This window comes from Carettochelys insculpta, chromosome 7 (assembly GCF_033958435.1).
Source record: "Carettochelys insculpta isolate YL-2023 chromosome 7, ASM3395843v1, whole genome shotgun sequence".
NCBI lineage: Eukaryota > Metazoa > Chordata > Testudines > Carettochelyidae > Carettochelys > Carettochelys insculpta.
In genome coordinates this window covers 9865942-9987837 of record NC_134143.1, presented here as the reverse complement: position 1 = coordinate 9987837, position 121896 = coordinate 9865942, and the positions used below count along the sequence as shown (strand labels likewise).

The following is a 121896-nucleotide window of genomic DNA, read 5'->3' as shown; positions in this document are numbered from 1 at the left end:
CAGTGTACCCGTGCAACACCACAACCCCCCAGAGCACCTGTGCCGCACCAGAGCCCCCCTCACAGTGTACCCGTGCAACACCACAACCCCCCAGAGTGCCTGTGCTGCACCAGAGCCCCCCCCACAGTGTACCCGTGCAACACCACAATCCCCCAGAGCGCCTGTGCCGCACCAGGGCCCCCCCCCACAGTGTACCCGTGCAACACCACAACCCCCCAGAGTGCCTGTGCTGCACCAGAGCCCCCCCCACAGTGTACCCGTGCAACACCACAATCCCCCAGAGCACCTGTGCCGCACCAGGGCCCCCCCCACAGTGTACCCGTGCAACACCACAATCCCCCAGAGTGCCTGTGCCGCACCAGAGCCCCCCCCACAGTGTACCCGTGCAACACCACAACCCCCCAGAGCATCTGTGCTGCACCAGGGCCCCCCACACAGTGTACCTGTGCAACACCACAACCCCCCCAGAGCGCCTGTGCTGCACCAGAGCCCGCCACACAGTGTACCCGTGCAACACCACAACCCCCCAGAGCATCTGTGCTGCACCAGAGCCCCCCCACAGTGCACCTGTGCAACACCACAACCCCCCAGAGCGCCTGTGCTGCACCAGAGCCCCCCCACAGTGCACCTGTGCAACACCACAACCCCCCAGAGCGCCTGTGCCGCACCACAGCCCCCTCCATTCCCCAGAGCACAACACAACCCTCCTCCCCGCCGCCAGCCCCCGTGCCACCCCGCAGCCCCCGCCTCCAGTCGCCCCCGCGCTGGGCGGAGCAGGCTAGGCCGGGCTGCCGCCGCCTGTACCGCGGGAGCCGGGAGCCGGGAGCCCAAAGCCGAGCCCAGGGCGGGTGGTTCCCCGAGGCGGCGCCGAGCCCAGGGCAGTTGGAGCCTCGCCCCTGCCCGCCAGGTAGGCAGCGCCGTGTGTGTGTGTGCGCGCGCGCGCGCAGGGCGTGGGGGTGTGCAGGGTGGGGTGGGGGGTGCGCAGAGAATGGCGGGTGTGTGGGGTGCAGCGGACGGTGAGTGTGTACGTGCGCGCGCAGAGAATGGTGGGGTGTGGGGGGAGAGGTGTCCAATAGAGGTGTGTGTGCGCGCGTGCGAAGAATGGTGGGGTGTGGGGGTGCCGCGGACGATGTGTGTGTGTGGGGGGGGGGGGTAGAAGGGTGCCCAGAAGGTGTGTGCGTGTGTGCAGAGAATGGTTGGGCATGGGGGAAATGCAGCAGATGATGTGTGTGGGGTGGGGAGAGGAGTCCAGAAGGGGTGTATGTGAGTGCAAAGAATGGTGTTTGGGTGTGGTTGTGTGTCTGTGTTTGTGTGCAGGGAATGGTGTTTGTGTGTGCATGTAGAGAATGGTTGGGCGTGTGGGGAAAGCAGCAGATGATGTGTGTGGGGTGGGGAGAGGTGCTCAGAAGGTGTCTGCGTGTGTGTGTGTGTGTGCGCGCACACAGAGAATGGTGGTTGTGTGTGTGTGTGTGTGCAGAGAATGGTTGGGCATGTGGGGAAAGCAGCAGATGATGTGTGTGGGTGGGAAGAGGTGTGCAGAAGGTGTCTCTGTGTGTGTGTGTGTGTGTGCATGCATGCACAGAGAATGGTGTTTGTGGTGTGTGTGTGTGTGTGCAGAGAATGGTGTTTGTGTGTGGTTATGTGGGTGTGTACAGAGAATGGTAGGTGGTGGGGGTGCAGCAGACGGTGTGTGTGTGGGGAGGAGAGGGGTGTCCAGAAGGTGTGTGTGTGCAGAGGAAAGTGTGTGTATGGTGGGGGCAAGTATGTGTGCAGCGGATACCTCTGTGTGTGTGTCCAGAGGTGTCCAGCAGATGTGTGCACGCGCATGTGCCTGCAGAGGAATGTGGGTATGTACGTAGTGGATGGCAGGGTGTGTGTGTGTGCGTGCACGCGCAGAGGAACGTGGGGTGTGCCAGGGGAAGAAGGCAGAGGAGGTGTGTGTGTGCAAGTGCAGAGGGAATGTGGGCTGCAGGAGGCTGGCGAGGTGTCAGGGGGTCTGGGCTGTGTGCAGGGGATGGGGTCCCCGTGGTGTCAGAGGAAGGGGGTCTGGGCTGTGTGCAGGGGATGGGGTCCCCGTGGTGTCAGAGGAAGGGGGGGCTGGGCTGTGTGCGGGGGATGGGGTCCCCGTGGTGTCAGAGGGAGGGGGTCTGGGCTGTGTGCAGGGGATGGGGTCCCCGTGGTGTCAGAGGAAGGGGGGCTGGGCTGTGTGCGGGGGATGGGGTCCCCGTGGTGTCAGAGGGAGGGAGGCTGGGCTTTGTGCAGGGGATGAGGTCCCCGTGGTGTCAGAGGGAGGGGGGCTGGGCTGCATGTGGGGGTTGAGTATCTCCATGTGTCTGGGGGGTCCCAGCGCCCTCTGGCTGGGCTTGTGCCTCAGTGTACCCTGGCACCCAGCAGCCCTGCTTGTGCTGAGTGGGTCTGGGGGCCTGGCCCCTTGGCAGACCCCACACTGCAGGGCTCCTGGGCAGCAGCGGCTGCAGGGGGGACCGTGGGGCCTAGGGGCTCCTGCTTGCCAAGGGTGTGGGATGGGCACGGAGCACCCGCCCTGCTCGGCTTTGGCTCAGGCACTGCTGTAGCTATTCACTGGGAGTGACTGTGCTCCTGGGGCCCCAGCCAGCTGGGCGCTGCTAGCTCCAGTGGGGGTTGTGTGGCGGGTGTGTGCAGCCACAAGCCTGGGCATGCACGGCACGGTCCCACCCTGGCAGAGGATGGTCCCCTGGCTGTGTCGCCTAAGGGGGTGCCCACAGCTTCCCAGCCCAGGGGACCAGCAGGAAAAGGGGACACCACTGTGCCCAGGCTCTGTGGGACTCTATGGTGCAGCCTGGCAGCCTGGAGCTGGGGGGACAAGGGCAGACTTCCTCGGAACAGGGGGGTCTGTGGATGGGCAGGGGGCACCCCCCTCTCTCTCCCGTCCCGCGGGGAAGGAGAAGGGGTAGGGGTAGGGGAAGGACCGGTGCCAAGGCAAGGGCAAACAGAGGCCTTGGCTCTGGGGGATGGCTTGCTGCTCTGCAGGGGCTCAATCTGGCTCTGGTTGCTGAGGAGCCAACATGCCAATGCCTGTGCCATGCACGGCCTGGTGCTCCACGGAGGGCGTGGCCGGGCTCTGCGTGGCCACAGCCCTGCTGAGTGGCATGGATAGAGGGTGGGGGAAGCTGCAAGCATGGGGCATGGCTGCCTGCCACCCTGTGGGAGGAGAGGTCAGGCATCAGGCTGCTATTCCAACCCACCCCGAGCCAGGCGCCAGCCTTTCCTTCTGTGCGCAATGCCCCTTCTAGCTGGCACCAGTGGTCTGCTGCCAGCTCCGTGGTGCCTGGCCTGGGCAGCGGGCTCCCTATTGTGTCCCTCTCAGCTGCCCCAGAGACTCCAGCAGGGCTGTGGTGGGCAACAATGGCGGTTCACCCTGTGTGACTGATGGCCAAACTGTGCATGGTGCGACAGTGCTGAGTCCGGCGGGTGGGCCACCCCCTTGCCCTCCCTCTGCACGTGTCCTCTGCTGGGGGGCTCAGTGAAGGGTCCCTGCGCTGTGCTGCGTGGCTCATGTGGGCAGGGCTACAGGCCTGGGCATTCCTACCCTGCCCGACTGTATCCGGGGGCAGTCTTGGCCCCCAGCTCTGCTGCCATGTGGTCCTTGGCAGCGTCGCTCCCAGCGGCTTGGGGGGTCTCGAAGCCCCTTCCTTGCACCTCACATTCCCAGCCCATCTGCTGGCGTTGGCCGTGCCTCCCTGGCCTTTCTTGGCAGCTGATTTGTGCTGGGGGCCCTGGGGCTGGCAGCTCGAAAGGCCGGGTGCTAAGGTGAGTGGCTAAGCTGCAGCGTGGGGCACACACTGCCAGGAGCACGCCCATTGGGCGCCAGATGTCTGGGGCACAGGCCAGCACCCCCTCTGTAGACTGGCTCCTCCAGCAGAGGAGCTCACAAATCGCTGCCAGCCAGTGGCTCGGGCGCCAGCTGCCTGCAGCTGACTTCCCAGCCAGGACCTGTTCCCTTTGGCACAGGACCCTGAAAGGGCCTCGCCGCCTCCTGCATTGCCAGCAGGGTGTGTGGCAGCTGCCCTGAGCTTCTACAATGCCAAAGGGCCAGGGCCAGGGCCAGGGCCAAGCCCTGCCTGCTGCCTCCCAGCCCAGCCTGAGGGCACTGGGCCTGGGAGGGGAAGGTGGGAATGGACCCCACACCCAGGGACGGAATGGCTGGGGATGGGGAGATGGGACCCGAGTCTGCGTTAGCTGGGGCAGGAGGAGCTTGCGGGGGCGTTTCAGGTTCCAGTCTGGGGCAGACCAGGCTGGCTTTGGGGGGTCCCTTCCCCCTCAGCCCACCCCCAGCCGAGGGTAACGCGCAGGGCAGCCCCGGGCCCTCCAAGCAGCCCTGAGTCCTGGCCCCGGCCCGGCGGAGAGGGTCTGCCATGAGCATCCGGCTCTGGGTGGGGGCCCCGGGGGGTGGGGGTGTTTGGCACTCGCCCTCCCGCCCCCGGCCTGATGCTGACCCGCCTCTCGGTCTGTCTGGCTGCAGGTGCGGGGGGAGCGCCGGGATGAAGAGACGCACGGCCACCTGCTGGACCTTCCTTCTGCTGGCCGCCTTCTTCTGCGACGGCATCTCCTGCAAGGGCGGGCGGGGCGGTGCCCGGGGGGCGGCCCGCGGTGGGGCCCGGGGCATGGCCCGCAGCCGATCCAAGGCTGCCCCTCGCTACGGTCCCTCGGGAGCGGCGCTGCGGGTGGCGGCGGCGGCTGCTGCGGGTGCGGCCGCCGGTGTGGCGGCCAGAGCCGCGGAGAGGAGGGTGAGGGGCTCCGGGGAGCTCGGCCTGGACGACGGTGCTGAGTTCCAGGAAGGCAACAGGACGGGCAGCGGCGTGTACAGCTACCGCTCCTGGACCTCGGCCGCCGGGGCCTGGGACGCCGCGCACCTCGCCCTCCCCTTCTGCCTGGTGCCTGGCTTCCTCCGGCTCCTTCCCCTGTGAGGGCCACGGCGCCCGCCCCGCCTCGGAGCCTGCAGGGCACCCCCAGCCCGAAGCAGCTGCACCTGCCCCAGCTCCCGGCCGGCCCCGCGCCTCTCCCGCCTGCCGCAGGGCCAGAGCAGCCGGCGCTGCCCAGGGGGCTGGAGCTGGGGCCGTGCCCCTGGGCCTGATCTGGCAGGGGTTTTCCCCGTGGTGCTGGAGAGCGCCCTGCAGCCCCCCGCCCCGAGGCTCCCAGCCGGGGAAGCTGGAACGGGCGGGGGGACAGCGCGAGACCGCCAGGGGCGGCCGCCACTGCAGCTTGTCAGGAGTTGCTCACACCGGTTGACATGAATGTTTCCCAGCTCACTGGCCCTGCGCCCCTGAGCCATGGCCTGCGGGCGGTGTGGTACCGAGGAGCGGGGCCTGGCTTGCAGGCTGGGCTGGACCCACGGGCTGGGGTGAGACCACGTCTCAGCACAAGGAGCTGCTGCCAGTCCCCTGCCTCGGGCCCCGCTCTGGGCAGCTGTGCTGTGCGCTGGAGCTGGGTGCCAATCTCCTCCGGACTGGAACCCCAGCGCTGGCGCAGGCTGGCACTGCTCCGTTCCCTGGATGGAGGCAACGATTAGAGCTGCCCACACATCCCCTGGCTCCTCGCCATGGGCCTTCCCCTTGCTCCCAGGATCCTCCCAGACTGCCAGCCACTGGCCCACAGGGGACAAGTCCCACCGACATCAGCAACACCCACGAGGATGTACCAGCTTCTGCCAACTCCCTGCCAGTGGGCCTGACTGCCAGCTGCACCTCAGCGGGGGAGCTGCTCCGGGGGTTTCCCTGACGAACAGCGCGGCCGAGCTGTGTCCCTGGCCGCGCGCAGGCAGCCCAGCAGGCGGGGGTGGGCCAGATGAGGGCAGGGGTCTTTGTGCTCTGGCTTGGTTGGGTAGTGTGCACAAGGCGGCCGACCGGAGGGCGACGGCTGACTTGTGTGGCCCAGCCCGCCAGTGGGGCACAGGCTGTGTCCTGATTGGCAGGGGCAAGTGGGCCGGCGGGGGAGACGCAGTGCAAAGCCGATGCTGTGGGGAGGGGTCTGCTTGGGGAAAGATCTGCACCCCCTGGAGCAGTGGGGGGCAGGGGAAGCGGGTAACGCTGGGCCTGGCCCAGCTGAAGGCAGTGCAGATTTGAAGCCACGGACAGGGCTGCTGCGGCAGGAGCAAGCAGCAGTAGCCTTGGCAGCCATACACGCAGCCGAGCACCGCGTGTGCAGAGTCCAGACGCGACCCAGCGACCTCCCACTGCCATTGTGGGGAAGGGCCGAAGGCCCTATCCCTCCCCTTGCCCTCCAGCCCCAGGAGGCAGGTGGGGTAGCTTGCCCTGCACGGGCCTAGTGCCCCGGCCACTGGCCTGGCAAAGCCAAACTCGGCCACGCCGCCTGGTGGTGAGTGTGCCAGAGAGCTGTGCACGAACTCGCCTGCCTCTCCCTGGGCCGAGCCCAGGAGTCCTGGGCCCTGTACCCACCCACTAGCCAATGCTCACCTGTGGGCCCTTCCCCTGCAGTGGCCAGGCTCCGGGTCATAGGAAAGCCAAGTGCAGAGCTCAGCTCCGCTGGCTGCTGCAGCAGTGATGGAAACGGTGGGGACCGGCTCCGCGGCAGTTACCACCAGTGCAGGCGTGCGCCTGTGCTAGCCGGTGGGCGTGAGGCTTGGGGGCCCGGGCCCATGCACTGCGCTGCCTGCCCTGCCCTGCGCATTTGAGAAGCTGCCATGGCTGGAAACCTCTCAGGTGCCAGGCTGTGAGCTCCCAGCACAGGGAACTGGGACCAGCGGCTGAACAGCTGATGAGGTGAAGCAAGTGCCCCTGGGAGTGAAGGGGTCAGGAGGCAGGGCCGGTCAGTGCGGGGAGGGAGGGGTCCAGACTGGTGAACCACCTCCGGAGCCACCCCCTTGCTCTGACTTCAGTCTCAACTGGCAGCCCGGGGGACAGCCAGGAGAGCTCAGGTACTCAGGCCTGGCAGCCTTGCCCCAGGGCCCAGGCTCCAGGCCAGGAGTGCAGGGCCCCGCCTGTGCCCGTGCCCGTGCCCGGGGCGTGTTCTTTCACTCACGGCTTTGTAACTGCCCTCGTTTGTAACGGTTTGAGCTGTGTGCTCGCGGTGCTGTGGAAATAAAGCCTTGGAAGACCTGACTCGCTGGCAAAGGGGCAGTGCAGAGCGGTGCCTGCCCTGGCAGCCAAGGGGGCGCGCGGCAGCTCGTAGACACCCTCTTCGGGGCTGCCTCCTTTTCACCTGGCACCTGCCAGAGCTGTCCCAGCTCTCTCGGGTAACGGGGGAGGCCGGGCTCATGGCCGCATGCCCCCGGGAAGGGCAAGGGGAGCTTGCTGAGCCAGGCTGCCCTGCTGACACAGGGGGCAGTACGGAGCACAGGCCATGGCCGCTACCCCATTCCACCGCGCGGGCATGACTGACTGCCCACAGCAGGGGAGTCTGGACGGCTGGCAGGGATACAGCCGGGCCCAGGGCTCTCCCATTCCCGCTCATGGCCGCTGCATGTCCCGCAGCACCATCCCCAGGTTCAAGCCTGCACTGGCCCTGGTGGCAGAGACCAGATGGGGGCAGTCGCTGAACTGCAGAACAGACAGAGCCCCACCCCTCCCCACAGGACGGCTGCTCCGGCCCATATCTTGTGGGTGAGCTGGAGGGGCTGAGTTAGAGACAGACATTGGAGTGTACAAAACAGTCGCTAAGTGCGTGGAGCCCGAGCGCCTCCCCTCTCCCGGCTGGGGAAGCTGCTGCCGCCCCGGCTCGTATCTGAAACTTAAAGATGATTCCCGCGCTGCTTCACTTCCCGGACAGCACAGTGCAGCTCCCAGCGACCCCCCACGGCTGAGGTGTGCTGTGCTCACACATACTACTGCGCTGACAGGGTCAAACTGCATTTAATGGCCCTTCACGCCCTGTGGGGGCGGGGGGGGGGGGGGGCGCCTTGGGTTTCACTTCAGACATCCCAGCTTTGATTTAAATCTCCGCGGCCATCGCCTGCTCGGCCTGCCCCTGGGGAGCCGGGGGCCAGCAGCACTGCAGCAGTGACAGCAGAGGAGGGTGGGCCCGGCTCCCATGGGGGCCCCATGGTGGGTGCTGCATGTTTCATTGACGTGGCTTCAGCAGTGACTGTTCGGCTCTGCTCTGCTCTGCCCTTCCACGAGATGCAGCGGCCAGCCCTGTCCCAGGCAGCATGAACCGAGGACGGGGCAAAGCCAGGCCCCGGCCTCCCCGTCAGCCTTCACCACGGGCCAGGGGAGTTCCCAGGCCAGGCTCCGCTCCCAGCACACTGCCATGGCAATGGTGGGCCCAGGCCAGGAAGCCAGAAAGATCCTCCTGCGAGGGCTGGGCCCCGCCCCAGGCCACACCGCCCCCAGAGCCGGGAGTGCTGGACTGAGGAGGGGACCAGCATGAGCCCCCATACCCCGATCTGCAGGGCAGGAGGATGGTGGCTCACCTTGGCCAGGCAGTCTCTGTGCCCCAGGGGCAGCCCTCAGGGGACAAGGCCCCCTGGCTGGTCTCTGTGTGCCCGGCCCCGGCAGGGGAGTCCATCCTCTGAGCAGGGCTCAGTCCAGCAGCACCAGGCCCAGCTCCCCCTTGCGGAAGGTGCGCAGGAGCTCGTAGGCGGCTGCCGAGTAGTCGGGGGTGATGACGTTCACGTCCCCTGCAAGAGAAGGCAAAGGCTGGGGGCAAGGGAGAAGCCAGTGGCCTGGCCCGGCCCTACTCCAAGGTCCAGAGCCACCACTGCTGCCAGGCCCCAAATGTGGGGAGGGGAGTGGGCCCCAGCAGGTCCCTGGGCACTGCACTGCGTTGCACAGCCGGGGCTGCCTGCGAGCGGAGCAGGGGTGCTGGATGGCTGCCCCAGGTGCAGAGATGTACCTGCCCCCACTGCCCCTGAGGGCAACTCCCCAGCCACCCCCTCCCTGGTGCCAGCCATGTGCCCTGGCCACACTGACGCAGGCCATCCCCTATGCAGATGGCCGGCAGCAACTGGGACCCTGCCCCGCCCCGCCCCGCCCCGCCCTCACACCAGGGTGCTCCCTGTACCCCCCTGCGCTCGAGGCTGGGTACTCTCTGCCTGGCATTGGGAGGCACACAACTGCTCCCCTGCCGGCTCGGGGCTCTCCCCCACCCCCCGCGGGGTCTCGAGCCTGTGGGCACTCACCCGTCCCGGTGAGCACCTTCACCTTGTGCGTCTTGCCCAGTTTCACTGCCACGCGCTTGAGCACACTCTCGAGGTCGTCGCTGGGCTCGCCCAGCCCGTAGCGCTCCACGTAGCTGTGCCAGGCCAGCCAGAGCGGGTGAGCCCCCAGGGCACCGAGCAGGGCTCCCTGCCCAGCGCTCAGGGGCTGCACAGCATGCAGTGCCCACTCCCAGGCAGGGCCACCAGCCTCACGCCCCAGCTGACCAGCCAGTCGCAGGCCCCAGGCCACCTCCTGGGGCGTGCAGGGACTTCTGCACATCCCTGCCTGCCTGGGGCCCCCAGCTGCCACCCTCAGAGGGCCTCGGGCAGCAAACACCTCACTGCTCTGCCATGGGGCATTTACTAGCAAAGCTGCTGCCCGGGGCGGGTGCAATTGGGTTACTGACCATACAACCAGCCTGGGGGTCTGACCCGAGACGGGCGTGCACGGCTACGGCGTGGCCTGTGCGTGCTCCTACAGCCCTACTGAGCAGCTCAGGGCAGGGCAGCGCCAGCTAGCCACAGCACCAGTGGGCAGAGCCGGCGTCCTGGCAAGGGGTGCCCCTGCCGACAATGTGGCAGGAGCAGGCGCCAAGCCAGGGCTGAGGGGTGGCCCTGGGAAGGCGCAGGCAGGGGCCGGTCCCCCAGGACTGGGGAAGCCCCTGGGAGCTCAAGGCCTGAGCCCAGCCACCCCTCTCCACATGCCCTCTACAGCAGCCAGCCTCTCAGGAAGTGCTCACCTGAACTGCTGCTGCTTGTTCAGGGTGTACAGCAGGTAGTCGGCCATGACGCTCTCGCCCACCAGGTGGTCCCGGATGGCCCCTGTGAGACAGAGCAAAGCCTGAGTGCCAGCCCCAGGGCACTGTGGGGGGCAGGAGAGTCCCCACCGAGCTCCCCCCGAGATTCAGCTGCCCGCTCTGGGGCCAGTGAGCTCAGCCTGAGAACACAGCTCCCCAGGGCCACCACAGCGCAGGCCCAGCCGGGACGCCCCGCTGGCTCAGTGAGACAGGCAGTACATGCACAGCCCTAGAGCCTGCAGCGTGCCCCATCCCAGGCGGGGGGGCCAGCGGCAGCTCTGGTGGGGGTTCCCCAGCAGCAGCTCACAAAGAGCATGGACGGGGGCTCTGCCCCGGTCTCACAGCAATGGCATGTCTCACGCGGTGCTGCCGGCTCGGGTGGAGTGGGCCCCTTCCCCACACTGCCCACGAGCACCAGCGCCAGGGCTGCGACCTCAGGCCTCCTGCGCCGAGGGGACAGCTCCCAGCCAGAAGCAGCAGCAGCTCCACAGCCCTTCTCACCGCACAGGGCCAGTTTGAGGCCTGCCTCCACGCTCTCGATCCGCGGCGCCAGCACGCCCGGCGTGTCCAGCAGGTACACGAGGGGCCGCTCGGAGACCTGGGCAGGCAGACAGGCTTGGTAAGGGGCTGCGCGGGCACAGAGCGGCGCTGGCAGAACACAGGCGGACTCCCCCGGCCCCAGCGACGCCGACAGCCCTGGACGGAGACTCCGTGGGGAGCCAACACCAGCACTTCAGATAGCTCAGCACAGCCAGGCCGCCCAGCCCTGTCCCAGAGGGTCCCTCCAGCCACCTGCCAGCAGCCCTAGGGGAGAGCAAAGCACAGAGCCCCCGGGTGGGCAGGCAAAGGAGGCTCTGGAGGGTTAAGCCCCGGGTGTGGGGTCCAGATGCCGGGTGGCGAATGCAGGTAGGTTTGGAGCAGCCTTCCACGCTTAGTGAGCTCTTCCCCAGTGCTCCTGGGCTACCCCAGTGTCACACGCCCCCATCTGCATTAACATCACGACCCCCGGGAAGCGGCCAGAGGAGGCCCAAGCCCAGGGCAGCTTCCTTTGCAGGGGAGCGGTTTGCAGAGCCTACAGACCGTGGCACGCACTGCACTGCACTGCAGCCTGGGACCTGGCCCATGGACAGGCCTTGCCTGCGGCACAGAGACAAGCACCCAGCTTCTTCTGCAAGCTGCTGTCCTGGTGATGTCCCCGGGTCCCTTAACCCGGCCACCTTCTGACCATCTCAATTCACCAACCATTGGCCTCCCGCAGCCCTGCTGGCCTCCCAGAGCGCACACTGGGCACCCAACTCATGCCCTCTGAATGGCCAGCACTGGACCCCTGGCTGGCCACGCTCCTGAGGACAGTACCTGGATTCTGGTCAGCACGGCCTTGGTGATCCCTGGCTCGGCACCCACGCGGGAGGCTTTCCCTTCGGGAAAAAGAGACGCTCCGTCAGCTGGAGCAGAAGCCTCACATGGACCCAGCCTGCTCCCAGGGCAGTGATGGGGGTCTGCCAATTCCCAACAGGTCTCCCTGCTGTGCCTCATGCGACGGATGTCCTGGAGCTGGGACCCTGTCCAGCCCGCGCCAGCTCCCCCAAGCACCCCTGGTTTCCCCCTCTTGGCTCCTGGGCGAGCTCAGCCAGCCTCTCTGCATTGCTCACTGAACACCAGAACTACGGCAGAGTGGGGAACCAGAGCAAGTGAGGACCCAACCCCCCTGCAGCCTGGGGGTGTCCCTCCTGAGCCCGGGTCATAGACCGGCCAGGGCAAAGAGCCCGTCGGCAGGGCCGCTTCCGTGCTGGGGGAGCCGGCTCGCTGCAGGAGAGGCCTGAGTCACCAGGAGGCCCAAGGAACCCACTCTCAGGGCCCCGCAGAGCCCCCAGGCCTCCACAGCTTTGAGGGCCGCAGGCGGGGGCGCGCTTCCTCCCAGCCCCGGGTGCAACGGCAAGGCACGGCAGGAAGTACCCTTCTTGAGGTGCAGCCGCCGCATGGAGTTGATGAGGGACGATTTCCCCACGTTGGGCACCCCGATCACCAGGGTGCAGTATTCCACGTTCTGCAACAACGGGAAGGGAGAGGCATGAGCCAGGCTCCCGTGCCACCCCACCAGGTTCCCCAGCCCCCCAGATCCCCCAGTCGGCACGGCGCCAGGCTGCTCAGCGCACCCCACCCCACCGGCACCCCCGTGCACCAGGCAGGACGGAGCTGGCAACAGGAGTGCGGCAGTGCCAGGGATCCGCATGGCAAGCCAGCCTTGCTGGGGAGCGCAGGCTGGCCCAGTCCTTACGTTCCAGGCTTCACCACAAGGCATGGGAGAGGCCAGCTGGAAGGCCAGGGCACCCGTGGGACTCTCCCTCGGAACTGAGAAGCCAGGCTTCCCTCCCACTCAGGCCAGTGGCAAGGCACGGGGGGCAGGTGCTCTGCACTGCTTCTAGCAGAACCAGGCACGCGCCCCAGCCAGCATGTTCGAGGGGAGCAGAGAGCATCTGGGGACCCCGCAGCCACCAGGGGGCTGTATCCCTGCCGGCTCCGGGGGGTGGGGATGGAGGGCACCCAGCACTCGGAGAACCAGGTCCTCTTTGGGCCCATTCTATACTCTGACACGCGTGCGGTTCCCATCAGTGCGCCCATCCGGACAGGCCCTCTGCCCGTGGGGGTCAGCAGGCAGCAGGGCAGAGGTCCTGCTCGCACACGCTGACCTCAGCTCGCTGGTAGCGCTGGCTGCTGCGGACCAGATCTGTGATGAGGGGGATGACCTGCCAGGCAATGCAAAGACAGATGTGAAGCGATGCACTGGGGTGGGGCAGTAACCAGCTGCTAGACCTCCTGATGCCCAGCTGAGCTACGAGCAGCCAGAGCTCACCCTCCCTGCTGTGACGCGTCGGCTGGTGGGACAGACAGCACTGCTCTGCCATTCGCCTGCACTTCGACACAGCTTGAAGCAAACAGCTTCCAAAGGAAGGCGCTAGGCAGCCGGATGGGGCTATGTGGGGGCGAGCTTCCTAGCCAGCGTTCACTCTCAGCTGTGACACTGCCAAAACAGGGGAGGCTGGGAATGGTCCCCCCAGGGGTGTGGCGCATTGGGGGAATGGTTACAGCAAAGGGGTTACTAGTTCAATAGCTGCCACTCTCCAGCCATCGGACGAGCTCTCCGAGAGGGACAGGCTGCTACCTAACAGGCCCTTTCAGCTGGCAGCGAGTCTGAGAAAAGAGGAGACTGAGGGGCATATGACAGAGGTACACAAAAGGATGAGCGGTGGGAGAAAGTGAGCAAGGAAGTTGTTTACTTGTTCCCATAATGTAACAACTAGAGGGCACCCAATGAAATTAATGGACAGCAGGTTTAACACAAATAAAAGGAAGTTCTTCTTCACCCAGCACACAGTCTGCCCGTGGAACTCCTCGCCAGAGGAGGCTGTGAAGGCTGGGACTATAACTGGGTTGAAGAAAGAGCTAGATACATTCATGGAGGTTAGGTCCCTCAACGGCTATGAGCCAGGATGGGTAAGGGATGGTCCCTAACCCCTGCTTGGCAGAAGCTGGAGATGGATGGCAGGAGAGAGATCGTTACCTGCTCAGTCCACTCCCTCTGGGCACCTGGCACTGGCCACTGTTGGCAGACAGGACACTGGGCTGGATGGAGCTTTGGCCTGACCCAGTGTGTGAATTATCACCCCTGGGGGGTGACTTGAGCCCCCATGGTCACTGCTGCTCACTGTACAGCAATCAAACCCAGCAGCGGTGCTGACTGTAGCCAAGCCTCCTTCCAGCCCATGCAACCGGCCACACTGTCAGGGCCCGGATACCTTCAGGCTCCTACCTGTCAACCCACACCACCCTGCCCTCCAGGCAGCCGGGGGCAAAAACCAGTTCTCCCCACCACACAGTGCTCACCCAAACAACTCGGCTGGGGACCGGACCAATGGGCAGAGGTGCCCCAGGAGGGAGAGGCCTGCAGCCAGGCGATGGGGTACATGATTCTGGGGCCCTGCCAGCCACCTGGAAACATTCAGATGGTTTTGTTCCGCAGGAGAAGCGGGACTCTCCTCTGCCCGGCACTGGCCGGATGCCAGCAGATACCGAGCTCCTGCTGAGCACACAGCTCTCCCCCGGCAGGGCAGAATACAGGGGCTGAGGGCTCCCTGCAGGCCTGACAGACGTGTTTGGCTCATAATCCACAGTGGAGTCTGCAGGCCCAACACATGAGCATTAGGGTCCCTTTAACAGCACTGAAAAGAATTGAAGCACGACCCTGATGCTGCTGGCATGAGCATTCAGCTCCTACATCTGCAGGTCTCGCAATGGCTGGGCTCACCATCCGGGCACTGCTCAGAAAGGCCCGTGGAATGATGCCAGCAGGCAGTGCCACCCACGCGGTCTCTCTCTGAGCCCAGGGGCATGTACACTCATGCATGAGTAAAGAGAGGCTCCAACTGCCAGCCCCACAAACTCCCTGGGGCTGCGAGATCCAAATTCCACCGTGTTAGCTAAAGCAGAGCCCAGGAATACAATCCTGCTGCAGTCACTAATGGCGCCCGATCGCGGAGAGGTGCCAGGGCGCGGAACGGCTGAGTGCAGCGCAGCCTGGCCTCAGCTGCAAGCAGCCGCACCGCGGAGCAGCCCTGCGCGGCACGGAGCAGCTGCCAGAAAAGACGGGCTCTCACCTCCTTGACGTTTTCATCTTTGACGCAGTTTGTGAAGAGGACGTTTTTGAGCCCTTCCTGTTCCAAGCGCTCCAGAATTCTCTAGCCAGAAATGAGAGGGTTCCAGGTCAGGGAGAACAACGCCCCAGGGGGCCCCGGGCCATAGTCACACCGACCCAACTGTGGCATGCTCACTCGCGTGGGAGGTAGCTGGGGTGATGTGTGGTGCAGCCATCAGCTCTGCCAGTCACCCTTGGCTCAGAAGGCACAACGCTCAACACAAACGCCCGTTCTGCTCCCCACCGCCTGCCTACAAAGCACAACTACTCACTGGCTTAGACTTGTGGGGGACACGGAATCCAAGCCCCTTGCTCTGTGCCCCTCTTTCCCTGTCTGGGGAACGGGGGTGAGTGCATGCAGCCAACCCACCACGGTGCACAGTGAGGGCCAGGCAGCGTTATGTGCACACACTGTCTGCAGGGTGAATGCAGCGTCTTTCAGCCAACAAAGATAGGCCAATCCTTCCACAAAAAAACACCAACAGCTACCACTGCAAGACTCCGGCCCTGTGGTGCTTCTGCCCTGGCCCAGAGGGGCAGCTCTCTGGACTTAGCCTCACTGCCAGATGCAAAGGGGGGCTACAACTGCTGAGCATGTGGCAGATGAAGCTGTCAGAGAGGGTACCCAGCACAGGTCACTCAACAGCCAGGTATGGCCAGTCACCAGGAGTGATTGCTGCCAGTGGGCAAAGGAGCTGCCTGTGGGGAACTTGTCTCCCCACCCTGCTCACACTGGTTGGCTGGGGAGCAGTAGTGAGCTCAGACCAGAGAACAGAGCACAAAGGACAGGGCCTGTTTGCAGGTAGGCGGGTGGATCTCCCAAGTGCTATCTTGATGGATTGCCGGCTGCCGCTGCAGCCTCGTGCAGGGAGTGGAGAAGGTGAGAGGAGAGAGCAAGGGCCGGTGTTAAAGTGAAACCCTTTCTTCAGGCTTCCGCTTTCAAGCCCTCTGCTCAGTTGCCTTCCTTCTGCATCGTTAGAAGAGGGAGTACAAGAGCAGGGCAGGCTGTGTTTGGCACAGTACTAAGCCAGCCAAGGCCCCGTATAGCCAACTCTGAACCTTCTTTAGCACGGTTTAACGTTGGGACAGTGACTAGACCACAGCAACACGCGTGGCCCACAGACCCATGTGTATTAATGCATCAGACCCTCCAGGGCAGCACTTCCCAACCTTTGTGAGACAGCGACCCATTTTGACAGTCCAATGAGACTTTGTGACCCAAAGCAGTTCAAAACCAGAGGAGAGGGAAGGTTCTCCCCCTGTGAAAAATTTGGATAAATCTTGATACACCACCTGCCCCAGGCTTAAACCCTTTGCAGCCCCAAAATGCCCCCCACCTAACTCCCATGAGTACCACTGCTACCCCCCCAACTCCGCTGCTCCTTCACCAGGCTGCCACCGCCTCCTCCGGGCAGCTCCCTCTGGCCCTCCTACTCCCTACTCTCACCTGCAGCACAGGCAGTTCCCTGCCCCACTGCGCTGAAATGGATCTCAGTTTAATTGGTTTTACGGCCGGATCCCTCCTGCTGGCCGTTAAACCAATTAATTTGAGTTCCATTTCAGCATGGCAGGGCAGGGACTGGGAACTGGGGGAGTGAGCGACAGCAGCAGGAGGAGCCGCAAATGGCTCCTTGAAGAGCCGCATGTGGCTCAGAGCCACCCAGTTGGCAACCCTTCAAAAATCTAATGGTGACCCGTTTGGGCCCTGACCCATAGGTTGGGAATCCCTGCTCTAGAGGATCTGTGGCCCCTTAGGCCGGTACCAGGCCTCCTCCACCAGGGACCAGACCTGTGAGAGGTGGTAGTTACGTCAACAGGAGAAGCCCCCCTCCAACACAGCGCTGTCCACACAGGGGCTTAGCGTGCCATAAACGTGTTGATTAGTGATGTGGAGCAACACACTCATTGTGATTGCCTAGACCCCTAGACCCCAGCTCTGTCCAAACACAGACTCTGAATTAGAAAGCAAAGCCGGGGCGGTGCAGTAGCAATGGGAAGGTGCCTTTGGAGAGCAGGTGGAGAAAGCCTTTAAAGTGGGCCCTTACCGCTTTGTGAGTCAGGTTGGCCAGGTCCATTTTGTTCAGTACCAGCAGGTGAGGTCTGATGCCCAGGGCCTCATGGAAGGCAGGGTTCCGGCCTGAGAAGGGGATGTGCCGCCGCTAAGGAAGCCAAACATGTGAGCTACTCTAGGATGGGGAAGGGCCCAGCCCACGGAGATCTGCCCCCTTGGAGACTCTCACCTCCCACAAGGCCAGGCCCTGGCCAGGGAGGGACCCATGGGCCGCACACTGTGCTCCTTGCAGGCAGGGCCTGCCGTGCTGCAGTCCCCGAAGGATATGCGGGCATCATGCACCTCGATGAGGCAGTCCACCTTCCGCAGCATCGACTTCATCTGCCGCAGGCCTGTCAAAGCAGGGTGGCGTCAGCCGTGCCCGCTGGGGGAAGGGACGGGCTCAGCCCAGCCGGTTTTCTCCGCAGGAACTCAAAAGGGGGGGGGTGTCAGGACCAATGAGGGGTGAGGCTGTGAGGGTGCAGGAGGGCTGTCTGTTTTCCAGCGGGCACGACTTTGCATTTATCAATCCCCACCACCCGTATCAAAGGATGGGGGCAACATGAGCTGTTGCGACTCAAGACAGACTGTGGCCTCGCTGTGGGGAGTTCTCTGAAAATATCCACTCAATGTACAGTGGCAGGCAAAAAAGCCACAGGCTCTCAAAAGCCATTGGAGAAGCAAAAGAGAAGACAGAAAACAGCATCAAGTCACTATGTAAATCCAGGAGGTGCTCACATCTGGAACACCGCCTGCACGCTGCTCACACGACCCCCAAGGAGACAGCTAGCTAGAGCAGGGGTCAGCCAGCAACCCTTCCGAGTCAGAGTGCCAAAATCTGACCTTTGGACTTCTACGTATGGCCCCACAACAGGCTGCTCCATAAGTAAATGAACAGGCAGCACTTTACTGTGTAGGTGGCGGCTGGTGGCATTAGCTGGTCTTTCGTTAATCCATAGGCAGCCTGGCTTTGAGCAAGACCCCAGCTGCATGGGGGAAGAGGGGCAGGGCTGCATTCCCACCTCAAGTGCCAATGAAAACCAGCTTGCGTGCCACTTTTGGCACTGGTACTGGGGGTTGCTGAGCCCTGAGAGAGAGGGTGTGTATGGGGACGGATAGATAAATAGGTGGTGGGTGTGTGTGAAGAGGGACAGACAGACACAAACAGAGTGTGTGGGCAACGATACATAGCCTGCCTCTCACAATCCACCTTACGCAGCACCTCCTTCATCTGCTGCAAGCCTCTCCAAGCAGTGGTGTCAGCTGGGCCCGCAGGGGGAAGGGGTGAGGTGCGTGGGGAGGGGCAGACAATTAGGTGGAGAGGGAGGATGTAGGGACAGACAGCAATGGGTGTGTGGGATGATGGACAGACAGAGGGTTTGTTTGGGGGTGCACTAGAGAGAAGCAGCCTGTGGGGCGGGGGGACAGAGGCGAGAGGGCCGGGGGAGGATGAATAGCTGGAGCGATAGGGGAGAGATGGGCGGGCGTGAGGGGGTGTGTGGGATGATGGACAGAGAGAGGGTTTGTTTGGGGGTGCACTAGAGAGAAGCAGGATGTGGGGCGGGGGGACAGAGGCGAGAGGGCCGGGGGAGGATGAATAGCTGGAGCGGTAGGGGAGAGATGGGCGGGCGTGAGGGGGTGTGTGGGATGATGGACAGAGAGAGGGTTTGTTTGGGGGTGCACTAGAGAGAAGCAGGATGTGGGGCGGGGGGACAGAGGCGAGAGGGCTGGGGGAGGATGAATAGCTGGAGCGATAGGGGAGAGATGGGCGGGCGTGAGGGGGTGTGTGGGATGATGGACAGACAGAGGGTTTGTTTGGGGGTGCACTAGAGAGAAGCAGGATGTGGGGCGGGGGGACAGAGGCGAGAGGGCCGGGGGAGGATGAATAGCTGGAGCGGCAGGGGAGAGAAGGGAGGACGTGAGGGGGTGTGTGGGATGATGGACAGAGAGAGGGTTTGTTTGGGGGTGCACTAGAGAGAAGCAGGATGTGGGGCGGGGGGACAGAGGCGAGAGGGCCGGGGGAGGATGAATAGCTGGAGCGATAGGGGAGAGATGGGCGGGCGTGAGGGGGTGTGTGGGATGATGGACAGAGAGAGGGTTTGTTTGGGGGTGCACTAGAGAGAAGCAGGATGTGGGGCGGGGGGACAGAGGCGAGAGGGCCGGGGGAAGATCAATAGCTGGAGCGGCAGGGGAGAGATGGGAGGACGTGAGGGGGTGTGCGGGAGGATGGGCGGACACAAGGGGGTGTGGGAGGATGGACGGACACAAGGGGGTGTGCGGGGACAGACAGGAGCTGGGGGAGGGGCGGGGCAGGGCAGGGCTGTGGCCCCGGGGCAGATTCCAGCCCGGGAGCTCGGGGCTGAGGGGAGGTGTGAGCTCCGCTGGTGCGGCAGCCGCGAAGGGAACGTGTCCCCCTCACAACTTTCACTGACTTCCCCCGGGCCTGCCCCAAACGCGCCCGCACATCTTCTGCAGCGGTGGGGCGGGGGCCGGACCCGGGAGCCAGCGACAGATGGGGGCTCCCCCGTGCGGCTGGAAATGCGTCTCCTGGCGCACCCCATGCGCCGCTCGCCTCGGCGGCTGCCCGGGCACACGGCCGACTCCCCTCCAGCCTCCCGTCCACCCGAGCCCCAGGGCCCTTTCCGCGGAGCCAGGCGCGCGCCAGCCTGTCCCAGGGCTGGGACCCTCCCACCCCGTCCCGGGGGCAGGACTCTGCCCTTCCCCTGGTGGAGCCGCACCGGATTGCTCCGGGCCCAGCCCTCCACCCGATCCCGGTCCCTCTGGGTCCTGTCTCCATCCCCCCACGTAGCCGTGCGGCCGCTGTGGCTCGTGCTGCCTCCCGCGCCCGCCGCCGCCGGGAGCCCCGCCCCCACCTTTGGCCATGTGCCCGGGGAACCAGGAGGCCACATCCCGGCCGCCGAAGTCGAACCGCTGCCGCCAGGCCGCCCGCAGCGCGCCCGCCGCCAACCGCATCGTGCCGGAACCAGCCCGCCGGGCAGCGGCGCCGCCCGGAGCGCGCACCCGGTAACACCCCCGCCCGGGCAGCTTCCGGTTCCGGCCCTCACAAGCCCCACCCCCCAGAGCGCTCAGCAGGCCGGGAGTAATGGGCGTAGCCAAGACGTCACTGGCTGGTCATCGCCTATCAACGAGGCCCACGTAAGCACCTCCCGCCCCGCTCGACCTCCGACAGATGTGTGACGCCATCAGGGGCCCGGTTGTGTGACGTATTGTAAGGGGCGGGGCTAGCTGCCTATGGTCACTCCCGGGCCGGGGCGGCAGCAGCACTTCCGTGACTGGGGGGGCGGGGCAGGTCTTTGAAGAGACGCTTGGTAACTGCGGGGCGTGGCAGGGGATGTCAGCTGGCACCGCAAGCGGGGTGGTACTGGCGGGGTGGAACTGGGGGGGCAGGGTGGGGTGGTACCAGGGGGGGCAGGCAGGGTGCTACTGGTAGGGTGGGGTGGTACCAGGGGGGCAGGTGGGATGGTACTGGCAGGGTAGGGTGGTACCAGGGGGGCAGGTGGGATGGTACTGGCAGGGTAGGGTGGTACCAGGGGGGGCAGGCAGGGTGCTACTGGTAGGGTGGGGTGGTACCAGGGGGGCAGGTGGGATGGTACTGGTAGGGTGGGGTGGTACCAGGGGGGGCAGGCGGGATGGTACTGGTAGGGTGGGGTGGTACCAGGGGGGCAGGTGGGATGGTACTGGTAGGGTGGGGTGGTACCAGGGGGGGCAGGCGGGATGGTACTGGTAGGGTGGGGTGGTACCAGGGGGGCAGGTGGGATGGTACTGGTAGGGTGGGGTGGTACCGGGGGGTAGGTGGGATGGTACTGGCAGGGTAGGGTGGTACCAGGGGGGGCAGGCAGGGTGCTACTGGTAGGGTGGGGTGGTACCAGGGGGGCAGGTGGGATGGTACTGGTAGGGTGGGGTGGTACCAGGGGGGCAGGTGGGATGGTACTGGCAGGGTAGGGTGGTACCAGGGGGGGCAGGCAGGGTGCTACTGGTAGGGTGGGGTGGTACCAGGGGGGCAGGTGGGATGGTACTGGTAGGGTGGGGTGGTACCGGGGGGTAGGTGGGATGGTACTGGCAGGGTGGGGTGGTACCAGGGGGGCAGGCAGCGTGGTACTGGTAGGGTGGGGTGGTACCAGGGGGGTAGGTGGGATGGTACTGGCAGGGTGGGGTGGTACCGGGGGGGAAGGTGGGATGGTACTGCGAGGGTGGGGTGGAATTGGGGGGACAGCGTGGAGTGGTACTGGCAGGGTGGAGTGGTACCAGGGGGGCAGGCAGGATGGTACTGCGAGGGTGGGGTGGTACCGGGGGGCAGGCGGGATGGTACTGGCAGGGTGGGGTGGTACCGGGGGGCAGGTGGGATGGTACTGTGAGGGTGGGGTGGTACTGGGGGGCTGGTCCCAGGGGTGAGGCAAGGTGGGCTGGCATCCTGAGGAAGCCGATGCCAGAAACGTGGGGCAAGGCTGGATACTGATCTCTGTCCCATGACATCCCTCTCTCTCTTGCTCTCTCTGCAGGCAGTGATGGCAGAGCCACAGTGTGGGGGGCAGCCAGGGTGTGGCACAAGGTGTACAGACTCATCCGCAGGCCTGCTGGGCACCACCCCCGCAGCTGGCATGGCTCCTCCCAGCGCACCCCCTGCCAGGGCCGCACCCCCTGGACATGGCACAAGCTCCTGTCCCAGGGCAGCTGCCCCCACAACTCCGTCTGACATTGTTTTGCCCCCTGTGCCAGGTATAAGCCCTGCGGCTGGGGCGGCTCCCCCCTTGCCCTCTGAAGCAATGCCCTCCGTGCCAGCCCAGGCAATGCCCCTGCTGCCGCTGGACGATGTACGCTATCAGATAGTTTGCACCAACTGGTACTAGAGCTGTCCGGCACCACAGTGTCTGGAGGGCAAGTCCCAAACAGCAGTGCACTGGGCACCAGTGATACAAATGGACTCCATGCTTTTGCCAGCAGCTTCAGCAGCACCTGTGCCTCTGCCCGCCTGGAAGATGACATCCTCCATGCTGTTGTATCTGATACTTTGAATAAAAGAACCAGGGTCAAAGCAGCTGACTTTCTGCTTCTCTCTCTCCCCCTACGGGGCACCCAGTTCTACAAGCATTCCTGCTATCCCCAAATCCCCTGCAGGGCCTTAATATCTACCCTCACCCAAGGCAGCTTTCCCTCCCAAGGGCCGTATTGCTCTTTCCCCTCTTGCTTTTGTCCTTCTTCCTTGAGGAAACCTTTGAATACTTGTGGCTTGTACAGCAGAGGTGGAAGAGCAGGGATCAGAGGTTTCCATAGATCAGACTTCTGCAATGTTGGTCACCTTAGCCGTTTCCCTCTGAGTCACACAATAGAGGGCCCTGCACGTGAAAGGCCAGTTGCCCCAAACATCTGCAGAGTGTGGGAAGTTTTCTGTGTTGGGAGCTTGCTCATTTAGCATGTGAGAACAGAGAACAGGCTTGTAATGTGCTCAGTAGGGTTCAAAAAGGAGTGAGATAAATTCATGGAGAACACGCCCATCAATGGCTGGCACCCAGGACAGGTAGGAATGGTGTCCCTGGTCTCTGTTTGTCAGAGGCTGGGAATGGGTGCCAGGGGAGGGAGCACTTGATGATCACCTGTTCTGTTCATTCCCCCTAGAGCACCTGGCATTGGCTGCTATGGGCAGGCAGGATACTGGGCTAGATGGACCTTTGGTCTGACTCAGTACATCTGTTCTTATCGTGTTCCTACCCATATGGACAGAAAGCGTGGGACAAATGTACAGCAGATTTCCTATGGCTCAGGTTCTGGAGCACAGAGGAGCCCTGTTTTCTGCAGCCTGTTGGAGGAGCTAAGCTTCACTACTGTTCCTTCCTTATACTTTTCACTAGGTGACAAGCCTTTCTCCTTCCAACTGCTCAGTGTGGGTAGATCCCTCGTGGCTTCTCCCACGTATACTCTGTACTGTACTGCTTTCCTCAGCTGTGTATGTTATCACCTAACAGAACATGTGCACACAGTGTGCTGGCTGTACAGCTTGCAATTTGCCTGATCAAATTCTGCCTTTTGCTGGATTTGTGCTCTTCCCCAGCAAAAGACAGCGCCTTCCCACAAGGCACCTTCAACCCCCCCCCCACCCAACTGAGCTACCGCGGTTTTTAACAAGGCACAGTGTATTCCCTCTCCCACAGATTTGATACTCAAATGCATGTAATGCCCTTTTTAACAATCCTGCCCTTGGCCAGAAAGCAAGTCCAAAGAGAGGCATGAGGTTTGGAGGGCGGCGAGTGACTGGAAGCAGGGTGAGAACCGAAACCACTGTGTGGCTTTAGCTGGAGAAGTTGGGGCACTGCTACTGCTGCTCCTTTCCCGAAAGGCTGAGTAAAATAATTGCCTCTTGATGACATTTGTCCTGTTGCTAGATGGGTGATGGGAATGACCTGCATGCTCCCAATCCCTTGTACGCAGGGCAGAGCAGAAAAGCATTCTCCCTGGCCACCCCCAGGGCTGCGCAGCAAGAGGCCTCCTGCCAGCAGAAATACAGTCACCACAGCCTGCAATCATAGGTCACCACTTCCTGGGAGGCGGGTTACTTTAGGTGGAGCTGGCAGCAACAGTGGGCTCCATGTGTTCAGGTCTACCGGTAGTTGAGCTTTGAGGCTTTAAGTGCATGTCAGATCTGAGCTAGTCCTGGAGGTCTGAAACCAGTGGTGTAAGAGTGGGTCTCATACACAGGTTGACCCTCTCTCCTCCAGCCCCCTCAGGAGATGACTGGTGCCCATCCAGCAAATTTGCCAGACCATGGTACTGGGGGTTATTATAACCTAGCACGTTACCGACACGTCCCCTGCTGCCCGGGCTCTCAGCCAGGACTGGCGGCTGTAAACAAACTTTATGGGACCACTGGAAACTGGGTCACACCCATGATAAGTGGTTGTGCAGCTCACTAAAATCATCGAATCCTGTGGCTTGGAAGGGACCTCAGAAGGTCATCCAGTCCAGCCCCCTGCCCAAAGCAGGACCAACCCCACTACATCATCCCAGCCAGGACTGTGTCAAACTGGGACTTAAAAATCCACGCCAGATTACAGAGCTTGCTGCACTACGAGGTTCAACTTGTACTTGATCCTGCCTCCCTCATTTGGGTCTGTGTTAGTTTAAACACTTCCCCCAGGGCTCTCCACCTCAATGTGCACCATTTACCCCCTAAAGCGTCTCCTGCTCTCCAGAATACATTCCTCCCCTCTGTATGTGCACCCCATCTCCGGCATAGGCCTCCCTCCCTCCGGGCAGGGCAGGAGGAGCGGACTGGCGCGTGGGCCTCCATTCAGCGGCCGAAATGGCAATGCGTTGCAGTTTTTGCAGACCTAGGGCTGGGGCTCGGCCTGCTGATCTGAAACGTGCAACCGTTATGTGCCATGGCGCTGCAGACACCTCACCCGCACTGGGCGACGAGGGAGGGGTGTGTGGTTGGACTAGCCCCTCTGTACTAGTCTGTCGGAGTCTCTGCAGCCTGGCACTGCTTGAGCTCCTTTCTAAGTGACGGGTGACGGCTGCAGCGAGTTGGTTGTGGTCCAACTGCAAGAGGCGAAGTTTTGCTTCACAGTAACATGGCTGCTGGCTACAGGCTCCCTTTGCCGCAGGCTGAGCCTTGCCCTGGGAGGCTGGCAGGTGAGTCCCCCCCTGCAGCGATGTGCTGCCTGGGCAGCTCCATCCTTGGGCCGCTGCGCAGCAGCCGACAGTTCAGCGTGACCAGCTGGGGCAATGGATCTGGGATGGAAACCCTCCTTGTGTGGCTCTACATGGAGCAGTACCACAGAGCCTGGCTGGGCGTCCCTTTCCTTACCTCCACCCCACACTCCTTCCCCCGCCACGTGCTCCCTCTTGTCCTAGGCAGTCACCATCCCATTCCTCGCACCTGGTCTCCTCCTTTCCCTGCATCCTCTGCTGCAGCATCACCCTGCCTGCAGCCTGGCCCTCTAAAATCAGCCCCGGCCCCCTACTGTGGCCGAGTTCTGCCCCCTCCCCCACCATTCTTGTTAACTCCTGAGGGTTTGGTGCTAACCTGCTTGTCTCCTCTGGGGCCTGGGCTGGCTCCTGCGGCTCAGCAGAGTGCTGGGGAGGTGGCTTCGTGCCTCGTGCGCAGTCGCACAGCTGTGGGGCTCCTGATGCCAGTTGGAGCCCACTTCCCCGGTGTGCTTAATGGTCTCTGCCTGGAGCTCCATGCAGGGCAACCCCTGGAGCCATTGCACCCTCTGCGACCTGCTTCCCATCGGCCTACGCTGGCGCCAGAAAGGACAGCACGGGCCCCATGGCCCAGCCCCTGTGGAGAGTCACAGCTCGCTTCTTTCCCTCTTGTCTGCTGGGGGCCTTGGCGCCTGGGAATACCCCCCACCGACCAGGAACGACTCCACCTGGGCCCCGTCCCTGCCCCTTCTGACAAACTGACCCCTCTGCGGGCACCAGCTCTGCCGGCTGAGACCCTCCCCTTCCAGCTGCACGTCTGCCCCTGCTAACGCAGCCACTGCCCTCCCCCACACCAGCCCCTTGGCATCATCCTCATCATTGGCCAGGACTGAAACATGAATCACACTTGTACACCGCCTGTCTCAGGAGCATCCAGGGCCTGGCCTATGGGTCACATATTTACACCGCCTGTCTCAGGAATGTCCAGGGCCCAGCCTGTGGGTCACACATTTACACCGCCTGTCTTAGGAGTGTCCGGGGCCTGGCCTGTGGGTCACACATTTACACCGCCTGTCTCAGGAATGTCCAGGGCCCAGCCTGTGGGTCACACATTTACACCGCCTGTCTTAGGAGTGTCCGGGGCCTGGCCTGTGGGTCACACATTTACACCGCCTGTCTCAGGAGCGTCCTGGCTACCTCGCTCCCCGCAGGATCAGGCAGAGAAAACAAGCTGCAAACACAGAGTCCCAAAGATCGAGGTTTACTGGTTACTCCAGAGCGCGCTTTGTTGCATAGACGGGTGGCGTTTCAAACCCCTGAGCAGATGCCGAAGCTCCCAGGGCCGGATTCACATCCACCTCAGTCTGCTCACGGGGCGGCGGGAGAGGCAAGCCCTGAGGAGCGGCTGTGCCGGCTAGAGCCACGAAGCCTGTCCAAGGAACTGGAGGTTGAGGAAGGAGCTGGAGCGTCCTGGCTGCTGGGAGAGGCGGCGTCAGGGCCGAGGCTCGTGCTGCTGGGACCTGGCTGGGTCATACAGGTGGAGCAGCCGGTCGGCCTCCCGCCAGCCCGAGAGCAGGGCCCCATGCGTGGTGGAGTAGAACGTCCGGTGCGTGGCTTCCCCAGCAAAGAGAACCTGCAGCGTCTGCAGCGGGAGGGGCGGAGGCAGGTGTGAGCACGGCACAGCACACGGAAAGTTAATCCCCCTGTTCTGGGACTGATGGGGGAAGGCGGCTGCAGGCCACTTTCCGGGACGACCGACGGTCCAGCTTCCTGCAGGACGTGGCCCAGCCAGAACCGGGGAGGGAGCTGCCGGGGTGCTCGGCCCCACAGCACCACGGATCTCATGCTTCCCACGGCCCCAGCACAGCCCCACACACTTTAACCCCACCGGGGCAACCCGCCCAGGCCATGTCCCAGCAGGGCGCTGCTGCTCCATGCCCATGCCCATGCCCTGTAGCTTCCCTGTGGCCAGGGCAGGCCCAGGTACCACTGCCTTCTCGTGGAGCTGTCTGCGAAGGACAGCAGAGGCAATTCCAATGCCAAGCCACCACCGCCCCCGCCCCCTTCCCCTTCCCCCGGCATGCCACCAGCGCTGCGGCCTTCGTGCCGGGCCTGGGCATTTCACTGCCACTCTCCAGGCATCTAGCCTGGCTCAGAGCTGACAAGTGCCAGCATCTGGGGGGTTGTCCACCCCCCTGTGAGCCCAGCCAGAGCTGCACTAGCGCCAGTGGGAGATTTCCCCGTAGAGCCCCTAGCAGCACCCTGGGCTGTCAGCCAGCTGGAGAGCAATAGCCCAGTGGGGGTGCTGAGCAGTCAGAGTCGCGGGGAGGGACGACAGGTGCTGCCCACTCCAACAAGAGCAGCTGGTTGCCGTCCCAGTGCCCTGGGGCACTGCAGTTACTCCCCCGTGGCCGGGCGGATGGAACACGGCGCTCCTCTGTGACCGTCCCCTGCGGCGAGAGCATAGCCCTTACCTGGGGGTCAGCCGCGTCCTCGGGCAGGGGCTGAGCCAGCGCCTCGATGTCGTCTCCTGAGCTGCCGACGGCCACGTAACTGTAGGAGCCCCTGGTGTAGGGAGCGCTGTGCCACTGAGATCTCAGCATGCTCTTTGGCGGCGCCAGGTGGAGGTTGCCTGGGCCGCAAACATTGACTGTGAGCCCCTGGCCTCTCCCAGCACTGGGCGCCCGCCTGGGCCCACAGAGCTGGTCTGTGGCTCCCCTGACAGCCAGGCCAGGCGAGCAGCGCGCCATTTTATTTCTCCACCATGTACGGAATAAATTTTATGTTACTTGCACTGAAGCCTATGTGGATGTGCACCACCCACAGACCCACACGCTGCCGGCTGTGGGCGTTTTCTCTGCTTATCAGCTGGGCAGCCCCTGAATCTCTCCTGGGTGGCCACTCGAGCACTCAGCTTACAGGGACCTCTGCAGGTGAGTCTCATTAGCTCCAGCTCAGGATGAGAACAGGGCTGCATGAGCTTGAAGGCAGACAGAACCAGGAGCAGGCACCGAGCTCAGAGCAAGGCTTGGGCCAGAGGTTGTGTTATTACTTACGGGGCACAGAAAGGGGCAGCAAGCAGGATGGGGTGCTTGAGCTCCCCCCGGCAGCGCTGGGGCTGTGCTAAGTGACAAGGAGAGGAACGCTGCCATTGGCTTACGCGTCAGTCACACCAGGACAGGGCCGAAGAGCCTCGTCACCGTTCCACGCCCGTCTTGGCAGGCTGCTCTGCACGCCACCGTGGGGCCTTGCAGCTGGACGAGTACAGCAAAGCTGGGACCTCAGCAACGGGCGCTCCCAGCACGGTGGCGGCCCGCATCCCAGGTGGGACTCCAGCGGCTCTGTTTTCAAGGGGGGCGAATGCTTTGCTCTGGGGGCTTCTGATGGAGTCACCAGTAGGGATGTTAAAGTGTAACCGGTTATGGTTAACTGGTAAGGGCTGGAGCAGCCCCCGGCCCACAGCCACTGGGGTAGTTCCAGTCTTGAAGAGGGGGCACTCCGGCTGGAGTAGCCCCATCGTGGCAGCCTGGGGCACGTGTGTGGCTGGGAATGTGGAAAGCGGTTGCTGGAAATGCGGGGAGAGGAGGGTGGGGAGGCCTCAGCCAAGCCACTGAGGATGGGGTCTGCTCCAGTCACGCTGGAGTGCCCCCCACCTGTGGCAGTGCTGCAGGCAGGGACGCTCTGGCTAGGTCAGAGCAACCCCTGTCTGCAGCAGTGAAGCCACTCCCATTTAATCCGCTAAACCTAGTGTCTAGCCAGCTAACCAATTAAACGGGATTTAACATCCCTCACCACCACGGAGGGGCCTGATTTCCAGAGGGGAGGCCCAGCACTTGCCGAAAACCAGATCCCCAGGCTGTGAGGCTCCGATCTCACTAGCAGCGTTCCCTCTCATTTTAAAAATCCAGGGGTGGAATAAATTTGTTCTATGCACCAAGACATGTGCACCACCAACAGAAACACACGGTGCTGGGTGTGGGCGGTCGGCTAATCAGATGGGCAGCACCTGAGTCTCTCCTGGGTGGCCGCCCAAGGGCTCGGCTTACAGGGAACGCTGTTCACTAGTCCCTTTGAAAGCTCAGGCCTACGTGCAGCACATTTCCCGCATGGGCCAGTCGCTGCAGGAGAGTGGGTACCTGTCAGTCTGCGGAAGACATCTGTTAAAGCTGTAAGAACTTCAGCATCGCTGAGGGTCTCCATGTACTCCGATTCCTTCCCAGCAATGAAGCCACAGAGGACGTGCCCGTACCTAGGAAAAAACAGTTCAACTCAGGGGACCAGCTTCATTTGAGACAGGGGATCTGCTTAGAGCTGGGGGATCCTGGCGCAGTGAGGCAAGCAGCGACGGCCACAACTCCCTGGAGAGCAAAGCCAACTGCTGGGAGAGGTGAGACTCTGGCAAAGCCAGCAAAGCTGCAGGCCAGCTCTGCAGCCCGCAGGGAAACGGAGGCACTGTGGCTGTTGGGTGCTGAGGGTCACTGGTATGGAAAGGAGCAGGGCCGACGCAGGCTGGCAGGAGATCTGGTTTCACACTTCCAGGGCGCGACAGCACCTCTTACCAGCTGGCGTACCCAGCCGGATGGGAAGCGAGCACGGGGCAGTGCAGCTGCTAAGGGGGGACAGTCAGCGAGGACTCAGAAGTGACACCTGCAGAGCAGCCAGTGGCACAGCCCATTGCGTCAGTGTGGCGGGGAGGGTGGCATGGCCCCTGGCCATCCGCTGCTGTGGGTCTGCAGCGCTGACGTGCTGAATGACCCACCCCCCAGAGCTCTGCGTCTCCGCCTGCCTGAAGGTCTCACGCGAGCTAGGGAGGAGCAGAGACAAGGCGGATGACGCGCATGGGAACGGCAGCCACCAGGAGAGCCGGTGGGGACGACGCACGCTGGGTTTTAACCAGCGCCTGGCCTGGCTCATACCAAAAGCAAAACCGGCTTGGAAAACGCAAGTGTCAGGACGGAGGTTAGCAAAGGTCACACGCGCATCACCCTACGCACACGCTTCCTCAGGGCGGGCGTGTGTGTGCGCCTCTCTCTCTGTGCTCCCTACCTCCGCAAAGGGAACGTCTGACTCGGCCGCCAGGCCACAAGGGACTCACTCCCCCATCTCTCTGGGAGGTACCAGAGCCATTCTAGGACCCCCTCCAGTTCAGGGTCAGGATAACCCCGCTGGTTTCATCGGAAAGCTTCGTTTACTATGAATACGGAAACGGAGATAAACCCACGTTCCCTTGGCGAGCGCAGCCTGGGTTAGCCTCAGCACGCTCTGCGAACCCCAGACAGACGGAATTCGTAACGTCTCGTGGTCCGTGCACTCCTGCATTGCACGAGGATATTACGGACGGGTGAGTTCCGAGCTGTCACCTTTCCAGTACCTGGGGGTAAATGCCATGACAAGGGAGCGGTGGATGGCGGAAGTTAGGCAGTCTCAGGGAGACCGCGCAGCCTATGCTAGTGAGTGCAAGGGGCACCGGGACCAGCTGCACCCTGCAGCTGCTTGGGAGAACTCTGAGCAACCAGAGCAGTGCTGCAGCTGCCTGTAAGCAGACTCAGGAGGGCGAGGCCGCACCAGTTACAACTGGGCCACAGCCAGAAAATTCTCCAGCCTGCGACAAGGATAAGAACCAAGGGTTTTGCCCAAACGAGTGGAGGAATCAATTCTGCAAGCGGCGGCCAGTAACCTGCATTGCCCTGTGTTTGCTCCCAGTACCCTGCGCACTTAGCTGGGTACGGCAGCGCTCCAGGGGCTGAACCGGTGGAATCGGCTGGATGGCTCCCATGAGAAAAAGCCCCCATGCTGCCCTAAGCCAGTCCCCTGACGTGTGGGGCTGGTGGCATGTTCTAGTCCCAGTGCACCCCCTGAAGCCAGTTCCCCAGTCCCAGGCACCCCCACCTACTGTTCTGGCGGCTGGAGGACCAGGAAGACAGGAAGTTTTCTGAACCAGCCGGCCTGCGGGTCGGGCCCAGCCTCGGCCAAAGGAGACTCGTCCTCCCAGACAGCCTGGATCAGCTGGCAGTCGGCTGGCCAGAAGGGCTGCTCAAACTCCAGGAAGATCTTGTTGTTCGTCCCGAAGCCCAGCCGTCGAACGGCGTCTGCTTTCCGGGGAGGCAGCGGAGGGTCGAAGAAGGCCTCATGATGCTCTTTAAGAAACCCTACAAAGGGAGAACCTCTGTGTTTTCACTGCAGCTGCCGCCCCTGCCAGGCCATGGCCTTGCGCAGAGTCACGTACAGGGCTTCCGCTGCCCAGGCGTGGGGGGACCGGGCCAGGGGTCAGGGAAACACGGGCAGGGCCTTTCGCCCGCTGACAAAGATCCCTCAGTGCCTCGCAGGAGCCGAGTGCTGCCCGCACCGTGCTCTCTGCTTGGCTCTTCAACGAGCACAGATGCCACACACGGGGCTTTCTGCTCCTGCTTTTAGGCACTGGTGGTTTGGGTCTGGGCTGCCTGAAGACAAGAGCTCTGGCAAAGCGCACCCAGAGGAGGGGAGGGGCGCGCTCAGACTGTGCCGGGCTCACCGTTTCACCGCCGTTTATTGGCTTCTGGGCACAGAGCCCTGCGCTGCAGCCGGGAGGCCATGTGAGTACTGGGGCTCCTGCCCTCCTGGGGTAGCGGTTTCACCAGGGCTCATGTTGGGAGGAGGGACAATGCCACTCCCAATGCCCCAGGGCAGAGCTGGGCAGCCCAGGGAGGGAAGGGCCTGGCCAAGCCAGCCCAGGGGCAGCATCTGGCTCCCCTGCCTCTCCGGGAGGGCTGCTGGCTGTGGCTGGCAGTGGGCAGAGATGGGGCGCGAGGCCTTTCACCTAGAGGCACCGTGACGATGACGTGATCTGCCAGGAACCTCTCGCCGTCCTCGCACTCCACCTGGACGGGGAAACTCGGTCCCTCCTGGCCCTCCTCCCGGTAGGAGCCGCCCCAGCGCACGGCCGTCACAGGCTTGTGGAATACCACGCTCTCCTCGGGCAGGGAGGGCAGCATGCAGCCTGGGAGGCCTTCGTAGCCGCTGCGGGAGAGGGAGCGCCCGGTGCAGCACATCAGGCCGGGGCTCGCGGGGGGTCTCCTCCCCGAGCTCAGACAGAGCCACCTGCGAGCTCAGCTGCCTCCCAACCAAGGCCCAGAGCAGCCCCTGCGCCCCAGCTGAGGAGAGAGGGGCAGCTGGACTGTCTCCTGGGGAGCCTGGCTCTGCCAGGGAGCCTGACACCCCCTCGCTGCTGCCCTGGCCTCCAGGAGTGCCAGCACACGGGCGTGTGTGCAGCTGCTGGGCTCCCTGCTGCAGTACAGGGCGCATCTGGCGAGGGGGGCGTGACTGGCAAAGCCCAAAAGAGCACGTTTGGTGGGCGCTGGTGTAGGGCACAACGTGGGCAGTGCTGGGTACAGCTGGCTGAGCCCCTGCCCCCCAAGGCCATGCACCAGGCACTCTGGAAAACCCCCTGCCTGAATCCCCCCATCATACGTCACCCTCAGGCTCAGAAAAGCCCTTGCAGCTCCTCCGGACCAAGGGATGCAGCCCCTGCTGGGCTGGGCCCAACGCAACACTGCAAAAACCAGTGGGCCCTTCCAGCTGCCTCCCATAGGGGAAAGCCCGGCTCACCTTCAGCTCCCGTCTGCACGGGCAGGCGTCTGGGCCAGCCTGTGGAGGAGCCTTGCCAACCCTGGAAGGGAATTAGCTCTCCGCCCTGCCGGACTCCACTCAGGCCTGACAGCCGCCGTGCCCGGTTGCTCTCCCAGCTGGCAAACGCAGCAGCAGCGCCGGCAGCCCCGACTCACCCAGGGAAGGTGCAGTCCAGGCCGGGGAGCATGGCGTACTCCCCAAAGGGCCCCAGCGCCACCAGGTCCATGCTGTGGGTCCCGCTCACGCAGCACTCCAGCTTGAAGAGCGTGTTGAGGACAGCCAGCTTGAGCCACTTGGTCTCGTCGTCATCCGGCCACTCCTTCACCCGCCGGGCGACCTCCTGCCGCAGGAACTGGCCCACGCTGGGCACGGGGACCTGCGGCTGGTGCAGGAACTCCCGTGTCTGGCCCAGCAGGCTGGTGAAGAGCTCCTTGGCCTCCTCCACCAGGTCCAGGCTCAGGACCTGCCCCGCGCTGGAGTAGCACACGGCCGGCAGCAGGGGGTGGCCCCCCACCTCCACCTGCTGGTTCTCCTCAGACAGGGCTGCCTCATCCAGCAGGCCGTACACAGCAGCCAGGCGGAAGACGGGGTTCTCTGGGGAGGGCCCATGGATCCAATGCGCGCCCATCTCCACCACTTGGCACCCTAGGAGGCAGAGGCAGCGTTACACCCCACGGCTCACAGGCCCACGCTCCTGTCTGATGGGTCCCCACAGCCCGGCTGCCGCCCAGCCCAGTGCCAGCTGCTCCCGCCGGCCCTGCAAGGTCACGCGGGTCGCTCACGGCACCGACTCGGGTCCTCACAGGGAAGGGCGATGAGGCTACCGGAGCAGTGCTCTCCCTAGGGACGCCTGGGGGTGTCTCCACAGCACTCCCACGAAGAATCCCCCACCCGCCTCATGACAGGCGCTATGACACACAGCAAGAGGGAGCTGTACGCCACAGGGACACTGTCCCCAGCTTGGCAGCCCCCCACAAGCCTGGCACAGCCTCCCACCCACTGCCTACAGCCTGGCACTGATCCCCCCCCACCCGCCTGTCATGGGACCTCCCCACCTGCCACCCCCCCAGTGACCTCCCCTACTGAACCCCAGCCAGGCACAGACCCCCCCCAGCCTGGCACAGCCCCCCCACCTGGGCACAGGACCCCTGCAGCCTAGCACAACTCCCACACATGCTGCCCCCCAGCCTGGCACAGACACCCCACGTGCTGCCCCCCAGCTGGGCACAGGACCCCCGCAGCCTGGCACAACTCCCACACATGCTGCCCCCCAGGCCAGCACAGACCCCCACATGCTGCCCCCCAGCCCGGCACAGACCCACCACGTGCTGCCCCCCAGCCTGGCATAGCCCCTCCAACCTGCTGCCCCCCAGTCCATCACAGACCCCCCCCAGCCTGGCACAACTCCCCCACCTGCGCCAGCCGGGCACAGCCCCCCCACCTGCTCCCCCCAGCCCGACACAGACCCCCCACCTGCTGCTCCCCAGCCGGGCTCCCTGCCCCAGCGAGGCCCCCCGCCCGGCCCGGCTCGGCTCGGCTCGGCTCGGCCTGGCCTGTACCGAAGCGCTGCGAGCGGACGCGTCCCCCCGCTCGGCCCGTGGCCTCCAGCAGGCGCAGGTGGGGGAAGAGACGGGACAGCCGCTGGGCAGCGCCGAGCCCCGCCAGCCCCGCGCCCACCACCAGCACCCGGGGCCGGGCCGCGCCGGCCGCCTCCATCGCTGCGCTGGGCTCTGCAGTGCCCGGCCCGCCCCTTCTCCGCCCCCGGCCCGCCCCGCCCCGAGCCTCCGGCCCCCCCCGCCAACCACGGCACTGGGCAGGGCGGCGCAGCGGGGCCGCATGCTGCCCCGCCCCCCCCCCCCACAGCCACCCCCCAGCAGAGCTTGGCTCAGAGCAAGACAGCGAGCAAGAAAGAACCAACGTCAAGTCCCTCCGAGGAGGTGCCCCGGGGGTGGCTGCCCCAGGCTCTGCATGGCCAGGGGAGGCTGGGAAGTGCCACGCGCAGAGACAAGGAAGGCCCAGCACCCTGGTCTCACTCATGCTCCTGCCCGCCCACTGCTGGGGACAACTGCCCCCCTCCAGAACCGGAGCAAATTGTCCTCCCCTCTGGCCCAGCCTCGCTGCCAGTGGGCGCCTGCAGCCCGCCGGCCCCACAGGGTGAGCCAGGCTGGGCCTGGGGCACAGACACAGCTAGCATGCAGACGGCCAGGCTGCCTGCTCCCACACGCTGTCTGTGCGTGCCCCTTTCACAGGCAGCTCCGGCCTGCCCAGCAATTGCAGCTGGCACAAGTCTGGGTGTCCCCAGGAGCTCTGCTTGCAGCCCAGGCCTTGTGCCCCCAGACATGCCAGGCTGCAGGTGAAGGGGGCACACAACTGGCCTGCAAGCCTGGGATGCTGCCTGCAGCAGGGGGCAGCCCTCGGGCCCAGGCGCAAGGGAGATGAGTCCTCCAGCCTCCCCCACCCTCTCAAGCCGAAGTGCCAGAACCACACAGACACCAGCTGGCTGTGCGCCCATCAGTGCTTCGGCTGGCAGCAGAGGTCCCGATCCCTCACAGCTGAGCTGAGAGCAATAAGCTGCAGCGTACACACTTCCAGGCAGACCCACTGCCCACAGCCAGTGTGATGGGGTGGAGGGAACTGGCTGGGCCCTACCAGACTAGGCTTGGCCCAGGGCTCAGTTGCAGAGGGTTTCGCACAGGTGATGGTGGGCGGCAGCTGTTCCCGGCCTCTCTGCTGGGAGAAGCATCCTCCACTTAGAGCCAGCTGCCTCTAACCATTGCTCGGTATGGGGATGCAGGGCAGCTGAGCCACCGTTGGCCACCGGGGGCGCCACGAGCCAGGACGTGAGGGGTGCCTGGGGGTTCTACGTGAGAAGTGTCCAGGTGGATGAGCCGAAGGTACGTGGTCAGCTTGAGGGGGTTCACTGCGAGCTGCTGGGAAACAGACCCAAACTGTGGCAGCTCCCTCCTCACCCAGAAAATCTTCCTTTCTCAGAAAACTCCCTTTGGAGGGAAACGTCACCACGCCCCGGGGCTCGTCCTGGCCTCTGGGACCCTCGGGGCAGGGGTCCTGAGCCGTGTTTCATGCAGGCCGAGGCAGGGCCCTGAGCTGAATGCAGCATGCCCCCTGCATGCAGAACCCTGCACCAGCCTGGAGAGGGGTCAGGCCTGGACAGGAAGCAGGATCCTGGCACAAGCCCTGTGTGTAACCCCAGCTCCAGAGCTTGTGGGCTGCACAGTCCCAGGGCCGGCGCTCCTGCTGGAAGGAGCTTGCTTTCCTCTCTCCTGGCTCTGGCCGCACCCCCTGGGAGTAACAATGGGGGTCCTCCATTCCATATACAGCGCGGATGGGGACTATAAAGGTGCATCTTAAAGCAAAACAACATATGGTGAGGAATTTCCTCCCCATAAAATGAGTGTAAATAGATAGGAGTAGGAATTATAAGAGCGTAAATTTTGCCTATGTGACCATGTAAACTCTAATGTACCACGCACTGACCGGAGCAGACATTTAAAGCAGCTTATAAAGAAGCGATGCCAGGCCCCCAAACATTTTGAAACCACTTTCATCCCTGGGCGATATTTTGAATTTGCTGTTACCCTATGTACATTTAAAGCATTTTAAGTGAAGTTTATAGAAATGATCCTAACCCAAAATACATTTTTAAACTATTTTTATCCCACTTGCAGCACTTTTACCTTCCGTTACCATGCCTCAATTTAAAGCATTTTAAGCAGCATTGAAGGAAATGATCCTAACCCAAAATACACGTTACATTATTTTTATCCCACGTGCAGTATTTTCACTTGCCTCTACCGTATATGCATTTAAAGCATTTTAAGCAGCATTGAAGGAAATTATCCTACCCCCAAGTATGTTTTTAAATGGTTTTTATCGCAGGTGCAGTCTGAGACAGAGGAGAGTCGCTGAGGTTGCTGGGAGCGTACGCTAGTTTTCCCTTTCCTTGGCAATGTAGCAGCTGAAGCGTGAGAAAGCTGTCCGTTGAGTTCCTCAAAGTTTCACTGGGGTAAGTGCACAAGGACTTGGATGGGAGCGAGTGATATCGAGGGCTGAGTGTGCACAGCAAGCCCTGCATTTCCTGCTGGCTGGGAGAACTGGGCTCAGCCTCGCTCTCCTCCGGAGCCGCTTCTGAGAAAAGGCCGAGGTGCCCAGTGCTGTACAGAGCCACTTGGATTTCCCAGAGCGGAGCAGAACCCCGGACCTGCCCTTCCTGGAGAGCGCCCTGCATGCCGCCGAGGGCTGGGACAGCCAGACGGAGTCCGGGACTGCTCATGTGTGGGTGTGAGCGTGTATGATGTGTGCCGGTGTGAAGGTGCTGGTAGGTGCATGCAGGCGTGACTGGGTGTGTGCAGGTGTGAACGTGTGCACACAGCGCATGTGTGCAGGCAGGCATAGGTGTTTTTGTGAATGAATACAAGTAGGTGTGTGCACGCAGGTCGGAGGGTATGCATGCACGTGCAGGAGTCAGTGTGTGCATGTGGCCCTGGGTATGTGTGCAAGGGTGCACACACAGAGTACTGCCGGTGCACACATACAGAAAAGTACTGCACGTATGTGCATGCACACACACAGGGGAGTACCGCATGTGAACATGCGTGCACACATATGGAGGAGTACTGCACATGTGCACGCACACACAACAGAGTACTGCCTGTGCACATGTGCGCACACACTCAGAGGAGTACCGCACACATGTGCACACACAGAGGAGTACCGCCTGCACACATGTGCACACACACAGAGGAGTACCACACACATGTGCACTCACAGAGGAGTACCGCCTGTGCACATGTGTGCACACACAGAGGAGTACTGCCTGTGCACATGTGTGCACACACTCAGAGGAGTACCGCACACATGTGCACACACTCAGAGGAGTACCACCTGCGCACATGTGTGCACACACACAGAGGAGTACTGCACACATGTGCACACACGCCGAGGAGTACCACACGTGTGCATAGTCAGAGGAGTACTGCACATGTGTGCACACACTCAGAGGAGTAGCGCACATGTGTGCACACTCAGAGGAGTACTGCCTGTGCGCATGTGTGCACACACTCAGAGGAGTATTGCACATGTATGCACACACTCAGAGGAGTACTGCACACGTGTGCACACACTCAGAGGTGTGTCAGTTTGTCCCCTAATTTTCAGCCCCAGAGCAGCTGCCGGCTCTCTGCCGGTGTGCTAAGTGAGACCCACCGCCCACGTGGGAGAACAGCTGGCCCCCATGCCCTGCCCTCGCTGGCCTGGCACAGTCTCACTGACTAAACTGCCAGCTGCGTACACCGCCCTGGCATGGTGCCCGGCACTGCTCCTGGATCGGGGCCCTCTCGTCGCCATTGGCCACAGCCGAGGGCTGGGGGGCGGGTGTGTCTCCTTTGCCGCTGGCACCGCCTGTCCAGGGGATGCAATGGGGCTGTTCCCCCAGCGCTGGGGCAGACACCACGGCCCTGGCGTGTGCTGAGCACCGTGGCCGGGCCGAGCACTGCAGCACCGAGGGCAGCACCCCGGCGCGGGCAGTGCTAGCCAGGCCAGGCTGTGTGTCAGAGAGCCCGCGCTGCAGGGGGCCCAGCCAAGAGGGAGAGCCGCAGAGCCTCCATCTCTCATCAGCCTGGTGCCCACACCCACGGGCAGCCCCAGCCGGCCCTGGGGCCCAGCTCACGGCCTCACACAGGCAGCTGCCTCACTGGGCACTATGGAACTGTCCCCCAATGAAAGGGGGCACGATCACATTTCACTGGGGCCTGGGATGTTGGGCTGCCCCCTGCCCCCGTGGCTCTGGCCCCTGCCTGCTGTTACCTTGGCAGCCAGCACCAGCTCCCAGGCAGCACAGGGGGCCAGGCAGTGATCCCCACCACCCCCTGCCACTCACACGGTCCCGACTCCTCCTGGGCGTGCAGCCTAGCAGCGACAGCGGGCCCAGGGCTGCACCCTTAGCTGCTCAGCTGTGCAGAGAACCTGTCCTTCCTCCAGCCCCTCCTGGGGAGTTGCAGGGTCGTGGGCATAGGGTCAGCCTTAGCCTTGGCCAGCCTGCCCACCCCTGCAGCCCCAGATCTGCTTCCTGCTGGCAGGCTCAGCTACATCCACAGGGGCCCACCTCTCCCGGGCTTCTCGTGCTGCGGCTCGACCTCGGCTGGACTCCAGCACAGAGCTGGGAGGGGGCAGGCTGGAAGCTGGGGGAGCCAGGGGTCTGGGCAGCCCTAGGGAAGGGCTCACCCTGCAACATTCCAGCCCCGCTGCCCGACAGACCCGGCGAGGATCTGTCCGGCCAGGCCTGCCCTTTGCCAAGGCATCCGCTTTGCAGCACAGACCCTGGGGCGAGCTACCTGCCCCTGCTGGGGAGCACCTCACTGCAACGGGGCCCCAGGGAGCCACTCGGTTCCGGAGCACTCCCTGCGTGGCCCTGGCAGCCCTTATACAGCCGCTCAAGGCAGGGAATGGGAGGCAGCCACCTCTGGGGTGGAACGCAGCATGGGGCAAGGAGTGAAGAATAACATACCCCGTTGAAACCGCGGGGGCCATTTCCTTTGGGGCCGTGTTGGAATGGGGTTGGGGCACGCGGGGTGATGCCCCCGCCCAATGCCAGGAGACCGCGAGTCTCCCGCCACGGGGAAGAGCAGCCCCTCTCCGCTGTCTTTACACAGGGCGTTTCACGCTGGGCTGGGGCTCAGCACTGCCCATGGCGCAGGGCCCTGCAGGCGCAGGCGCCCAGGGGCTCAGCTGGGTGACGGTTACGCGGCCAGGAGCAGAGGAAGGGGCGGCCAGCGGAGTGGGAGCTGGAGCAGAATCAGGCCCTGCACGCGTGACAGCGGACACGGGCTCCATGCTCTGTGCCCCCGTGGCGTGGCAGGATGAGCGCACGGCAGTGGCAGCACAGGGCCGGCTTGGCCAGCCTGAGGACGTGCCGCTCTCCTGGCCCAGGCATTCACAATGTGCGCCACTGCCGGGGCGCAGGACAGGGGAGCTAGGCCCTCTCCTTTCCTGGCTGCAGGCAGACCGGCCAACACAGACCCCGGGCAGCACGCAGCCGCTTCCCCTCTCTCTCGGGTGCTGCTCGAGCCGCCGAGAATAGCCGCCCTGGGGGGGAAGTGGGAGGCCAGGCCAGCCGCTCCCGCCTCCCTACGTGCACTGCAGCATGACGGGGGCTCCACAGAGGAAGGGCTCCCCCCTCGCTGCACCACCGGCAGCTCCACAGGCGCTTGGGCGGGGGACAGCTCGACATGGCCCGAGTCACGTCGGAGTGAGCTGCTGCCTGCCTGCGCCTCAGCCTGGCCACCTCCAGAGCCCGCAGCGGGACAGGCCCCCCGGCGCTCAGCGCCTGGCCCAGTGCCACACTGAGTGCAGAGCAGCTGCAGGCCCCCAGCCTCTGCTGCAGATGGAGATGCACCCAGGCCCAGGCCGCTTTGGGGCTCAGCTCTCTTGTGCTGCTCCGGGCCTGCCTGGCAATTGCAGTGTGCATGCCCTGGGCACCCTCCCCTCAGCGCCACGCTGCTCCCCGGCTGCCCACTGCGCAGGACAATGGAGAGGGCCCCGCTCCGGCCTGTGGCTCCTGTGTACCAGGCCTCAGGAGAGATCCTCCAGCCCTCTCCTCTGCAAGCACGTCAGCAGGACCTGCTCCCTGGGGAGGGCCTGGCCTGGGCAGTCTAGGGCATGTGCTCCCTCCCTGGGGGTGCTGGCTGGCTTGGTAACCCTGTAACATCCCTGTGGAGAGAGGGTCCCCTGGGCAGTACCATCCCCTTGAGGAGTACCGCCTGCACACGTGTGCACACACACAGAGGAGTACCACACACATGTGCACTCATAGAGGAGTACCGCCTGCGCATGTGTGCACACACACAGAGGAGTACCACACACATGTGCACTCATAGTGGAGTACCGCCTGCGCACGTGTGCACACACACAGAGGAGTACCACACACGTGTGCACTCATAGAGGAGTACCGCCTGCGCACGTGTGCGCACACACAGAGGAGTACCACACACGTGCACTCATAGAGGAGTACCGCCTGCGCACATGTGCGCACACACAGAGGAGTACCACACACATGTGCACTCATAGAGGAGTACCGCCTGCACACGTGTGCACACACAGAGGAGTACCACACACATGTGCACTCATAGAGGAGTACCGCCTGTGCACATGTGTGCACACACAGAGGAGTACCACACACATGTGCACTCATAGAGGAGTACTGCCTGTGCACGTGTGCACACACAGAGGAGTACCACCTGTGCACACTTGTGCACACACTCAGAGGAGTACTGCACATGTGTGCACACACACAGAGGAGTACCACACACGTGTGCACACACTCAGAGGAGTACTGCACACGTGTGCACACACTCAGAGGTGTGTCAGTTTGCCCCCTAATTTTCAGCCCCAGAGCAGCTGCTGGCTCGCTGCCGGTGTGCTAAGTGAGACCCACCGCCCACGTGGGAGAACAGCTGGCCCCCATGCCCTGCCCTCGCTGGCCTGGCACAGTCTCACTGACTAAACTGCCAGCTGCGTACACCGCCCTGGCATGGTGCCTGGCACTGCTCCTGGATCAGGGCCCTCCCGTCGCCATTGGCCACAGCCAGGGGCTGTGGACAGGTGTGTCTCCTTTGCCGCTGGCACCGCCTGTCCAGGAGGTGCAACGGGGCCGTTCCCCCAGCGCTGGGGCAGACACCGCGGCCCTGGCGTCTGCTGAGCACCATGGCTGGGCCGAGCACTGCAGCACCGAGGTGCTCCCTCCCTGGGGGTGCTGGCTGGCTTGGTAACCCTGTAACATCCCCGAGGAGAGAGGGTCCCCTGGGCAGTACCATCCCCTTGTTCTCAACCACTGCCAGCTGGGACTGACTCCAATGGAGTGGTGCCCATCGACACCGCCTAGGGATCTGGCCCCTGGACTCCACTGGAGTGTTGTCCATTGCTACTGGTGAGGGTCTGGCCCATTGACTCCAATGGAGTATTGTCCATTGATACCGTTAAGGGTCCGGCCCATTGACTCCAATGGAGCGTTGTCCATTGATACTGGTGAGGGTCCGGCCCATTGACTCCAATGGAGCGTTGCGATTTATGCCAGCTGGGATCTGGCTCATTCACACCAGTTGGAATCTGGCCCATTAACTCCCCAGGGCCTATGACTGGTGGACACCAGCCGGGGTTTTGACCCCGTCTTTCCATTAAAAGGGCGACTTTCCTGTTTGCAATTTGAACCCTTTGATATTTGATATACCCCCTTGCCCCAGAACTGACAGGGATATGCAGCCTGAGCTCAGACCCCTCGGCCAGCGTGGCACAAGGGCACTTCCAGTTCTCGGTATTTCATCCCCCGAAACACTGGGAGGGTTTGAGGATTCCCACCCAGAACTGACGAGAATGGAACCTGGGCCACAAACACCCTCGCGGCGGGGAAATTTGGCCCACTGCCAAGGGCAAACCCAGCTTTGCTCCAGAGGGGCCGTTCAGGCCAGAGGTTTTGCAACCACTGGGCAGACTGCAACCCTCCAACGAGCTCTGGGGTGGAGCCAGCTCAGCGCTGTCGGGATTGTTTCAGCCGCCTGTTGTGTTCCTGCAAAAATAGATTTCCAAGGGCTTTTTCCATAGCGCCCTTCAAAACTGCCAGAGCCCCGGGACTGGCTGTACCCAAGGACAGCAAACCTCCTCCATGGATTTGCATGAAGCGAAGATTCCTTGGAAAATCAGTTATAAAGAACCTCTGCTGGGACCATAATCTAAGAGAGAAACATTTGCTGAGAGGTCACTGAAATTACCCAGCCCCTCCCTCTGCTAGCCTGTGTTTTTCCTCCGAGGACACCCCGCCCTCTGTCTTCCTGACTTCGCCTTGTTCACTGCAGCTTCTATTTTGGGCAGCTGCTGGCAGTGAGTTACAGCCACAGGCAGGAAGGTATAAATGCAGGCGGAGGGAGCAGAGCTGTTGAGTAACATCCTGACCTTGATTCAGTACAGCCTCCGGCAAACGTGGGGTTGGTTAGACAGCTCGCTGGCCCTCCCTGAGTCACAGCAAACAGAGGCAGTACCAGGGACTTCAGTGCACTGCTAGGACCTCATTTCCTAGGAAGGCAGCAACTTCCCCCGCTCAAGGTAAGATGAGAACATGCTCTCTTGGCAGCAATAAAGTCAGGGGTGTGCGCTGGGAGCTGTACTACTTGGTATCCTAACAGCTCGGTGAGTGGAGGAGGAAAGGCCAAGCTGGGCTGCTCCAGCACGGAGCGAAAACCCAGGTCTTTTGGAGCTTGAGCCCTAAAGAAAATAGCCACCCTGCCTGTCCGGCTCCAAGGGCAAAGGGGCCCCATTCTGCAGCATGGGAAGGAACCCTCCGACCTCAGTGCTAACCGGCGGGAGCAGCTGGGGAGCCGGACTGTCCAGTTTGAAAGGACGGCAGCTTTGCCAAAGCCTTGGTTGCTTTGGGTCCTGCCATGGCCTTAGGCAGCTGCAGCTGAGGAGGCCAAGCTGTCTTTGGCTCCCCTGGGTTAGAATCATAGAATCCTAGGGCTCGAAGGGACCTCAGGAGGTCATCTAGTCCAGCTCCCTGCCCAAAGCAGGAGCAACCCCAACAAAACCATCCCGGCCAGGACCCTGTCAAGCCAGAACTCAAAAACCTCAAGGGATGGAGATTCCACCACCTCTCCAGGCAACACATTCCAGTGCTTCACCGCCCGCCTGGGGAAATAGTTTCTCCTAATATCCAACCTACTCCTCCCCTCTGTAACTTCAGACCATTGCTCCTTGTTCTGCCATCTGTCACCATGAGAACAGCCTCTCCCCATCCTCTTTAGAGCTCCACTACAGGAAGTTGAAGGCTGCTATCGAATCACCCTCAGTTTTCTCTTCTGCAAACTAAATAAGCCCAGATCCCTCAGCCCCTCTTTGTAGGTCCTGTGCTCCAACCCCCTCATCATTTTCATTGCCTTCCACTGGACCTGCTCCAAATGCATCCACATCCTTTCTATACTAGGGGTGGGGGGCAGGTGGGGAGCAGGGGTGGGGGCAGAACTGGATGCAACACTCTAGCTGTGGCCTCACCAGCGCTGAGTAGAGGGGAATAATAGCTTCTCTAGATCTGCTGGAAATGCTTCTCCTAATGCACCCCAATGTGCCGTTAGCTTTCTTGGCTACGAGGGCACTCTGCTGGCTGATATCCAGCCTCCCATCCACTGTCATCCCCAGGTCTTTTCTCCTGCACTGCTACTTAGCCAGTCAGTCCCCAGCCTGTAACAGTGCTTGGGATTCTTCCGTCCCAAGTGCAGGACTTTATGCTTCTGCTTGTTGAACTTCATCAGATTTCTTTTGGCCTCATCCTCCAAATTATCTAGATCGCTCTGGACTCTACCCCTATCCTCTAATGTAGCTACCTGTCCCCCTAGCTTAGCGCCATCTGCAAATTTGCTGAGGGTGCAATCCATCCCCTCATCCTGGTTATTAATAAAGATATTGAACAGTACTGGCACCAGAACTGATCTCTGGGGCACTCCACTTGAAACTGACCACCAGCCAGACATTGAACCATTGCTTGCTACCTGCTGGGACCTTCCATCTAGCCAGCTTTCTATCAACCATACAGTCCGTGTATCCAATACATACCTCCTAACTTATGGGCAAGAGTATTGTGGGAAACTGTATCAAAAGCTTTGCTGAAGTCAAGGTACCTCACATCCATTGACTTCCCCATCTCTGCAAAGTCAGTTACCTCATCACAGAACCCAATCAGATTGGTCAGGCAGGACTTGCCCTTGGTGAATCCATGCTGACTACTCTTGATCACTTTCCCCTCTTCCAAGGGCTTTGAAATGGATTCCTTGAGGATCCCCTCCATGATTTTTCCAGGGACTGAGGTGAGGCTGATGGGTCTATAGTTCGCTGGGTTGTCTGTCTGTCTTTTTTTAAAGCTGGGCACGACATTTGCCTTTTTCCAGTCATCTGGGACCTCTCCCGATCTCCAGGAGTTTTCAGAGATAATAGCCAAAGTCTCTGCAATGACGTCTGCCGATCCCCTCAGAACCCTTGGATGCATTAAATCCGGACCCGTGGATACGTGTACAACTAGCTTTTCGAAACAGATCTTGACTTGTTCTTTCCCCACTGACGGCTGCCCACCTCCTTCCCACACTGCACTGCCTAGTGCCGTTGGCTGGGGATGACCTTCTCTGTGAAGACAGAGGCAAAAAAGCATTGAGTACGTCAGCCTTTCCCACGTCATCTGTCACCAGGTTACCTCCCTCATCTGATAAGAGTCCCACACCCTCCCTGATCACACTCTTACTGTTCACATGCCTGTAGAAGCCCTTCTTGTTACCCTTCACATCCCCTGCCAGCTGCAGTTCCAATTGTGCTTTCACTATCCTGATTATACCCCCGGGCATTCTCCAGCCGTATGTTTACACTCCTCCTTAGTCATCAGGCCAAGTTTCCACTTATATGCATCCTGTCTGAGTTTAAGCTCACCAAGGATTTCCCTGCTAAGCCAAGCTGGTTGCCCACCATATTTGCTTTTCTTACGGCACATCAGGATGGCTTGTTCCTGTGCCTTCAGGAAGGCTTCTTTAAAATACTGCCAGTTCTCCTCAACTCCTCTCCTCTCCATATTAGCTTCCCAGGGGATCCTGCCCATCAATTCTCTCAGGGAGTTGAAGTCTGCTCTTCTGAAGCCAAGGGTCTGTATTTTACTGCTCACCTTTCTCCTTTTGTCAGAATCCTGAAATTCACCATCTCATGGTCGCCTCAGCCCAGGTTGCCACCCACTTCTGTTTTTCCTACTAGTTCTTCCCTGTTTGTGAGCAACAGATCACGTTGCGCACGGCCCTTGGTTGGGTCCTTCAGCACTTGTACCAAGAAGTTGTCCCCAGCATTCTCCAGAAACCTCCTGGACTGTCTGTGTGCTGCTGTATCGGTCTCCCAGCAAATGTGCGGGCAATTCAAGTCTCCCAGGAGAACCAGAGCCTGTGATCTGGAATCTTCTCTTAGCTGTCTGAAGTAATGCTCGTCCACCTCACCTCCCTGATCTGGCAGTCTGTAGCAGACACCAGCCGCATTACCACCTCTGGTGCTTCCGCCTCTAAGCTTAACGCAGAGAGTCCTGGCTGGCTTTTCTCCCTGTGTGTACTGGAGCTCTGAGCAATCATACTGCTCTCTCACATACATTGCAACTCTCCTTTTCTCTCCTGCCTGTCCTTCCTGAATGGTGCATGCCCTTCCATGAGCGTGCTCCAGTTATGTGACTCATCCCACCAAGTCTCCAATATCCCAATCACCTCACGCTCCTTTGACTGTGCCAGGGCCTCTAACTCCTCCAGCTTGTTTCTCAGGCTTCTTGCATTTGTGTTATTGCAGGACTCCTGCAGCTGGGCAGGGCGAGGGATCCCTTGCTCCCTGGGCATTGTGTAAGGGCCCGGGGCGGCAGGAAGGACCGGGGAAAAGACCCAAGATAGCTGGGCAGGCCCCAAGATAACCCTTCTCTGGCAGGCTGGGTGACTGGGCACTTTGTAGTCCAACCGCCCTCCTGCTGTGCGACAAACAGAAAAACAAAAGCTTTGTTCACCTGCTCCGGCTGCTCCAGGCCATGGAGGTGTGGAGAATTTATTCCCGCCTCCATTGGGTTTCACACGGCAGCCTTCTGGGTGGCCCACTGGCAGTGGCCTCTTGAGATGGAGCACACCCTGCGATCCCCTCTCTGGGGCTGCGGCCGGTGCCCTGACTCTGCGTCCCAGCTGTGAGACGGGACACCGTGCTGCCTGGGCTGGGACTACCTGAGCACCTCAGACCCGGGGAGCACCAACGGGCTGCTGGCGCGCTGGGATGCAGCCCCAGGCAAGGCCAGCTGCGGGCTGTCTGTGCTGGCGTGGCTGGGTGCGCCAGCCCACCAACATTAGGTACTGGAACAATTGACCCAGGGGTCACTGTCAGGGTTCCCTCTAACTGTGTCCATCCATGGGCGGAATAAATTTTGTTGTGTGCAGCAAGGCATGTGGGGATGTGCACCACCCATAGGGGGACACGCTGCCGGCTGTGGGCGCTCTGCTAATCAGCTGGGTGGCACCTGAATCTCTCCTGCGCGGCCGGCCAAGCGCTCAGCTTTCAGGGAGCGCTGGTCCTGGTCGATTCTGCATCCCTGACCCTGCTTCAAGCAGGCTTGGCTGGTTCTCTGCCTATGACGCCTGCCCTAGGGATTATTGTGGGGCAGTTCTCCAGCCTGTGCTCCACAGCAGGTCAGGCTGGCTCACACCAGTCCCTTCTGGCCTCGGATCTGTGGCTTTCCTGGGCGTAAGACAGAGGTGGAAAAAGTACCCCCAAAATTACTTGAGTAAAAGTACAGCTGCTTTGGGGGAATGTGCTGAAGTACACCTCTTCCCTGTCCCTCTGGAAAACGACTTGAGGGATAGTACACCCCCCCCCGCATGTCACATCATTATTGTACTCAAGTATCTGCACTTTTACTCAAGTAACTTTTGGGGTACTTCTCCCCCTCTGGCATCAGACACTTCAGCTCACGGCAGGCGCACACTCGCAGGGCCTGAGCTTGCTCCCAGGGGAACGGCGCCATCCGGAGTAGGTGGGGAAACTGAGCCCAGATTGGCCGACGTGAGCGGCGGGTTGGGGTGTTCTACCGATGCCCAGCCACGCGTCTCATTCTCTCACCCTGTCTTTGCAGCATGCGAGCCAGACGGCGGATCTCCAGGACCGACCTGCCCCCGATCAGCGAGACGGGGGAGCTGCTGGGTGCGGGAGGGAGCCCTGTGCAGGCCGAAGAGCCCCTGGCCGGGCTGGAGGAGTACGTCCGGTCCATTAGCCAGCTGGCCCAGCCCCCCTCGCTGGGCAGCGGGCTGCCTTCTCCTTGCCCGAGCAAGCCACACCGGCCCCCGAGGGCCCGAGGGAGAGTGGCCTGGAGTGGGGTGACGCCCCCGAGCCCCGAGGAGGCGCGGGGTAACGCCGCGTCGCTGCAGGACATCACAGCCCAGTTCAATGGGCAGCACGGCCCCCAGGGGCCCCCCGGCAGCGCCGACCCGCTGGCCTGGCTCTTTGGGCTCTCTGAAGCGACGGAGCAGAGCCCGAGCCCCAGGAGACGGGCGAGTCCTTCTCCCTGCTCATCCCAGAGGGTGGCCAGCGCCGGCTGCCCCGCGGCCACCCCGCAGAGCGCCCGGGGCAGCCTTGGCGCTGCCAGCCACCCCGGCAGCACGGCCCCGAAGCCAAGCGGCCCGGCCCCCGCTCCGGAGCGGAGATTCCGCTGGCAGCGATGGCGCCGACGGCCGGCTCTCGCCAGCGGTGCCGTGCGGGGCAGGCCCAGCCGGGCCCAGGGTGCCCGCCTGCCCGTCATCTACGAATTGTGACGGACTCCAATAAAGCTCCCGTGGGAACGCTGCACCGTCCAGCTGTTCTCTGGGCGCCCAGCCCAGGGGTACGTGCCGCTCTGCCCAGCCCCGCCCCAGGCCAGCCGCTGCCCAGTCTCCAGCCGGCACCCACAGGGCCGGGCGCAGGGCAGCCGGGGCTCTCCTGGCACCCAGCAGGACACTGCCCCGGGGGATAGGTGCACGTGCCGGCAGGGAGCAGTGGTCACGGGCAGGGCCCTGGTTCAGTCCAGCTTCGGGCTAGGGCCTCCGGTGCTTCCTCGCTCGGCAAAGGGGTGAACCGGAGGGCAGTGCTCAGCCCTGCTGCAGTGCCCCTGTCCTGCATGGCCTCTCATCCCCACCCCGCCCCTCCTTGTCTCCTCCGTGGTCCCTCCTCCCGTTGGGCTCCGACACAGCCCCCCCCGCCCGGCTCACCCCTCTGCCCATGCCCCCAGCCTAGAGGGTGGTGCTCTGCTGTCCCAGGGGCTGCTGCTTCTCTGGGGGGCTGGGGAGCACTGGGGCAACCCGGCAGCCAGACCCCCAGCTCGGGTGCCCTGGAGTCCCCCCCGAACAGAGGCCCAGGCCTGGCTCAGGCTGGCCCCACAGAGGGGAGCCGAGGGTGGCTGCAGCGCCGAGGCGGGCGCAAGGGGCTGGGAGCGAGGGGCTCCCCGAGGCACGTGTCGCACGTGTCGCACGCTTGCGGGGCCGACGCAGTCCCGCTGCACCGGGGCAGCCCCAGGCAGCCAGCTCCAGGCAGGGGGGAAGTTCGCACAGCTCGTCTGGGGAGGGGAGAACTTCCTCGGCCCCGGCTCAGCTCAAACCTCCCCTTCCCAGAGCCAGGCTGGGACCCACTCGGCACGGGGGGAGCGCTCCCCCGGAGCTGGGCGACACAGCCCCTCCTGCAGGCCCGAGGTCAGAGCACCCGGCCGGGCCCCTGGCCCTGCAGCGATGGGTGCAGGATGAGAGGCCACAGCAGAGGAGCGAACACAAAGGCCCTCGCCAAGGAACGTCTTCGTTAGACCAGCTGGGCCCGAGCTGGGGGGCGGGGGCAGTACCCACTCTGGACCCGTGGTGGGTGCTGAGCCTGGTGCCACCGAGCCCGGCCAGCCCCCGGTGCACCGTCCTTGGGAGGATGCTGCTAGGTCACTGGCTGTGCTTGGGGCTGCCTGCCCAGTGAAACGCGCCCCATCCCGATTCCACAGCCCCCCGCCCCACCTGCAGGGCCTGGACCCCTCCCTGGGTTGCTCCCTGCTCTCCAAGCATCCCCTGGCCCCGCAGGCAGGGGAAGGACTCGAGTGTTTGCACTGGGGGGCCGGGGGGGGCTAGAGGCCTGCAGGTGGTGGACACTGTCATTAGGGAACCCCCCATCCACATCTGGGCCATCACCACCTCTCTGTGCTAAAAGCCTGGCCACTGGGGCACCCCTGCAGCCTCACATGCCCCAAGCCACTCATGCAAGGGCTGCTGGTCCAGGTGCTTCAGTGCCGGGGGACAAGCGCTCAGCCAGCCCTGGGGGGCAGAGCCTGCTCTTGCCAGACACTGCAGGGCTGGCACTGGGGCAGCAGCAGAAGGCAGGCCCGTCCTTCCACCTGCAGCCCCCATGCAGCCTGTGTAACTGCCCACAGGGGGCTCAAACCTGGGACCTCAGTACAGGAGTCTCTAGAGCTGGTGCTAAACCCAGCAGCTGGTCATCTAAGGCTGTCGCAGAGACTGATTCTTCCATCTCTGTGCCCCCCCCGTGGGCGAGTGACCCACACCAGCAGACGCGCCACCAGCTCGTCCCAGTGCCACGCCTGGGGCTGGGTCACCGTCCTACCCTCCTTCCTGGGAACGCTGACAAGGGGAAGGGAAGCCGGCCCAGCGCCACAGCTGGAGTTCCCTGCACTGCCACAGCCCGCCTGGCTGTCTGAGAGCGAGCGTGCCTGAGCCTCCGTCCCCCACCCATCCAAGGGGCAACAGCCCCACCAGCCTCAGGGCCAGGGTTAGCACAGGGGGATGCAAAAAACCAACCCCCACCCCAGCAACCCCATCCCACCCCCAAAACCAATCCCCCCCCACGGCAAACCCATCCCACCCCACCCGCAACATGAGGGGCCTCCCCACCCCTGGCAGCCACTGGCCATGTCTGGAGAGAGAGCGGGCGGAGAGAGGGGTGATAACACCCCAGGACCTTTCGCTTCCGCCAGGCACACACTCGGGGGACACCTGCTTGTTCGTGGGCAAACAGCTGCTGTACATTCAATGGTTTCGACCCATGGTCGCCTGAACTGCACCGGGGGCGCCCTGCAGCCTCTTCAGCTGGGGCCAGAAAGTTTTAACGCCCCGTTCCCCCACGTATTGTGATCGTGGCGCAAATCTTCACCACCGAAAAATCCCGTCCGGGCACATGAGTTTTTGGGCAACTGACAAATCCCTAAAGAAACCAGCCAGGTCCTTGCCCTGCCCAGGGCTGCGCAAAGACAAAGGCCTCAGCAGCCGGGCCAGGGCGGCCTTGGAACAGCGAAACATGACAACATTCTGCACCAAGGAAAATTGTTCTCCCTCCGAACGTCCCTCTTTTTGGATCGACTGAAATGTTTCCTCTTGATTTTGGCTTGGTTTTTCCGCCCCCCGACCTGTTTTATCTGGTGACAGAGCAACAGTCCCAGCACCAGACCAGCAGAATAAACGGACAGACCTGCCCCCAAGCGTTTGCTTGAGGCAAAGACACGGGGCCCGGTTTGTTGTGATGTCACAGCAGGAGGAGGTGGGGATCGTGGGACTTGCCCCGCTTTCCCCAGAATTTCAGTCGTGGCCTGGAGGAGCACAAGACCTGCGTAGCACTATTATGGCCGGCGGGAGGGGGAGAGAATATTTTGCTTGGTGGACATTCAAACCACCCATCGCCCTGCAAACGGGTTCTCTGCTCTTGCTCCAAACGCCCCCCACAATGCCACACAGGGACAACAGACTTGTCAAAGAAGCCTAGGGCTGGAAGGGACCTCAGCAGGTCCTCTCGTCCAGACCCCTGCCCAAAGCAGGAGCAACCCCAACTAAATCATCCCGGCCAGGGCTTTGTCAAGCTGGGACTTGAAAACCTCATTCCTGCTCCCCTGGGCCGTGTCTACACTTGGCCAAAATTTCGAAAGGGCCGTGCTAATGGCCAAATCGGACAATACAAATGAGGTGCTAAAATGAATATTCAGCACCTCATTAGCATGCCGCCAGCCGCTGCACTTGGAAAGTGCCATGTTTCGCTCACGTGCGGCTCGGCTACACGCGGCCCTTTTGAAAGGACCCCGCCAATGTCGAAATCCCCTCGTTCCTACCAGCTGGGGACAGAGCCTTGCTTCCCGGGGTCGGCCTCTCCCTGCTTAGCCCTATTGCGTGTGTCCTGTGTAAATGCACTTTAGGTTTTTGTTGAGCCAGCTGTTGGTAGCTCAGCCTGTGCTTGCGGGAGGGGAAGAACTGCCTTCGCAGGCACCCAGCAGGTGGGGTGAGACTGTCCCAGGGCTGGCCCGGGCTGCTCAGCTTAGAATAGCCCATGCAGCGTGCAGAGGAAGCTGACCAGCTGCTGCCTCCACCTCCTTTTGCTTGGGCATGGTGACCGGCGTGACAGCTCTGCACCCTCGCAGCAGAGCAGGTCGGCAAACGAGCAAAGGAGCAGCTGACAGGGATGAGGGGATTTCAACGCTGGCGGGGTCCTTTCGAAAAGGGCCCCATGTAGCTGAGCTGCGCGCGAGGGAAACGTGGCACTTTCAAAGTGCTGCCGCCGGCGGCATGCTAATGAGGCGTTGAATATTCACTTCAGGGCCTCATTAGTATTCTCCGATTTGGCCATTAGCGGGGCCCTTTCGAAATTGTGGTCTAGTGTAGACACGGCCCCGGTGTCTGGAAGAGGGTAACACCTCGGTTTGCACTAAGCCAGGGTCTGAGCAGCTGCTTTCTCTCCGACGTGCCCCATGCGTGATGGAAAAAACCATTGCTCAGCCGGGGCAGCTGGGCTCTGCCAAACCCAGAGCAGGGCCTGCTGGGTCTGGGCTAGGGAGGGCTGGGGAAGCAGCTGGCTGCTCGAGAGGGGTTGTTGGCAACCGCCCGCCGTTTGCTCGTTTGCCGACCTGCTGTGAGGGCGCTGAGCTGTCAGGCCGGTCGCCGCACCCAAGCAAAGGGAGGCAGAGGCAGCGGCTGGTCAGTTTCCTCTGCACACCGCGTGGGCTATTTTAAGCTGGGCCAGTCCTGCTGCTGTGCGAGGCCCTTTGTCAACAAGGATGCAGCTGGGGAGGAAGCAAACAGCCCCTTGGTCAGTACGCGGTGAACTCCTGGCCAGGGATGGTACATCCACAGGCCGCTTGCCAGCCAGCTGCTGTGCAGCTTGTGACCTTGTATCCTAGGTCCTGGGGGTGAAGCAGGGGCGGGCCACCTGGCAAGGGTGTACTAGCAATTGGTGGGCTTCAAAGGTCAACTACCGTGGCAGATGGGTGCAGTGTGAGTGCCGCTGCCCATTGCCCTGTGCTGCAGCGAGGGGCCAGCCATGCGTACCCCTTTCATTAATGGCAGGTGACCACCAGCAGGCCCAGGTTCAGTTCCTCGGGGATTCTGTGAATAACGCAGCCAAGCAGCCCGAGCCACTGCCCAGTAACCTGGGACAATCTCACCCCACCTGCTGGGTGCCCAACCGACCGTGCATTCACACAGGACGCATGCAAGACGGCTGAGCAAAGGAGAGGCAAACCCCATTAAGCAAGGTGCTGTCCCCAGAGTGTGCTGAGCCAAGGCCCTTGCTTAGAGCTCTTTACCTGCATGCCCCTGCTTATTGAGGGTACCTCTGCCTCCTCTCACCACTCCCAGTGCAGGCCGGTCTGTGCCAACCTGGAGTTCACAGGCACGTCAGCATGGAGACACTTGTCGCACTTGGGCAGGATCGCTTGCTGGCTGCTTGCCGCCCCTTGTCCACTGCGCTGCGCCAGCTGCCCCTTGTGGCTGCTTTGTAGATTTGGCTCTCGGCAAAAGCCTTTGGTTTTAGCTCTCAGTGGCTCTGGGCTGGGCCTGCCCATAACAATCTCGCGATCTGCCAGGGCAGATTCTCACAGAATACTACAGACCCCAGCCACGGTTAAGGCTTTAGTTCGACCTTTGAGCAGAGCGGGGACAGACTAGTCAAAGCAGACTTGTGTGTAAGCCCAGAGCCCTCCCAGCTCACTCAACTGCTACTCACACCCTTCTGCTCCACAGTGTTCTGCTGAGGGGAGCCCTGTGCAATGCACATCTTGCTCAGTGATGATGACTGCCCGGTCGCCCCCACAACAATTTCTAAACTTCCACAATATTTACACTGGGCGATAATTTAAGTTGTGACTTTACAGCAACAAGCTGGTTACAATAGGCAAAACACCACTGCTTCAGGTGCTACCCAGCAGGTCTCGCAAAGAAAGCAACTAATTTTTTCCATTGACACGCCCTGAAACTCTCCCTCTTCCATGTAAGTGATCTGTAACGAACACATTCCTTATGTGTGATGATCTCCCGGCCAGGGACGGTACATCCACAAGCAGCGTGCCAGCCAGCTGGTGCTCAGTGCAGGCTCCTGAAACCATGGGTCTGGCAGGGCACCGGGGGCAGAGATGAGCCACATGGCTGGGGTGCACTAGCCATTGGTTTGATGAGCACCTGTGGAGTGGTGTGCTCCAGAGGTCAACTAACATGGCAGCTGGGTGCAGCGTGGGGTGCTGCTGCTCATAGCCCCATGCTGGCAGCAGTGAGGGACCAGCCATGTCACAACCATTCGTTCTGGGTTCCCGGGGTTCTGGGGAAGCTGTGAGTGAGACACGTTGCTGCGATCCTGCTGGGTTAGTGCAAGCTACAGCTCCATTCACACTCCCTTCTCTCCCACTTCAAAATGGATTCCAGTACCAGGTGGCATAGCCACATGTCTCTCCAGCCTCAATCGCTGCCTGGATTTACAGGACAAACAAGGCTGTTTCCATGTTGTTGAGTCGATCACCGAGCCATTAGGGTTCCAGGGCGCCAGTAACAGTTCCCGTTAGCATATTTAGAATTATAACCAGATTCACAGTTCATCTTTCTAACTTCACATACAAGAATGATCCCTGCACAAAGCTACGATATACACAGTCAGCAGGTCGTAACATTAAAACTGATATGTTACACAAGGTATTCTGGAGAAAGGGTCTTCAACTGATGCTGTTTGGAAGCCATATGGAGGAGGCAGAAGGAGAAATAGAAAGACATTAAGTTGTATGAAGTGCTCCTCTCCAATAAAATATCTTGTTACCCAACAAGAAAAGCCACCAATCCCAGGTGGACTATGGAAAAGGATAAAAGGCTGGGTGCAGCGTGGGGTGCTGTTATCCCCTGTGAAGGTCTGTATCCCAGCGTTCACCCCTTTTACAATACTGGATCATGTACATCTGCTACGTGCCAACAAAATAAAACGGACAGCCTTTGAAGCAGCCGGTTGGGCCTGCTCAGCACTGGGTGGAATTCAAGTTGCTGGCTTGCAGGGATGGTGCACGTGGGCGTGTGTGGGTGCAGGGGGGGAGTGCTGTGTGCCTGTCAGCATCCATACGCCCACTCCCCGCTAGTGCTGCTTCCAGTGAGCTTGGGGGGCATGCTGGGGGGCAGAGCAGGGGAGAACATGGGGCAGGGGGCAAGGCACATGGCCAGTACCCCTGCAATCCCCTTCACCAATCGCCATTGTTAGCGAGTGCCATGTGCCACCCCCGCACTCCACATGTGGCCTGTAGTTCAACCTGAGATTGATTAAACAGCTCTTGGGTGTTATCTGTGGACTTGGCCTGTAAGTGAGACAACACAGGCAGGTGGTGTGTGGATTACAGGAACACAGCCCCAGACGTGTGAGTCCGGGAACTGGGCATTTTAAGCAAAACTAAGTATCTCAGTGTGTTTGATTTCACTGCAGATTATTGGCAGATAAGGCTGCCCAGAAAAAAAAAAAACAACAAAAAACCTATTTTCATGGCTGATCTAGGAATCCACAAAGTCACACCCTTCCTGTTGGACTTCATTCTGGGGCCACCTGCCAGAGGCTGCTCGGCTGAGCCTTAAACCGTTTACAGCACTTTGCAAGAACATACCAGCAGGTCACAGAGAACACTTGAGACTTGTGCTGTCAAAACACAAAGAGTGGCTGTAAAAGTCTCTAAGTATAAAACTGGGGCAGCTTGAGTTCCTCATTTGGGACAAGGAGTAGAGGGAGGTCACGTAACCTGAATTCTTTGAAAGTTGGAGCCCCCTGTAAATAGGCCTATATCCCCAACCAACTCTCACCTGCTCCAGAAAAGGTTCAATCATTCATAGGTCTGCTAATCTTTTACAGAAGGTTTGTATGTGGCAGGTCAATTACATTGTATCTGCAGTTACAGATTTACTTTAAAAGTCCCAGCCAAATAACATCACTTGGATGAAAATGTGCCAGGAAGGACTTGACAAGGTAAAGAAAATCTTGTCTGAATAGCTTGTACTAACTCACCCTGATTCTGACAGACTGTTTGAACTGTGTACAGAGACGTCAGCCATTAGCCTACGTACTATGCTGATACAAATGGAGAGCATCCGATTGCTTTCATAAAAAGAATTGACAGGAATCGAATGGAATTAGGATAAGTATTGTACAAAGTATGCTTTAAGAGTAGCAGTCAAAAACTCATAATTTGCTGATCATTGTTGTCCTGATAAGATATACGTGATGACGTTGTCTATAAAGTTGTTAAGATTGAACTGTATGGGTTTACTAAAACATCTTCTAAGTCTGAGGTCACCGGTCATCAACCAGTTTCTCAGAAATTAAAGAGAAACTGATGTCTCACATGACGCCAAGTGTCAGCAAAACTGAATGGCTCATCCTGTGGTAGAGTCGCCACTCCTGGATAGGAAAGAGACTGGGGGGAAAAAAAACTACATATTGAAAAGGAAACCATTTGAACTGGGGTGGAGGGCGAGGGGTGGCATAAGATCTTTGAGGCATGAGCCTTTGTTAATCCCAAACGACATATCGCATTTGCTTACTATAGAAGCTGCTTTTGAAAATTAAGGTTTGAACTCATTTGTATATCAATGCATACCTGCTTTTGCTTTGTAAATAGCTCTCAATTCTTTTTCCTATAAAATAAATCTTTATGTAGTTTATTAAAGCAGTGTTTCTCGACCTTTTCTTCTAAAGTACCCCTTGTAAAAAAAAAATTATAAGTACTCACAGACTGCTTTTGTGTATCCCTAAGGGCCTGCATACCCCCGGTTGAGAAACATGGTCCTAAACTAATCTGAGGTCTTCAAATAAGCGCCGTTCCACCTTTCCAGATTACTGTGCCCTTTGCAGGAGTCAGATTTGTTTTGCATCCCACCAAGTTACACCTCACTGAAAAATGACTCACTGACAAAAACATGCAAAATATTGCAGCACATGACTGCTGACAACTTGCTGACTTTCTACCATCTTATTATTAAATCAATGAATGGGACTAGAACAATTGTGCTTACCTTTCAGCGTGAGGCATATGAAGCAGTAAAAACAAGTCATTGTCTGAATGAACTGTTAGGCTACGTCTACACGTGCACCCAACTTCGAAATAGCTTATTTCGATGTTGCGACATCGAAATAGGCTATTTCGATGAATAACGTCTACACGTCCTCCAGGGCTGGCAACGTCGATGTTCAACTTCGACGTTGCTCAGCCCAACATCGAAATAGGCACAGCGAGGGAACGTCTACACGCCAAAGTAGCACACATCGAAATAAGGGAGCCAGGCACAGCTGCAGACAGGGTCACGGGGCGGACTCAACAGCAAGTCGCTCCCTTAAAGGGCCCCTCCCAGACACACTTTCATTAAACAGTGCAAGATACACAGAGCCAACAACTAGTTGCAGACCCTGTATATGCAGCACGGACCCCCAGCTGCAGCAGCAGCAGCCAGAAGCCCTGGGCTAAGGGCTGCTGCCCACGGTGACCACAGAGCCCCGCAAGGGCTGGAGAGAGAGTATCTCTCAACCCCCCAGCTGATGGCCGCCATGGAGGACCCCGCTATTTCGATGTTGCGGGACGCGGATCGTCTACACGTCCCTACTTCGATGTTGAACGTCGAAGTAGGGCGCTATTCCCATCCCCTCATGGGGTTAGCGACTTCGACGTCTCGCCGCCTAACGTCGATTTCAACTTCGAAATAGCGCCCGACGCGTGTAGACGTGACGGGCGCTATTTCGAAGTTAGTGCCGCTACTTCGAAGTAACGTGCACGTGTAGACGCAGCTTTAGAATGCACTGAATTGACTAATGTTGTTTATGTAGCCTGTTGTAAAACTAGGCAAACGTCTAGATGTGGTGACATACGCCCTGGAAGACCTCGGTGCAGCCCCAACAGCACATGTTTGCCTGGTTGAGAAAGAGTAACAGAGAGATAGCCACGCTGGTCTATATACTATCAAAACAAAAAAGCAGTCCAGTAGCACTTTAAAGACTAACAAAATAATTTATTAGGTGATGAGCTTTCGTGGGACAGACCCACTTCTTCAGACCAGAGCCAGACCAGAACAGACTCAATATTTAAGGCAGAGAGAGCCAAAAATAGAAATCAAGGTGGCCAAATCAGAAAAATATTATCAAGGTGAGCAAATCAGAGAGCAGAGGGGCAGAAGGGGGGAGTCAAGAATTAGATTAAGCCAAGTATGCACAAAAACACCTATAATGACCTAAAAAATTCCCATCCTGATTCAAACCACGTGCTAATGTGTCCAATTTGAATGTGAAAGAGAGTTCAGCAGCCTCTCTTTCCAAAGTAGGGTGAAAATTCCTCTTCAGTAAGACACAAACCTTCAGGTCATTAACAGAATGGCCACTCCATTAAAATGCTGACTGACCAGTTTGTGGATCAGGAGTGTTTTTATGTCTGTTTTGTGCCCATGAATACTTCCAGGTCTCTCAGACAAAGAATTAATGGGCACAAAACAGGAATTTGACCACAAGGTTACGGTGGGAGACATGGGAACAGGGATTCATTTACCATGCAGTGCAGTTAACCTTGGGCTGAACAGAGATCTTCACTGGCTTCTGCATTACAAGGGCATTTTCCCACCCTTGATATTCACAGGAATGCAACACATCCAACTGAACTGGCTAGTGACATGTAACTTCTCCCCCTGCCGCCCGCCCCCGCCCCACCTCACTCCCTGCTATATAAACCCTGGGCTGCTCATTTCCTGCTCCATTTTCATCCGAGGAAGCGGCTTTTACCCACGAAATCTCACACACTTGTTTCAGAGAGGTGCCCTCTTAGTCGGTATCTTGGAAAACAGCAAGAAGTCCTGTGGCACCTTAAGGACTAACAGAGATTTTGGAGCATAAGTTTATACTCCAAAATCTCTGTTAGTCTATAAGGTGCCACAGGACTTCTTGTTGTTCTCATTAACTTGTCAGTCACCAAGGTGGTTAAGCCTAATCTCTGGCCCGGGACTCTTATTGTCAAGCGTTTGTCTTGGTTTTCCCTCTAACTGAGCTACATGCTGGGGCCCAGGCCAAGCAAGAGGCGGGAGCCGAATCTTGCAAGCTGCGGGTCTCTGTTCCTTTCGGAGCAGGGAGCATCCAGCGGAATGGGGGCTGCCGGGGGTGACGTGTGCCTGTCGTTCACCTGCCCCGAGAGCGAGGCCTGGTGCGCAGGGCTTGTGCTGCCCGATCCTGGGGGAGTCGCTGAGCTGCTCCCTGTGGACAGGTGGCAGGAAGCTGCCTCACAGGCCAGGGATGTGCTGACTCTCCTACAGACTCACTGGGTGCCCTTGAGCCAGTCACTTTGTCCCTTTGATCCCCATCTGCCCCTCAGCCCCCAGGCCAGGCACAATGATGGCTGTGTGGAACAGCCAGGCGCAAGTGGGAATGGGGATGTCTCTCAGCCTTCTCTTTCCCAGACTAAACAAACCCAGTTCTTTCAGTCTTCCCTCGGAGCTCATGTTCCTCAGACGTTGTCGCTGCTCTTCTCTGGGCCTGCTCCAATTTCTCCCCATCGTTCCTGAAATGTGGTGCCCAGAACTGACCACAACACTCCAGCTGAGGCCTAACGAGCGCAGAGCCGGCAGAAGGATGACTTCTCGTTTGCAACGCTCCTGTTGTTATCCTTCTAGAATGATTTTTGCTTTTATTTTGCAACCGTGCCACACTGCTGACTCATAGTTAGCTTGCAGTCTGCTATTATTGATACCTCAATCCCCAAGAGACAGACCTGCAGTGACAGAATCCGAAGCACACACAGCCCCAAGAGCGCTGATCCTGTGCCGGGAAGCAGCTTTGTCCTGTCCAGAGAACCAAAGGGGTTGGATAAACAATGCAAAGAGCTGAAGGCTGGCAAAGCACCAGTCTGCAGCTGGGTACGGTGAGCAGTTGGGACCAGCAAAAGAAGCAGGGAAAGGCTTCGGGAAGGAACCCCGCCACCCACAAGGCCTTGCAGGCCAGACTTGGAGAGGGATTGGAACTAACTGGGAGAAGGGTCCTACCACATAGAGCTTGAAGTTGTGTGGCCACTGCCTGAGCAAGCATGTTCAACCTGCAGCCCCAGCCCCGGCGCACAGCCAGGGCCTGAGAGGGAGCCCTGGGACTTGGGAGGCACAGACTGGGAACGGTGCTTACACCCAGCAGACTGCTGGTTGTGATGTCCCCGTGCCGCAGAACGGTTGCTGTGTAATGAATTGTATCCTCATTGAGCTGTATGAGGCGATCAGCAGCTCAGGAAAGCATCCAGAGTGAAGCGAGCACCCTGGAGTGGGGACACCCGAGCCCCTGCCCTAAGTGGCTGCACGGTGGGGTTCAGCCTTGTTGGGATTTCAAGGACTCAGCTGCTCGGGAGAGTGGAAGGGGAGCCCCCAAGGAGGCCGTTGTGTAAAGCGAGTGGGAGCGGGACTCTGAGCCTTTCGCTGGTCCACCTCACCGGGTAGTACAGAAGCCAGGAAAGTTCCCCATAACAGCGGGACCATTCCCCGGCTCACACCTACACCAGCACGCCCACCTGCAAACCCCGCAGCCCCTGGCCTTCCACGGCAGCGCAGACCCAGGCCTGGTCTGCTGGCGGGGCCCAGCTCTGGTGCCTGGCCGCAAACCTTCTCTCTCCCTCGCAGTTCTAGATTTCCCCCGCCGGCGCCTCGGCTGGCCTGAGCTCGCGGCCACGGGGAAGCCTGTCTCCACAGGTGCCTGGAGCGGCTCTGAGCAGTCGCTCTCATTGCATCCGGCCGAGCTGCGTGAAGAAGCGAGCGCGGGAAGGTTCTCGAGGCACACGCCCAGTAGGTAGGATGTGCCCCGGCTGAACGTGCCCTGCTGTGGGGCTCCAGCTGCCCGCTGTGGCCGGGGGCTGGCAGTCTGTAAGGCCACGCTCGCTGCCTCACGCCGCTTGGCTCCTGGACTTCAGGGAAGATACCCAAAGGGGAGCCAAGCGTTCCGGTTTGGGAGGCCCCTGACGTGCTGCAGCCTGTGGGCATTCGGGAGGGCAGTGACCCGGCTCTGCCCTGGCACTCCCGGGTGTGGGGCCTGGTGCCACAGAGAGGGGCTGGGCCAGCAGCGTTTGTGGGGTGTTGTACAGAGCGCTCTGCGGCACAGCGGGGGGTCCTGCCCCTCAGGAGAGCCCCGTGGGAAAGGAGAACTGGCACCAGCCAGCCACCCAGGGAGCCGGCTCTTTGCTGGAGCGGCAGCACACGGCCCCTGCTCTTCTCCAGAGACACTTCTGGGCCCAGCCCGTCAGCACCATCCTCGGCGGGCTGACTGGCCAGGTGCCCCCGCAGCTGGGGAAGGCCAGCGTCCCTGGCGGGGCAGAGCTGCCCGGCTGCCCCGGGGGAGTGGGTCCCTGGGGCAGGAGCAGAGGGCACATACCGTTGGTGTGTTCATTGAGTCGCAGACTCCGAGGCCCCCCGTGATCCTCTGGTCTGGTTCTTCCTTGGCTGGCAGTGCCCGCGGCTGGTCACGCTGAGGATTCGCTCTTGGCAGGGGTTGGGCCCTCCTCACCTGTCCTTTCTCGCCCTGGGGCCCCTCTGGAGCTGCAGCATTCTCTTTGGGGCTTGGCCACGCTCTCTCTCTCTCTCTCTTCCAGGGGTACTCAAATCCTCAGGCCAGCTGTCCCCAGCCGCCCTCTCTCCCCTGTCTGGTTTGTGCCACTTCCCCAGTGGCTGCCTGCGGACCACAGGCCTGCCTGCTACTCCTGGGTCCTCTCGTCAGCAGCCAAGAGCCGCTTGCTGCTTTCCCCCTGAGCCATCTCCTCCCCCATGTGCCATGCCTTGGTCAGGCTGGGCACCCTGGGTCTGTCATTGCAAGGCTGGTGTGCTAGGCCTTTAATCAGTCTCGGCGCTCTTTCAACCCTCATTGTCGTCCTCCCGCTGCAGCGAAGGGCGCCCGAGCTGCAGGCAGTATTTCTTCCAGCAGCCGTCCTGCTAGTGCCAACCCCAGACCTAAATGAATCTCTCTGCTCCTCTGGGGGCCTGCACCGTGCAGGGCTTCTCTCCGGTGGGTTTGGGGCAGGTGTGCCCTGCTCGGGGCTGGCTGCTCTCTGGAAGCAGCCCGCTTGTGTGCCAGCTCAGAAGACAGTCAGATGTCACCCAGCTAGGGTTCATCTCTCCTGGTGGTGCACAGCCACACACGCCTCGGTGCACATAGCAAAATTTATTCCACACAGGGGTGTAGAAGATCAGTGGGGACGTTGGTGAATGCATGCATTGCAGTGTGTGGGCATGTGTATTACTGCTGTGCCTGGCTCGAACACAGGGCTGCAACCAGGGTGGGGCGAGAGGGGCAGCCTCCCAGGGAGGAAAAATGGGCTGGGGCAGGATAGCGCCCAGCAGGGTGAATGTCCTCGTCGGCCTGCAAGGAGGGGGCCAGCGACCTGGGCTGCAGGCAAGGGGAGTGGTGCTGAGTTCTGCTGGCCTGGAGCGAGGTGGTGACTGACAGGGTGTTGTTGTGTCCTGAGCCTGTGCCAGATCCTGCCCCCACGACAGGCCGACACAGCCCCCGTCTTCAGTGGGAGGCTGCAGAAACCCCTCCTACGAGCCCCTGCACCCCCTCCCGCAGCCCTCCAGTATTCCTTCCAGTGTCCCCAAACACCACCGCAAGCACGTGGGACCCAACTCGCCATAGGAGTCCTCAGGGGCCTCTCCCTCCCTTGCCCATGTTCTCTCTGGGTGGAAGCACATGGGAGATGGGGCCTGCCCCAGTCCTTTTGGTCCGTCTGCCATTGCCTCTCTGCTGCGCTGCACGTTTCTCATCCGGTTCCCATGCACAGCTAGCGATCGCTGTCTGCCGAGCACGACTTGGCTTGGCTAGAAGCCCTTTCACAACAGGGTGCCCAGCCACCCCGGGGGTGGCCCGGAAGCTGAGGTTTCAAAGGTGAGCACAGAGCCAGGCCTTATCGCTTCAAGGATGAAAAGCGACCCAAGCCTACGCGCAGTCGAAGCAGAACCAGTGAATGATCCGCCTTCCATAGACACCTCGCTCGGCACAGGCTGCGGGGCAAACATAAAACAGTGGTTGCAACAATGTTTTGCATCTTTGTCTTAAAATCCAGTAACGCCATGAGTTCACCCTCTTTACCAAGGAAGGACACGTACAGCTGCTGCTCTCTGCCACGTAACTGTTCTTCTCGCTGGGCGAGGTGATGAACCAAAGTGTTTTTCTATTAAGTGTAGGAAATGGCTGTAAGTGATTTCATGTGAACACATTCCGATAACAGGATGTTGCTCTGCCAAAGTAAATGAAACTGACCCTCTGATTTTGCTACTCTACAAAAACTTGTCATATGCAAATTCTTACCCTCAACGATGCTTGTACAAGCTGGGCAGCCTCCCAACTTGGGCCTGATCCTTCCCCCGTCCAGTCTTAGAAGTTTCCAGCAGGCATATTGAATGGTAAGTGGGGATTCCAAGCTGCCTGGCCACTCCTCTATTGTTTGATTTTCCCCCTTTACGTCCCTTTTACCCAAGGCAGGAACGCTTTGTGTTCAGGTCAAATTTTTCTCTCGGTGCATGGAAAAGTACCAGACCCAACATCGGTTCCAGCACCAGGTGGCCTGGCTGCATGTCTCAGTGGGAGCAGCCAAACCGTTCGTCAACTTGCTCCACAACATTCCTGAAGTGTCACTAATGGCTTTTACTAGAATATCTGAGCTAAGGAAACAGGTTCCCGCTTCACACCAACAGGATGCCCAGACCCTGCCGATTACAACTTTTAACATGAGATGTGCCACGACGTACGTCTCAAATTCATAGTCAGAAGCCAATTTTCATAAAGCGGGGGGCTGTGACAGCACCCCTCTGATATTCCTTCAGTGCCCCCGAATTCCCCCACAAGCACCTGGCAAACCCCCAGCAGTGCCCTGAATCCCTCACCAACCCCATCGAGTGCACCCCAATGCCCCCTCCAGCACCTCACCAGTGCATCCAAGTACCCCATCCAGTGTCTCCAAATTCCCCAGTGAGCACCTCTCAAATACCCCATCAATGCCCCCCAGTTCCCTCTGTAGTGCCCCCCACATATAATCCCCAAGCACCCCACATATGCCCCCTCCAGCTGGGGCCTCCCCCCAGCTTCATGGTTATTAAGCTATGGGGTACACAGAACTCTGGGGACACACCACCCCATAGAACCCTCAGAGCCGGCTGTTCCATGAGCAAGGCAGAGGGCTGGGCACCCCCGCCAGGCAGTTGGCTCTAACCCCTGCTGCGGGCTGCTGGGTGGGGCCAGGACGATCTCACCTGACTGCCACTGTCTTTATAGAGCCCTGCCGCTGCTGTGGGGCCACTCTCTGAGCTAACATGTGCACCGTAGCCAGGGCAGCCCTGGGAGCTCTGCTCCTCCTGGATCTGTGCCGCCTGCCCCAAGCTGGTAAGTGGTACAGCAGCGCTGACTCCCTGCACGGGGGTGGTGGCTGGCTTTCCCCCCTGAGAACTCCTGCTCTCCCTTTTCCGGCACAGCACCTCCCCACGTGCTCAGCCGGTGCCTGTGTGTGAAGTCCCAGGAGAGGGTCCATCCCAGGTTCATCATGGACGTCCAGGTCATTGAGAAGGCAGCCCACTGCCATCGCCATGAGATCATGTGAGTAGAGCCCAGGGCAGGGGGGGCTTAGCCCCAACCCCCAAGCTTGGCCCGTCCTGGGGGGCTGGGATTCGGGGAGGAAGCCCATGCGGCCATGGCCATCCTGGGACCAGGTGTCTGCTACCGGCTGTAGCCTTCCAGCTGGGTTACCCTGCTCTGGGCTCGGCTCACCCCTGGATAGGGCCCAGCCCTGCCTCAGTTTCCCAGGGAAAGGAGACCCTGCAGCCGGCCCCAGGCTTCGGGGAGTTGTGGCTCAGCTCTCCCTGGGGAGGGGATCAGGGGACAGACAGGGAGGTGGCTTGTGACAGGACCAGGCACTGAATTTTTGCTCAAAGCTGAGATCCCCCAGCTGCCATCCACCCGACCACGCTGGGCAGGCGGGTACGTGAGACAGCCCAGGGGCTGGGAGCCCGTCTGGCTGGAGTCTGTTCTCCTCAGAAAGTGCAGCCACATGCCGGGCCTGCGCTGCCCTCTCCGTGGGGCAGGGCAGGGGCTGCTCTCCAGTCTGGGACAAAGCCAACTTTCCTGGTCCTGGGGCATCCAGCCCACTTATGCCCCATGCCCACCGCAGACCCACCCCTGGGGAGGGCTGGCTGCTGCCCCACTTTGGGTTTACCGCAGTCCTGCTTCTGGGCTCCTCCCTGGTGTTCCTCCCAGGCCCTGCGCTTCGGCCGGTCTCCTGGGGTCACTTCCCCCACAAGACCTGCTGCCCCTCCTGACCCGCCAGCGGACGTTCCCTAGCGAAACTCTAACACGAGGGCGTCCCATGCGAGCCTGGGGGGGGGTGACATGGGGCAGGGGGGCAGCCTCCACAGACAACCCCCCTGCTGCTGCGCTCCCTGAGCCTTTCCCCTCTGCGGAGCCGTTCCCAGTCCTGGCCTTGTTCAAGCAGAGGACATCTCTGAGTTCAGGCGGCTAACATCCAGCTTTACTGAATTCAATAAGGCAGCAGATGAGCCAAACCGGACACCAGTAAAACCAGGTCCAGCAAGTGGCTTGATGCAGCTCACTCTGGCATTTTATACCCTTCCACAAGCAAGCCCAGTGCCAGAGGCAATTAGTTAGAGAATCATAAATCACTTTCCAAGGAGAAACCCTTATCAGCCCAGGAGAAACAGGTACCAGGGAGCCTTGGCTGCAGACAGTTCATTAACGCGTTCCACGGAGCTCGTCCTCCTGGCCATTCCCAAACAGGTCAAGGAAAGGACAGGCTCTTGTGTGCATGCACAAGTACGGGGAGTGAAAAGGTTTCTATGTAAGATGGCTTCCACAGTCCCATCCGCCGGGGGGGCCAGCCCGGGTGAGCCCAGGCAGCCAGCATGCAGCGGGGCTTTGCTGGGGAGGGGGCCACCTCCATCTCCCCTCTCCTGGAGTGCAGCCAACTGGTCACGTCTCTGCCCCCTGCAGGCGGGCACCCCCCCGTCTCCCCACCCTGAGCCGGCCCCGCACTCCTCGGCTTCCCCAGGGCCCCCTCCTGGCCTCGCTGCTCTCCCTGCCGGCGCCCACGCCAGCTTCCTGCCTCTGCTCCTCCACGCCTGCCCGCCGGGCCCCCGGCTCACCCTCTGCCCTGCTCGAGACGGAGCTGGGGGGGAAGGGTCTGCCCCCTTACTGCCCAGTGGGAAGGGGGGTTGGGGCTGCTGCTGCCACCTCTCAGTCACCCCTGTCCTGAGGTGGATCTCCATGTCTCCTGCCTGAGGTCAGCAACCTGCCAGGGACTGGACTTTGGCTCTGACCCTCTGTCTCAGCTGTGCCCTTCTCAGTTTTCCAGTCTGTCCTCCTGGCTGTGCCCAGCTCCAGCTGCCAGCACCACTGACCTGGGCTGCTTTCCAGCTCTGCTGCAGCTGAACTGACCCAGTTCCGGGAAGTGCCCGGGAACAACCTCTGCTGCCACCGCTCCAGCTCTGCCCAGCCTATCACCGGTCACCATGGAGCGACCCCTGCCCTGGGCTGAGCTGTCACAACCCAGCCAGTCCCACAGGCAGGCCCATGGCCTCAGTGCTGCTCAGCCTGAGCTGTGGACACCAGCCATCCCTGTCTCTCCTGGGGCTTCTCAGCAGCAAATCCAGCTGAGCCAGAGGCCTGCAGGAGGCATATGCAGGGACCGGCAGCAGTGCTCCGAGGGCCCATGTACAGACACAGTCCAACCAAGGGAACCGTCTGTCAGCCGAATCCCCGTCGGAGAGAGCAGCAGACCCCACTAGTAAAACGCCAGCGCTGCGGGGAGAAACTGGAGAGGGCCCAGAGAAGAGCAGCTCAAATGATTAGAGGTTGAGAAAGCAGGAGCTCGGCGAGACGATGAAAAGAACGGGGCTGGGGTAGCTGGGAAAAGAGAAGGCGGAGCAGGGACATGACCGCACCTTTCACGTACCTCAAAGGGTATTACAAGGGGGATTCTCCTTGGCTCTGAGGACAGGATAAGGAGCAATGGGCTTAAATATTTTGGCTGGGCATGAGGAAATGCTCCCAGCTGCCAGGGTGGTGAAGCACCGGAATAAACTGCCAAGGGGGGTTGTAGAATCTCCGTCAGGGGAGAGATTTAAGAACGGGTTAGATAAACGTCTGATGAGGATGGCTGAGCCCAGTGGTTCCCAACTTTCCCCCGCCGGGCACCCATTTCAACAGCTCAGGAAGACTTGGTGACCCCCCTGGCAAATCAAAACGTAGGCTGGGGGAGGCAGAGCTGTAAGCAGCTAATTTTGTGTCTGAGGCAAGACTATAAAATCACATTGCCTCCTGTGTATAGATTCATAATAGTAATTTCATAGGAAAGGGGAAATAAATCAATACAGCAACAACACTGCATTTACTGTAGTTGGTCAGAGCTGTGGTGGTGGACAAACATTCAAACCTGACTGCTCCCCCCGGCTTAAGCCCCACACTCAGGGGCTTAGGGAGTCACACTCAGGGGCTCGAGGGGGTTATGGGAGTCCCTTTTGGGGCCCAGGGGTCACTCAGGAGCTGCACGGGGAAGGGGAAATCACACTCATGAGCTGCAGGGGGCTAAGGGTGCCTCACTCAGGGGCTAGGAGTCACTCACAGGCTGGAGGGAGCTAGGGGAAGCACAGGGACCCCACAGCTGGAAGCTGGCTGGGGCACAGAGCCCTGACCAGAACCACCAGCTGTGGGAACCTGCTGGGGTGTGCAGGGACCCCACCTCCTGCAAGGGCTGGAAACCAGGGAGCAGATCAGCTCTGCCCTCCCTCCCAGCCTCGGCCTCAGGCCCCCACCCTACCTGAGCTGGGCACTGCTCCCCAGGTACACACTGCTCTGCCCTGCAGCTGACCTGGTTCTCAGTTTAACTGATTGGCTTCACGTCCTGAGGCCTCTTAATCCAATTATCGGAGGGGTAAAGCAGCAGCTGATGAAGCGAGTCTGTGCTCAGGAAAGCTCATGCTCAAAACGTTTCTGTCAGTCTGTAAGGTGCCGCAGGACCCTTCATTGCTGTTTAATCCAATTAAGAAGTTGAGAACCACTTCAGGAGTGTGAATGGCTCTTAAGAGCCACCTGTGGGAGCTGCCCTGCCCTGCCCAGCCCAGTGACCCTTTTGAAATGTAATAGCCACCCCTGTTGGGTGGAGACCCTGCTCTGGGCCATGCTTGGCCCTGTGGTGAGGGCAGGGGGCTGGACTTGACCTCTCGGGGTCCCTCCAGTTCGAGTGTTCTGAGATGAGCCAGCCCTGCTGGCTGGACTCCCCTGGCCCTCCCAGCCCCAGTTCATCGTCTCCCCTGGGTCAGCTCTCACCCAAAAGCCCCTTGTCCCCAGCCACCCACTCGACCGCTGGTTCTCTGGCTCAGTCACCAAGCCCCTGCTGGGTTTCCTGCTCTGCAGTTGCATCCCTGTGTCTGGCTGGTGTGGTCCCTTGAGCCAGCTTTGCAATGATACTCTTGGTACCCCTGCAGGCAGGGAGGTGACACTGCCCCCTGCCCACTTCCTGCACTGCTCCAGGAGCAGTGGGCAGCAGTTGCACTGCCCCTGCGCCCCTCCGACCGTGGGGGGAAACTGAGGCTCGCCCAGGAGTCATAAACACAGGACGGAAAACTCCCACGTTGTCACAGCCCCACATGCCCTGGTGCGAACACCCGTGAAAGGCAATTCCTGTGCAGGGCGCCCCCAGGAAGCTGTGCTCTGCCCCTCCCAGGGGGCTCACGGCAGTGGCCCCCACCGGAGCTCTCGGGCATTTCTAATCCCTGCCAGGCAGCAGCCTCTCTCCCCAGCCAGCTCACAAGGGACCGGCCCTGCCCAGCAGGCCTTGCCCAGGCTTTTGTCCCGGCAGTTCTTGCTTACATGTCACTGGGGAGCCCATCACGACAGCATGGGGCCCCCAAATCGATGTGCCCCCACGTATTTCCATTGTGGATGTTAAGTCGTGGGCCAAATTCCCTCCTCATTTACCCGGTGTCAGTCTGGAGTGGCTCCCCAGATCTGAATGGGGCTCGTGACCAGTGCTTTGCTCCTGGGGCAGAATCAATTTTGTTACATGCACCAAGGCATGGGTGGATGTGAACCACCAATAGAAACGCAGGCTGCCGGCTGTGGGCGCTCGGCTAATCAGCTGGGCAGCGCCTGAATCTCTCGTGAGCGGCCGCCCCAGAGCTCAGCTTGCAGAGAACACCCCTCGCGACGCTCATCTGCCTCCCAGCAGTCCCCTGCCACCAGCACAGGCCCCAGGAGCACCAAACGCGCCCACTTGTCTTCCAGATTAACCGTCAGGCTCCGTGCAGTCGAGAGACCGACATGCCTGGACCCCTCCAAGAGGCAAGGGCGGACTCTCCTCCGCTGCTGGAGCAGGTCAGTGCTGTGCGCGACGGGCTGCGGGCACCCCCGGCCACAACTGGCGCCTCTCCCAGGCTGCGTGCAGGAGCCGCCCGGGGCCTGATGGCGAGGCTGGCTGCACAGGCGTTGAGTCTCACAGCTGTGGGGAGGGCAGTGGGTCACTGCCGGCTGCTGCCAGGCTCCGGAGAGCAGAGCTGGTCCTTTGGCTGGTCCCTCTGGGTCCCAGCGGCCCACGGGGTCCCTGTGGCCGCTGTGCTGAAGGAGCCTCCTTCTCTTCCAGGCACCAGAAAGACCCCAAGAAGCTGCGCCGCTGCATGAGGTGGCGGTGAGCTGGGAGCAGGCCTCGCCCCAGAGCGCAGCCACGCGCGGTGTGCCAGTATTACAGCAGGGCTTTCCGAGACCACAAGAGCCTCTGCAGCCAGAGGGAAGAACAGCCGCCAGGAAGCGAGTGGTTACAGACTCACAAGCCAGCTCCATCTCCTTCCAACAGCGTCCCACCTGGCGGCTAGCAGATGCCGTCCTGGGGCACCCGCTGTCTCCAGACAGGCAAAGGGAGCTCAGTTCACAGCCTTTGTCTGGCAAGAAACGACAGAGGATTGCCCTCACTTTCCTGCCGCTGGTCTGCAGGCGCTGGGTCTGGGCTGCCAGCGTGCCCGTCTGCTGTGTAATTGATTTTGCAAGGGGTAAATCAATGAAGGGGGTGGGGTTGGATTGCTCAGGTAATTCTGTTAGAGTAACTTATGACGGGTTAGTAAAATGCGACTGAAATAATTGGTCCGGGGCTCGCTCAGCAGGACTCGAGTTTCGCTCCTTAAACTGGGGTCCAAGAAGGAAGACAGCGGGAGGAAGGAACGAGAGAAAGGCAGGAAAAAGAAGCCGGGAAAAGACCTGGGCCAAGAACTCACCTCCAAGACCCAGCCTAAGACCGGAGCTGCCAGGACTCCTGTGCCTGACCGTGCCACGCAGCAGCCAGCATCCGGAGAGACTGACTGTGTGCGTCCCGATGGGGGGTCTGCTGCCTCCCCAGGGCTGGGGAGCGGGATGGTGCGCGCAGCCTGCGTTCTGCTGGCTGGGGGATTGCCGCTAGAGAGAGAAAAGGCTGTCACTGTGCAAGGCTTTCTCAGTGGCACAGACACCCCGGGCCCTCTGCAAGTGATGCCCTGCGCCTTGGGCGCTGGGGAAGGGCGGGGGGTGTCCCTGAAGCATGGACGGGATAAAGAAATCTGTGTGGGGAACAAACGGGCTCCGGGGCCAGGCTGCTGCTGCTTCCCCTGCCTGGTGACACAGCTCGCTGCAGGGAGCACTCCCACCTACTCCTGGCCCTCAGCAGGGTTTGATCCACTGCCTGGTGGACAATTAACACCCCCCCCAGCTCTCCCGGCTTCCTTCAGTCCTCTTTGATTTGGCAGTTTGCACTGCGCTTTCCCTCCGTGTGCAACGGTCAGCCGGGGCTGGAAATGAGATTGCTCTGCAGGAGAGGGCCTGGCCCATGGACACTCATCCCCAAATAAACCATTTTGCTAGTCTGTCAAGTGCTGTGCTTCCGCTGCTCTGTTTTGCCCCTTGGTTGGCAGCTCCTGTGCTCCCTGGTTTTCCTCTAAGCCCCGACCCGAGCCAAGCCCCAGAGAAGGACCCCAACGCCCCAGAGCTCTGGCCCTTCCTCAAACCTCTCGCCCCTCGAAAGCCCCAAAAGCAAGCTGCCTCTGGAAGCCATGTGAGCGGGGCTGCTGCACCCCCCGCGGCCGCAGGAGAGCAGGACGCTGGTGCTCAAAGCAAAGCCCCACCCATGCTGCCCCCCAGAAGATGAGACCGTTTAGGGCTCGTTCCCCGGTGGGCCCGATCCCGGCCTGCCCTTGTCTCTGCTGGCACCTGGTGGGAGTGGAACTGTAACTGGCTGTCCCCTTTCGGATGTGTTTCTCTCCACCCTGGCCCTGGGCTCCTCCAGGGGATCAGTTACAAGAGCCAGTGTCACGGGGCGAGGTGCTGCTGGGTCTCTGCCAAGCCACCAACCTGCCCGGCCCAGCCCAGCCCCACGGCAGGGACCCCTGTCGTTTCCTGTTTGTGCCGTGGGTACCTGTTGGCCCCAGCGTACCAGAGACAAGCGGGGGAGCGGGTCCCCTTTATTGGGCCAGCTGTGGTTGGGGAGAGAGCGCACGAGAGTTCTGCGCTTCTCCCGGCCTGCGGGGGTGTCGGACAAGCCACGCGAAGCCCTTATGGGTCACAGTCTGCCCTGCCTCGGTTGCCTTCCCCACAGCTGAGGAAGAGCTGTCGGACGCAGGACAGCCTGTCCCCTCCTGCCCCTGCAGACTCCGGGCCAATAAACCCCTCGCCGTTCTCTCTCATCGTGTTGGGTGGCGTGGTGGGGTCCTGTTTGGCTCACAGTCCTGCTGTGTGGGGCCCGCCGGCACTTGCTGGCCTTCAGCTTTGGCCCCTTGGCTCAAAGGGCCGGGGTTAGGAGCCCCTGGGCTGACAGGGCCGAGTGACTGGCCCTTTCCAGCCTCCGGCTGAGCCCTGAGGTTACCGGGGGCAGGTTGCTCCTCACCTCCCCTGCTTCTCTGACACTGTCGGTGGTCATGTTCGTGACTCTCTCCTCTCTAACCTCCTCTCCCTCCTCTGGGGAAGGCTTTTGAAAGGCCCGTGAGCCTCAAGTGGGACCAGCTGGCCCTGACTGACTTACAGCAGCCTTGCCCCTGCTCCCGCTCTGCCTGTGATCACCTGCGTAGCCAGGGCCGGTCCTGCTCTTCGAGCTGCCTCTCCCCGTGTACGCTCGCCCTGCCACAGCTGCGTGACACCTGGGGAAAGCTGCTCCAGTCTCAGTGTAAAACGTCCCTGCCAACAAGCAGGGCTCTCTCTAACTTTTTCCGTCCATGGGCAGAATAAATGTTGTTACCTGCGCCGAGGCATGTGTGGATGTGCACCACCCATAGAACACAAGCTGCCGGCTGCAGGCAGCTGGGGGGTGATCCAGCTCTCTCCTGGGCAGCCGCCCAGGCGCTCAGCTTACAAGGAACCCTGCCAAGAGGGGCCCACGGCTTCCAGCTCATGCCAGGGCTGAGGAAACAAGGAGCTGGTGGTACCACTGGCAGAAAGGGAGGGAGCTGTGGTCTGGGAGCTGGCAGACACAGAGTCTACACCCAGCAGTGTGGCCGCAGACGCTGATGGACAGAGAACCAGGTGATGTAGGGCTAGCGTTGTGCCCAGAGGGAGCAGGGCTGCCGGGGATGCCCGCTACAGGGAAGGCAGTAGGCACAGTTCCAGGAGCAGTGGGTAGCAATTACCCCATGCGGAGGGAAACTGCGGCACAGTCAGGCTTCACAAAAACTCCGGCAGAAAATAAATCCCAGGGGGGTTTGGAGAAAGGTGTGTAATCGCCCCCGGCTTCCTGCCCAGGCACTGGGAGAGGCAATCAGGCAGGCAGGAGCCACACCTGGCTGGTGCCCTGGGTGGTGGCACTCAGAGAGCCTGTGGGCAGAGGACTCACTCCAAAGAGGAGGGGAGGCATGGCAGGGCGAGCGGTCCCTGGTGCTTCCAAGGGTGCCATTGGGGCAGGGGACGTTAGGGAGGGTGGTAGCCCCCACCGAAGTTTGAACCTCTGGAATTGATGCTTGGGGGCTGCATAGGCCATAGCCCCAGAGCCAGCTCTTAACCCTGCGTGTGCTGTCCCCTGCTTGCCTGTGGGGTGCAGTCGGGCGTCTCTTCTGCAATGGTGCTCAGATGGCCAGTCTGCTCCCTTTGATGTTCGTCACTTTGGCCGCGTGTGTGGGCTCTCTTTGGACAGCAGTGCAGACTCTGCGGTTAGCCAGTGCTGGAGAGCCCCCGAGAGCCACAACTTAAGCGAGTTACAAAGGCACCGGACCCACGTTTCTTGTCGTTGCCGTATGGTCTCCAACACCCTCATGAGTCTCCAGGGTGACTCCACAGTTTACTTTGTAGCAGAGAAGGAGCCGGGCTAGTCTATACTTTAGCAAAACAAAAAAGCAGTCAAGTAGCACTTTAAAGACTAGCAAAATAATTGGTTAGGTGATGAGCTTTCGTGGGACAGACCCACTTCTTCAGACCAGAGCCAGACCAGAACAGACTCCATATTTAAGGCACAGAGAACCAACAACAGTAATCAAAGTTGACTAATCAGAAAAAAAATTTATGAAGGTCAACTTCCATTACTGTTTTTGGTTCTCTGTGCCTTATGTATTGAGTCTGTTCTGGTCTGGCTCTGGTCTGAAGAAGTGGGTCTGTCCCACGAAAGCTCATCACCTAATAAACTATTTTGCTAGTCTATAAAGTGCTACTGGACTGCTTTCTGTTTTGACCGTTTACATTGGTACATGCATATGCCATGACAACAGACGCCACTCAGTTGACGGCAACGGGGGGCTCCATCATCCCCTAGGTCGCTCGACACAGCCCCTGTTACACACTCTTTTATACACAGTATAAACAGGTTACTCATCCAGCTACAACCCCCTCATTGCAGTACGTTGACATGCCCGGTCATAACTAGATCTAATCATTAACTTGGGGGATAATGGCAGTGCCATCAAAACGCTATCCATCATGCTCTCATTACGACCTGTTCCTGAATGTGAGTGGGAACGTACCTAGAGCTGAGCTGTTATCTACGGGAAGGCTTTGGGCGGTGCGTGGTACCAAGCAGGAAGCGCGGGAACGTACCTAGAGCTGAGCTGTTATCTACGGGAAGGCTTTGGGCGGTGCGTGGTACCAAGCAGGAAGTGCGGGAACGTACCTAGAGCTGAGCTGTTATCTACGGGAAGGCTTTGGGCGGTGCGTGGTACCAAGCAGGAAGTGCGGGAACGTACCTAGAGCTGAGCTGTTATCTACGGGAAGGCTTTGGGCGGTGCGTGGTACCAAGCAGGAAGTGCGGGAACGTACCTAGAGCTGAGCTGTTATCTACGGAAAGGCTTTGGGCGGTGCGTGGTACCAAGCAGGAAGTGGGGGAACGTACCTAGAGCTGAGCTGTTATCTACGGGAAGGCTTTGGGCGGTGCGTGGTACCAAGCAGGAAGTGCGGGAACAGACCTAGAGCTGAGCTGTTATCTACGGGAAGGCTTTGGGCAGTGCCTGGTACCAAGCAGGATGTGTTCGTGTGTATCACTAAGTGCCTGGCTCTGGGTGCTTTTCGGTGTGTTTATGTGTTTTCAGGCCCTGTGACTTTTCAGCTCTGTCTCTTGCTCCATTCCTGTGGCCAGAATCTACCTAGCCCAGTTTTCTCTTTAACCTACTGTTGCTCAGGCTCGAGGCCTTTAGCTTAGCTGTATGTTAACACAGCACTCACTAGCATCAGAGAGGTCACCATGTTAGTCTGTAGCTTCGAGAACAACAAGAAGTCTTGTGGCACCTTATAGACAAACAGATATCTTGGAGCATAAGCTTTTGTGGGCGAAGGCCCATGAAAGCTTATGCTCCAAAATATCTGTTCATCTATAAGGTGCCACAAGACTTCTTGTTCTCACAGCACTGACTGTTGTCCTCGGCCTTTAGCCTTGCACCAAACCTCTCATTGCTACATGGGCAGGGAGTTGGTTTGTAAACACAGGGAGGCCAGGCAACTGAGGTACAATGACAGGGATCCTGCTTTTCCTTCCCTTTTCCTCCTGGTCGCTGCGCCCGGATTCTGCAATTTCCCCCCCACTCCCGACCCGTCTGAGGCAGTGGGTTTTACCCGCCACAGCTCATGGCCTAATCCATCGGCCAGTCTCTGCGGTGCCCCAGGGCTGCTCGCTGGGTTTGAGGGGTCGTTAGATGAGCAAGAAAACGTTGCTGTGCACTCCACTCGAAGGACGGGGGAAAGGTAGAATGAAGCGAGGCAAGCTCTGGGGTCTGCTGTGGGGCCAGGGCTGCTCAGCTGCTCAGAAACGTTCTTGGACAAGGAGCAAACAAACAGGGAAGTGGCAAAAGTTGCAGCTGAGACCAACTCACTCACACTCGTGAAGTCCACAGCTGCCTGCCAAGCAGCACACAGGGAGCTCACAGGACGGAGGGACTGAGCAGCGCAAGAGCAGACGGAATTCAGTGCTGGGAAATACAGCGTAAAGCACACGGGGAAACATCAACCCAGCTACGCACGCAGAAGTGACGGGGTTGGACCTAGCACTGCCCACTCAAGAAAGAGATCTCGGCCTCGTTGTGTGGAGCTCCCCGAAAACAGCCGCTCCCTGTGCAGTGGCCGTGTGAAAAGCAAACCGGACATTGGCAGTCAGGGGAAAGGAACAGGTAGTAAGACAGAAAACATCAGCTCGCCTCCATAAAAAGTACACGTAGGCCCACATCTTAAACACTCGTGCAGATCTGGTCTCCCCACCTCAAAAAAGACGTATTAAATTTGGAAAAGGTACAGAAAAGGCAACGGAAATGATTAAGGGTAACTAAGGTGACCATCCATCCTGTATTAGGCTGGCCAAAAAGGCATCCTGACTTATTTTGAAAAGGGACTAATTGTCCCGTATTTGGTCCATCCTCCCACTGACCTTTGCTGTCAGCTGCTGGTGGGAGTCACTTCCCTGAGCCTTGGGGGGGCGGGTCGGGGGTGGCTGCCACATCCCTGACACTTCCCTGAGGCTCAAGAAATGCTGGTGGCTGCTGCTTCCAGGGGCTCCGGGGCTGGGCTGGTGGCTGCCGCCTCCTTCCCAGCTCCCCAGAGCTTGGTGAAGCTGGGAGGAGCCGCTCCTGTCCCCACATATCTCCCTGACCCATATTTGGGACAGGGAGCTACAGTTGCTGTAAGAGTCAGGAGCCGCTTCTGGATGAGCAGAGATATAAATGACCAGGACTTTTCAGCTTGGGAAGGGGAGGACTAAAGGGTGGGGAGACATGTTAGCCATCTAGAAAATCAGGAATGGCCTGGAAAAATAGGAGCGGGAAATGGTATTTACTCTGTCACTCAGGTAACACAGGAAGCTCACCCAGTGGAATTCATAGGCAGTGCATTTGCAACAAACAGAACAGCTTACTCCCTCACGGTCAACCTGCCCAAGTCCTGGCCAGGGGAGGTTGGGAGGGCCAGCACTGGGACAGGGTTCAAAAGGAGGTAGATACGTGGGTGCAGGATAGGTCCATCCATGGCGACGGGGCAGGGTGGGCTGGGAGGGTGTCCCACGCCTCTGCTTGTCAGACATTAGGAATGGCTGACAGGGACTGGGTTATTTGATGACTGCCTGTTCGGCTCACTACCTCTGGGGCACCTGGCACTGGCCAGTGTCTGAAGACAGGACACTGGGCTGGACGGACCTTTGGGCTGACCCAGCTTGGCCCTTCTGAAGTTCTTACAGAGAATCTAACAGTGTCGACCCCACGCCCACCATTATCCCCCAACACCACTCCCCTCCCAGACCTCAGCTAGAGCCCAGGAGCCCTGCCAGGCCGTCTCTCTCGCTGCAGAGTGAGGAAGAAAGTAACTCGCCCCTTTCCCGTGTTAAGGTGAGCCAGTGTCCCTGCCGTGACTTGCCACAAGACATCAGAGCCTGCTGGGATTAGAGCCGAGCGAGTCGAGGATTTATTTAATTGTCCTCCGTTTGCAGGACGCAGAGGCGGTGCTCCTGCCGGCTCATGGCTAAGCCATCAGCCGGGGGGTAAAGCTGGTTCCAGTAGCCCCTGAAAAGAGGTGATGTGTGCGTGGGGGGGAGGGGGGGCAGATGGGGTCAGTTCCCCTCCCCACCCCCCAGTTTGCTGCCCAGCTTGTGCCGAGCGTGTTCAGGAACAGTGCTGAAGCCCTCGTGCTCAGCCTGGGCCCCCGCCAAGCTGCACGCGGGTCCCCCCCGGCCCCGAGGGCCGTGCTCAGAGATGCATAGTGCCGCGTCCCTGGCTCCAGCCTCCATCACCCCCTGGGAAGGGGCTGAGCTGCCCCCAGTTTGCAGGCACAGTGAAAGAGTCACTCCACCACCTTCTGGCCATGCGGTGTCACTGCCCAGCAGGCAGGGGAACCTCCCGATTAATGCTGGCTCGGCTCTGGGCCCCCGGCCAGGCCAGGAGGAGGATCTGGGCCTGGCAGCCCCTCTGCGGACAGTGACTGACAGGCTGGGGGGTAACCCCAGAGAGGAGACAGGGAGGGACGGGAGACGCATCTCAAAGACCTGGAGGGACCCAGACGGAGCTCGGGGCGTCTGCGCGCCCCAGGACCTCACACCGGCACCGGGGCAGCCAACAGCTCAGGCGGAGGGAGGCCAGGCGGCCCCTGGTACATGCAGCGGGGGGCTAGGTGGGATGCAGCCCCCAGACCGGTGCAGAGAACACGGCCCACTCGGCCCAGGGAGGGGCAGCGGCGGGGTGGGGCTGAGGGGACCGGAGCGTGGGAAGGGCTCAGGGCAGGGGGATGAGGGCACAGCCAGGGGTGAGGTGCTGGGGGGCAGGTTACTCCAGGCTGGGGCCAACGGGTTGTGGGGGTGGGAGTGAGCTGGGGGCAGGAGGCTGAGCTGTGGGATCTGCAGAGCGAAGAGGGGGCTCAGCTGTGGGGTGTGGGGGTGAGGAAGGAATTAGAACCATAGGACAGGCTCAGGGACAGCGCTGGGGGTTGCTGTGCGGCGGGGAGGACAGAGCCCTGGGCTGTGGGTTGTTGTGGGGCTGGGGGCGGAGGGAGCCTGGGCTGTGGGTTGTTGTGGGGCTGGGGGCGGAGGGAGCCCTGGGCTGTGGGTCTTTGTGGGGTGGAGGAGGAGGGAGCCCTGGGCTGTGGGTTGGTGTGGGGTGGGGGTGGAGGGAGCCCTGGGCTGTGGGTTGGTGTGGGGAGGGGGCGGAGGGAGCCCTGAGCTGTGGGTTGGTGTGGGGTGGGGGTGGAGGGAGCCCTGGGCTGTGGGTCTTTGTGGGGCTCGGGGCGGATGGTGCCCTGGGCTGTGGGTCTTTGTGGGGTGGGGGCGGAGGGAGCCCTGGGCTGTGGGTTGTTGTGGGGTGGGGGTGGAGGGAGCCCTGGGCTGTGGGTTGTTGTGGGGCTGGGTGCGGAGGGAGCCCTGGGCTGTGGGTCTTTGTGGGGTGGGGGCGGAGGGAGCCCTGGGCTGTGGGTTGGTGTGGGGCTGGGGGTGGAGGGAGCCCTGGGCCGTGGGTTGTTGTGGGGCTGGGGGTGGAGGGAGCCTGGGCTGTGGGTCTTTGTGGGGTGGGGGCGGAGGGAGCCCTGGGCTGTGGGTTGGTGTGGGGTGGGGGTGGAGGGAGCCCTGGGCTGTGGGTTGTTGTGGGGCTGGGGGTGGAGGGAGCCCTGGGCTGTGGGTCTTTGTGTGGTGGGGGCGGAGGGAGCCCTGTGCTGTGGGTTGGTGTGGGGTGGGGGTGGAGGGAGCCCTGGGTTGTGGGTCTTTGTGGGCTGGGGGTGGAGGGAGCCCTGGGCTGTGGGTTGTTGTGGGGTGGGGGCGGAGGGAGCCCTGGGCTGTGGGTTGTTGTGGGGCTAGGGGTGGAGGGAGCCCTGGGCTGTGGGTTGTTGTGGGGTGGGGGCGGAGGGAGCCCTGGGCTGTGGGTTGTTGTGGGGCTGGGGGTGGAGGGAGCCCTGGGCTGTGGGTTGGTGTGGGGTGGGGGCGGAGGGAGCCCTGGGCTGTGGGTTGTTGTGGGGCTGGGGGTGGAGGGAGCCCTGGGCTGTGGGTTGTTGTGGGGCTGGGGGTGGAGGGAGCCCTGGGCTGTGGGTTGGTGTGGGGCTGGGGGTGGAGGGAGCCCTGGGCCGTGGGTTGTTGTGGGGCTGGGGGCGGCGGGAGCCTGGGCTGTGGGTTGGTGTGGGGCTGGGGGTGGAGGGAGCCCTGGGCTGTGGGTCTTTGTGGGGTGGGGGTGGAGGGAGCCCTGGGCTGTGGGTTGGTGTGGGGCTAGGGGTGGAGGGAGCCCTGGGCTGTGGGTCTTTGTGGGGTGGGGGCGGAGGGAGCCCTGGGCTGTGGGTCTTTGTGTGGTGGGGGCGGAGGGAGCCCTGTGCTGTGGGTTGGTGTGGGGTGGGGGCGGAGGGAGCCCTGGGCTGTGGGTTGGTGTGGGGTGGGGGTGGAGGGAGCTCTGGGTTGTGGGTTTTTGTGGGGTGGGGGCGGAGGGAGACCTGGGCTGTGGGTCTTTGTGGGGTGGGGGCGGAGGGAGCCCTGGGCTGTGGGTCTTTGTGTGGTGGGGGCGGAGGGAGCCCTGGGCCGTGGGTCTTTGTGGGGTGGGGGCGGAGGGAGCCCTGGGCTGTGGGTCTTTGTGTGGTGGGGGCGGAGGGAGCCCTGTGCTGTGGGTTGGTGTGGGGTGGGGGCGGAGGGAGCCCTGGGCTGTGGGTCTTTGTGGGGTGGGGGCGGAGGGAGCCCTGGGCTGTGGGTCGTTATGGGCTGGGGACGGAGGGAGCCCTGGGCTGTGGGTTGGTGTGGGGCTGGGGGTGGAGGGAGCCCTGGGCTGTGGGTCTTTGTGGGGTGGGGGTGGAGGGAGCCCTGGGCTGTGGGTCTTTGTGTGGTGGGGACGGAGGGAGCCCTGGGCTGTGGGTTGGTGTGGGGCTGGGGACGGAGGGAGCCCTGGGCTGTGGGTTGGTGTGGGGCTGGGGGTGGAGGGAACCCTGGGCTGTGGGTTGGTGTGGGGCTGGGGACGGAGGGAGCCCTGGGCTGTGGGTTGGTGTGGGGCTGGGGGTGGAGGGAGCCCTGGGCTGTGGGTCGTTATGGGGCTGGGGACAGACTTTCACCCCGGCGTGTCGCTGCTTTCGGGGCCGTCCTGCTCCTTCCCCTGCCGGCTGGGTCTGTTGGCCATTCTTGGGGGTTCAGGGCCCCCGTTCGCCCTGCGGGTGTCTGGGGCCTGCTCAGCAGCCGCCCGACCCCACTCCTGGAGGCGCCCCGTGGTGCTCCGCTGGGTGGGTGGGTGGGGCAGGGCAGGGCAGGCCGAGGTTGGCGCTGGCGGATGGACTCTGGCCCGGGGCAGTATGGGGGTGACACGGCCAGGCTCTCGTTCCCGGAGGGGGCTCTGCAGGGACTCAGGCGGGGGGGAGTGCAGAGCCTGCACGGTGCCGGGGCAGAGGGCATCCGACGGCCAGGCTGGTTCTGTTCCCTGCGGGACGCAGAGATCACGGCCCACAGCCAGTCCTGCAGCAGGGAGGGGGCCGGGGGGGGCTGGCACGTGGCTGAAGCCGGCTCGTGTCCTTCGGAACCGATTCTCATCGGAGTGTGGGGCCGGCGAAGACGGGGGAGCTGGGAAAGCCCAACCCGCTCCTCGGCCAGACGGCGCTGGACTGCCGGGCCGCGAGGCCACAGACCGACCGACCGACCGACAGAGCCACCCGCCGGGGCAGGGGCGCAGCCCCGCAGCAGGAAACGAGCTGAGCGGTGCCCGTCCCGCCGCACGGCCCCGGGCACTGACCGGCATAGCCGGCTGCCCCCGGGGCAGTGTCTGGGGCACACGCCGATACCCGCCCTGGGAGCTGTTGAACCCAGGAAGGGTGGGGACCAGTAAGTGCTGCCCTGGCTGCTCCGGCCCCAGGCGGCTGCCTGAAGGCGAGCGCAGGAAGCCGGCAGAGTGCCCCCGAGGTGCCCGCTGTCGTGGGGCGTGGCTGGGCTCCCGGGCACCAGAGCCCACCTGGCGGGGCTGCCCTGGCCCAGCCGCTGTGCGCACGTCGGAGCCCGGGCCAGGCCAGCGGCGGGCAGCTCCGGGCCGGGCAGCGGGCGAGGAGGGCGCTCAGAAGGGGCCGGTGGCACTGAGGGGCGTGCCGAGGAGCGGGGCGGCCGGGGGCCCCAGGATGGGGGCCGTGTCGGACGTGGTCTCCTCCGCCTCGCTCTCCCGCTCGGCTGGGCTCTGGCTGGGGCTCCGCGCCGGCGTCTCCTGGAAGTGCACCTGCCTGCCTGGGCCGGGCCGGGCCGCGCCTTGGGCCTGGCTGCCCTTCATGATGCTCCTCGCGTGGCCCAGCAGGGAGGGGCGCTGCGGCCGGCGCCCCCCGGGGAAGGTGAAGGTCTGCTCGGTGTGGCCGGCAGCCAGGGCACAGGGGTCAACGTGCTGCTCCCCGCATGCTGGGCCCCTCAGCCGCCGGCTCAGCAGGAAGTAGGCCAGGCCTGTCAGCACCAGCATGGAGCCTGGGAGAGAGGCAGCCGTCAGGCATGGGGCTGCCAGGGCCCCCGGCAATGGCCTCTCCCAGCTATCACAGCCGGGATCTGGCCCCAGCCCGGCCCCCGGACGTCACAGCCGGGCTCTGGCCCCAGCCCAGCCCCTTGGACATCGCAGCTGGGACCTATCTCCTCCAGCCTGGCATCCACCACCCCCAGCTCCTCCCGACCCCGTCCCCCTGTGCCTAAGGCCCCAGCGTGCTGCTCACCCGGGATGGTGACGTGCCAGACCAGAACGGGGTGCAGGAAGCAGGCTACAGAGAGCAGCAGGTAGCCCAGGAACTTCTGGAAGCTGGCTGGCCGGGATGCTCGCTTCCAGAGGCGGTGGGCCAGGGAGCCCGGCTGGTAGCTGGGGAGAGAGGGCCAGGCGTGGGCGTGGGTGTGGGCAGGGGGAGCCAGGCACCGGCATCTGAGCTTGGCAGGGCCGGGTCTGCATGCACCCAGGACCCAGCCAGCCCCACAGCTCAGAGCAGCAGCCTGGGCCTGGATAGTGGAGCTGGCTAAGGTGGAGCAGCCCCAGGGCCAGGCTCTGAGCTTTCTCCCCCATTCCCTGGCCTGGGACATGCCTGGGGCAGCTGGAGCCTGAGGCAGGTGCCAGGGACGTGTGAGTGGTATGTGCAGGCCCTGGGGGCAGCAGGGGCCCCTGGAGGTGGTCTGCAGCCCCACCTGGCCAGCCCTGCAGCCGCTGCTGGGGGTGGGCCAGGGGAGCAGGAGGGTGGATGAGGGCAGGATGCGCGGGGGCCTGGCTGGGACACATGGGGGGCACATGAAGGGTGCCTGGGAGCAGGGGTGGGCTAAGGAATAAGGGAGGTGGGTGTGAGGTGATGGAGTGTACAGGGCAGGGCACACAGGGCATGGGCACAGGCCAGGCACACGAGGCACAGGCAGGGCACACAGGGCAAATGGGGGCAAGCAGGGCATGGCGGGGGCAGGCTGGGCACACAGGGCACAAGCAGGGAACATGGAGCACATGCAGACACAGGGCTCAGGGGGGCGGGCAGGGCACACGGAGCTCATGCAGACGGGGCTCACGGGGGCGGGCAGGGCACACGGAGCTCATGCAGACGGGGCACCCGGGGGCTCGCAGGGCACACGGAGCTCATGCAGACGGGGCACCCGGGGGCGGGCAGGGCACACGGAGCTCATGCAGACGGGGCACCCGGGGGCGGGCAGGGCACACGGAGCTCATGCAGACGGGGCACCCGGGGGTGGGCAGGGCACACGGAGCTCATGCAGACGGGGCTCACGGGGGCGGGCAGGGCACACGGAGCTCATGCAGACGGGGCACCCGGGGGCGGGCAGGGCACACGGAGCTCATGCAGACGGGGCACCCGGGGGCGGGCAGGGCACACGGAGCTCATGCAGACGGGGCACCCGGGGGCGGGCAGCGCACACGGAGCTCATGCAGACGGGGCACTCGGGGGCGGGCAGGGCACACGGAGCTCATGCAGACGGGGCACTCGGGGGCGGGCAGGGCACACGGAGCTCATGCAGACGGGGCTCACGGGGGCGGGCAGGGCACACGGAGCTCATGCAGACGGGGCTCACGGGGGCGGGCAGGGCACACGGAGCTCATGCAGACGGGGCACCCGGGGGCGGGCAGGGCACACGGAGCTCATGCAGACGGGGCACCCCGGGGCAAGCAGGGTACACGGAGCTCATGCAGATGGGGGACCCGGGGGCGGGCAGGGCACACGGAGCTCATGCAGACGGGGCTCACGGGGGCGGGCAGGGCACACGGAGCTCATGCAGACGGGGCACCCGGGGGCGGGCAGGGCACACGGAGCTCATGCAGACGGGGCACTCGGGGGCGGGCAGGGCACACGGAGCTCATGCAGACGGGGCACCCGGGGGCGGGCAGGGCACACGGAGCTCATGCAGACGGGGCACCCGGGGGCGGGCAGGGCACACGGAGCTCATGCAGACGGGGCACTCGGGGGCGGGCAGGGCAAACGGAGCTCATGCAGACGGGGCACCCCGGGGCAAGCAGGGTACACGGAGCTCATGCAGACGGGGGACCCGGGGGCGGGCAGGGCACATGGAGCTCATGCAGACGGGGCTCACGGGGGCGGGCAGGGCACATGGAGCTCATGCAGACGGGGCTCACGGGGGTGGGCAGGGCACACGGAGCTCATGCAGACGGGGCACCCGGGGGCGGGCAGGGCACACGGAGCTCATGCAGACGGGGCACTCGGGGGCGGGCAGGGCACACGGAGCTCATGCAGACGGGGCACTCGGGGGCGGGCAGGGCACACGGAGCTCATGCAGACGGGGCTCACGGGGGCGGGCAGGGCACACGGAGCTCATGCAGATGGGGCACCCGGGGGCGGGCAGGGCACACGGAGCTCATGCAGACGGGGCACCCGGGGGCGGGCAGGGCACACGGAGCTCATGCAGACGGGGCACCCGGGGGCGGGCAGGGCACACGGAGCTCATGCAGACGGGGCACCCGGGGGCGGGCAGGGCACACGGAGCTCATGCAGACGGGGCACCCGGGGGCGGGCAGGGCACACGGAGCTCATGCAGACGGGGCACTCGGGGGCGGGCAGGGCACACGGAGCTCATGCAGACGGGGCACTCGGGGGCGGGCAGGGCACACGGAGCTCATGCAGACGGGGCACCCGGGGGCGGGCAGGGCACACGGAGCTCATGCAGACGGGGCACCCGGGGGCGGGCAGGGCACACGGAGCTCATGCAGACGGGGCACCCGGGGGCGGGCAGGGCACACGGAGCTCATGCAGACGGGGCACCCGGGGGCGGGCAGGGCACACGGAGCTCATGCAGACGGGGCACCCCGGGGCAAGCAGGGCACACGGAGCTCATGCAGACGGGGCACTCGGGGGCGGGCAGGGCACACGGAGCTCATGCAGACGGGGCACTCGGGGGCGGGCAGGGCACACGGAGCTCATGCAGACGGGGCACTCGGGGGCGGGCAGGGCACACGGAGCTCATGCAGACGGGGCACCCGGGGGCGGGCAGGGCACACGGAGCTCATGCAGACGGGGCTCACGGGGGCGGGCAGGGCACACGGAGCTCATGCAGACGGGGCACCCGGGGGCGGGCAGGGCACACGGAGCTCATGCAGACGGGGCACTCGGGGGCGGGCAGGGCACACGGAGCTCATGCAGACGGGGCACCCGGGGGCGGGCAGGGCACATGGAGCTCATGCAGACGGGGCACCCGGGGGCGGGCAGGGCACACGGAGCTCATGCAGACGGGGCACCCGGGGGCGGGCAGGGCACACGGAGCTCATGCAGACGGGGCTCACGGGGGCGGGCAGGGCACACGGAGCTCATGCAGACGGGGCACCCGGGGGCGGGCAGGGCACACGGAGCTCATGCAGACGGGGCACCCGGGGGCGGGCAGGGCACACGGAGCTCATGCAGACGGGGCACCCGGGGGCGGGCAGGGCACACGGAGCTCATGCAGACGGGGCTCACGGGGGCGGGCAGGGCACACGGAGCTCATGCAGACGGGGCACCCGGGGGCGGGCAGGGCACACGGAGCTCATGCAGACGGGGCTCACGGGGGCGGGCAGGGCACACGGAGCTCATGCAGACGGGGCACCCGGGGGCGGGCAGGGCACACGGAGCTCATGCAGACGGGGCACCCGGGGGCGGGCAGGGCACACGGAGCTCATGCAGACGGGGCACCCGGGGGCGGGCAGGGCACACGGAGCTCATGCAGACGGGGCACTCGGGGGCGGGCAGGGCACACGGAGCTCATGCAGACGGGGCTCACGGGGGCGGGCAGGGCACACGGAGCTCATGCAGACGGGGCTCACGGGGGCGGGCAGGGCACACGGAGCTCATGCAGACGGGGCACCCGGGGGCGGGCAGGGCACACGGAGCTCATGCAGGCAGGACACCCGGGGGCGGGCAGGGCACACGGAGCTCATGCAGACGGGGCTCACGGGGGCGGGCAGGGCACACGGAGCTCATGCAGACGGGGCACCCGGGGGCGGGCAGGGCACACGGAGCTCATGCAGACGGGGCACCCGGGGGCGGGCAGGGCACACGGAGCTCATGCAGACGGGGCACTCGGGGGCGGGCAGGGCACACGGAGCTCATGCAGACGGGGCTCACGGGGGCGGGCAGGGCACACGGAGCTCATGCAGACGGGGCACCCGGGGGCGGGCAGGGCACACGGAGCTCATGCAGACCGGGCTCACGGGGGCGGGCAGGGCACACGGAGCTCATGCAGACGGGGCACCCGGGGGCGGGCAGGGCACACGGAGCTCATGCAGACGGGGCACCCGGGGGCGGGCAGGGCACATGGAGCTCATGCAGACGGGGCACCCGGGGGCGGGCAGGGCACACGGAGCTCATGCAGACGGGGCACCCGGGGGCGGGCAGGGCACACGGAGCTCATGCAGACGGGGCACTCGGGGGCGGGCAGGGCACACGGAGCTCATGCAGACGGGGCTCACGGGGGCGGGCAGGGCACACGGAGCTCATGCAGACGGGGCTCACGGGGGCGGGCAGGGCACACGGAGCTCATGCAGACGGGGCACCCGGGGGCGGGCAGGGCACACGGAGCTCATGCAGGCAGGACACCCGGGGGCGGGCAGGGCACACGGAGCTCATGCAGACGGGGCTCACGGGGGCGGGCAGGGCACACGGAGCTCATGCAGACGGGGCACCCGGGGGCGGGCAGGGCACACGGAGCTCATGCAGACGGGGCACTCGGGGGCGGGCAGGGCACACGGAGCTCATGCAGACGGGGCTCACGGGGGCGGGCAGGGCACACGGAGCTCATGCAGACGGGGCTCACGGGGGCGGGCAGGGCACACGGAGCTGATGCAGACGGGGCACCCGGGGGCGGGCAGGGCACACGGAGCTCATGCAGGCAGGACACCCGGGGGCGGGCAGGGCACACGGAGCTCATGCAGACGGGGCACCCGGGGGCGGGCAGGGCACACGGAACTCATGCAGACGGGGCTCACGGGGGCGGGCAGGGCACACGGAGCTCATGCAGACGGGGCACCCGGGGGCGGGCAGGGCACACGGAGCTCATGCAGGCAGGACACCCGGGGGCGGGCAGGGCACACGGAGCTCATGCAGGCAGGACACCCGGGGGCGGGCAGGGCACACGGAGCTCATGCAGACGGGGCACCCGGGGGCGGGCAGGGCACACGGAGCTCATGCAGACGGGGCTCACGGGGGCGGGCAGGGCACACGGAGCTCATGCAGACGGGGCACCCGGGGGCGGGCAGGGCACACGGAGCTGATGCAGGCAGGACACCCGGGGGCGGGCAGGGCACACGGAGCTGATGCAGGCAGGACACCCGGGGGCGGGCAGGGCACACGGAGCTGATGCAGGCAGGACACCCGGGGGCGGGCAGGACACCCGGGGGCATGGCTGGGAGTACTCACGTGACGCACGCGCCCAGGAGCAGGCAGACCCAGAAGGGGACTTCGCAGATGGAAACGGCTGCCCCTGAGAAACTGAAGGGGGACCGTGAGGGCTGGGTCTGGCCATGGCCACGGGGGCTTGGGGCTCCCCCTGCCCAGCCCTCGCATGGGGGAGGCCCCAGCGCGCATGACCCAGCCGGCTCTGTGGGGCAGGCCGCGCAGCATGGACCTGGCAGGGTCGCAGCCACCAGCACTGCCAGGGGGCGCTGGGCCTGGCGCCTCGCCGTGGCAGGGCCGGTCCCTGCAGTGACCGAGCGTGGGGCAGGGGCTCTGGGGCACCATACTCACAGCAGGTAGACAGCCAGGCTCTGGAACTGCCCACGCTGCAGGGTCTCTGCTCCCACTCCGACCAGCACTGCAGAGAGAAGGCGGCTCCTGCGTCATGGCAGCTCGTGGCCCAGGCTCCTGCCCACCCCGGCATCACCCTGCCTGCCCGGGCTGGGTGGGGGTGAGCAGCAGAGGCAGGAGGGGCCAGTTGTTAGGGCGGAGGGCCGGCGTCTCTCCTTGGTTCTGCCCCAGACGTTTGGCCAACTACTGGCCTGCTCGGTGCCTCAGTTTCCCTATCGGGATAGCACTGCTGCTCCCCTAGTTTGCCTAGGGCACTGGGACGCCCTGTGGCTCCTGGGGCAGTGGGCCTGGCTGTGGCTGGAGGCCAGAGGGCTGGGCAGGCGGCCGGCCCTGAGCCTCAGGGAAGCACTGGGCGCTAGGGGCCCTGGGCAGCCTGGGCACGGCAGAGGGCACCCAGCTGCCTCCCCTTTGGTCTGGGCTGGCACCAGCGTCTGGCACTGAGCCCAGGTGGGAAAGCTCCATGGGGAATGGCCTGCAGCCATGGGGCCGCGTGCAAACCCACGAACCCCGGGCAGGCCGCAGAGGAGCCTGTGGTGTGCGTGAGTGGGTGATGTGTGTGCAGCGTAGGCTGTGCGCGTTTGTGTCACACTTGTGTGTGTGTGTGCATGCGTGCGTGAGATGCGGGCGCTCTGCTCGTCAGTGGGAAGCCCCTGAGTCTCTCCCGGGCGGTCCCCAAGTGCTCAGCTTGTGGGGAGCCCTGCCCCTCTACCCACCAGCCTTCCCAGCTCTAACCACCCAGCCCCGCTCCTCATCCCTGTCCCCACCTGTTCTGTGCTTGTCCCTCCTGCAGGGGCTCCGCTCACCAGGCTCAGTCTCCGGCCCCCCCACGCCTGGCCCTGCTAGCTGGGGGTGCTCTGTGGTGCCTGGGGCAAGCACGCCAGCCATGCCAGCTATGCCCAAAGCAGCTGTAGCCATGGCGATAATGCCACTCACCAAACAACAGAAAAGCAGCAAGTGGGGGCAGGCTGGGAAGAGCTTAGCTCCGAGTATGCAGCACCCACCAGCCAGGCGGGGATTAAGCACTAAGGGGGATTAAGGGACTGAGTGCAGTGGGCTTGCAGAGGAGGGGGCGGGCTGCTGCAATCTGCCTTGTTAACCCCTGCAGGGAGGAGCCGAACGGGTGTGACACAACACTCTAGGTGCATCCACACATAGCACAACCCCACACTGCTGAGCCAACGAGCTGCATGCTAAGACCACAGGCTAAATTCCAGATACCCAGGTGGCAAGAAACGAGACCCTCTGGCTCCAAATTCACAGGCCCTTTTCACTCCCACTAAAAGGGAATCCCTGTCAGCAGTCTAGGGGCTAGGACACACAGGTGCTCCTGCCTGCAAAGGCCAGTGGCACCCACAAGCCAGTTATACTTCCAGACGGAAGGCAAGGGGAATCGTTAATAAGGAAAATAAACCAGAATTTAGGAACTGTAGAAAACTGATAAGGGAAGCAAAGGGACACAGGAAGAAAGGAGGAACAAAAAGGATGCTGCTGATGGTCTGCTGCTAGATGGAAGCTGCAGACTTATCAATAATGATGCAGGAGAAGCAGACCTGTTCAGTTTCAGGCAACTCCTTCATATCCGGCATTCAAATAAACGGCATCTCAACCATAAGCGCACACAAGTTACTTTTCCGGAAGTACAGCATGGTGAAAGTAAACACTCATACTTACAGCAAACACAGTATAAGGTTGCCTTGTACAATGCTACTGTTGTTGGTAAATAAACTACTCTGCATATATTTCTGTTTGTTTCCTTAATATCTAATGTTTTGCGTTAGCGTTGGGCATTGCTAGCTTATGCCTCGCTATTATCGAGAACATTTACATATCCAACAACCTCCCCGTCCTTGGGCTGCCGGATACAAAGGAGTTCACTTTAGTTTTTCTCCTCTGTGGTTGGGAAGAAGGCGGCACTATTTTATCGGAGATGACCGCAGCCCTCTTTCCCCTTCACCGCCATCTCTGGGGCATGTTAAACAGAGAGCAGGGAAGTCAGACGTTTGAAATGAACAAGCCTGAGAGGCCGCATCCATGAGAAAGGGAGTCGGGGGACACTGCCCAGGGGGACACCCCAGAACTGGGAGCTACAGAGGATTTCTGCGCTGCTTGCCTCCTGGGGCTGGGCTGGATCCCGGGTCAGCTCCCAGCACTTCACCGGAGCACTAGGGGCAGGGCAGAGCCTGGCTCGGCGTGGGTGTGTGTGTGGCTGAGGTCCGCAGAGCTGTGCTCCAATGTGTGTGTCTCATGCGCAGGGTCACCCCGCCGTGCTCCAGGGGGCCAGCGCGTAAGAGCCTCTCCTGCTAGGGGCGCCTGGGCAGCCTCGTTAGCTGCCTTCCCGAGCCCAGCATCTGGGTGGGTGCTGGCCGTCCTTGTGGCCAGTGCCGGGGCTGCCTTGCCCCCTTTGTCTCCTGCTTCCATAGCCCCCTGGCTGAGTGAGGTGCCTCCCTGAGCCTGCTGCTCCCATAAGAAATGCTGAGGGACTTGGGTTGCCAGGCCCTGTCCCAGCAAATGAGCCTCTGTCACGGAGCAGGACGTGCCAGCGGGACCCAATCCCTGCCTCTTTGGAGACGTGAACGTCTAACGCCACCCAGGCCAGAACCGCTCAGCAGCCAGGGTAGATGTCATTGCCCCTGCTTTGCAGACAGGGAAACTGAGGCACGGAGCGATTAAGTGACTTGCCCAAGGCCCCAGTAAATCGCTGCCACTGCCCTACACAAAACTGGTGGTGCCTGGCCCTGGCGCGGCCCTCGGCCCTAGCCCGGCTGCACCCACAATACAGCAACTTTTACCCCCGACGGCGACGCTGTACCCGTGGAGAGCAGGGGAGCTTTCCTGCGCACTCAGCCTGGGGGAAGGCAGCCCGACTCGCCCCTCTGCAGCTTCGCCAGCGCGTGCCCCCAGCCAAGCCCCCTGTGGGGAGAGGGAGCCGTGGAAACGGGTGGGGGTTCGCAGGCTTGCCCCGTGAGGGGGATCTGCCCTCTGAGCTGCAGCAGCAGCTCTGCCAGTGGGGGGGGGCTCCTCTCCCAGCCCCCCCAGCACCGGGTGGCTGGTCAGGGCCCTTTGCCCCTGGCTTTGCAGGAGGGTTGGAGCCCCTCTCTCAGCCTCTATGCTGAGCGGAGGCAGCTTCCTTCCTTCCCAGCCCTACCCTGGGGAACTGGCCCCTCCCCAGCAGCAGCACCCGTGGCCCCCACCCTCCAGCCCGGCTGAGCCCCCTCTGCCCCCCGCCGTGCTTGGGAGTCAGGGTGTGACCCGAGGCCGTGGGGGGAGGACACCCCCTCCTGCTTCGCTGCCCAGGCGCCCAGGCTCAGCACCCGCTCCCGCGGACGGCGGCAGCCGAGGCACAGAGAGAACCCAGGCGCCCGGGTGCCCATGCCCGGCCTGTTACTCCCGCAGCGGCTGGCTCCCCCGACCGCCACGGCGGGGCTGCCCCTTACCCGCGGCGGCGGCGATGCCCAGCAGTCGGCAGGTGAACTCCAGCGCCGTCCAAAGCGCCCCAGGCTTCATGGCTGCGGGAGACGAAAGCCTCGGGGTGGCCGGCCAGAGTCCCTGCCCCGGCCTACATCCTCCCGCCTGGGTCAGGGGCTGGCAGCGGAACAAGCTGCCGCCACAGGGAACCGGTCGGCGCTGCCCGCTGCAGCTTCGCGAGGGGCTGGGAAGTGCCGCGCTGTCCTGGCTCTGGGGCGGTCTCCTGCCGCGTTTGGAGGCTGGGATTAGCGATGGCCCTGGAGCCGGTGGGACAGCAGCAGGGCGCGGGGCCTCGCCCCTTCCTCCCCCTGGGGCACAGCCCTGCGAGTCAACGCCCCCCAAGGGCCCTACTGCGCCCGCAGCTCCGGCAGCTCGGAGTCGCCGCTCGTGCGGCAGGGGAGCTGCGGCGGCACGCGCAGGGCAGCGCTCTGTGCTGAGACGCCGCTGGCCAGAAGCAGGGCTCGCCGGGGAGCAGGCGCAGGCGCAGGCCCAGGCCTGGCACTCGGTCCCCACGGCTAGTTGCGGCCTTGCCGAGCCAGCCCGGCCCTGGGGGAGGCCCACGGAGCGCAGGGCGCGTGTGCCAGGCGGGCACAGAGCTCAGACGGCTCCGCACTGGCCAGCAGACAGACATGGAGCCCCAGCGTCTTCCCTCCGGAGCACCCTGGGGCGGTGGGGGTAGCGTCTCTCCTGGGGCAGCTCAGGGCCCTGCTGCCAGCTGGACTGGCGCAAAAGCCACTGCCCGAGGGGCACAGCCTGGCACAGCCCCTGTCAGCTGGCCGGTGAGGTCCCCAGCCAGCGCTCTGGGCTCCCTGTGCACCAGTGGGGTGGTGCCTGGCCCTAGCAGGAGAGCTGCTGGTGAGCTCCAGGGCCTGTTGTGCCCAGGGCTGCTCGCACCACAGCAGGGACAGGCCCCACGCCAACGGGCACTGCCTGAGCGGGCACCAAGAAGGGCAGAGGTTGCCCGGAACAGAACCAGCTCAGGGAGGCTCGTGTTCTGCCCACGCGACCTCATGAGCGACCCGGCAGCTACCCTGATGCTCCACTGCCCCTGGCACCAGCACCCTGTGGGTGGTCGGTCGCTGGGCCGGCGAGCCCTCTGGGGCCAGGGCTAGACCATTACAATGTGGGCAGCCCCTGTGCGCTGGGCCAGAACAGGTGGCACAGCCCTGAGGCTGCTGCCTTGAATGACCCTTCGCTGCTGCCTCGGAGGGCGCTTAGGAAGGGGGACCCGGGATCCATGGACACCGGGTGCAGGGGAGAGCCAGGCACCATGGAGGCACTCAGCACACATGACTGGGGGGCCCTGGCAGAGCAGCTGAGCTTCTGGATGCAGGGATGCCAGGCACCCTCTGCCTCTGAGCCCCACCTGAGAGGGGAGCCCCAGCCGGGACATGTGACGGATGGTCCATGCACGGAGGACAGTCAGGAGCTGCCCTTGTTGTCACCCCAGAACTGGGCATGCGGCTCCCCCAAGGGGAGTGTGGGAGACCCACCACGCCGGGTTCCCGCTGAGTTTTTCCATCCATGGGCGGAATAAATTTTCTTATGTGCACTGAGGCTTGTGCAGATGTGCACCGCCAATAGAAACACAGGCTGCCGGCTGCAGGGATTCTGCTCATCAGCTGGGCGGCACCTGACTCTCCCCGGGAGGTTCCCAAGTGCTCCGCCGCCAGGGACCACTGAGGCGCCAGGGGACGCACAAGGCTTCGTGCCCAGGGTGCACCAGGCATTGATGGCAGTGCCGGGGAGGGGCCGTCTCTGCACCTCGTCCCTCGCCAGCTGGGAAAGTGGTGGTTTCGGAGCCCTGGGTTAATCATTGCAGCAGCTGCCGGGCACCTCCACCGAGAGCACCCATGTGCAACCAGGTACCTGGAGTCCACCCTCGCCAAGGTCAGCGGTGCAGGCTGTATGCAGGGCAGAGACTGCAATCTCCGGCTCGCGGCTCTGCCACCCCCGGCCAGGTCATGCTAGGGGAGTCGGCTCACTTCTCTGGCGGTGGCGTTCCCTGCTGGCCTGGCAGGGGCGGGGGGCACCAGAAGCAGGGACTGGGCGACAGGAGGGGCCACGTGAGGGTTGCCTGCCCTGCTCATTCCCTCTGGGGCACCTGGCATTGGCCCCTGCTGGCAGACAGCGTCCGGGGCAGGGTGGGCCTTTGCACTGACCCAGTGCGACTGTTCTCACCTTGCTGATCAGTGTGTGGCACGCCAGGGCTCCTGCCCTGCCCCAGCTGCAGGGAAGCAGAGAAGCCAAATGAGGCTTTCTGGCGGGGGTGGGAGGGAGGCTACATGGGTGTGGCCACATCTGGAATATTGTGTCCGGTTTTGGGCCCCCCAGTTTAGGAAGGATGTGGATGTGCTGGAGCAGGTTCTGCAGAGGGCAATAAAAACGATTAGGGGGCTGGAGCACAGGACCTCTGAGGAGAGGCTGAGGGATTTGGGCTTGTTTAGTTTGCAGAAGAGAAACCTGAGGGGTGATTTGAGAGCAGCCTTCAACTTCCTGAAGGGGAGCTCTAAAGAGGATGGGGAGAGGCTGTTCTCCGTGGTGACAGATGGCAGAACAAGGAGCAATGGTCTGAAGTTACAGAAGGAGAGGAGTAGGTTAAATATTAGGAAAAACTATTTCCCCAAGCAGGTGGTGAAGCACTGAATGTGTTGCCTGGAGAGGTGGTGGATTCTCCATCCCTAAAGGTTTTTAAGTCCTGGCTTGACAGGGCCCTGGCCGGGATGACTTAGTTGGGGCTGCTCCTGCTTGAAGCAGGGGATTGGACTAGATGACCTCCTGAGGTCCCTTCCAGCCCTAGGATTCTATGACATGATTCGATGACTGTCACACTGGTGGGAGACAGGAACTGCAGCCTGGGGTGCAGACGAGCCAGGACTGGGTGCGTTGGCCCAGGAGCAGGTGTTTCACAGACCATCATTTCCCCAGGAGCCTAAGGGAGTGGGGTGATCAAATCCCACAGAGACGTGCTCCCCAGCAGCCCGTCAGACAAACTGAATCAGAGCCGTTACACTGCTCTGCCCTGACCAGCGTCCAGCGCAAAACCCTGGGAAGTGGCCAGCCAAAGGCGCTCCGGGTCTGCCAAGTTTCGCAAGGGCAAATTTTGCCCAGACTGGAAGGTGAAATGGTGCAAGTCCTCATGACTCTCCCGGCCGCTCATTGCCGCTCCCGCAGCGAGCCAAAGCTTTCCTCGGACGGTGTTCCAGTCACACAGTTCAGTTAGTATCTCCTGCTTCGCCACCCTGGAGAGAACTGATGCTGTTTCGACTCGCCCGGCACTAAGCATTTTGAGAAGGACGAAGACCTTGAGATTGTTCCAAAGCCCGTTATCACAGAACCTAGAATCACAGAGCACAAGACTGGAGACCTGTCCTCACTGCAGGACCAAACACTGTCTAGACCATCCCTGAGAGGTGTCCATCTCACCTGCTCTTAAATCTCTCCAGTAATGGAGATTCCACAACCTCCCTAGGCAATTTATTCCACTGTTTGACCAGCCTGACAGTTAGGAAGTTTTTCCTAATGTCTGATCTAAACCTCCCTTGCTGCAGTTTAAGCCCATTGCTTCTTGTCCTGTCGTCAGAGACCAAGGAGGACAATTTTTCTCCTTCCTCCTTGTAACCCTCTTTGAGGTACTTGAAAACGGCGATCATGTTCCCTCTAAGTCTTCTCTTTTCTAAACTAAACAAGCCCACTTCTTTCTGTTTTCCCTCATAGCTCATATTCTCTAGACCTTTAATCATTCTTGTTGCTCTTCTCTGGACCTTCTCCAATTTCTCCACATCTTTCTTAAAATGTGGTGCCCAGAACTGGACACAATCCTCCAACTGAGGCTAAATAAGCCCTGAGTAGAGCAGATGAATAACTTCTAGTGTCTTGCTCGCAACACTCCCATTAATGCATCCCAGAATTATGTTTCCTTGAGTTAGTTCATTCGATGTTTTGGGAATAAAATTATTCAGCACTCCCATTTCCCCAAAAACCCCCACAAAAATTTCATCGTTGGGGTGGGGGATACCAAAGCTACATCTCTGTGGAAAGGTTTGTACTCATGGAACATCTACACACTAAATGTGTTTTGTTGACAGCCCGTCGACAAAACTCAGGACTTCCGCTGCCAGCGTTCTGCCTCTCCTCGATGAGGAACGACGCCTTTGTCAACAGTTCCTGTCGACAACAAAGGCGCATAAATGCTCTCGGGGGTGGAAGGGCTCCCTCTGTCGACAGCAGCCCTGTTTGCTGACCTTCTGGTTGGTCGTTCTGTTGAGTGATCAGCCGGCACTCTGGCTGCTGTCTGTCCACAAAGCAGGTTGCTCTTTTGATCCACTTTCGTGTGTGGACGTGATATGTCAACAGAAGGTTTGCGGAAAGATCTCTTCTCATCAGAACGCTGTGGTGCAGAACTAGCCCACATGTGCAAGTGTCTGAGTTTCCTGCCAGGTGGCAGTTCTGTTTTCTGAGCAGCTCTCCTGGGAGGGTCACGCTTCTCCCCTTGATCAGAGCTGGATCTGGAGCTCTGAACTGGGAAGAGTTGGAATTCCAGTAACCTCTTCCCAGCCGGAGTCATGGAGTGCCCCCGACCAGCTGTACTCCTTGACAAAACTTCACCCATCCCCAAGCTTCAAAACGACAGTGGGCCTCCAAAACCGAGGAGATTTAATAACCAGCAGCAATGGGGACTTTTCCTTGGCTGTTTGCCTTTGGAGTTTTTTTCAGGATCTTCTTTATGACCTTCCATGAACCAGGACATGGCGAAACCCAACAACCATCCACTACGGTTCCATGATCTGGAAAGTCTGTCTTCCTGCCCAGGCCTGCCTTTCCTAGGCTCCCACATCCTGGGCCCCCTGCAGCGCAGCCAGCCCTGTGGACATCTCCGAGGTCAGAAATGGCACCAACACGGCTCCTCAGATCAGCAAGTGGGAGTCCGGCAGCGCCTGGCCTGTGTTGCTGCCCTGCGCAGAGGTTGGAGTGATGAACCTCTTCAGGGCTGATGCCAGGGCTCCTGCTAAGCTGGGCTCAGGATCAATTCTGATGCCGCCCATCCGATTAGCTGAGCGCCCACAGCTGGCTTGTTGTTTCTGCTGGTGGTGCGCATTCACCCATGCCTCGGTGCACAGGGAAAAATGTGTTCTACACATGGGCGAGAACAAATCCGAGCACGGATGGACAAGATGAAGGGGAAAGTGGGCTGAGGCTCCCAGGGACCAGGCAAGGCCCTGCAAGCTGAAAGCAGGCCTCCCCCTCCAGCGTGAGCTAGAGAGACAGACTTCCCAGTGGGTCTGGCTCAGACTCACATCCTCTGTGCACAGGGAGACCTGTCACACCGGCCCAGCGAGCCAGAGGCCGGACTGTTCCCACCAGCCTGAAGCTACCCTGGCGACTGATGCCTGGCGGGCGGGGGGGCTGAACAATGGGTCAGACGGAAGTTGAGTCTTGCTCCCCCTCGTGATGCTGCCACCACGGATTGGGGCCCCAGAGCTGGGCACCTGCTTCTGCCCTCCACGTCCCCAGCCCGCAGCAAGGAGCAGCTTCTGGGAGGGCAACGCCTGCTGTGCCACCCTGCCCAGGCTGGTGCTGAGGGGATGCGGGAGCACGAACCACAGCAGTGCCTGATGGAGCTGTGGCCGGGCTGATCCACTGCCCCGACCCAGAGTGACGCAGGGGCAGCTCTGCGAGGCACCTGCTTTTCCAGTCCCCTGGCCCTGGGCATCCTGGCACGGCTGCTCCATGGCCAGCAGGTGGCACCAGACACCCATCATGAGGCCGGTCCCTGGTGCCCTCAGCTGGGAGATGCTGAGGGCGGGAGAAAGTTGTCGGGGGAGAACAGGAGGAGAGATGGGCCCCCAGCTGGGCAGGGCACGAGGGTTTCTACCCCACAGGCCTCCACTCAGGTTAGGAACTTCAGCTCTAGTTACTTCCTTGCGGGTGGGGAACCCTGCTGGGCCTACCTGCCCTGCCTCACCTTGCACCCCAGCGCAGCCCCCCAGCACATCTAGGGCTCAGCCCCCCAACCGGCTGGCGAGTGATTGCAGCCCTCCGAATGCTGCAGGGAGAGGACCAAGCAGCTTTGGAACTCCTGAACCAGAGGCCCCGCAGGAATGTCTGTGTGACAGCCCTTTGCTTGGATTCGCATCCTTACCCCTGCTTAGCCCGGGAGGTTAAATCAGGGGCAATTAGAGCTTATCAGGTACAGTTCTGCTGCTCCTTACTCACGCACCAGGGATACCAACCCTGCACCCAGGACGTCAGGGAACCGTAACTCCAAACACTGGAGCTGAGCCCTTTGGTAGAGCGCTTAGGCAAAGCAGGTGCGTCTAGGCAGATCGGTTCTGCTCCTGCCAGGTTTTCCTCCCAGGCCATCAGTCGCAAGCAGGGGCGATCTCGCTCAGATGCCTGCTCACGCCTGCGTCCGCTCAAGTTTGTCCTGTCCTCCCGCAGTGGTCACACGCACCCTGGCAGAGGGGTCAAAAGGTTGGCAAACCCCACCCCCCATTAGGTGAGCTATTTAAAAGCAAAACGAGATTTGGGGCTGTTCTGGTGGTTTCTGGGGGGTGGGGTTGGCCCATGGCTGTTACCCTGCTGAGGCTGCCAGTACGGAGGGAGAGTGGGACGGCTGAGGAGGACGTGCTGTTTTCTTGGCATGTGATACAGGGATTGCATCCCCGCCTCAGCTCAGCTTTAACTCTGGAACCAAAGCCAGACCCTCCACGGCGTGCAGGCCTTGAGACCATCCACCTCCTCTTAGCCAGCGCTCAGCCAAAGAGGGGTACAGCCCTTTCCTTCCTTGACTTGGGCCTACGTCGGAGCAAGGGGAGTCACCGAGCACCTGGAGGGCAGTCTCGGGCGCCCTGCTGAGCTGAGGGCAGGGGACAAACAGCCTGAAGGCAGTTCCCACTGCACAACTCCTGCGCAGAGTGAAACCCGAAGCCCAGGGGACTGAGCCAGCCGTCGATGAAGGAGAAAGCTAATTTCCCCCTGGGGCGGGACTGGCAGGCCAGGAAATGCAGCTCCCTGGGGCAGATGTAAATCTCTGCGTGTTAAGTGAAAACCTCGCTGTTGTGAGAGCTCCCCAGATCCAGGGCTGCCCTGTTCAGCGGGCCACCCTGTTGTGCTGCAGACAGCAACCACGGTCCCAGCTCTTGAAGCCTTTCCTCTGCCCCCACCCGTTCCTTCCCCTGTGGCCGAGAAGAGCAGCTAACGGCCCAGCCTGCTGCTGGGAGGGGCGTGCTCCTAGTCACCTCTGGGGCGCTTTCTCCCCCGCCTTCGGCCCTTCCCCAACAGGCAGGACCCCAAGGCTGCTCCTCCCAGCTAAGGCCAGAGAGCGGCTACTGGCTCCCCACGCTGCCTCCTTCCCAAGAGCCCCGCCTGGGCTGGCCTCTACCCCCCTCAGGCATTAGTCCTCTCAGGTGTGGCCTGGCAGGTTAGTTGCCCTTCCCAACCTCCTTAACCCTTTCCCGGCTGGAGTGGAGCAAATGCCCCATCCCAGGCTGGGTCTTGGGTCAGGGAGCCCAGGCCAGGGACGGGCAGTGCTTTTGGGTGAGGGGCTACTCCCAGGTTCTGGTGAAAGGTTGGGGGCCGTGCTTTTCTGTGGAGGAGGGGTGCGAGGTTTCGGGTGGAGCAGGGTGCAGAAGGGAGCTTGGGAGACAGGACTGGGGTGCACGATAGGGTCTGGGATCTGAGGGGAATTGGTTTGCAGGGGGGGTGGGAGCAGGGTGTGTGGGGAGTTGGGGTGCAGGAGGGGGAAGAAGCAGGGTGTGTGGGGAGTCGGGGTGCAGGAGGGGGAAGAAGCAGGGTGTGTGGGGAGTTGGGGTGCAGGAGGGCGTGGAAGCAGGGTGTGTGGGGAGTTGGGGTGCAGGAGGGGGTGGAAGCAGGGTGTGTGGGGAGTCAGGGTGCAGGAGGGGGTGGAAGCAGGGTGTGTGGCGAGTCAGGGTGCAGGAGGGGGTGGGAGCAGGGTGTGTGCGGAGTCAGGGTGCAGGATATCGGAGGGGTAGCCAGGTTAGTCTGGATCTGTAACAGCAACGAAGGGTCCTGTGGCACCTTATAGACGAACAGAAAAGTTTTGAGCATGAGCTTTCGTGAGCACAGACTCGCTTCATCAGATGCTGGTCTTGGAAATCTGCAGGGCCAGGTATAAATAAGCCAGAGCGAGGGTGGGGATAACAAGGTTAGGTCAGTCAGCAAGGGTGAGGCTTACTACCAGCAGTTGATCTGGAGGTGCGAACACCAAGGGAGGGGAAGCTGCTTCTGTATTTAGCCAGCCATTTGCAGTCTTTGTTTAAGCCTGAGCTGAGGGCGTCAAATTTGCAGATGAATTGTAGCTCAGCAATTTCTCTTTGGAGTCTGGTCCTGAAACTTCTTTGCTGTAGGGTAGCTACTTTTAAGTCTGCTACTGTGTGGCCTGGGAGATTGAAGTGCTCTCCTACGGGTTTTTGTATATTGCCATTTCTGATGTCTGATTTGTGTGCGTTTATTCTTTTACGTAGAGACTGTCCAGTTTGTCCGATGTATATAGCAGAGGGGCATTGCTGGCACACGATGGCATAAATTATATTGGTAGATGTGCAGCTGAATGAACCCACGATGGTGTGGCTGATCTGGTTAGGTCCTGTAACGGTGTTGCTGGTGTAGATATGTGGGCAGAGCTGGCAACGAGGTTTGTTGCATGGATGGGTCCCTGAGTTAGAGTGACTGTGGTGCGGTGTATAGTTGCTGGTTAGGATTTGCTTCAGGTTGGCAGGTTGTCTGTGGGCAAGGACTGGTCTGCCTCCCAAGGCCTGTGAAAGTGGGGGATGGTTGTCCAGGATGGGTTGTAAATCCCTGATGATGCACTGTAGAGGTTTTAGCTGAGGACTGTAGGTGATGGCTAGTGGTGTTCTGTTGGTTTCTCTCTTGGGCTTGTCCTGTAGTAAGAGGCTTCGTGGCACACGTCTGGCTCTGTTGATCTGTTTTTTCACTTCCTCAGGTGGGTATTGCAGTTTCAAGAATGCTTGGTAGAGATGCTGTAGGTGTTTGTCTCTGTCGGAGGGGTTGCAGCACATGCGGTTATATCTTAGTGCTTGGCTGTAGACAATGGATCGTGTGGTGTGTCTGGGGTGGAAGCTGGAGGCATGAAGGTAGGCGTAGCGGTCAGTAGGTTTACGGTACAGGGTGGTATTGATGTGGCCATCGTGTATTAGCACCGAGGTGTCCAGGAAGTGGATCTCCTGTGTGGGCTGTTCCAGGCTGTGGTTGATGTTGGGGTGAAAGTTGTTGAAGTCCCGGGTGTTTGGGGAGTCGGGATGCAGGAGGTGGTGGGAGCAGGGTGCGTGGGGAGTCGGGATGCAGGAGGGGATGGAAGCAGGGTGTGTGGGGAGTCGGGATGCAGGAGGGGGTGGGAGCAGGGTGTTTGGGGAGTCGGGATGCAGGAGGGGGTGGGAGCAGGGTGCGTGGGGAGTCGGGATGCAGGAGGGGATGGAAGCAGGGTGTGTGGGGAGTCGGGATGCAGGAGGGGGTGGGAGCAGGGTGCGTGGGGAGTCGGGATGCAGGAGGGGGTGGGAGCAGGGTGCGTGGGGAGTCAGGGTGCAGGAGGGGGTGGGAGCAGGGTGCGTGGGGAGTCAGGGTGCAGGAGGGGGTGGGAGCAGGGTGTGTGGGGAGTCGGGATGCAGGAGGGGGTGGGAGCAGGGTGCGTGGGGAGTCAGGGTGCAGGAGGGGGTGGGAGCAGGGTGCGTGGGGAGTCAGGGTGCAGGAGGGGGTGGGAGCAGGGTGTGTGGGGAGTCGGGATGCAGGAGGGGGTGGGAGCAGGGTGTGTGGGGAGTCGGGATGCAGGAGGGGGTGGGAGCAGGGTGCGTGGGGAGTCAGGGTGCAGGAGGGGGTGGGAGCAGGGTGCGTGGGGAGTCGGGATGCAGGAGGGGGTGGGAGCAGGGTGCGTGGGGAGTCGGGATGCAGGAGGGGATGGAAGCAGGGTGTGTGGGGAGTCGGGATGCAGGAGGGGGTGGGAGCAGGGTGTGTGGGGAGTCGGGATGCAGGAGGGGATGGAAGCAGGATGTGTGGGGAGTCGGGATGCAGGAGGGGGTGGGAGCAGGGTGCGTGGGGAGTCGGGATGCAGGAGGGGGTGGGATCAGGGTGTTTGGGGAGTCAGGGTGCAGGAGGGGGTGGAAGCAGGGTGTGTGGGGAGTCGGGATGCAGGAGGGGGTGGGAGCAGGGTGTTTGGGGAGTCAGGGTGCAGGAGGGGGTGGGAGCAGGGTGTGTGGGGAGTCAGGGTGCAGGAGGGGGTGGGAGCAGGGTGTGTGGGGAGTCAGGGTGCAGGAGGGGGTGGGAGCAGGGTGCGTGGGGAGTCGGGATGCAGGAGGGGATGGAAGCAGGGTGTGTGGGGAGTCGGGATGCAGGAGGGGGTGGGATCAGGGTGTTTGGGGAGTCAGGGTGCAGGAGGGGGTGGAAGCAGGGTGTGTGGGGAGTCGGGATGCAGGAGGGGGTGGGAGCAGGGTGTTTGGGGAGTCAGGGTGCAGGAGGGGGTGGGAGCAGGGTGCGTGGGGAGTCGGTGCAGGAGGGGGTGGGAGCAGGGTGCGTGGGGAGTCGGGATGCAGGAGGGGATGGAAGCAGGATGTGTGGGGAGTCGGGATGCAGGAGGGGGTGGGAGCAGGGTGCGTGGGGAGTCGGGATGCAGGAGGGGATGGAAGCAGGGTGTGTGGGGAGTCGGGATGCAGGAGGGGGTGGGAGCAGGGTGTGTGGGGAGTCGGGATGCAGGAGGGGGTGGGAGCAGGGTGCGTGGGGAGTCGGGATGCAGGAGGGGATGGAAGCAGGGTGTGTGGGGAGTCGGGATGCAGGAGGGGGTGGGAGCAGGGTGCGTGGGGAGTCAGGGTGCAGGAGGGGGTGGGAGCAGGGTGCGTGGGGAGTCGGGATGCAGGAGGGGGTGGGAGCAGGGTGCGTGGGGAGTCGGGATGCAGGAGGGGGTGGGAGCAGGGTGCGTGGGGAGTCGGGATGCAGGAGGGGGTGGGAGCAGGGTGCGTGGGGAGTCGGGATGCAGGAGGGGGTGGGAGCAGGGTGCGTGGGGAGTCGGGATGCAGGAGGGGATGGAAGCAGGATGCGTGGGGAGTCGGGATGCAGGAGGGGGTGGGATCAGGGTGTTTGGGGAGTCAGGGTGCAGGAGGGGGTGGGAGCAGGGTGCGTGGGGAGTTGGTGCAGGAGGGGGTGGGAGCAGGGTGTGTGGGGAGTCAGGGTGCAGGAGGGGGTGGGAGCAGGATGTGTGGGGAGTCGGGATGCAGGAGGGGGTGGGAGCAGGGTGCGTGGGGAGTCGGGATGCAGGAGGGGATGGAAGCAGGGTGTGTGGGGAGTCGGGATGCAGGAGGGGATGGAAGCAGGGTGTTTGGGGAGTCAGGGTGCAGGAGGGGGTGGGAGCAGGGTGCGTGGGGAGTCGGGATGCAGGAGGGGATGGAAGCAGGGTGCGTGGGGAGTCAGGGTGCAGGAGGGGGTGGGAGCAGGGTGTGTGGGGAGTCGGGATGCAGGAGGGGGTGGGAGCAGGGTGTGTGGGGAGTCAGGGTGCAGGAGGGGGTGGGAGCAGGGTGTGTGGGGAGTCGGGATGCAGGAGGGGGTGGGAGCAGGGTGCGTGGGGAGTCGGGATGCAGGAGGGGATGGAAGCAGGGTGCGTGGGGAGTCGGGATGCAGGAGGGGGTGGGGAGTCGGGATGCAGGAGGGGATGGAAGCAGGGTGTGTGGGGAGTCGGGATGCAGGAGGGGGTGGGAGCAGGGTGCGTGGGGAGTCGGGATGCAGGAGGGGGTGGGGAGTCGGGATGCAGGAGGGGATGGAAGCAGGGTGTGTGGGGAGTCGGGATGCAGGAGGGGGTGGGATCAGGGTGTTTGGGGAGTCAGGGTGCAGGAGGGGGTGGGAGCAGGGTGCGTGGGGAGTCAGGGTGCAGGAGGGGGTGGGAGCAGGGTGTGTGGGGAGTCAGGGTGCAGGAGGGGGTGGGAGCAGGGTTCGTGGGGAGTCAGGGTGCAGGAGGGGGTGGGAGCAGGGTGTTTGGGGAGTCGGGGTGCAGGAGGGGGTGGGAGCAGGGTGCGTGGGGAGTCAGGGTGCAGGAGGGGGTGGGAGCAGGGTGTGTGGGGAGTCAGGGTGCAGGAGGGGGTGGGAGCAGGGTGTGTGGGGAGTCAGGGTGCAGGAGGGGGTGGGAGCAGGGTGCGTGGGGAGTCAGGGTGCAGGAGGGGGTGGGAGCAGGGTGCGTGGGGAGTCAGGGTGCAGGAGGGGGTGGGAGCAGGGTGCGTGGGGAGTCGGGATGCAGGAGGGGGTGGGAGCAGGGTGCGTGGGGAGTCGGGATGCAGGAGGGGGTGGGAGCAGGGTGTGTGGGGAGTCGGGATGCAGGAGGGGGTGGGAGCAGGGTGCGTGGGGAGTCGGGATGCAGGAGGGGGTGGGAGCAGGGTGTGTGGGGAGTCGGGATGCAGGAGGGGGTGGGAGCAGGGTGCGTGGGGAGTCGGGATGCAGGAGGGGGTGGGAGCAGGGTGCGTGGGGAGTCGGGATGCAGGAGGGGATGGAAGCAGGATGTGTGGGGAGTCGGGATGCAGGAGGGGGTGGAAGCAGGGTGCGTGGGGAGTCGGGATGCAGGAGGGGATGGAAGCAGGGTGTGTGGGGAGTCGGGATGCAGGAGGGGGTGGGAGCAGGGTGCGTGGGGAGTCGGGATGCAGGAGGGGATGGAAGCAGGGTGCGTGGGGAGTCGGGATGCAGGAGGGGGTGGGAGCAGGGTGTGTGGGGAGTCAGGGTGCAGGAGGGGATGGAAGCAGGGTGCGTGGGGAGTCGGGATGCAGGAGGGGGTGGGAGCAGGGTGTGTGGGGAGTCGGGATGCAGGAGGGGGTGGGAGCAGGGTGCGTGGGGAGTCGGGATGCAGGAGGGGATGGAAGCAGGATGTGTGGGGAGTCGGGATGCAGGAGGGGGTGGGAGCAGGGTGCGTGGGGAGTCGGGATGCAGGAGGGGATGGAAGCAGGGTGCGTGGGGAGTCGGGATGCAGGAGGGGGTGGGAGCAGGGTGTGTGGGGAGTCGGGATGCAGGAGGGGATGGAAGCAGGATGTGTGGGGAGTCGGGATGCAGGAGGGGGTGGGAGCAGGGTGTGTGGGGAGTCAGGGTGCAGGAGGGGGTGGGAGCAGGGTGCGTGGGGAGTCAGGGTGCAGGAGGGGGTGGGAGCAGGGTGTGTGGGGAGTCAGGGTGCAGGAGGGGGTGGGAGCAGGGTGCAGGAGGGGGTGGGAGCAGGGTGCGTGGGGAGTTGGGGTGCAGGAGGGGGTGGGAGCAGGGTGTTTGGGGAGTCAGGGTGCAGGAGGGGGTGGGAGCAGGGTGCGTGGGGAGTTGGGGTGCAGGAGGGGGTGGGATCAGGGTGTTTGGGGAGTCAGGGTGCAGGAGGGGGTGGGAGCAGGGTGTGTGGGGAGTCAGGGTGCAGGAGGGGGTGGGAGCAGGGTGTGTGGGGAGTCAGGGTGCAGGAGGGGGTGGGAGCAGGGTGTGTGGGGAGTCAGGGTGCAGGAGGGGGTGGGAGCAGGGTGTGTGGGGAGTCAGGGTGCAGGAGGGGGTGGGAGCAGGGTGTGTGGGGAGTCGGGATGCAGGAGGGGGTGGGATCAGGGTGTTTGGGGAGTCAGGGTGCAGGAGGGGGTGGGAGCAGGGTGTGTGGGGAGTCGGGATGCAGGAGGGGGTGGGAGCAGGGTGCGTGGGGAGTCGGGATGCAGGAGGGGTGGGAGCAGGGTGTGTGGGGAGTCAGGGTGCAGGAGGGGGTGGGAGCAGGGTGTGTGGGGAGTCGGGATGCAGGAGGGGGTGGGAGCAGGGTGCGTGGGGAGTCGGGGTGCAGGAGGGGGTGGGATCAGGGTGTTTGGGGAGTCAGGGTGCAGGAGGGGGTGGGAGCAGGGTGTGTGGGGAGTCAGGGTGCAGGAGGGGGTGGGATCAGGGTGTTTGGGGAGTCGGGATGCAGGAGGGGGTGGGAGCAGGGTGTGTGGGGAGTCAGGGTGCAGGAGGGGGTGGGAGCAGGGTGTGTGGGGAGTCAGGGTGCAGGAGGGGGTGGGAGCAGGGTGTGTGGGGAGTCAGGGTGCAGGAGGGGGTGGGAGCAGGGTGTGTGGGGAGTCGGGATGCAGGAGGGGGTGGGAGCAGGGTGTGTGGGGAGTCGGGATGCAGGAGGGGGTGGGATCAGGGTGTTTGGGGAGTCAGGATGCAGGAGGGGGTGGGAGCAGGGTGTGTGGGGAGTCAGGGTGCAGGAGGGGGTGGGATCAGGGTGTTTGGGGAGTCGGGATGCAGGAGGGGGTGGGAGCAGGGTGCGTGGGGAGTCGGGATGCAGGAGGGGATGGAAGCAGGGTGTGTGGAGAGTCGGGATGCAGGAGGGGGTGGGAGCAGGGTGCGTGGGGAGTCGGGATGCAGGAGGGGATGGAAGCAGGGTGTGTGGAGAGTCGGGATGCAGGAGGGGGTGGGAGCAGGGTGTGTGGGGAGTCAGGGTGCAGGAGGGGGTGGGAGCAGGGTGTGTGGGGAGTCAGGGTGCAGGAGGGGGTGGGATCAGGGTGCGTGGGGAGTCGGGATGCAGGAGGGGATGGAAGCAGGGTGTGTGGGGAGTCGGGATGCAGGAGGGGGTGGGATCAGGGTGCGTGGGGAGTCGGGATGCAGGAGGGGGTGGGAGCAGGGTGCGTGGGGAGTCGGGATGCAGGAGGGGATGGAAGCAGGGTGTGTGGAGAGTCGGGATGCAGGAGGGGGTGGGAGCAGGGTGTGTGGGGAGTCAGGGTGCAGGAGGGGGTGGGAGCAGGGTGTGTGGGGAGTCACGGTGCAGGAGGGGGTGGGAGCAGGGTGCGTGGGGAGTCAGGGTGCAGGAGGGGGTGGGAGCAGGGTGTGTGGGGAGTCAGGGTGCAGGAGGGGTTGGGAGCAGGGTGCGTGGGGAGTCAGGGTGCAGGAGGGGGTGGGAGCAGGGTGTGTGGGGAGTCGGGATGCAGGAGGGGATGGAAGCAGGGTGTGTGGGGAGTCGGGATGCAGGAGGGGGTGGAAGCAGGGTGTGTGGGGAGTCGGGATGCAGGAGGGGGTGGGAGCAGGGTGCGTGGGGAGTCAGGGTGCAGGAGGGGGTGGGAGCAGGGTGTGTGGGGAGTCAGGCTGCAGGAGGGGGTGGGAGCAGGGTGCGTGGGGAGTCAGGGTGCAGGAGGGGGTGGGAGCAGGGTGTGTGGGGAGTCAGGGTGCAGGAGGGGGTGGGAGCAGGGTGTGTGGGGAGTCAGGATGCCGGGGGGGTGGGAGCAGGGTACGTGGGGAGTCGGTGCAGGAGGGGGTGGGAGCAGGGTGTGTGGGGAGTCGGGATGCAGGAGGGGGTGGGATCAGGGTGTGTGGGGAGTCAGGGTGCAGGAGGGGGTGGGAGCAGGGTGCGTGGGGAGTCGGGATGCAGGAGGGGGTGGGAGCAGGGTGCGTGGGGAGTCGGGATGCAGGAGGGGGTGGGAGCAGGGTGCGTGGGGAGTCAGGGTGCAGGAGGGGGTGGGAGCAGGGTGTGTGGGGAGTCAGGGTGCAGGAGGGGGTGGGAGCAGGGTGCGTGGGGAGTCGGTGCAGGAGGGGGTGGGAGCAGGGTGTGTGGGGAGTCAGGGTGCAGGAGGGGGTGGGAGCAGGGTGCGTGGGGAGTCAGGGTGCAGGAGGGGGTGGGAGCAGGGTGCGTGGGGAGTCAGGGTGCAGGAGGGGGTGGGAGCAGGGTGCGTGGGGAGTCGGGATGCAGGAGGGGGTGGGAGCAGGGTGCGTGGGGAGTCAGGGTGCAGGAGGGGGTGGGAGCAGGGTGCGTGGGGAGTCAGGGTGCAGGAGGGGGTGGGAGCAGGGTGCGTGGGGAGTCGGTGCAGGAGGGGGTGGGAGCAGGGTGTGTGGGGAGTCAGGGTGCAGGAGGGGGTGGGAGCAGGGTGTGTGGGGAGTCAGGGTGCAGGAGGGGGTGGGAGCAGGGTGTGTGGGGAGTCAGGGTGCAGGAGGGGGTGGGAGCAGGGTGTGTGGGGAGTCGGGATGCAGGAGGGGGTGGGATCAGGGTGTTTGGGGAGTCAGGGTGCAGGAGGGGGTGGGAGCAGGGTGTGTGGGGAGTCGGGATGCAGGAGGGGGTGGGAGCAGGGTGCGTGGGGAGTCGGGATGCAGGAGGGGTGGGAGCAGGGTGTGTGGGGAGTCAGGGTGCAGGAGGGGGTGGGAGCAGGGTGTGTGGGGAGTCGGGATGCAGGAGGGGGTGGGAGCAGGGTGCGTGGGGAGTCGGGGTGCAGGAGGGGGTGGGATCAGGGTGTTTGGGGAGTCAGGGTGCAGGAGGGGGTGGGAGCAGGGTGTGTGGGGAGTCAGGGTGCAGGAGGGGGTGGGATCAGGGTGTTTGGGGAGTCGGGATGCAGGAGGGGGTGGGAGCAGGGTGTGTGGGGAGTCAGGGTGCAGGAGGGGGTGGGAGCAGGGTGTGTGGGGAGTCAGGGTGCAGGAGGGGGTGGGAGCAGGGTGTGTGGGGAGTCAGGGTGCAGGAGGGGGTGGGAGCAGGGTGTGTGGGGAGTCAGGGTGCAGGAGGGGGTGGGAGCAGGGTGTGTGGGGAGTCGGGATGCAGGAGGGGGTGGGAGCAGGGTGTGTGGGGAGTCGGGATGCAGGAGGGGGTGGGATCAGGGTGTTTGGGGAGTCAGGATGCAGGAGGGGGTGGGAGCAGGGTGTGTGGGGAGTCAGGGTGCAGGAGGGGGTGGGATCAGGGTGTTTGGGGAGTCGGGATGCAGGAGGGGGTGGGAGCAGGGTGCGTGGGGAGTCGGGATGCAGGAGGGGATGGAAGCAGGGTGTGTGGAGAGTCGGGATGCAGGAGGGGGTGGGAGCAGGGTGCGTGGGGAGTCGGGATGCAGGAGGGGATGGAAGCAGGGTGTGTGGAGAGTCGGGATGCAGGAGGGGGTGGGAGCAGGGTGTGTGGGGAGTCAGGGTGCAGGAGGGGGTGGGAGCAGGGTGTGTGGGGAGTCAGGGTGCAGGAGGGGGTGGGATCAGGGTGCGTGGGGAGTCGGGATGCAGGAGGGGATGGAAGCAGGGTGTGTGGGGAGTCGGGATGCAGGAGGGGGTGGGATCAGGGTGCGTGGGGAGTCGGGATGCAGGAGGGGGTGGGAGCAGGGTGCGTGGGGAGTCGGGATGCAGGAGGGGATGGAAGCAGGGTGTGTGGAGAGTCGGGATGCAGGAGGGGGTGGGAGCAGGGTGTGTGGGGAGTCAGGGTGCAGGAGGGGGTGGGAGCAGGGTGTGTGGGGAGTCAGGGTGCAGGAGGGGGTGGGAGCAGGGTGCGTGGGGAGTCAGGGTGCAGGAGGGGGTGGGAGCAGGGTGTGTGGGGAGTCAGGGTGCAGGAGGGGGTGGGAGCAGGGTGCGTGGGGAGTCAGGGTGCAGGAGGGGGTGGGAGCAGGGTGTGTGGGGAGTCGGGATGCAGGAGGGGATGGAAGCAGGGTGTGTGGGGAGTCGGGATGCAGGAGGGGGTGGAAGCAGGGTGTGTGGGGAGTCGGGATGCAGGAGGGGGTGGGAGCAGGGTGCGTGGGGAGTCAGGGTGCAGGAGGGGGTGGGAGCAGGGTGTGTGGGGAGTCAGGGTGCAGGAGGGGGTGGGAGCAGGGTGCGTGGGGAGTCAGGGTGCAGGAGGGGGTGGGAGCAGGGTGTGTGGGGAGTCAGGGTGCAGGAGGGGGTGGGAGCAGGGTGTGTGGGGAGTCAGGATGCCGGGGGGGTGGGAGCAGGGTACGTGGGGAGTCGGTGCAGGAGGGGGTGGGAGCAGGGTGTGTGGGGAGTCGGGATGCAGGAGGGGGTGGGATCAGGGTGTGTGGGGAGTCAGGGTGCAGGAGGGGGTGGGAGCAGGGTGCGTGGGGAGTCGGGATGCAGGAGGGGGTGGGAGCAGGGTGCGTGGGGAGTCGGGATGCAGGAGGGGGTGGGAGCAGGGTGCGTGGGGAGTCAGGGTGCAGGAGGGGGTGGGAGCAGGGTGCGTGGGGAGTCAGGGTGCAGGAGGGGGTGGGAGCAGGGTGCGTGGGGAGTCGGTGCAGGAGGGGGTGGGAGCAGGGTGTGTGGGGAGTCAGGGTGCAGGAGGGGGTGGGAGCAGGGTGCGTGGGGAGTCAGGGTGCAGGAGGGGGTGGGAGCAGGGTGCGTGGGGAGTCAGGGTGCAGGAGGGGGTGGGAGCAGGGTGCGTGGGGAGTCGGGATGCAGGAGGGGGTGGGAGCAGGGTGCGTGGGGAGTCAGGGTGCAGGAGGGGGTGGGAGCAGGGTGCGTGGGGAGTCAGGGTGCAGGAGGGGGTGGGAGCAGGGTGTGTGGGGAGTCAGGGTGCAGGAGGGGGTGGGAGCAGGGTGTGTGGGGAGTCAGGGTGCAGGAGGGGGTGGGAGCAGGGTGCGTGGGGAGTCAGGGTGCAGGAGGGGGTGGGAGCAGGGTGCGTGGGGAGTCGGGATGCAGGAGGGGGTGGGAGCAGGGTGTGTGGGGAGTCAGGGTGCAGGAGGGGGTGGGAGCAGGGTGTGTGGGGAGTCAGGGTGCAGGAGGGGGTGGGAGCAGGGTGCGTGGGGAGTCAGGGTGCAGGAGGGGGTGGGAGCAGGGTGCGTGGGGAGTCGGGATGCAGGAGGGGGTGGGAGCAGGGTGTGTGGGGAGTCAGGGTGCAGGAGGGGGTGGGAGCAGGGTGTGTGGGGAGTCCGGGTGCAGGAGGGGGTGGGAGCAGGGTGCGTGGGGAGTCAGGGTGCAGGAGGGGGTGGGAGCAGGGTGCGTGGGGAGTCGGGATGCAGGAGGGGGTGGGAGCAGGGTGTGTGGGGAGTCAGGGTGCAGGAGGGGGTGGGAGCAGGGTGCGTGGGGAGTCAGGGTGCAGGAGGGGGTGGGAGCAGGGTGCGTGGGGAGTCGGGATGCAGGAGGGGGTGGGAGCAGGGTGCGTGGGGAGTCAGGGTGCAGGAGGGGGTGGGAGCAGGGTGCGTGGGGAGTCAGGGTGCAGGAGGGGGTGGGAGCAGGGTGCGTGGGGAGTCGGTGCAGGAGGGGGTGGGAGCAGGGTGTGTGGGGAGTCAGGGTGCAGGAGGGGGTGGGAGCAGGGTGTGTGGGGAGTCAGGATGCAGGAGGGGGTGGGAGCAGGGTGCGTGGGGAGTCGGTGCAGGAGGGGGTGGGAGCAGGGTGTGTGGGGAGTCAGGGTGCAGGAGGGGGTGGGAGCAGGGTGCGTGGGGAGTCGGGATGCAGGAGGGGGTGGGAGCAGGGTGTGTGGGGAGTCAGGGTGCAGGAGGGGGTGGGAGCAGGGTGCGTGGGGAGTCGGTGCAGGAGGGGGTGGGAGCAGGGTGTGTGGGGAGTCAGGATGCCGGGGGGGTGAGCCGTCACAGACAGACATGCAGCTGCTGAGGGAAAGACTGGAGGCGAGGCTGAGTTGTGAGGCTGAATTTGACCCTTGCAGAACAGACTCAGAAATAAACTAACAATGGAGCCATGTTCAAAGCCTCACTTCCTACAGGGGCCCATCACCTTGACTCGCCCAGCCGCAAAAGTCCCTTATCTTCAAGTAGGAGCAGCCGATTCAATCCACTCGTCACCATAAGTCAATCGGGAGCACGGCTGCAGGCGTGGTGACATTAGCCAGGCCTGCGATTGTGGCTGGGGTCACGGCGCGGCCCTCGGTGTGTAACTGATCTCCTGGTAGCAGACTGATCGTATCAAATGTTAGTCCCGGCAGCACTTCTAACAACCTGTCCCAGGGCTGGAGACAAAGTGTTTTTCCATTCCCCATGAAGAACATGTTTCCCAAAGGCTTTTCTCTTCCCCGCCTTGCGGTGAATTTGCGTTGCGTGAAGGGTGTGTTTACATACGGCCCCCTCAAACCCATCCACATGTTCTCACAGAGCTGGGCGGGTGGACGGGGGAAGATTTACGAGGGTGTAAATCAAATGCTGTGTTTCCTCAGGGCGTCTTGTCAGCTGGAGAAGGACCCAGGGCTTTCTCCTCTCAATCCAAATCATCGTTAGGCCTCAGAACATCTAGAGAATTCAGGAGACGCCCCCCCCGCCCACCACACGTTGCACCTTGCCCAGTGGTCTTGGTTGCATTGCCCTGGGTTCCTCCAGGACGTGGGTTTCTCCCCGGTCGTCTCCATGCTGCTATTGAGAATCGTAGTGCTTGTTAATAGTAATGCACGGATACCGCCCCATCCGTATTGACAAACATGAGCCGCGGATACCTGCACGAACCCCCACAGATGTGGATACCTGCAGATCTTGGCGGGTCTGCCAGGATCTGCTTGTAAAGTGCCTCGATTCTGGCCAAAGCGTTCGGGGTGTCACACGGCTAGCGACCGTACACAGACACACAAGCTGCAACAACAGACAATAACAACCGCCCCTCACATCAGATGGTTATTCCTAGCAGCCTCCTTTGAGCTGACAACAGGGTTTGACATTGGGATCGTTAGCATTAAATGGGTGAGCTGCTACCATGTGCTTGTAGTAATTGAAGTTAATTGTAGCGATTGAAGTAATTCATTGGCTGTAGTGGGCTTATATCCTGTGTATGGGCCAATCTTTAGAGGGGGCAAAGCCCAGTCCCCTCTCAAATGGGCTGATGTTCCAATCCCCTCTGAAAGAGGGAGCCCAGTTCAGCAGGAGGGATGGGTTGAGGTCATTGTTCCCTGTAAGCTGAGTGCTCGGGTGGCCACCCAGGTGAGATTCAGCAGCTGCCCAGCTGAATAGCCAAGCTCCCACAGCTGCCCGCACCTGGCAACATATGCCTCTGATGGTGGTGCACATTCACATGTGTCAGCGCACGTAACAAAATTCATTCCACACATGGATGGAAAAATGTAGCAGGAATGTTGGTTGAGGTAGATGTTCCCATGGGAATTCCAGGTGCTAGAGGACACCACTGCAGAAAGTTGGCCACTGCCGACCGGGGGCCCTACGGGGCACCGTGACACAAAACCAATATGGGACATGGGAAGTGGCTTAAGAAATGGCTTACTGATCTATCCCACAATGTGACCACAAATAGAGAATTCTCACCGAGTGAGCATTTCCAGTGGGGCTCTAATGGGGTTGGTTCTTGGACTCTGGCTATTTATTCCAGCTCATGGATAACTGTGTTAAACCATGGGACCCTTGCTGATCAGTATCGGGGCTATGGGTTTATTTTAATTCCACCGTTCCACATCTCAGGGGCAGGCGCCGGTTCTTGCCTAACCTCAGCCCCGTCCGGCTACCCTGCAGAGGCAGAAGGGTCAGATGTTGTGGCAAAAAGGTTTGAGGCTTTTAGTGACGTGAGAGCTACTACGCAAAGCAGTGGTTCAGGCTGTTCTCTTAATGGCCACTGGGTCCACGCAGTCCTGCAGGCAAGCTAGGCGTAGCTGGAGGAGAACTTGCTAACAGGAGGGAGTTTTGAGAGGGGCTCTCCTGGTGAAGCAGGGGTGATTTCCAGCACCTGGAGATAAGTGGCTGTCTGGAGTGTGTGGGTGTTTTGTGCTTGGGGGTTCTGGGCTTGTGTTTGTCTGTTGGTTTGGAGGTGTTTGAGCGCTGAGCTGTTTGTTTGAAAGGCCATGTGCTCAGAGTTCCATTTGGAAGCTGAGAGTCATAATTGTGATTGAAATCTAAAACTCTCTGCTCATTGGTCAAGCAGTAGCCAGAGGGCGGGGCTATTAGGAAGGCCAGAGCTTTATAAATACTGCTAGATAGTGACCAGGGAGCTTGCGACCAGGGCGATTGCAAACAGGAGGGAGTTTAGAAGCGGGAGGTTTGGGGATGTTGTTTCCTTCTGACATATAACATATATCCCAAGCCTTAAATAAAAACCCCATTTATATTCAGATTATTCAATCGAGAATATGCAGGCAGAAGCCCAGCAGCAGAGTAGGGGCTATCCTGTTTATTGCACAGAGTGTAACATGTACCACTACCTGCCCGGTGGGCGGGTGGTGTATGCGTGCACTTGTGCAAGGAGCTCCTGACCCTCAGAGACTGAGTCCAGGTGGCTGAACTTGAGGAGCTCAGAGAGGCATGTGGACGAGGCTTCCTGGGACACTGTAGTACTGTCCCACCTCCAGTCTGAGAGCCCCAGTGCTCTTCAGGAGGATGAAAGGCTCAGGGGAAGAGAGCAGCCACTGGAAGCTCAGGGAAACCATCCTGTTGCACAGCGGATACCTCTCCGGGGGAGGAAACGCAACAGCCCAGCTATTGATTCCCTATGGGGAACCGCTAACAGGCACTTTGAGGAAATCAAGTCGGATGAGCTTCCATAGAATCTATACAATCCTGGAAGGGACCTCAGAAGGTCATCGAGTCCAGCCCCCTGCCCAAAACAGGATCAACCCCAACTAAATCATCCCAGCCAGGGATTTGCTGAGCCGGGATGTGAAAACCTCCAGGGATGGAGATTCCACCACTTCTCTCAGTAACGCATTCCAGGGCTTCACCACCCTCCTGGGGAAAGAGTTTTTCCTAATGTCCAACCTACTCCTCCCCCTCTGTAACTTCAGACCATTGCTCCTTGCTCTGCTGTCTATCACCACTGAGAACAGCCTCTTCCCATCCTCTTTAGAGTTCCCCTTCAGGAAGTTGAAGGCTGGTATCAAATCACCCCTCAGTCTTCTCTTTTGCAAACTAAACAAGCCCTAATCCCTCAGCCCCTCCTCATTGGTCATGTGCTCCAGCCCCCTAATAATTTTGGTTGCCCTCTGCTGAACCCACTCCAATGCGTCCACTTCCTGGGCGGGGGTGGGAACCACAACTGGACACAATACTCCAGCTGTGACCTCACCAGCACCGAAGAGAGGGAAACAATAACTTCCCTTGTTCTGCCAGAAATGCTCCTCCTAATGCACCCCAATATGCCATTAGCCTTCTTGGCTACAAGGGCACAGTGTTTGCAGAAGAGAAGACTGAGGGGTGATTTGATATCACAGTGTTAACACACATCCAGCCTCTCATTCACTGTAACCCCCAGGTCCTTTTCTGCTGCATTGCTACTTAGCCAGCCGGTCCCCAGCCTGTAACAGGGCTTGGGGTTCTTCTATCCATTCCACCGGTGTTCCTTTACTTGCAAGTTAGGTGTTCCAAGCGCCCCCTGTTGGACCTCCCCTTCCAAAATCTTGGCCAGCTGCTCCTCAGATTCCCTCTCAGGCGGTCCCTCACCCTGGTTCCCGCAGGAGACACTCTGAGCTAACGTCTCACAGTTCACCATACTCTGACTCCTCTTTAGTTCCCCATTGGGCTTCTTCAGCTGTGAAGTCACTGACCGTTGCTTTGTTATTTTTGCTGCAGCTCTCTTCTGACACGGGGTGGGGGGAGCCCGCCTCCCGTGTCCGTTTGTTTATTTTACTGTGTTTTGGAAATCGAAGTTGGGAGAGAACCAGCCTCTGAATGGGAGGGGTGCGTTTAAGTGCCCGACTCAGCCGGCTACAGCATGGAAGCGTGTAGAGCTGTAACAACTCCTCCACAGAACTTGCTGTGGGGCCAGCGGTTGGCAGAAAATCGTGAGCAAAGGCACCAGGAGTTCTGGGATTTCCCGGTGCTGAATGCAAAGGCAACATCCAGCTGCATTGCTAATTCTAGCTCTGATCTTGTGAGCTTACCAAGCGAGAGCTGGATTCTGAATTCAAATTGCCCCGGCTATCCCAGGGGCTAGTTGTGTGTCTCCTGAATCCAGCCGAACAGACCGAAACACTCTGCCGGTGCTGCTGTGCAGCACAGCCGCTAACACACAACTGCCTCTAGTCTCCGCTGGTGCCGGTGGCTCCTTCTGGAAGCTGTCGCTGGAGCTGTTTGCTCAGGAAGTTGACAGCTGGTGTTTGACACCAGGCTAGATCCCGGCCTGTTTTTCAGAGGTCGGCTCCTGTCCCCTGCGACCGCTGGAAACATTCCCAGGAAACATGAGTAAAGCCTCAGGGCACCCAGTGGAGTAGTGCTGGAGATCTCCCCCATGAGAAGGCTGCTGCATTAGAGGAACACGGATGCTCAGTCAGGTCTGCAAACGGTACCTGACATCAATCAATCCGGGTGCCCATCTCTTGCTCCACTGAGGATGGAGCAGCGAATTGGGCGTTGTGTCATGTGCTGCCACCAGCCGTCCACAGCAGGCAAGACAGGACTGACTTTAGCATCCCGGGGGCCATTGTGCTCAGCCGGATTGCAACGCGGGTAGACCTGTTTGGAGCTGGCACAAGGGTCGCATGGTTATCTGAAGTGGGCAGCTCTACCCTTCCTTCCTGAGCCCCTTGCCACCAGAGGGCACAAACGTGCTGTTACCTGGTGTTTTTCTGAATCCAAATCCTTGGTAACATTACACCTTGCAAGGCAGCATCAGGAAATAAATTATGAGGGGACAGCTCCTCTGTGTGAAAAATGAGAGGTACAAACAGTGCTGTCACTTAAAGCTTCTACTTTAGGCTCAAGCATGGACACGAATACAACTAGGTTAGAGCACCCCCAGTCCAGAGTTACCCAAAGTCGTACTCAAAGTCTGTTAGAGGTCAGAGACAGATTTCCAGCGGCCACCCTTCCGTCTGCCCCTGGGGGTCTTAAGGTGAGTCCCCGGATGAGTTCACTCAGACTTTTCCATGGTGAGAAGTATTCCATAACTTGTCAGACACTAGTAGCCACTGGTTAAGCCAGAAGTTTTTGAAGAAAGGGATATGGGGGTCATAGTGGAGCACATGCTAAGTGTGAGTCGAGTGTGATGCTGTTTTTAAAAAAGCAAACACGATTCTGGGATGTATGAACAGGAGCGTTGCGAGCAAGACATGGGAAATCATTCTTCTGCTCTACTCTGCGCGGATTAGGCCTTAACCAGAGCATTGCCTCCAGTTCTGGGCAGCACATTTCAAGAAAGCTGTGGAGAAACTGAAGCAGGTCCAGAGAAGAGCAACAAGAATGATTAAAGGTCGAGAGAACATGAGCTATGAGGGAAGCCTGAAAGAACTGGGCTTGTTTAGTTTAGAAAAGAGAAGACTGACAGCGGTTTTCAAATACCGAAAAGAGGGTTACTAGGAGGAGGGAGAAAAATTGTTCTCCTCGGCTTCTGAGGACAGGACAAGGAGCAATGGGCTTAAACTGCAGCAAGGGAGGTTTAGATTAGGCATTAGGAAAAACTTCCTAACTGTCAGGGTGGTCAAACACTGGAATAAATTGCCTAGGGAGGTTGTGGAATCTCCATCGCTGGAGATACTTATGAGCAGCTTAGACATCTATCAGGGATGGTCTAGATGGTGGTTGGCCCTGCTCTGAGAGCAGGGGACTGAACTTGATGACCTCTTGACGTCCCTTCCAGTTCGAGCGTTCTATGATTCCGAGTTTAACCCAGATATGTTTTTGTGGTGCCTGCATCTTGGGGGCCTGGATAAACACACCCCAGAAGTCAAATATAGGCAGACTTCCTGCAGGGAAGCCCAACGTGCAGGAGGCTGCAGAGTCTTGCTCGGTTCTTAGGGTCCCCTCTTGCCCGGGCTTGCCTCCTTACGCTGACGTTGCTACAGAGGCCTTAGGGCTGCGCTGGGGCGCTAGGCCTGGAACTCAATATTCCAGTTCCTGGCAGCGACCTCAGTGTTTTGCTGGAATGTTAATTCCCCCTCAACAACACTCCCAGCTCCAATCAAATCACTGCCTCTGATGGCCCATGCGGCCCACCTGCTGGGGAGGTGACATCCTATGACCAGGATAGGTTGTCCCCGCTTGGTGTTAACTGGGCGGCTGCTTCTCCACAGGGTGCTGAGAGGACATGTTTGAAGTGCTGCTTGGACTTGTTGGGCGGCTGGCGGCCAGGCAACGGCGAGAAGAACTCCAACAAGCCCCCACGCCACAAAGCTGCAGCTGAGCACCACCATGCCTTGTTAAAGGACGCCCTTGAAAACAATAGTTATGCAGGTCGGTTAGCTGTGGAGCGGTTAGTCCATTGTTACTGCTGTATGGCACCTTTAAATCTGCTAGGTCCGTCTCCTGGTAGGCTGCCATTCTGTTTTAAATGCAGGGTCTGTCCCAGAAGAGACACCCGCTGGGCTCTCTTACGGTGACTTTACTTGGGTTCTTCCTTGTGGTGCTGCTCTCTGAGTGAGGCCTAGTCGAGAAGACACTAGATCGAGTCTCCAGAGACTAAGATTCTACTTCTTGCTTCGCTGGTGGCCTTGGCCAAGTTGCTTTCTGCCTCAGTTTCCCCTTGTGCCGAAAGGGGATGCGGCTTTGCTCCCCTTTGCCAAGCGCTTTGAGATCTGCCGATGAAAGCACCGAGAAAGAGCTCGGCCTGCGAGTAGGAAGGACCTAGACAGAACATCACACTAGCAGGGCGCTGCGTCCCCCAGCCTGACGCCAGCCCTCAGCAGAAAGGCGCGTGTCCCTGTCTGAGGGCTGCTGACTGCAGACTCTCTCTGAGCTGCATGAGCCCAATTGCCTCCTGGGCGGCAGAGGGAACGCTCCGTTACCCACGGATAAGCAGCACTCTGCACGGAAACCCACGTGCTGCCTGCTCTGCAATGGGACAGGCAGGACCTGAGCCAGACCTCACCTGCTTGGTTTGGAACCGGGGGACTTTCCAATCCCCGCCTCCTGCCAGACATGTTTCTTCCGCGACGTGCACAAAGCTTCAGTGCAACTGTGCTGGGGAGCCCCGTTTCCTCGACTCTGCCCCGTCTTGCTCGGCTTGCCCAAGGCATAACAGTCGCACTCCCGGCAAGGCTAGGAGACCCCACTACTCCTGATGCCCCTCTTCCTTTCCCTTGGCTCTGGTTCATCCTGGGGCACCCGCCTGGTGCTCTTCTACACTCCCACAAAGAAGGGCCTCTTCCTAGCTTACAAGGGGCCCTGGCAGCTGCACGCACAGTCTGGGCTGCTAGAGCCTGCGAGCCCCTGGAAAAGCTTGCCCTGCCCCCGAGGAGCTCCCCAAAGCCCAGCCCCAGGTTATCTATCTTGAGGAAAGCGTCCACTGGAGGCAGAGGGAGCAGACGGATTCTGGGGGGCGTGCTTGCGAAGGGGGCAACAGGCTGCATCTGGCCAGCTGGTTAACTGCTCTCAGCGGTGCCTGAACCCGGCAGATGTGGAGGATGTGCCAGCTCAGGGGGTAGGGAGGCTGGGGACCGCAGGCGGACAAGGAGGCAGAGCACGGCAAAGTGCCGGGGAGATACTCTTGTGGCGTCGTGTGGGTGGCTATGTGCCAGGAAGGTTTGCTGTGGGCCTGAGCTGATCTTCCTGCTGATGCAGCGTAGGAGGGTAATGGGGAGCTAGACAGACAGGTAATAAGGCTAAGGCGAGTGCGAGGCACTGGTCCCTCTAGTTATTCCATCCCTGGGCGGCATACGGCTGCACCAGGGCATGGGCAGATGGGGACCGCCAACAGAGACACACGCTGCCGGCTGTGGGCGCTGTGCCAAACAGCTGGGCGGCTCCCGGCTCTCTCCCCAGCAGCCACCCAGCATTCAGCCTCCAGGGAACCCTGGTGTGGGGGCAGAGGTTCAAGTAGCCATGGGGAGCAGTTTAGGGTGAACACCAGGGGAGAGAAGAGGTTGGGAGTGAGCCTTGTGGGGTACTGGTTTGGGTAAGTGGGGTGAATGGGGTGGAGGAGATCGGGGCAGGGGGCAGGCTGAGCACCCTGACTGAGGGTGATCTGTGGGGCGGGGAGTTATCTGGCCGAGCTGGGTGAGTGAGTTGGGCTAAGCTCCCTGGGGCAGAGTTAAGGTGAATGCGCTGGAACCAGGGCGAGCACCTTGTTGGAAGAAGCAGCTCAGGCCGAGGGGAGACCCTCAGGAGAAGCCCCAGGGGTGTGGGGCTGGGGTGAGCCCCGGGTGGGGAGCGAGGGGGTGGCTCCTGGGGTAGTGGTTCAGGATAAGCAAAGCAGTGTGGAAGCGAGGGCAGCCTAGAGCTGGGTGTTGTGAAGGGCCAGCACCCTGGCAGGGGAGTGGTTTGAGGGGGCAGCTGGGGAGGAACTTCACGCAAGTGCTCTGGAAAGACCGGGTAGGGTGGGTGAGTGCCCTCAGCATCCTTGGGCACACGCCCTGCTTCATCCTCTCGCCTCCCCCATCCCGCTCCCTCCAGGGCCTCGGAGTACCCTTCTCTGCCCCGCTTCCCGCGTGCCCATTGGCTGCTCGTGCCAATCACCTCCTGCTCCATCATGTCCCTATGGGCGGCAGCGGGACATGTATGCACAAAGGGGTGGGGCCGGGCCGGGCTGCACAGAAAACCTTCCTGCTGGCATTTCCAAATTTCAGGGGCTTGACTCCCCAACGTGAACAATGGTTCTGTAGTGTCGTGTGTTTGCGTGTGCATGTGCGTGTGCACGTCTGTGTCTGTGCAAAGTCCTAGGATCTTAGAAAAGCAAACCAACCAACCAACCAGCCAACCAACAAACAAACAGAAACTCCACGCAGGGGCATCGCCTGAACCCCCAGCAAGTCATCAGCAGGCCGGACAGTCAAAGACGAGGCACCAGAGAGCATGGTGGCGATCATCTACTCTGACCTGCACGTGGCGGGCCACAGAACCTCCCCACCCGTTCCTGTGACAGACCCCTGACCTCCAGCTGAGTCACTCATGTCCTCAAATCATCATTCAAAGATTCAAGTTTTAGACTCTCCTCCATTTGCACTAGTTTAAACCTGTGCCCCACACCTCACTCTGCGGAGGAAGGCAGCTTCCCCCTCCCTCCCTCAGCAGGGTCTCTCCCAGTCTTACCTGGTGAAAACTTCCTTTGTAACACCACAGGGGGATCAGTCAGACCCACAGCATGTGGGCAAAGGCCCAGCAGCGAGATGCCTGGGAAGCAATTCTTGGTAGTAACTCAGAATCCTCCTCTTCCCGTCTCCCGGGAGGGGACTCAGGCACTCCCTGATGGGTAAGGGTGCCTAACCCCCTGAGGTTCTCTGGGAAGGCCCAGGCTACAGGTTTTCAATCTGGAAAGCTCGGTACCTGGGCCAAAGGCGCTCAGTGCTTCTCCAGGCTTTATAACAACCACTAGGCGCTCACAGGCTTTTCAAACCCACAGCGAATGACTGCAAAAATCAACCTTTCAGACCTCAGCTGGCCGTGGCCCAGTCGCTCCCAAGGAGGGCAAGCAAATAAAGGAAACAAGAAATTTTTGGCCCAAGTCCTTCCTGGGCTCTGACGTTCCCAAGGCGTGGAAAAGGCTTTTCCGAACGGGAGCGCACTCCGAACACCTTGTCTGGCTAACAACCTCCTTTCCTCCGCCATCCCCTTCTTCTCTGGAGATCACACAGGCTGAACGGCTCAGCTTCAAGGAGGTGTGTGCGTCCCAACTGGGCTTCTGCTGATTAAAACTTTAAACACATGGTGCCTTAACACAACTGACAGACCGGGGAATAACCCCTTCTTACCCCTACTCCAGAGAGGCCACCAAGGGCAGCCCACGAGGAGAAGTTCTCAGCTGCCTGCTGGAACTCAGGCCTGTCTCTCCAGAGGCCTATGAATCACAGCTAAGTAGTGTTAAAAAGCGACATGGACAAGGGAGCAGAGCACATTTTTCAGCATTTGCTGTATCAGTGGGCTGCATGTGCAGCCAGCTGTTTCCCTCGCTCCTCTGAAGTATTGCAGGCGTTTCACATTACAGGCAGATTTACTGAATCTGCCTGTAATGCAGAGGACAGAAATCTATTAAGCTTCAAAGCTGGCCTGCACTGTGCATTGTAAGCCTTGAAGGAACTTGCAGAATGCAGCCCTGTTTGCTGCTGGCTACTGTGGGCATTTTTAAAGGGAAAACAGTATTGCCAGTCTTAGCCATTCAATGAATCAAGGGCACAAATGGCCAGGGAGGAATAGCTCAGTGGTCCAAGCGTTGGCCTGCTAAACTCAGAGTTGTAAACTGAGCCCTTGAGGAGGCCATTTAAAGGTGTGGCGGGGAACAGATTTAAAAAAAATAAATCCATGAGTGATGGTGCTTAGTCCTGCTCAGAGGGCAGGGGACTGGACATGATGATCTCCCAAGGTCCCTTCCAGCTCCATGAGATGTGTATCTCCATAATGCGTACATATACATCTCCATGATGTATAATCCATACTTGGAAAAAAAATAGACATTAAGTTCTTTTGATTTGCCATCTGTTTTCTGGGCCTTTGAGGGATCGCATTCTCCAGCTTTTGCTCTAACCAAGAAAGCCAGAATGTATTTTTTTTAAATGAAAGCTGAGATTCTAATTATTTCTAATCCCCCTGACTCCAGGTGCTGGAGGTTTGAGAAAAAAACCACCAAATATTGCAAGGCTTGAGCTGGCAACACTCGGACTGCTTCCTCAAATTTGGCCCAAGCTTCTGGCTTTGGAAGAAGCTGCTTGTATTGAAATCTTTTCAAGAGAGCATTTATAGCAAAAGAATACTCTGCAGTGAGGTTTGCAACCCAAAGGTCTGTGTGAGAATCTGAAATGGGCAAGGTTGTTTTCACTGCCCACTGAGAAAAGAAAACAACCAACAGCTCCCATGGTGGGAAAGGATATTATTGTATTTTAAGTGTTCTTTCTACTCTTAAGGGCTATTAGTAGAGGAGATTTTCGGGGTTAGATATGTGATTTTTACCCTAGCAACTAACTGCTGGGAAATGACCAGAGCTGCAAACAGACCCTTGTATTCATGGCAATGCAAGTTCTGATTTTAACTGCACCGCATCATAAAAACATCACGTCCCATTTCTTGCCGTGATTTTATTTCCTGGTTTGCATGAACAGTGGTCAAACGTCTCCCAGCAATTAATGATTGCTGAACCTTTCACTCTGCCTTAGGATGTCAGCTCCTCTGGTTGCTACTTGCAGTGGAATCTTTGTTATCTGGCATATGGGGGGCCAAAAGGTGGGTGCTGGGTCGTCAAATATGCTGGTTAACGAAGAGTTTGGAGAGTGGGAGGGGCCTCCAGGCTGAGGGCTGGGGCTGGGGTGTGGGAAGTGGGGGTGCAGGCTCTGAAATGGAGCTGAGGATGAGGGATTTAGGGTGGAGGAAAGGTGCAGGGTTCAGGCCCTTGGGGAGGGAGTTTGGTACGGGCGGGGACCCGGGGCCTGAGGCTGGGCTGCGGGAGAGGATCTGGGTGGCGCTCCCATTAGGCAGCTGCCTGCGAGTGGTGACGTGTCCCTGCTGCTCCTAGGCAGAGCACGGCTAGTTGGCTCTCTGCGCTGCCTCCACTCACAGACACCTCCACCGCACCTCCCATTGGCCAGGAACATGGCCAATAGGAGCTGCAGAGGCAGTTTCTGGGGAAGGGCAAAAGCAGTACATGGAATCCCCCCGGCCCTTCTGCAGCCTCGGTGCAGCAGGGACACGCTGTCGCTTCCAGGGAGCCATGAAGCCAGGTAGGGAGCCCGCCTGCCCTGCATCAACTGGACTATAAAGTGGGCTTTCGATGAAGGTCAGAAGCTCCGGGCTATAGCTTTCTGGTAGGTAGGGGCTGGATAACACAAGCTGTTCCTGTTGCACTCCGATCCAGCACAGCACTTCAGGGTCAGGAACACATAGATCTTGGGGTACGTGAGTACCACCCTGATTACTGTGGGACTGCACCGTGACTTACAGTTACAGGTGTGCTTTGCTGCCCAGGTGTAGCCAGACAGAATCCCCCCGCTCTGTTCCATCTTGCCCCTCTTAGGTGCTTCAGAGCACAAAGGACCAAAGGAAACAGCCCAGTCAGGGGATGGCTGAGAGCACAGATGCGCTAATCTCAAGCACAGTCTTTGATGCCTCAGAGCACAGACGTGCTGCCTCATCATGACCCTGAGCGGACCAAAACCAGACAACAAAAGACAAACGGGCTAGCAGATGACCAGGGCCTCAGGCTGCCCTTGGCTAGTACCACCGATTGATACGCCTACACATCGTCCCAGGAGAGAAATCTTACGCCCATAAGAAAAGAATGCCTAAATTATCTCCACCTCGCAGGTGTGAATTAAATCTCTGAAACTCCCCTGTGAGAACTAGTGTCACGAGACCATCTAACACAATTGGTACCTTTAAGATAAGGAAGAGTGTACGTGACCCAAGGGGTATAAAGCAGGGTCTGGCAGCTCCCTCTAATTGAGCTCCAATTACCTATACCTGCCGGTCAGGAAGGTCTTTGCCTCCCGAGGTCCCAGGGGACACCCTCCTCATACTTCTTCTTCCCGAGGGATTGAGTGACAGACGCTGGCCACGCCAAGCCAGGTAACACAGGGGTGAGAATAAGACCTGCTATGTGTTTTGCTTTTGCACGCATTTAATAATAGATCTATGAATTAAAGTACTTTGTTATATGCTAGCTGCTTGTAACCTAAGAAGTGAAATGTAAGCCTTGTAACCATAGGAGTTAAGCGTTCCTATCAAATAAATAGTAACTGTTTAAGTTTTAACCTGACTCCTCCTGTTACTGTGCAAACTGAGCACAGATAAAGAACCCCAGCCGGGTTTTCGGCTGTATTAGCCTGGTCACTGGTGAGGCATACTGAGAGCTGAGTGCTGGGTCATGCCACCTCTACGGGGCGGACTCGTGGGGCACCTGTCAGCCTCCCTGGCTGTCCACTGTGAAGGGACTTTCCATCCTAGCAGTTAGACTTGGGTGATAAATCCTTGGGGCATCCGTCAGCCACCCCTGGCTGCCCGCTGCAAAGGGACTGTCTGTCCTAGCAGTTAAAGACTTGGATGAAATAAGGGCACACGTGGTACCTCACCCCCGGCCATTGGCGAACACCAGGTCCTGA

General features: G+C 61.5%; 5 protein-coding genes and 1 long non-coding RNA gene across 11 annotated transcripts; 2 read left to right on the top strand and 4 right to left on the bottom strand.

The window, feature by feature from the left end:
* Window positions 1-789: 789 nt before the first annotated feature.
* On the top strand, window positions 790-7091 carry SPRN (shadow of prion protein). Its single transcript, XM_074999472.1, has 2 exons — window positions 790-907; window positions 4502-7091. The coding sequence occupies exon 2, from the start codon at window positions 4521-4523 to the stop codon at window positions 4944-4946; it is 426 nt and encodes a 141-aa protein (XP_074855573.1). The 5' UTR covers window positions 790-907; window positions 4502-4520; the 3' UTR covers window positions 4947-7091.
* A 750-nt stretch (window positions 7092-7841) lies between these two features.
* On the bottom strand, window positions 7842-19703 carry MTG1 (mitochondrial ribosome associated GTPase 1). The gene is made up of 11 exons (XM_074999404.1): window positions 19547-19703; window positions 16963-17026; window positions 16669-16774; window positions 14586-14666; window positions 12621-12677; window positions 11887-11977; window positions 11287-11348; window positions 10432-10528; window positions 9874-9955; window positions 9116-9228; window positions 7842-8614 (listed from the first exon to the last, which is right to left on the bottom strand). The coding sequence occupies exons 1-11, from the start codon at window positions 19644-19646 to the stop codon at window positions 8517-8519; spliced, it is 951 nt and encodes a 316-aa protein (XP_074855505.1). The 5' UTR covers window positions 19647-19703; the 3' UTR covers window positions 7842-8516.
* Window positions 19704-25580: 5877 nt separating this feature from the next.
* Window positions 25581-44085, bottom strand: PAOX (polyamine oxidase). 6 transcript variants are annotated; one of them, XM_074999945.1, is made up of 7 exons: window positions 43551-44083; window positions 32096-32585; window positions 31132-31331; window positions 30229-30484; window positions 28472-28584; window positions 26810-26967; window positions 25581-25977 (listed from the first exon to the last, which is right to left on the bottom strand). In XM_074999945.1, exons 1-7 carry the CDS (start codon window positions 43978-43980, stop codon window positions 25828-25830), a joined length of 1797 nt encoding a protein of 598 aa, XP_074856046.1. In that variant the 5' UTR covers window positions 43981-44083; the 3' UTR covers window positions 25581-25827. The 6 variants fall into 6 exon arrangements, with proteins under 6 accessions (XP_074856046.1, XP_074856052.1, XP_074856049.1 ...); XM_074999951.1 differs by having other exon boundaries at window positions 43616-44081; XM_074999948.1 differs by having other exon boundaries at window positions 43657-44080.
* Window positions 41337-55422, top strand: DEPP1 (DEPP autophagy regulator 1). Its single transcript, XM_074999952.1, has 2 exons — window positions 41337-42050; window positions 46615-55422. The coding sequence occupies exon 2, from the start codon at window positions 46616-46618 to the stop codon at window positions 47288-47290; it is 675 nt and encodes a 224-aa protein (XP_074856053.1). The 5' UTR covers window positions 41337-42050; window position 46615; the 3' UTR covers window positions 47291-55422.
* Window positions 55423-60567: 5145 nt separating this feature from the next.
* LOC142016037 (uncharacterized) lies at window positions 60568-62260 on the bottom strand. The gene is made up of 3 exons (XR_012646275.1): window positions 62070-62260; window positions 61868-61932; window positions 60568-61762 (listed from the first exon to the last, which is right to left on the bottom strand). It is a non-coding gene; the product is annotated as an uncharacterized LOC142016037 (long non-coding RNA).
* Window positions 62261-79700: 17440 nt separating this feature from the next.
* Window positions 79701-89874, bottom strand: TMEM72 (transmembrane protein 72). The gene is made up of 5 exons (XM_074999943.1): window positions 89333-89874; window positions 85839-85905; window positions 85512-85583; window positions 80346-80485; window positions 79701-80106 (listed from the first exon to the last, which is right to left on the bottom strand). The coding sequence occupies exons 1-5, from the start codon at window positions 89400-89402 to the stop codon at window positions 79715-79717; spliced, it is 741 nt and encodes a 246-aa protein (XP_074856044.1). The 5' UTR covers window positions 89403-89874; the 3' UTR covers window positions 79701-79714.
* Between the last annotated feature and the right edge of the window lie 32022 nt (window positions 89875-121896).

What these genes read in the sequence shown, in the direction of transcription:
- TMEM72 (XM_074999943.1), bottom strand. Translation starts at nt 89,402, where the DNA reads ATGAAGCCTGGGGCGCTTTGGACGGCGCTGGAGTTCACCTGCCGACTG. An exon ending in GGGCATCGCCGCCGCCGCGG is followed by an intron (nt 85,906 to 89,332) that starts GTAAGGGGCAGC and finishes TTCTCTCTGCAG; the next exon opens with TGCTGGTCGGAGTGGGAGCA. An exon ending in AGCCTGGCTGTCTACCTGCT is followed by an intron (nt 85,584 to 85,838) that starts GTGAGTATGGTG and finishes GTCCCCCTTCAG; the next exon opens with TTTCTCAGGGGCAGCCGTTT.
- DEPP1 (XM_074999952.1), top strand. Translation starts at nt 46,616, where the DNA reads ATGCGAGCCAGACGGCGGATCTCCAGGACCGACCTGCCCCCGATCAGC.
- PAOX (XM_074999945.1), bottom strand. Translation starts at nt 43,980, where the DNA reads ATGCATCCAAGGGTTCTGAGGGGATCGGCAGACGTCATTGCAGAGACT. An exon ending in CATCGTCACGGTGCCTCTAG is followed by an intron (nt 30,485 to 31,131) that starts GTGAAAGGCCTC and finishes CTCCCTTTGTAG; the next exon opens with GGTTTCTTAAAGAGCATCAT. An exon ending in AGGACGCGGCTGACCCCCAG is followed by an intron (nt 25,978 to 26,809) that starts GTAAGGGCTATG and finishes CTCCCGCTGCAG; the next exon opens with ACGCTGCAGGTTCTCTTTGC.
- SPRN (XM_074999472.1), top strand. Translation starts at nt 4,521, where the DNA reads ATGAAGAGACGCACGGCCACCTGCTGGACCTTCCTTCTGCTGGCCGCC.
- MTG1 (XM_074999404.1), bottom strand. Translation starts at nt 19,646, where the DNA reads ATGCGGTTGGCGGCGGGCGCGCTGCGGGCGGCCTGGCGGCAGCGGTTC. An exon ending in CCAACCTGACTCACAAAGCG is followed by an intron (nt 14,667 to 16,668) that starts GTAAGGGCCCAC and finishes ATTTCTGGCTAG; the next exon opens with AGAATTCTGGAGCGCTTGGA. An exon ending in AAGATGAAAACGTCAAGGAG is followed by an intron (nt 12,678 to 14,585) that starts GTGAGAGCCCGT and finishes ATTGCCTGGCAG; the next exon opens with GTCATCCCCCTCATCACAGA.